At 46.0% G+C, this 144179-nt stretch overlaps 3 protein-coding genes and 1 long non-coding RNA gene across 9 annotated transcripts; all 4 read right to left on the reverse strand.

Annotated features, from left to right (window-relative positions):
• Positions 1-2771: 2771 nt before the first annotated feature.
• Positions 2772-12324, reverse strand: LOC117581422. Of its 2 annotated transcripts, none has more exons than XM_034268587.1 (3): positions 12318-12324; positions 3592-4011; positions 2772-3538 (listed from the first exon to the last, which is right to left on the reverse strand). In XM_034268587.1, the coding sequence occupies exons 2-3, from the start codon at positions 3985-3987 to the stop codon at positions 2897-2899; spliced, it is 1038 nt and encodes a 345-aa protein (XP_034124478.1). In that variant the 5' UTR covers positions 3988-4011; positions 12318-12324; the 3' UTR covers positions 2772-2896. The 2 variants fall into 2 exon arrangements, with proteins under 2 accessions (XP_034124478.1, XP_034124479.1); XM_034268588.1 differs by having other exon boundaries at positions 3167-3538; positions 3588-4011.
• LOC117581420 (homeobox protein cut) lies at positions 9388-81034 on the reverse strand. Of its 5 annotated transcripts, XM_034268580.1 has the most exons (9): positions 80368-81034; positions 39735-41054; positions 25369-25925; positions 25066-25262; positions 22220-23239; positions 13904-14363; positions 11881-13813; positions 11752-11837; positions 10984-11214 (listed from the first exon to the last, which is right to left on the reverse strand). In XM_034268580.1, exons 1-9 carry the CDS (start codon positions 80488-80490, stop codon positions 11106-11108), a joined length of 5805 nt encoding a protein of 1934 aa, XP_034124471.1. In that variant the 5' UTR covers positions 80491-81034; the 3' UTR covers positions 10984-11105. The 5 variants fall into 5 exon arrangements, with proteins under 5 accessions (XP_034124469.1, XP_034124468.1, XP_034124471.1 ...); XM_034268578.1 differs by having other exon boundaries at positions 9388-11214; positions 11752-13813; XM_034268579.1 differs by having other exon boundaries at positions 11181-11837.
• Positions 81035-114652: 33618 nt separating this feature from the next.
• Positions 114653-115039, reverse strand: LOC117581398. The gene is made up of 3 exons (XR_004573651.1): positions 114942-115039; positions 114776-114883; positions 114653-114721 (listed from the first exon to the last, which is right to left on the reverse strand). It is a non-coding gene; the product is annotated as an uncharacterized LOC117581398 (long non-coding RNA).
• A 4108-nt stretch (positions 115040-119147) lies between these two features.
• On the reverse strand, positions 119148-121170 carry LOC117580794. Its single transcript, XM_034267489.1, has one exon. The coding sequence runs from the start codon at positions 121114-121116 to the stop codon at positions 119236-119238; it is 1881 nt and encodes a 626-aa protein (XP_034123380.1). The 5' UTR covers positions 121117-121170; the 3' UTR covers positions 119148-119235.
• Between the last annotated feature and the right edge of the window lie 23009 nt (positions 121171-144179).

Genomic DNA, 144179 nt, shown 5'->3' on the forward strand with positions numbered 1-144179 from the left:
TCAAAGATATTTAGATACATATATAAGTTAAAGCCACAAAGCAAGCAAAAGCGAAACCCTAATTAAGTTAGGCCACCAATCCCATGCCCCCTTCCCACTACTCCCCCTCTACCCACTAATGGTTACGTAGTTAAAATGCTAAAAGAATTGTTAATCAGACTGTAAGCAGACTTTAGTTGAAATCAGGACCCTCTGCCCCCTCTAAATCAGAGCCTAGAGCGGAATGTGTATATACCCGAGAAATGCCTCGAAAGAGCCGACGTTGAAACAATGCTGCAATCTATGCAAAAACATAAAAAACATAAAAACAAATCCTATATACATATATATACATACATCTGTGGAAACCAAGAAATACTTATTACCATATAAATAAATCTATATATATATGTATATGAAAATGAACAGAGGAGGGACGAGAACTGGACAAAGAACGCCCCAAGTGTATACACTTCATGTACCTTTTTAGCCAAGAAAAAATAAAACGAAAAGAAAAGAAAAGCAAAGAACGCATTAAGAAGTTATATAATTAAACTTAAAACTAAAAACTAAAACTAAAACTGAATGATGATGTGAAAGAAACCAATCTGCTAGTTGTTGCAACAAAAAGAACCACAAACAAAAATGAAACAAATGTTGAAATTTTTTTTGTTTGCTCAAAAATTGTAATATTACACACACTTTTTTTTTTTTTATATTAATATTATTACTATTATGTTTTAGTTTAATTATGCTAGAATGGCCGTGAAGCGCATGTGTTGGGGATAGTGGCAACTGTGTGTGGCAGGGCAAAGAGGGGGAAAAAAAAACATCCAAATAATTGTAAAATCTCCGAGCCGAGCCCAGTCACACCGTACGATGCCATGCCCACGCGAAAGACAATCGCCGCCCGAATTGTTGTCGTTTTTTTCGCCGAAGTTGAATACAGTTGACAGTTCTATATACACAGATATACATAGGACACACAACAGCCTACACTCTACAAATATAAATATCTACACACACAAACACACGGCAATAGCAAAGTACATAGATGCATATATAAATATTGTTATAAACCATTAAGCTTTATTGTTTATACACAAACACACATATATTATATATATATATATACAAATACTAAATCAACGGATAAAAAAGAAAGAGAGAGAGAGAGAGAGAGAGAGAGAGAGAGAGAGAGAAGGTGGAGAACCGAACCGAACCTAACCGGTCCGATCTGATCCGATATGGTACTATGCCCCCTATCCTACACTACCCTACCCCAACCTACCCGTCTTCTGCCCGCGATGAGCAAAACTGTTTTGTTAATGTGTTTTTTTTCTTCTATTTTATTATTATACAACATCTTTATTATTATTATTATTACTATATTATTATTACCATTACTATTACTATTATTATTGAGATATATATATATGTGCATGCATGCATATTGATGTAGGGCATATATATATATTCGATTTTAAAACTTTTTTTGCATACCAAATACACACAAATCAAAATGTGAATCAATTTTCGTTTGTTTCGTTATCTATTTGTGTATTCCGGAAGTGACTTAAGTGGGTAATTATATAACATATATAGTGATGGGGCAAGCAGAGATGGATTGCACACTTCCATCTCTCTTTCTAAGGTAGACGTCCGGCCATGGGGATTTCCCTCGCTACACTTTAACCATCAAAAGTGCTTTCTCATACGTTGATGGATCGTGAACTGTGAATTTAGTCCATAGTTGTATATAATTATATTTAGATATTTAGATTATAGGGCAGATCCGTAGGATCGATAGATGTCGGTTTATGTTGAGCTATTGTAAGTGCCTGCCCTAGGCCCCCAGACCCCAGACCCCAGCCCCCGACCCGCCACAGCCACTGCTCCACTTGGATTGAAGTGTAGGCCGCACTGTTAACAGTTTTCACGGATTTGTTAGTTGAAGTGTTAGCTTGAAGCCAGGTCTACTTGCTCCTTAAGCCCTGCCTTTGAAATAGCCTTGTTGCATGCCACAAACACACACACAAAATCGAAGAATCGTCTCTGTGTCACTTTTGAAAAACCTTTTTGTGCGATCTGAAATCTACTTAAATAGCATCTATATACAATACAATACATACATATACATCTATATATCTCTGAAGAATAGGATGATCAATCTGTTTGCCCTCCAAGGTTTCAACTAGCGCCTGTTTTTATGTCTCTAAAACCTCTGTACAAACACAAGAATAGCAAAAACAAAAAACAAAAAACAAAAAACAAAAAATAAATAAAAGTATAGAAAAATGAACAAGAAATATATCGACAAAGAAAACCAAATGAAGCAAATAAAATATGAATTATATTTATATATATGTAATACGTGCATAAGCAAAGAAAATTGGATATGAGAGCTAAATGTTACCCTGTATTTTTTTAGAAATAACATTTTTCTACTTTTTGGATGATGTAATACCAAAAAAACAAACAAACAAAAACACACACAAAGAAAACCAATTGAAATGTAAAGCATCCATTTGGTTCTCGTTTGTTGCTAAATTATATAAATAATATATATTATACATATGTACCAAAAAGATAAAAGGAAAACAAAAACAAACCAAATGCTAAACAGATTTGGGACTGATCTTTGGGCCTGCATCACTGTGTATAAGCGAATTGTGTATGTCAAACAATAAATAAACTATTCACCACCAAAACCCATTCAGAAAGAGCTCAACAACAATCAGTTCCCTTGTCTCAACTCATCAACTCAACCATTAGATATGCAAGTTGGAAAGTGGTTTGTTTTTTTTAGTTTTATACTCGAATATCACAAAATACTGGGAACCCGAACGCTCTGGCACGGTAGCCGCGCTGGGTGCGGTGAGTATCAGTAGCTGTAATCGTAGGAGGATTTATCTCTTCATATGCTACAAGTCTGCTGATTGTCGGACAGCTCATCCATCCGTCGACGGTGGACTTCCTTGTAGCGCCTCATGGCCTCCGCGAAGTTCTGCCGGCGAGTCGCCGTCTCGTCCGCACTCTGCTGCACCGAACGCTGGTCGCTGCTGCGCCACTGGTCCGTGGTGGAGCTGCTGTCGGAGTCTCTGTCTGTGCCATAGCCCGAGTCGGAGAACTGCTGTGGCCGAGCTGCCTGCATCTCGATAAGGGTCTGACGGTCGGACCGTTCGGACATCTCCTCATCCGAAGCTTTGGCGTTGCCAACGTGAAGCTCCAGCAGATGGCCGCTGGTTCGCTCCTGCTCCATTCTGCGCGCGAGAGAGAGTTGCTCCCGCTGGCGCAACAGCTCCAGCTGCAGGCACGCCAGCTCATCGCTCAGCGAGTTGGCCAGTTGGGTCACCTCCTCGTTGCGGATCAGTCCCCAGTGGATGGTGCACGGTATGTGGAATGGCATGAGGACGCACAGCTTGGCCACCAAACACTTGATCAGGCGCATTGTCTCGCTGTACGTTCTCTCCGTGAGGGGGTGCATAATCATCTGATTGACGACTCGGCGCAGACATTTTCGTGCCCCTGACAGCTCGTGCAACTCGCTGCGCACCAGCTGCGGAAGGCGCATAAGTATGTAGGGGCGGAATATTTGTGGATTATACTTACAACATTCATATTGCTGCAGTGCTCGCCCTCAACGAGCTGATCGAGCAGATCATAGAACTTATTCTGTGCCTCAGTGGCCCGCGTGTACATCACAGCCCGTTGCGACTTGAATCGCTTGAGGGACTCTTCGGCCAGCTGATAGAGATCCCTGTCCAGGCGCATATTCTGATCAAGATAGGCAATGGCCTCGGCAAAGCGAAATCGCTCCAGCGGCTGTCCCACCAAGTCGGCCTGATCCTTGCTGCCAAACATCAGGGGCTCCATGTCGCGAAAGCCCGTGCGCCGGAAATCCATTAGTCGGTGCTGGAGCTGTTCACAGAACTCCTCCTCTCCCTGCACGGACTCCACCACTTCCACCAGCTCGCCCAGCAGCCGCACCTTGTTCAGTTTGCCCATGAGGCCCAAATGGCGAGACGATCTCTTAGCTACCCTCCTGGCGCTTGCGCTTGCGCTGGCCCTGGGCCTGGCATCGGGCGCCTTGATTAATCCACGCAAATGTGCAGCCAAGGGTCGCCGTTCCAGCAGATAGGGAATCGAGTCAATGTTACGGAGATAATGGGATCGACTTGAGTCCAACCTCAAGTTGCTGCGCAAGTGGCGTCCGTCCTCCCCGTTATCACGATCTTGCCGCACGTACTGTTGGGCAATGTTGGTGCTGGCCGGCGACGGATTGAGCGTCAGCAAGGACCCAGTGTCCGACAGTGAATGGTTCTCAGCCGGTGCCAGAGGCAGTCCATCGGCATTCTCGGCTCCTTCATTGTGGCGCGCCATTATCTGGCGCAGCTCATCGCGTACATCCTCAGCGCCATAGTGATCCGTGAAGTTGTCCTCGATCGCCCCCGTGTCCATTATGGCCAGCCAGGGGGACGGCTCCTCGTGATCGCCCTCTCCGTTCGGTGGCAGCACGTTGCTCATTGCGGTGCCGAGGTGATGTCAGAGTTCAGGAACCAAAGATTTAAATTTTCATTAGGAAATTTTGATAAAAATGTTGTGTAAAGCCCTTGGCTGAAGGCAAACCCGAAACGATTTGGGACAAGGGGAATTTTGAATGGGAGCCTGCTAAGTCGAACCGTTGGCCCCTAAAAATTTCACGTAATTTCTAGTAACGCGCCAACTGGCGGAAAACCAGTGAACTACGAGCAGCCGGCTAGCGACAAAAAAACGTGAGCTACTCGCTGCGTTTCATAGTGCACGATTGGCTCAGCAGGTGGCGCCACTGTGTGGTGTAACTCATGGCTTACAACTCTGCACGTATGTAACCATAAATGATATTCTACGCCATAAATTTCCAATCGATGTCGATGCACTTTTTTATGTCTAAATCTTGGTTTGATTATTAGCTTATTTTTGTATTCTCAACCTTTGTAACCATAAATCTGGCTATTTCAATTATATACATATTTCCCAGCTTCAAGTTCAGATCCCAACCTGCAGTCAGCTGGAAATTCCCTTCTGTTAAATACGGTCTCCCAGTTCCCCCGGATAACTAATTATTCCTACAACCAGCCATCTGATTGGAATACAGTAGATTCGTCTTTATTGAATTTGATTTCTCTGTTCAGTTTTACATGCTATATAAACTAATTTATTAATCATATTATTATTATTATTTATATTTGCATTATTTCGTGCGCCTCTTCATCATCATCATCATCGTCATCATCGCTTTCAACCCCTTCTCTTCGTTTGCCACTTTTGTTTAATATAATTTGTTGTTGTTGTTTGATAATTGTTGTTGTTGTTGTTGTTGTTGTTTTTGTTGCAGCAGTGTCAGTTTCTGTTTTCATTTGATTTTATTAGCAAAATGCTCGTTGCCGGAAGTACACGGGCAGTCTGCGCATGGAGTACTCCATAATTTCAATGATTTAAATCAAAGAACAATTACGATTTAGCTTAGGTTTAAAAAAAATATGCCATTTATTTATTCAATGCTCAATGTCGTGTGCATTTATACAAGAAATGCTACAAAAAAATGTGTGTGTGTGTGTGTGGGTGTGTGTGTGGGTGTGTGTGTGTATCTCTGGGTGTGTATGTTTCATTTATGCTTATTTTGGGGTTAATTTCCGTGTTCGATTTGCTTAGATCTTAGAAAATGGTTTCAAGGTTTTGCCAAAAATTGTATGTGCTTAACTTTAGTATCTATTTTTTATATATATATATATAATATATATATTCTATGTATGGGTTTTTCTTGCATTTAATTTCGTTTATATGTATATTTTTGATATTTTTGCTGCTGTTTTGTTTTTAATTGTGTGTTTTTATGTTTTCTTTTTCGTTTTCGTTTTCGTTTTTTGGGCACATTTTGCTAATTTGCTTAAGAATCTTAATTGTTGTTAATTTCCATTCTCTCATCGTCATTTTGTATTGCTCTTTCTTTTTTTGTTTGGGCGGATTTCAAACTGAAAAACGGTGCTGGTTCTCGTTAAGATCATTATCATTGTTGGTGGAAAACTGAGGGGTCTTGCCGGCTGTCGGAGAATCGCTTAGTGTGTGTGGGTGTGTGTGTGTGTGTGTTAACTACGGTTTTTCTGCTCATTAGCATAATCTTTCAACTATCTTTATATATGTATATGTATATACTATATCTGTTGGTTAACTTTATCTGATTATAATCAAGACGTGGTGCCCCCTACCCCTTGGGTTGGGTTCTATTTCTCTTCTGCATTTCGGTTTGCTTCTTGTCTGCTAAAATAACTCGCATATTAGTCGTACATATTATTAAACATAATATTGATATGGTCTGGTTTTTTTCTGTTCTGTTCTGTTCTGTTCTTGTTTTTCTTTTATTATTTTACTCTTAGGTTTCTCTATTTTTCCTGGTTTTTACTATGCTTTTTTCTCTTTTTGTCAATATGTACAGCTAAAGGGGCTAAACGCGGGTTTGAACGAGTGGGGCAGGAAGGGATACTTGGCATTGTTTAAAAATTGTATAACCATATCTGTATTTTTTATTTTTGTATGTGTGTGTGTGGGTGTGTGGGTGTGTGTGTATATCACCATGGGCTTAAATTCATTCATATTCATAATCATATTCATATCCATATCCATATCCATTTATATGTATGTATATGTATGCAGAACTTTCTACCAAAGTTGAGCTTCAAAAAAACTGCATTTTGGAGTGTATAAAAATGTTGAGTATATTCTCTCCTGCGCCTTGTTCTTGCTCTTGTTCTGGTGTGTTTAAATTGGAAGGATATTTTTCATAATTTCAATAATTACTAAGATCTTTTCGCATATGCCATTTCATAATTCATGTTGTGTATAATATTTACAGCTCTAGTTTTGATTTAATCAAATGTGTTTTACCTTCTTTCGTCTCGCTTCTGTGCTTCATCGAGTTTACAATTAATTACGTATGTTTCTCCCCTTCTGTGTTCTGCCTGCCTAAGCATCTACGGATCTATGCAAAAAATTTCATCTGCCTACGTCACTATATGTATGTATGTATATAGACTATCTGTATATCTGTATCTGTATAATCTGGTGTTTGCTTCAATATATTTGTTGTTGTTGCTTTCTTTGAAGTATTCTTTCGTTTGCTTTAAATTACTTGGCTAGCACCGCATATTGTGTATATATAAATGTGACTATATATAATGTTGTATGTATAAAAATGCTGTATATGCACCGCATGGCTGGCATAGCACTGGGGATCTCATGTTTCCAGCTCCCGCAAAGTATGCTACACCCGAGCCAACATCTGAGTGCAAGTGTTGTGTGTGTGTGTGTGTGGGTGGGCTGTTGGCTGTGGGCGGGGTCAGGAAGGGATACGACATTTATTAGAGATTGCGAGTACTTTCGTTCCTCAGCGGCATCCGATTTGCTTAATGAAATCAAAAGGCCATTTGGATTCGGAGCAAGGGAATAATATTCGTTGGTTTTTTTTTTGGTTTTTCTTGTGGAACAAATTTGTGGAAAATAAAAAAAGGATTTTCGATGGGTTTTTTTTCGTTTAATAAAACATTTTTATTTGATAAAGTTTCGTTCATGTTCATGTATTATTGGTATGTTGTTTGCTTTTGTTTTTTCTTCCTTCTCTTCGTTCCTTCCTCTATATATATATATATATCAGATATATCATATATATATATATATATATCGTATAATAATTACAATAATAATAGTAATAATAATAAAAATACAAAGACAAAAAAATGGTGTATTACGAAATAATTAAAACTAAAAGTTGCGAACAATTTCATCGTGTCGTGTGGGTTTTCTATGGGGTTGGGTGGGGTCTTCTCAGGTGTCCCTGTCCCGGTCCCCACCAACATTGTCTCCCATATCTTGTGTATATATATTTTATATATATATTTACGTTCTTTAAATATCGTTTATCATATCCATATTAGGTTTAATTTATCCATTAGCTAAAGCGTATGAAAATGCAAAGTTTTTAACACGTTAACTTAAACACAAACAGGAGGAAAGGAAATGTCGATTGGAAAAACTATATATACATATAATATATATATATATAATATATATATATATATATATATATATATATTTGTAAATTAAAGAAGATCTCAACAGATTCGCTGACACATTTGCTGTTTGTCTTTTGCATATTTTTTAAATATTGGCTTAATATTTTTGCGTTACGTTTTTTTGTTTTTGTTTTCGTTTTCGTTTTAGTTTTTGTTTTATTCTTGAATAAATTTTGTTTGAAGACGCAAATTGTATTTTTGTTTTAGGTATTTGAAATGTGTTTGGTATATGTTGGTATTTTTCTTCTCCTCCTTCTTCGCCTTCTCTTCGTCAACCACTGCTTTTACTCTTCATATATATGTATGTAATAATAATAATAATAATAATAATAATAATAATAACGCGGCAAATTTCGGGCCTATGCAAAAATGTTTTTATTTTTGTGTAGTTTTTAATTTAGTTAGTTTTTGCTGTTTTGCTTTTATTTATGTATATTTTCTTTTTGGTTTTGAGAAGTTGGTTTTTATGCTTAAATATTTAGCCTAGGAAAAAAAAGGTTGCATTAAATATTCCTTAAAAATTGTTTGGTTTTTTCTTCTTGTTGTTGTTCGTTTTAGGAAAACAGATTGATTTTTTTTTGTGGGTTTTTCTTGCTTTTGGTTTTTATTTTTGAAATTTGTTTAATTGTACGATTACTTTGTAAACTTAGGCGCTAGGCAAAAAAAAATTGGCTCTCTTACATTAGGGTTTTTATGTTTCTTTTTGTTTGTTTTTTTTTTTTGTTTGCTTTTGCTTTTTTTTTTTTTATATAATTTCTTTAGTACGATATGCGGTTTGTGTTTTAAAGTTGTTTGTGTGTGTGTTGGTGTTTGCTTACGCTTCCATCTCGAAATATTTGAGTGGAAGAAATTGTTGGTATTTATGCTAGGGTTTAATGCGAATTTAAATTATCGTTAGGCTACACGTTGATAAACTCCTCGAGTCTCCCTCTACGCATACGTTTTTTGTTGTTGTTGCATATATTCATATATGTATGTGTGTATATGCGTATGTATGTAATTATGTATAATTATTTATAGAGTAAGTAGATTATAAATAATAATTTAGTGCATTTTGCGGTTTTACTTTTGCTATAATTATGAATTATTCAATTTTTTATCATTGTGTGTATGTGTTTGTGTTGGTGTGGGGGTGTGTGTGTGGGTGTGTATGTGTGTGTTTGATTTTTTATGTAAATTCAAAATTTACAAAATTTATTGTTATATATTTTACGTTTCGTTTTGCTTGCGCTTCACTTTTCTCTGCTTTTCTGCTCAATGAACTTTTACTCAACAAATATTTATTTATATATATATGAAAAAAAAAAATTGTAAAAAATAAACGGTAAAGGGCAAAAACATTTTCCTCGCTGCAATTTTGCTTGCTTTCAACTATCTTTTACTTTGGGTTTTCGTTTCTTAATTGCTTCTCGTTTCTCATTTCTCATTTCTCATTACTCGTTTCTCCTTTCGTTTTGTGTGTGTGTTTTGCTTGAGATCAAAAGATAGTTTAACAAGTCGGGTGACTGAGGGGAAGATCTGTTGGAGTACGAAGGAAGAACGAAGTAACGAAAGAAAGATCATGTCTCGCGAGGAGTCCTATGTACAGAGCGACATCTCCAGGGTTCGTTTTAGTCCGTATTTACACTCCAACCATTGAATAATGTGCATAGAGCCCTAGTGCCGTATCATTATTCATATTCATTATCATTATCATAATCGTATAATCATAATCGTAATTGTGGTAATAATAGATCGACAAACACAAAATGATATATGGATATATCCACATGTATTTATGTACGCAGTTATCCATCCATCCATCCTACCGCCTTCGCTTACAGTCTTCAAGTAGAAACAAATCAAAAAAAATCTTTGCAAGATCTCTTTCGCTATCATTGGATCTTGGCTTTTGGTTAAAGTTCTTGGGCAAGTCAGTGGGGGCCTTCTTCTTTTTTTGTTGTCTATATTTTGTTATCTTATTTGTTTGTTATGTTTTGGGGTAGTTAGGGGGAGGGGCTTTATGGGATTTCATGGGTGATTTTAATACTTTTGCGCTCCTCGCATAGCGTCTCTAAACTTTTAGCTACAATTATTACAACTCCGGGCAAAAACCAGACACCTAAGGCTATCCTGCTATCCTAAGTCCCATAGGTATTGATTCCGTATCGTATTTTATATTGTACGTAAATATGATTTAAAAAAAAAACAAAAAAAAATATATATGTATATGTATATAGAGTTCTCTACGTTCTAGGTGCTATTTATGTATCCGATATTTATATATATCTAGCCCGCTCGAGGCGAGTCCTGGGTCTAGGTCTACGTCTAGGTCTAAACATCCAAACTTAATCACAAGTAAACGGTCGTCTCCATCTCGAATTCCAACTCCATCTGCTCCATCGTTGATCATTGCACTGTCCTAGTAGTTCCACGCAGCGGCTGGCGCGGCACTGGCTACCGCCTGGGCGGCGCCTGCCACTGTCCCGCTGCCACCGGCTACTGCGGCGGCGACACAGGTCGCTGATGATTCCTCAGAGTCGACGACACCCTGGCCGGTGCTCAGGCGACTGACGCGCACCAGACGCAGCTTCTCCTCGTTGATCACCTTCAGCTTCTTCTCCGCCTCGCTTGCCTCGCAATCGAGGCCAGCATCCAGCTGCTGATGATGCTGGTGCTGTTGCTGGTCCTCCTCCTCGTCGTCGTCCTCCTCCTGCTTGATGCGCACCTCGGGCTCCATGAACCGCTGGTCAATCTCCAGCTGGGCGTGCTCATGCTCCGAATCATTGCCGCCCGCCTCCACGGATTTGCCATCAGCATCGTCCCGACCATAGTCGGAGGAGCCCTGCTGCATCACACAGACACCGTTGATAATGCGCTCACTGTCGCTGCCTGCGCCGGCCTGGGCCGCCACAGCGGCTGCCGCTGCGGCCGCTGCCACGGCTGCGGCTGCCAGTCCCGCATTGGGTGTGGTGGTGCCAGCGGGATTCACCCACTGGGGGGCCGCCGGCTTGCGGCGGGAGCTGCGCACGGCGTTGCTCATGTAGGCGGCAGCCGCCGAGGCGAGGGCGGACTTTTGCAGGACCTTCTCGTACTCGGAGACGGCCTTGTCCTCCGCCTCCTGGCCCTCGAGCGACTCGTTGTCGCTCATGTTGTGGCCACTTGCGTCCATTTCTAGGTCGTCCTGATAGTCATCGCTGCGCTCGCGCTTCAGCGTCGGCATGGACAGATCCAGGCCGCTCATCTGCTCCTTGAACGCCTGATTGAGGGCCTGCAGCTGCAGCTCGTCCCCCACACCGACGCCGGCCGCACCCACAGCCGCCGCGGCAGCAGCAGCGCCAGCGGCAGCCGCCGCGCCCGGTATGCCCGCCAGGCTGCGGCCGAGCAGAGCGGCCGCCGCGAAGTACGGCGGGTAGGGTATGGGCGCACCGCCCAATCCCATGCGCTCCTTGTGCAGCTCGACGAGTCGCTGCTGCAGCAGGATGCGGAACTGGACGGGATCGAAGGGCGTCGCATTGGTGTTCTCGCGACTCGGTATGGGATTGTCCTGGCCGGGCTGGCCGTGCGGCACCTGCTGCTTGAGCCGCATGCGATGATTGTGGAACCAGTTGGTGATGGTGCGCGTGGCCAGGCTGAGCTCGTTGGCCAGGAACTCGATGGTGCCCACATTGGGATACGGATCGAGGGCGAATGCCAGCCGAAGTGCCTCCTTCTGCTCCTCGGAGAAGAGGACGCGCTGCTTCTTGCTGGGCGGCGCACCGCCCACGGAGCCCACGGAGCCGGGTCCGGGGCTGCTGGTGTAGAAGTCGTTGGTGTCATTGCTGGAGGTGTCGCTGCTGTTGTCCTGCTGGTTGGGTCCGGTGCTGCGACGCCGCTTGCTCGCCTCCCGCCGCTCGTTCTTGAGCAGCTGCAGCCGCTCCACATTGTTGGCGTCGCTCAGCCACAGCTGCATGCGGATGAACGGCTCCCGCCCCTTGATCGAGAGCATGTGCCAGGGCTTCGGTTTGCTCAGCAGCTCCGACACGGAGCCCTGCGACAGGCCCAGCACCGCCTCCCCAAAGATCTTCTGGCCAATGTTGTTCGCCAGCAGCGCCTCCTTGATCTTCGTGGTGATGTCGTGCGTGTCCAGGTCCTGCGTGAGTGCCGCCATCTCGTACACGGTGGGCGACATGTGCTGGTGCAGGCTGCGCATCGCATTGGGCGCATGTGCCCCGCCATGTACTGGCATCAGCATGGGCTTCTTCTCGCCACTCGACGGTGGCCCCGAGGGTCCGCCGGCGCTGCCCTGGCCGGCAGGTTGCGAGCCCACAGAGGAGACAGCACCGCCGCCCGAGGCCGGCAGACTGATGGCATGCTGGGGCGGCAGACCCGGCGATGTGAGCAGCATATTCTGATGGTGGAGCGCGGCGGCTGCCTGGGCGGCTGCGGCTGCCTGCTGGTGCTGCTGATGCTGCTGGTGTGTGTGCGGATGCGGATGTGGATGCTGATGGGGATGCTGGTGCTGGCTCTGCTGCTGTGCGGCCACGGCTGCGGCGGCGGCTGCCGCCTGCTGCTGCTGCTGCTGCATGGCCGCGGACATGGCCACCGCCTGCATCTGCTGCATTATGTGCTGCGCCTGTGCCGGCTCCTGCAGCTTCAGCTCGTTCATCATCTTCTGCATGGGCAGGGCGGCGGCCTGCATCTTGCTGGCCAGGCCCTGCGGCATCTGGGGGCTGCCGGAGTAGCTGCCGGTGCGCATGAGCTTCTCGGGCGCAATCTTGTACTGGCTGGCCACCAGCTTGTGCACCGCGTTCTCGTCCTCGAGGAACATCTTCATGCGTATGAAGGGCTCGCGTCCCTTTTGGGTGAGCATGTGCCAGGGCTTGGGCCGTGCCAGCAGATCGGACACGGAGCCCTGCGACAGTCCCAGCACCGACTCGCCGAACAGCCGCTGCGAGATGCTGTACTGGGAGAGAGCCTCCTTCACGCGGCGCACAATGTCCTCCGTGTTGAGATTGTTGAACATGTCGAACTGCTGCTGCGTGATGGGCGGCAGGACGGCCTTGGTGGGCCGCTGCGGTGTGCTGTGGTGCGGCGTAACCGGCGGCTGTGTGATCAGCGAGTTGGTGATGGATGCCATGCGCTGCAGTGGGCTGGCGGTGGCCGCAAACTCCTCGCCCTGGTTGCTCAGTGCCGGCGGCAGGATGGAGTTGCTCAGCGGACTGGGTGCGGCCGAGTTGCTGGCATGACTGCCGGCACCAACGGAGCCGGCGCCGGCGCCCACGCCGCCATCGCGGACGCTCGAGAGGCTGTTGGCCGAACCGGGCACACTGCCGCCACTGCCCGCGGGCGGAGCTGGGGGCGCGGGTGGGGCCGGTGTGTCGGACTTGCGGCCATGCAGCGACTGTGGATAGTCGCGCGGATCGTCGCGGTCACCGTCCTTGGAGCTGCTGCTGCTGTGCTCCAGCGAGCCGCGCTGTCCGTTCAGCTTGATGTCCTTGACGGCGGCCAGCGAGAGATCCTGGGCGCCATTGAGCACCTGCTGCTGCAGCGCCATCAGGCTGGAGAAGTTGGGGAAGCCGGACACTGCCTGGACTTGGGCCTGGGCCTGCGCCTGAGCCGCCTGCTGCTGCTGCTGCTGGTGCTGCTGCTGCAGCTTGGCGATCTCCCGCTCGAAGGCGTGGCGCATGTTCTCGTCGGGAACTGGGAATGCATTGGCCGCGCCGGGCATGCCGGCGGCACCACCAAAGAATGGCGACAACAGAAAGCTGCAAGAGAGAGAGAGAGAGAGAGAGAGACGAGATGTCAGAGGCAGTTCAGAGATTGCTCCCTTGAGGGGCTTGGGGTCCGGCACTCACCTGGGGAAGGCTGCCTCGCGTGGTGTGCGGGCTATCAGCTCCTGGTAGAGTCGTGCCATCTTGTCCTGGGCCAGATCTTCGTGGCGGAGTCGCTGCTGCTGCTCGCGCTCCCGTTCGCGCTGCTCCCGCTGCTGCTGATGCTGCTGGTGCTGCTGCTGGGCGGCGGCCACCACAGCGTCCCGCTGCTCGGAGGCCATGTGCTGCTGGTCGCGATGCTGCTGGTGCTGCTGCTTCAGCTGCTGCTCCACCTTGAAGAACGGCGATGTGCAGCTCTGTGGCGGCGACTTGCTGTCCTCGTTGCTGTGCTGATCCTGCTGCTCCCGCTGCTGCTGGGCGGCTGTGCTCTTCATCAGCGACGAGGCCTCGCTCAGGATGTGTGCAATGCGATCCTCCGACATGGAATCATCGCCACCGCCGCCGCCGCTCGAGCCACGTCCCGCATACTGTGGCAGTCCCGAATCTGCAAAAAGCATCCAAGAAGGAGCAGAGAGAGAGAGAGAGAGGGGGGCGGGCGGATTAGAGAGGGCGATCGTAAAGGCGGCTGCTGGATGGATGGATATACATCCCATTATAGGTTGTAAAGTTTATGTGGCCGCCGCTCTGGGCTCTGGGCTCCGCTCATTTATTAAGGTTCGCTCTATTGGCTGTGACAGGACATGGGCTGAGCGTCCAACTCCTGCCCTGCCACTCACACTTCCACTGCGACTGCGACTTGGAGTCCAAACCGAAAACCAATTAAGCCATAAAGCGTTCAAAAAGCCAAAGCGAATTTGTGGCCATAAAGCGGCGCTGCAGTTGAAAGGGCCGTGGCCCCTGCCCCAGCACTGAGAGAAATTCCCCCAAAACCCAAACCCAAACCCAACCCAACACACTGACAGAAATTGCAAGCGAGTGGCTGGGCTGGCTCAATTATATTCCCGCAACAAAAACCAACGCCAAAACGAACAAAAAAATATATAAAATTTATATTTGTGGCTCCCTGTGCCCCTGTGGCCTCCCCCCCGCCCCCACACTCTGAAATAGTTGTTCGATGCAGGAGAGAGAATTGCGCTAATTTGGCACGCGCCTGGCAACCCTCCTCCTCCCGTTCCTCCTGTTCCTCCTGCTCCTCCTGCTCCTCCTGCTCCTCCTCTGAGTGGAGTTTTGCTCATCGAAGCGGGAGTTTGGTCGCAGCGAGCAGCAAGTTGAATAAACGAAATGAATAAATGAATGAATTCAATTGCAATTGAGCAGAGCAAAAGGATGCAAACAAAAAAATATGTAAAAAATATTTCAACAAACAACAAAAACATGAGGCACGAAAAACTGAAAAATTGTTCCGCAGAAATTCAATTGAAATGGAGAAGCGTTTTGCTTTTTGGCTTTTTCACGTGACACAGCGAGAGGCAGAGAGGCAGAGAATCGAGTGGTAAATTGCAAAATAATCACACAAGTGGTTCGTATTCGCATTCGCATTCGCATTCACAGTCGCCCCCCAAGCCAGCATAGAATTTCCTGTGTGATGTCCTGCGGCATGTTTTGTGGCTGCCACAGCACAAACATCAATCAGCCGCACACGTTCAAGGCACTTCAAATGGGGCAAAAATGTGTGGACTGTCGACTGTGGACTGTGCGAAATGAAATAACTGAAAATCGCTTTACAATTGCCAAGCATAATCGATGCCCCAAAGGAGCAAACACTTGAATAAAAAACTGCAAAAGAATCGCCTCGAAACGGAAAAGCGGAAACGGAAATCAACACATGAATGACAAATGTACCCCCGACCCAGAGACAGAGCCAGAGCCAGAGCCAGAACAAAAAGAAAAGCCACAGCCCCTGCTGGACAGAGCCATTGAAGCGAGAGATTCATAGATTCAGAGTGGAGGAGAGTGCGGGAGTGTGGGAGTGGCCAGCACACAGATAGATGGATAAAGGCGATAAAATGGCCAACTACAATAGATCGGAGTGCTTCAGTTCAGTCCAGTCCAGTCCAGTCCTTGCTGCCTTCTCCCCTCGTTGCCATGTTTTGTCCAGCTTCCATTTTTGGATGGCGAATAAAAATTGGAAAAATGATTTTTGTGTGAATTTTTTCCTTATGTGAATTGGACTCCTTGTCGTCGCTTCATTTGGGGATTACAAAGTGTTTTTGTGTTATAAAGTCGAAGATGACATTGATGACACCTGGAATGACCCAGACCATGGGAGTAGATCCGGGCCACAGACTCCACAGATTGCAACAGGATATAAAAGAATAGAAATTGAGTGAAATGGAAATGGAAATGGAAATGGATGTGGCTTTGGCTATGGACAGACACAGACAGCTTAAGCGGTCTTAGTGGAAGATTGTGGTGATGGGCAATCCGCTCTGAGGGCATGGAATATGGCTTGGAGTTCATAGATTAAAGCTCTGCACTTCAGGCAGCGACTTTAAGTTATGTTGCCATCATTTAAGCGTCTCATGTGGCAGACAAAGCAGCCTGCTGGCCCCTCCCCCAAACCTTCCTCAGCGATTCATTGCGCGCAGTTTTTGTTTTCGTTTCGGGTTCCAGCGGCCATCATTCAACATTTTACTCCACAGCTACAGATACACAAATATATATAAATATAAATATATATAGATATAGATATAGATATGGATGGCCACTTTTTTGTCTGCAATTTACATTCTGTGTTTCCCCAATCCTCAATTCTTTTTTTTGTTTGGTTTTTTGTAATTTATTAGAGAGGAACATGTTGACCAAATTGTCATTCAAAGGGATTTCGGATTTGTGCCGGACGCCAGATATGAGCTATCATATTTGTCTACCTCCATGTGTAGCCGTGCATGTGGAGTGGATCTATTTTTGTATTTGTATTTGTATTTGTATATTTTTATATATGACAATCTATCCTAACCCATCTCGCTCCAGCCATTTCCTGATGAATATTTGCCTTTTATAAAACAAATCAGAGAGGAGGCAAAGAAGAAGCCCGCCCAGACACATGAGTGGTTGGATGCTTCAGCTTCAGCTTCAGCTTCAGCTTCAGGAGATACTCCTCCTGCCTGTGGCAATCCCTCGTCTTTGGTTTTTCCTGCTGTGGCTGGGGGGTTTGTTGCCATGTGGGGCTGATTCGTTTGTTTTTTATTCTAATACAATAAATATTTGCCAGCACACAAATATGTAATCATACTTCAACATGTCGCGTCGCATCGAAAGGGTTCACCACGTTCCTTTTCCCTTTTCCCTTTTCCACCACACAATATTCAGTCAGTCAGTCAGTCAGTCAGCGAGTGTGTGTGTGTGTGTGTGGGGGGGGGGGGGAATGGGTGGAATTGAACGGCACATTGAAATTGGCACACGCACGCAATTTGCATTAATTGCAAGAAAAATTTTCTAATTAAAATGCCAGTCATTTGTATTTCTTTTCGTCGTGCCCCATGCACCCCGAAACCCCAGCCTTGCCTTTCCTTTGTCAGTTATCCATTTGTTGTTGCTTGGCATTAGCAAAAGTGTCAATTAAAACAACAACAACAACAACAAAAACAGGAGAGAAAGAGACAAACACATGAAGAAAAGGAAGGCGCGCAGCAGCAGGACTTGGTTCAATTGGAAGCTTCTTGCTCATTCTGGATGAGCAGAGGGTAAACGTAGCATGGAAAATTGAAGAGCTTCGACAGGATTGGGTGGGGGTTGGGACTGCCACTGCACTGCAGAAATCTCACCTGTTATCAAGAAAGCAAAAAAAAAAGAAAACGTTTCACCTTCCAACATAAACTCTTTGCCTCTGCTCTCCCTCACACATTGTTTGTCTTGCAATTAAGCAGAAAATATGAGAGAACTCTGTGATGGAGAGAGCGTAGAGAGGACAGAAGCAACACAGAGAGAGAGAGAGACAACAGCAGGTGATGGAATGAGCGGTATGGCTGGAACGCGTGGTAGGAATGCCCGGAATGGGTATGGGTCGAAATAACGGGCCAGTGTGTGTGTGTGTGTGTGTGAGTGCTGCAGCAGCAGCAACTTTGTCTTGCATTTTAATTTGTTTTCGTCATGATTTCGCTTTGTTGTTCCAACTCCCCTCCCCTCTCCCACCAACCGTACCTCACAGTCCCTGCCTTTTGCTTCTTCTCCCTCCCTCTCGCTCCTTCGGTGTTTGGCTCTTGTCAAAGTTCATTACAAAGTAATTAGCTGCCTTATATGCAAAATAAGATATACAAAAATCAAGAAGCAAAAAGCAAAAAGCAAAAAGAACTGGCAACACGAACACGACATGTGCAACATTAATTTGCGGCAGGCAACAGCAAAACCCAAAAGTTTCCCCTCCCTTTATATATTACTGGTACTGGCGGTATGGGTCGTACCTCTAGTATACATTTTATATTTATTCTGGGGCTTGTGGTAGATATTATTTTTCATGCTGCTGCTGCTGCTGCTGCTGCTGCTGGCAACCCCGTCAAATTAGCACTCCTTGATCGGAGGCCATTACTCTTCGATGCCCCTACAGTTGCTCGGCCAAAGCCCCATTCCCGTGAAATGCCTGATTGCCCCATTTCGTTCATCACAAAAGATATCAAAGAAATTCAAAATAAAATAAATTTCACATCATTTTGTTACCCATTTTCCGCTGTTCTGAAAAATACCCATTGAGGGCGAGGGTATGATGATTTGTTCTCAACAATAAACTAAAGAGATTCTCTTGAAACTCTTTTCCCCCCCGATCACTGCTACAGCTGCAGCAATATCTGTTGATATTCCCTTTGATAAATCATGAAAATATTTACCCATTCCAGGGTATCTAATCCTTTGCGCTCTAAAGAATTTCCCTGCATTCTTATTTGGTGATCGGCAGATTTATGAAAATTGTTGAGCGAGCTTTACGCTAATTTATGCTTATTGTTTTGTCTGCCCACGCAGGCCATTCAGTGCTTCTCCTGTGTGTCTGTCTGCCTGCTACCGCAATGAGTCGCCACACTTATGCGATGCCACTCAATGAACAATTTTAATGGCCGCATCGTGGCGTGTGAGTGTGTTTGTGTATAAATAAAATCAAATCAAATAAAATACAATCAAGATGAGGCCGAAATATCGCGTACAAGCAAAGGAATTGATACGCCCCGTTGGTCACTTAGTCAGACCAGATCGCATGCCTATGTCTCCTCTCTCTCTCACTCGAAGCACGTGAGAGTGTTGGTAATACACACACACACACACATATGCTCATGCATAGCGCGCTTTATGGCTTGTGACAAATAATTTGTGAAGCGGCCGCAAATAAATGTGTGGCAGTCGGACCGGCATCTTCTGGCGTTTGGAATGCTTTTGTTTTGTCTCTCACTTTTCCCGTGCTGCCACATGCCCCTTCCCCCCCCATTCTGCTTCTGCGCTGCCTTCTTGTGGCTCTATTTTTGGCCACTCGCAGCACTCCGCCGCTTTGGCCTGCGTTGGCCTGCGTTGGCCTGGCTAAAACAAATAGACGACAACGGCGATGTCTGCTCAGAAATTATGTGTTAATATGCTAGTATTATTAGCTGCTATAATGGCTGGCTCCTCCTCCCCTCCCCTCCTCTATCCCCCTTGCCGCAGCACTCCGTCAACAGCACCCCTCCTCCCTCCACCCACTGCATTTCTCTTTTGTCATTACGTATACGCAGAGTAATTTTCCCTTTTTCATGTTTCTTTTCTGTGTGTGTGTGTGTGTTGTTGGGCTTTGAGCGTTGGCCAGGCTAAATGAGTTTCAATTGAGCACTTAACCCGGTGCTACCTCTACAGTTTTACCCCGCAGCTGCCACACCCAAATCCTCTGACATCGGGCATTTATTCGGGCAAAGTTCTGTCAACTGGTTTCTCCGTTTTTTTTGTGTACTCTGACTAGAACTTTTGAGCCACTGAAGTGCTGGCACAGTGGAGTGAGTTGTGTAGTGAAGTGATATCGAAATGTTATCGATAAGAGCGATAACTGTGCGATAACTGTGATATAAGATTAATGTGTGAGAAGGAAAAATTGATCTTGGAACGTAATAAAATGCGTTGAATCGATTAATTATCGTGCATGTTTGTGTAAATCGATAAATTATCGTTTGGTAATCAACAATGATGATGCAAATCGATGTTTAGTTCGTTCTTTACCCATGAAACCAATCTTGCTTCTTTTATTGTATCTATTTTAGCTATTCCCCAACCATTTGATCGATATGACAGATATCAGTGCCAGTGCCAGTGCCAGTGCAAATCCTTTCTGCCTGCCATTGCCCCAGCCCTGCTGTCCTGTCCAAGTTTTACAGTTTAATATGCAACAATTGTCGTTAAATGTTACAAAAACATGAAGAACCTAGGGAAACGAAAACGCAAAAACTTTTGCGGCGCTTCCCACTCCTTCATGGCCCTACACACACACACACACACACACACAGAGAGAGAGAGGAGAAAGGAGAGAGGGGAAGAAAGAGAACCCTAGACGGAATAACCATTCAACCCCGTGGCAGTGGCACTGCCACTGCCCCATCCTCGACCGACCACAAAGACGACTTCAAACGCTCGGCACGTCAACGTTTTGCATGCCTCGTTGAAGGCAGCAGCGACTGAGGCAGTGGCAGTGGCAGAAGCAGAGCCAGCGCCAGTTGCAACTTGTTGTTGTTGCTGCCGTTTTGCTATATATATATATATACAGATATATATATATATATATATATATATATATATATGTATTTGTATATATGTGCAATAGGGAGTATATAGGAATTTTTATTTTATGATTTTTTATTTCTGTTGTATTTTGTTTCAAGCCTTTCACAGACCAATTGTCACGGCAGTCTGCTGGTCCTTCTCCTTCTCCTTCTCCTCCACCCCAACTCAGACCCCCGCCTAACCGTTTCGCTCATAACGCGCTTTAAACAATTACAATTCAAAATTCATTGACGCGGATCCTGGGTTAACTTTTGCCACAATGACTTCAAAGTATTGTTAACCAACAGAGTTGACAGAAGGCACAGTAGTGGCAGGCAGAGTGCCACCAAACCCCCTGCAGGTGGGTAGCTTCTGCTCCTGCTCCTGCTCCTGCCCCTAGCAGTAGGCAAGGCTAAATGCTGTCTTCTGTCCATGGGGGAGTGGAATATTAATCCAAAGAACAGATCTGCTAATAGCTAAAACCCCATATTTGCTTATAATTAGCATGGGAATGGAAGGGAAAAAAGGGAACCACCACCACACGCTCTATAAACAGAGTTACAGTTACGGTTACGGTTACGGTTACAGTTATAGGCTACAGTTAGTTTAGCTGCCATGAGTAATCGTCATAAATTAATTGTCAACATTTGCCTGCACTTAGACCACCCCCCACCCTCACACACACTCACACACACGCATGTGCCCTGTCCACCAGGTGGGGCGTGGAGCGTGGAACGGAATGGGTTGCAGCAATGTGTGTGTGTGTGCAGGGGAATGGCATGGAATGGTTATTTGAACGGGTGCTATGCGTGCAACGGCACTTTAAAAATACTTCTGCATTGACATACTCGTCGTTGGGGGGCGGGTAGTTCCATAAAATTGATGACTAATCAATATGCGGAAAGAGCGTAGGAGCCGCCAGCAACCAAGGCAACAGATAACAAGAGCTAGCAAGCGGACTGACTGATCATCAGTTGACAAACAGCCGGGGGAACAATGAAATAAACACGAAACGAAATGAAACAAAATCGAAATGAGATGAAAAACGAACACACACAAAATTCCTGCTCATTTTCACGCTTAATGTGCGAATTTGGTGAAATTTATGGCGACAGGCAAATGGCCGCTCGAAATGCACTGAAATGTCTCTCTACTTGTCTGACTGCCTGACTGCCACCACCCCCTTTGCCAAATTGCACCACTTTTGGCGTCGTCAAGTTTGTCGCTCTGACTATATGACTATGACTGTGACTGTGTGCCTGTGTGCCTGTGCGGCTGTGTGGAAGTCTCTGTGCTGTGCTGTTGGCACGTTGATTATACGCAAAAATCAAAAATAATTAAAATTTCACAATTTAATGTTTTGGCCTCGGGCCAAATGAAATGAAAAACGCCATAAGCTACAAATGGAGAGACACACAGAGAGAGAGAGAGAGAGAGAGAGAGCAAGAGTGAGTAAGAAATGGAGACAGGGAGAGAGAATATTATTTTGAAGCTGCAGTTAAAGGGAACTTGCAGAACTAGTTCAAAGAACGCAGCGCATGGAATGGATTGGAATTGAAATAACCTTTAAATTGCCTTTTTGTTTTGGAGTAACTCCTACCCACATTTCCCCCCCTTTTTTCTGCCCTGGCAGCTGTCAAACTTCGTAAGCGCAAACCCCGGATAAACATGTTAGGATATAGCTAATCCACTCACCTTTCTTGGGTATCAGCGACTTGAGCAGCATGACGGCGTTATCGTCACAGGCCCAGGCATGCATCTTGCGGTAGCTGTCGCGTCCCTTCTCCGTCAGCTTGTCCCAGGGCTTCGGTTTGCTGAGCAGCTCCGAGACGGTGCCCTGCGACAGGCCGAGTATGTATTTGGCAAACAGCCGCTGTCCGATGTTGTGCACGGAGAGCAGCTCCCGCACACGGCGCGAGATGTGCAGCGTGTCCAGGGCCTGGTTGGCGTACTTGTCCATGTTGTAGCGCAGCATCTCCTGCAGCTTGGCCTCCATGGGATCGCCCTTGGGTATCAGCGACTCGCCCAAGCGGCCGGCCATCGAGGCACCCGGCGGCAGTTGCATCTCCGCGTCCGCGAACCGATAGTGGCCGCGCGCATCCTGATTGGCGGCCGCCGCGGCGGCAAACTGGAAGGCCGGCAGGCTGGGCAGGAAGCCCGGTCCCAGGGCCGCCGCATGCTGGGCGTGAGCGGCCATGGCCGCTGCTGCTGCCGCTGCATTGGCATTGGCATTGGGCGTCAGACCGTTGTTGTTGTCCTCAGCGACGGCGCCGGCTGCCACGGCAGCGGCATTGGCGGCAGCGGCTGCCTGCAGCAGGGACTTGCTGCCATTGAGGGTGCTGGCCAGGCTGGCCGCTAGCTGGGCGGTGCTGCTGGGTGTGCTGTTGGCGCTGGAGGAGTTGGAGTCGGCGTGGTGCAGGTGGTGGGCCGCTGCCGGATGCAGCAGCTGTCCATGCGGATGCCCGTGGGGCAGGCCGTGCGGATTGTGGCCCACCAAGTGGTGGCCATGTCCGTGCGCGTGATGGTGGTTGAGGGCGCCATCGGTGGTGCTGCCAGGACCCGAATTGCAGCTGCTGCTGTTGCTGCTGCTGTTGTGCTGCTGCGACTGTTGCTGGAGGTGGTGCTGCTGCTGCTGGTGGTGCTGCTGATGCTGGTGCAGCGACTGTTGCTGCTGCTGCTGCTGCTGGTGGTGGTGGTGCGGATGGGATCCGGCATCTAGGCGAGAGGAGGAGGAGGAGTGATTGGCATGTGAGAAAGTGGAGTTAACCAATTGACTGAGCAACGCTGTGGACGAGGGTCCATGCTGCTGCTGTTGTTGTTGTTGTTGATAATGTTGTTGTTGTTGTTGTTGCAAGGTTGGTGGTGGTGGCGGCGGCGGTGGCGGCAGCAACTGTGGCTGCTGCTGCCCCGCATTGACATTTTGATAATTTGTTGGCGTTTTGCTCCCTGGCTGTGGCATGGTGGCAACTGTTGTGGCAGGCTTTGGCGGCAGTGGGCTGGGACTCTCGAAGCCGCGTCGCCAGTAGCTGTTGACCAGCTGCTCTTCAAGTGTGGCGGGCGGCCGCAAGATCGCCTCATCATCATCATCATCCTCGTTCTCATTCTCATTCTCATTCTCGTTGTCATTCTCATTCTCATTGTCGTCTTCGAGCTCTTGCTTTGGACGCGTTATGGCCGCCTGCTCATCGTTTGCCTCAGATGCGGCAGCATCCGTTTCCGTTTCGTTTTCATGCGTTGCACTTTCATTTAGGTTTTGGGATGTAACGACGGCGCCTGTTGCTCCTGCTCCTGCTGCTGCTCCTGCGGAGCCGGAGTCGGAGTCGGAGGAGGCGTTGACCTCTTCTGCTGGCGGCGGCATCTCTACGGGAAACAACAGACAAATTGTGCGATTTGTTGCTGCTGCTTTTTGGGTTTGTTTTTGTTTGTTTTTTTGGTGGCAATATCATAATGGGGGGATTTTATTTTTCATATTATTCAACAACATCCATGGAACAAAACGCCAAAAATTAATCAAAATTTGTTTATGCTTTTTTGTTTGTTTTTTTTTCTTTGCTTTTTTCTTATCGCTTTTTTTTCTCTTTTTTTTGATTAGATTTTCAATTCGGTTTCATATTTGTTTCTTATTTTTTTGTGTTTTTTCTTATCATTTTCCATCACTTTTCATCACTTTATCGCCAATTTTGAGTGCAACAAAATAACAAAGAACCTCGTGTGTGTGTGTGTGTGTGTGTGGGGTAGTTATGATTATATATTGGTAGATAGAATTTTATATGATATATTTAAATACAGAGAGAGAGAGCAAGAGACAGACAGAGTGACAAAGAGAGAGAGAGAGAGAGAGAGAGACAGAGAGAGTGGCACATGTTTTGTCTGTTTTTTTCGTTTTCTTTGAATGGTTCTCTGATGGTCGGATCTATCGATAAGCATGCACAACGATAACGATAACAACAACAACAACAACGATAACGATAACAACAACAACAACAAGATGAAGAAGAAGAAGAACCACATGGTCCCACATCCACACATCAATCGCTCGATGCAATTATTTATTTTGAATTGCAAAAGAAAATAAGTTAAAGAAGAAAAAAAAATGCAACTCCGACTGTGTTTGCCCCCCTCCCCCACCAAAGAGTCATAAATGTTGGCGCCAGACCTGCCGCCACCCCTGCCCGCTGCGTCTACCCTCTGCTGGGCTCCACCTCTTCCTGCTGCTGCTGCTGCGATAACGCTGCCTCAAACAAACCATAAAAGAACGACCAACAGTCGGATCAAAATCAAAGCTCGACTGGCTTGAGGCCCCCCCCATTGATAAGAAGGGCTATTGATCGACAGGCAGACAGAGAGAGATAGAGCGGGAGAGAGCGGGTTAGGAGAGAGGAGTGTGGCAGACAGGCGCTGAAGGCAAACAGCAGCCGTTGCACCGGAAGTATAGTCCCACACACAGGCGCGCACACACACACACACACACACACACACACACAGAAACCGAAACAGATACAAAAAAGAAGAAGAAAACAAATGGAATTTGTAGAACTCACCTTCGCTGATCGCATTGGCAGAGTCACTGCCGCCGGCTGCACCATTCTTGATGGCTTCGGCGGCCAGGGCCTTGGTCCGCTCCATGAGCAGAGCCTGGAATTTGTTGGGATCGTTGGCACAGGCGGCGGCAGCTGCGGCAGCGGCCGCGGCCGCAATGGCCGACTGGGGACTCAGAACATTCAGATCCAAAGGACTGCTGCGAGTAGAGAAAAATATAGAAAAAGGATATCAAAATGCTGCCGGGCATATGGGGCGGATGAATGTTGCAGACGGAATGGACGACTGGTCTGATGGTTACTCACTGCTGTTCCTTTTTGATTTTCAGCTCGCTGCTGTCGGCATTGGCTGTGGCTTGGTTTGACATGGCCGCTTGATGATGCTCCTGATCCTCGGTCTCGTCATCCTCCTCATCATCGTCCTCCTCGTCGACCTGCTGCTGGTGGGTGCTGGTGGCGGCGGCCTCCTCTCCCTCGTCATTGTCCACGTGCATGGCCTGGTGGTGGTCATCCTCCTCCTCCTCCTCGTCATCGTCCTCAGCCTGGACTGAGGCCTGGGTGGAATTCAGGTCGTTGCCTGCTGCTGCTCCAGCTGCTGCCTCTAGTGGGGAGGTGGCGTTCAGCTTGTTGTTGTCGCTGCTCTGGCTGTTGTTGTTGTTGTTGGTGGCAGCCGCATTGACGGCGGCAGCCAAGGCCGTGGCCTCGGCCAGTGCCTCATTGATCTGCTGCTTGTCGAGGCGTGCCTCAAGGCGCATAATGTGCTGCCGCTTCACCTCCAGATGCTCCTCCAAGCGCTGGATCTGCACCAGATGCGTCTGTTCCAGGGCACGCAGGCGCTGCAGCTCATCGAGAAGTGCTTTAATCTGTTGCAAGAAATGAGAAGAGGAGTCAACGATTAGTAATGAATCATTCAGTTGTCTGTTAGCAGGGTTCAAGGGTTGTATTTCTGGAATTTATCGAGACGCCAGTCAGGCCTTGCCCCTGTCTCATTTTTGGTTAAAAGTTTTCAGAGAGTTATAAAATAATTTTTAATAAAATTAACAACAACGTCAATGTCGGTTGGCGGTGATTGCCAAGACCCCCCCCCCCCCCCCCCCCCCCCAGGTTAAGAACCAACCAACAAACGCCGCCAGGTACAGTCAGTACACCCCCCCTGCCACCTGTCCCTTGCTCCTGCATCCTTTTGTTTTGAAGGAGGAACTTTGTTTGTTTGATGAAAATATGATAATTGGCAAATTTGACAAGGGAATTTTTCTTAAGTGCGTCGAGCGACAACATCAACGATGTGTGTGTGTGTGTGTGTGTGGGTGTGTGTGGGTGTGTGTGTTTCCCCTCTCCCCTCCCGCTTGCCACAGTGTCGTCTCCTGCGTCGTCGTCTTGTTCGCCAAAAGTTGACAAGACAAAGTTTTTCGGCAGCAGCAGCAGCAGCAGCAGCAGCAGCCGTGTGGCATGCAACGAAATTTTTTAATGACAGCCAGGTGGGGCAGGTGGGGCAGGTGGGGCAGGTGGGGCAGGTGGGCATGTGTGTGTGTGTGTGTGTATTTCTTATTATGTGATTAAAATTAATTTTATGGCGCGGTTTTTAATTGAAGCATATGCCAGTGGAAAGGGTCGGTCGCTGGTAGAAACTTTTGCGCACAACTGTACCCGCCATCAGGCATCGAATATCGAAGTTTTAGGGGTGGGGGTTGGTCTACCCTCGCATATGTTAATCAAATAAGTTAACAGGGGGGACATCAGCATAATTCTAACAGCAAATTTGCGTGTCATTGTGTGATTTGTGTCGAACAGAGGCATAAAACAATAATTTCATCAACATGGGAACACATGTTGGGGGCTCGGATTCGTGTCTATTTTATCAATAATTGTGGATGGGTTTCCCTGATGATTATTGGCCATAAACAATGGCCTGCTTTCGGGTAGAGGCAATAATACATAATTGGCATTAAGAAAGCATCATGCATGCCTGTGTGTGCCATGCCACATGTTTCTTCATGACATGACTGGATGGATGGCATGCCGAAAAATGCAAAACAGCCGCCAGGCCCCGTTAATTCTATTATCAATCAAAGGACACACACACACATGAAGCACACACGTGAAAGGGTTCGCTGTGGAGTCGAGTATGTGCCCCCCCATGCCACATGCGTGTTCGATTTTTCATTAGCATATACGGGACAAAGACGTGGCAGCAGCAGCAGCAGCAGCAACCCCAATGGCTGCCCCCCTGCCAACGGGTCTGAAGACATGACAAGACGACAAACGACTCAAATTAATTGCATAAAAATCTTTTGGGTGCGGTAACGGTGACGGTTACGGGGGTGGCTTCTAATTGCCAACTGCTCGACAGACACAAACCGCCAACTGCTCGGAGGACATACAAAAAAACAAAAAATAAAGAAAGAGTAAACGGAATTTTTGCAGCTTTTCTTAAATAAACGTAATTAGCGGCAGTTCCTGGGCCCGTTCGTTCATTCGCTGTTTCATCCTTTCTTTACATTGCATAGTCATATGTGGTGGCAACTGTACCCGCATTTTGATCACAAATCATATGAAAAATCAGCTGGAAAGGCGCGTGGAAAAGTTTCTACTGGCTGCCATTTGCTGTAAATTGTCATTTCGATTTGTTGTATTTAGACACACACAGAATTCTCTCAGTCTTTCTCGCTCGCTTTGGGTGCCAAAGAAATATTAAAACGATAAATCAACTTTTTGGATTTTCAACATGAATTCCCCTGCCCCGTGGCCCGTGGCACTGCCCCATCCTTATGCCACGGAAAGCAGAAATCATTTTCAACCCTTGAAAAGCAGAAAGTTTTTGCAACTCTGTGGTTGATGAGGCTGCTGCTGCTGCTGCTGCTGCCTGTGGGATGTATCCCAGTCCTGGATACTGGATACGGGATGGGACAGGCATCGGATTGGAGTGTGGAGCCAGCAATCATACAAACTATAACAAATACTCATGGGCACTAGGTGGTTGCTTTTCCCTTTTCGTATTGACTGTAAAATTATGAAAATTTACATTTTTCATGGCAACACCCCGCCCCATGAGAAATGTGCTCGGACAAAGGCTGGACACGAGCAGCAGCAGAGGTGGATCATAGGTGGGGGTGTCATATATGGATGGATGGGGTCTTAGTTTATGCAGAGAGTAAGAGAGAGAGAGAGAGAGAGAGAGAGAGAGAGAGAGAGAGCGACAGAGAGTGAACATTAGAATCGAGCGAAAAGCAAACGATTTGTAATTAACAAAATTGCCAAGCAGCCAAAAATGCTCCAACCCTTTTGGCTTTACCCTTTGCATAACAATTGACAAAGCAGTCAATACACAGATACACACACACACACACACACACACAGACACACAGACACACATGGCAGAGGCTGAACAATAACAAACACTCGAAGGCAAAAGACGAGAAACGTCGCAGCAGCAGCAGGTGGAGGCAAGCAGGAGCTGAAGGAAGCATAAAATGCCAAAAGGAATTAAGGTTATGCCTCTGTCTCTCTCGCCCTTCGAGTGTGTGTGTCAGTGTGTGTGTGGCACATGAGGCAAAGGGTTTTGCTTCAAGGCTTGGGGTTTCTCTCTCTGGAAAAAAAGGGTTTAATCAGCGAACAGCAGCACACACACACACAAAGAGAGCTGCAGCAATCCACAAATACAAATTAACAATAAGCAATCAAAGACACACACACAGAGAAAGACACTCTTGCCTCGGAGTGGTGTGGGGGGGTGTCCTTTTTTTGTTGTTGTAGCATCATCAGACTTTTAGGCCGTCAGCTGGCAGGCTGGTAGCAAAAACCGTCAAAGGAATTAAAATTCATTCGGGCATAAAAATTTTAAAATATATATATTGTAGATATGCGACGAGTGGGTGGGCAGAGTGGGAGGCAGTGGGAGTGGGTGGGGGTGGGAGTTGTAGCGCGGGTGATGGATAGAGATAGCGCATATAAAAAAGGGGTAACTTTTGCACAGCACAAGGAGCCGCAGCTACACTGGCATGGGGGGGAGTTGTGTTGTTAATTTCCAAAAAGCCAAAAGACAAATGAGTAAAAATAGGATAGGGTAGTGGGAGTGCTATGCCGCGACAGAGCATCGATTGTCCCAATGTCGTCAAATGTTTTGTTTTGTTTTATTTTATTTATTTTTTGCAATAATCTCCAAATAATGTGCTGCCCGAGGGTAGCCAACGCTTCGAGCACAACCCAAAATGCTGCCACGTCTTTTCGTTTCCATATTTGAACATTTTTGTTGCTTTTGCTTTTTGTCATTGATTTTTGATTGTTTCAAGTGTTGGCGGCAGTTCGTCTCACCAAGGAGCAGCGCCTGGCAGGCTGGGCGGGGTGTACGGGTCGGGAAGCTTTAAAGTCTGCCAAGTGCACCCCAGAGAGCTCTGACGCCGGGGCTTTTGTGTGTTGCTGCTGCTGCCGCCGTGGCTCTTGCATTTCTTTTGCATCTGGCAATGCCCAAGTTGGCAATTTGCAACAAAAGATAACAAAGAGTGAAGCAGAAAACAAAAGGCCCCCACATGTGTGTTGGGCAGTGGGGGGCTCCTGTCAGCGTGCAAAACTGATTTATTTTGCAGTGATCTTCGAGTGTCGCAGAGATCGCAGGGCATTACTTTTAGTCCATGCACTCACCTATTCAATCAGCGATTCATTTGTTCACTTAGCCTTTCATTCAGTTATTCAAACGAACAGCCAGACAGAGAGACAGACAGACAATTCATCAGCTTAAAGACCTTAAATCGCAGGTAATTTCCCCCGGAATTTTTGCATTATTTGTCAATTGCCTCGGGGTGGGGTGCGCGTGGGTGGGTGAGGAGTGTGGTGGGGTGGAGTGCTGGCAATGGCAATTTACAACAATTCAAAGGCATAAATCAAACATTTTGCAAGTTGAAGTTGGCACGGAAAGGCCGTTCCCAAACCACCGAAAAAAGGGCTGGGAGGGACTGAGGAACTCAGTCAAGTTTTGCGTTCTTTGCCGATTGCTCCGTTTGTCAGTCAGTCAAACAGTCATTCATTCATTCATTCAGTTATTTACGCACACACGCACAGGGAACGGTAGTAGAGTTATTGAATTGATTCGGATGGGATGTCTGTTTCTGCCTGTTGGTGGTGCCGTGCCCCCTGGGGGCACGCAATTCGCGTTGTCTTTGTGCGTCTCTCTCACTCACTCACTCTCTGTCCCTCTATCCCTCTCATTTGTGGGCCGCTGCCGCTGCCACCGCTTGATGTTGTTGTATTTTTTGGATTATAAAGTTTTGTAATTAAAATTTGACAGCTTTACAATTCCCAGGACCATCCACGGTTCCAAAGCCCCCCTCCCAACTCATCTTCCCGCACATTTTCTTATTCGAATTTTACAATTTTCGATTTATGTTTCGATTTTATTGTCTTTCTCCCCCCCCTCCCCCAGAGAAAGGCGCAAGATGGGGCAAGGGCGGGCCCGTTACTTTTGGCTTTAACCCTTAAGTGGGGGATGCCTGCCTGCCTAGCTGCTACCTCCAACCGTGCTTTGGTTCATGCTTTCCATCATACATGAATGACGGCACATTTGCGTATATTTTTAATCAAAGCCAGTCACCCCGCCACCCACTCACTCGCGCACTTTTGTTTCTAATTCGTTAAACTTTTGCTTAATAATTGTCTGGCTGTCCCCCCCTCGGGCTCCATGTGAACTTGACTTTTATTCATATTGCCCAAAAATACAAAAAAAATAAATGTATATCCAAATTTTGTTTCAATTTTTGGCTGGGTTTTTTGTGTTTTGTCTTTTTTGTCGATAAGCACTCAACGACGTCCACGACGACCCAAAAAATGTTGGCCCTTGAGTGGGCTATGCCTCCTGTGGAGAGCGTAAGGGGGGGAGGGGTGGTATGTGTTCGGAGCCCAGTCACATGTCTAATCCTTTTGCTTATTGATATGATATCTACACACGCAAAAAGCACAGGAAAAGGACACGACCAAAAGAAAAAAAGGTTATAACCCACCGATTTTTATTTTATATATTGAGGAAAAGGGTTAAGGAAGGAGGGGAATGGTGGAGTGGCTTTCATAATCAAAAAACGTTAAAATCATAGTCTAGACAATAATTTATGAGCACGGAGCATTGCTCCGCTATGTGTGTGTGTGTGTGTGTGTGTGTCCGCCCGCATCCTCCTCGACATTCTGGACTTTGCCTCCAACTGCAGAGCAAAGCGCAGACATGGACCCTGGACTGTGCTGGATCCTGTTGCCCCCCCATCCACGCAATGCCAATCAACATCTCTCGAGCAAACATTCGTAAGGCATAGAGGCATAGAGCAGTGCCGTTCTGATCCTGGTCCTTGGTCGTCGTTCGTCCTTCGGCTACAGGTCTGTCATTGTTGTGTGCCTTTTGTGTGGCGTTTGTGTTTTTTGTTGTGCTTTTTTTGCTGCTCTTGTTTTTTGGGGATATAAAAATATGAACGGATGTTCGGGTCTCGGGATGCTATATGCCACATCATGTTGAAAGTTGGACAGAGGCAGAGGCAGAGGCACAGTGGCAGTGCGGCAGACAAAAGAGAGAGTGCCGCACAACACCTTAATATGCTTCAACCTCCAGCTCCAACTGCCATTTCGTGGGTTTGTCAGCTTCTAATGGTTTCAACTTCCTTCCGCTTGCAGTTGTCCTTTTTATTTGTGTATGTTTTTTTATTCTGTTGGCATTGCTGAAATGTTGTGTGGGCTAGGCAGGTGGGTCTGCAACTGCAACACATAAAGCTACTTAAGAGCAGTGGGGCATTGGTTCTGGGGGCACAGAGTCACCGACGACGACAGCTGCAACTCGTAGCCAACTCCCCCGCCATATATCGATGTCGAGGCCGCAACAGAAATTCCGTACTCAAAGCCAAACCAAAAGGAAAGGAAGAGCCGCTGGCGGGGGGTGAGGGAAACTCTAATTTGATTTGAACATCAGCGTCAACTTCTAATTGAATTTGGCCCCTCATCGCCCATCGCCCATCGCCCATCGCCGTCATCGTCAGCGCCTGTGTCTGTGCATCGATTAACTCGACTGCGGCTCGGCCTCTAAGCTCAATCTTCATTTGATGACAATTTCATTTCTATTAAGCGGGCGGAAAATGCCGCTGGAAATGCATAAAACCGACAGCCACGTTCTCTCTCCCCTCCCCACCCGAAAAAATAAGTCGGGAGAAAAAATACATAGATATGGCAAAAGCTTATTTTAATTGCCCGCCTGGTTGGAGCTGGTACTCGCGGAAGGAGCGCAGAAAACGGAATGAAATAGACTGGGGTCAGGGTGCTACGAAATGGAACAGACAGTGGGGCCAAGCACTCAACTCATCAAAGTTGCAAGGATACAACATTGAAAGTTAAACAACAAACAGCAAAGTAATGTTTCAAGTACAAAAATCTATGTTAAAATCGATCAATTGATCAATCAAAGGTAGGAAATGCAATCGCTGGGCACTGCCTATGCGACCCACTGTCGTTTGTGTCTGGTTTGGTCGCATTTTTACCGAGCAAGCAGCAATTATTTTGACGACGCTTAATTTGCGTTGAGTTGGAGATTTCTCAGCGGATAGCGGATAACGGATAGCGGATGATGGCAACGTCGCGGTTAGCTTGCATCAAAATTGAAGCAAACTAATTAAAGTCCAGGCATTTACGCCCCAACCCAACGCCTGGCCAGCCCAATTTCATTTGCAGTTCCCCCCAAATTGAACGATTTGTATGCCTTAGCCTTTTTTAATTGTTCAATTGGGGTGGATCAGGGAGGTGTCTGAAGACCTGCGTTTGATGGCCGAAACTTAAACGCAGGAGGGACGCCTTTTGGGCGTCAATAATGACATATTTTCCTCATTGTCTGCGAGAGTCTTTTTTTTACGAGGCTCTGGATCTCTCTGTCTATTTTTAATTTGAAATCAATTGTCTAAGTAATTGCTCTTCCTCATTCAGTTTTAAACAAAGCCAAAAAAGATGTGCACACTTCTTCATCATCACGAGTTTGTGGTCTCTGTCACACGTAGATGCAAACATACGATGCTGTCTGGGAAGCCTGAAGGTTGGGCAAACAGCGAGCACAAAAAGAAGAGCAAAACAAAAGCTAATCAAATAGCAACCAGCAGCGGCAACAAACAGTCAGATACTTTTAGCCATGAGTGTGCGGGGAACCTCGTACGAGCACGAGTAGGAGTAACAGCAAAAATTATTTGCAAAACTCAATTTAATGGTAAATTAATACAAGAAAAAAGAAATTAAATTATATTTCTGATTTATTGACAGTCGTGCAGTGCAGTTGGAGGAGATGTTGTGATGTGTCTGGCTCCTTCTGCTAATTGAAATATTTCGAATTTCCGCTCATGCCTGTAATTGACTTGGAAGTCCGAGACGGCACAGAGTCCTCGAGTGTCCGTCCGGAGGTGCCACAAGATGAAATCGAAATTGACAATTTTCACAGATTTCCACCTACGTGCACAGAGGCACACATCTATGCGAGGGAAATTGATGGCTACATGAGATTTTGGGTGCCCAGAAGACTTGCTAGATTATTCATTTAGCACTTCCACTCCACCTCCCAGGTGCCGCTTGGCTGTTGCTGCTGCTGCTGCTGCTGCTGCTGCTGCTTATTTGTTGGCCATAAATCAGGCGGGGGATTTTCCAATTTGGACATTTTTGCCAATTGCATTTCTCTGGTTGTCAGGCATTTAATGGCCTCTAATTAGATAGGAGTCGCCACCGAACCAGGAGCTCATCCACAACTTATGTTTATCATATTTCTTCTTGCACATTTATCGTACGAGGTGGCAAATGGATTTTGAAGCAGTCAGCCATGAGTAGTGCCCTGTCATGGGGCATGGCACTTCCCTTGGGGAAAGTTTTTCAATTCAGCCTCAATCAGCAATTGCTGATCCGCTGATGTTCACTGGCAGGCAGCGACAATGGCAGCAGCAGAAGCAGCAGCAGCAAATACTCGTAATTCAAATTGACTACTGAACTAACTCACGCAACACAATGGCAACAGAGTGAGGCGGGTGGCGGGTGGCACGGGAGGCCGCGAACCGCGAACCGCAAAACGAAAATAAGGAAATAATCAATTTAAAAAAATCAAAATCACACATTTACCCACATTTTCAAACACACGGAGAGATAGATAGAGAGAGGGAGAGGAGCATCATCCCACATCCACTAGAGCAGCAGCAGCAATCATTCAACAGAAAGACAGAGAGGGAGAGAGAGCTAGATAGTGGCAATCTACACACAACACACACACACGGAGAGAGAGAGAGAGAGAGAGAGAGTGTGTCTCTGTCTTTCTCTGATCAGAATCCATATGCGATAAATAAATTGAATTTATCCGCAATTGGTCGAAAAAAAGAATAAAGAAAGAAAATAAACAGCAGCTGGCCACGAGGCAGGGGGCTGTTGACTTGTGGGGCACACACACACAGCCACAGACATGTTCTGGTTGTATTGTACAATATGATAATGACTGGTTTCTTTTTTTGTTCACTTTAATCAGAAATTGCGGTGACAGTCAGCAAGCAAATACAAATACAAAAAACTAGTAGGCGAAATCATTGCAGGCAACGACAGACCCAGAGAGAGAGAGAGAGAGAGAGACGAAGAGAGTGTCGAGTCCAATCCTAAACTAAGCTCAATGTCTCCAGTAATCTATCTGCAAGAGTATGTATCTGTATCTGTAGCTGTAGCTGTAGCTGTATGCTGATTGATTTGAATTGAATAATTGCAATTGTGCTTGCCCAGTATTCCCTCTATTTGCGAACCCACACACACAAAAATGACTAGTACTCATGCTGATGATGTATTTGCTCTTTGAATTGAAACTAATGACAAGAAAATGGTGCTCTTTTGGTATGGGGGTGAATCGGTGATTCGATGGACAAGTCAATCGCAACAACCAAATATCCCTTGAACACGCCACACACACCTGACTGGATGGCTGGCTGGCTGGCTGACTGGCTTACCCGCTTCATTTTGGCAGCACATCCGCACAGGCAGCCACAATTGAAATTGAACTTTTGCTTTGATTGGAAAAAATCATACTAAATTCGAATAATCGCCAATAATTTCGGTTCGGCTTGATTTCAATTCAAGTTCCGGACATTCGACAAGCAGCAAACAAACAAAACACAACAACAACAACAAAAAGAGCAATAAAAACCATCCATGATCGTACAACAAAAATATGGGAATCAAAATATGAAATCTATTCTATTTTTGTGGTTAATCATAATGAGATTTAAATTAATAGAAATCTAAAATAATTGGGGGGGCCTTGCCTCTAATCAAAGATTATGGCCACAGAGAGCACCGAAAGAGAGGCAGAAAAACTCTCGGGCAAAGGCAAAGGCAAAGGCAAAGGCACAGGGATCGGAATCGATGAGATGTTTAAACAGTTGCTGAAGAAAAAAAAGAGCTGATCTGGTTTTTGGCTTCGCTTGTTTGAGTGGGTTTAATTTTAGACCATTTGCGTTAGACATTTGATGGATTTTCCGCTTGATTTGCATTTAAAAATAACATTTCATTCTCCTCTCCAGCACCCAGCTACCAGCCCCCCGCCCAGAATGGATGTTGTTGTCTCCTGTCCATTGTCTTTCGGCATGTCGGGCATTCAGCCAGTGTGTCCAAATATTTAGTTATGTCAACACAAAACCGTGACATGTACCAAAGAACTTCCACCCCTTACTGCCTGTTGCTGTGCTCCTCCTAAAAAAAAAATTCCTGCTGTCGGGTTTTGCCTCTGACGTAGATTGGCCAAGCAAATAATAACTATCTTTTAAGTGCGAGACACTCACGATTGCTCCCATATGTGGCGGGAGTTCAATTTAAATTCGAATTGGTTGAGGAAAAACCATCCATCAATGCGTGTTACATTCATTTTGATAGCTGCTCATCATTGGTCTCGAATCGAAACGAATCGAATCGAATTGAATATGCCGATGGAGCAGTCACGCGATGATAAGCACAAAATCGAATTTTGTGCACGAGAAATTATGATTATTTTCATTATTATTATTATGTTTACGATTATCTATCTGTGTTTAGAGCGTGGAGAGGGGTCGAACAGTTATGCTGGTCCGCTGAGATGCGGGACGGGAAGTGTGTGTGCTCGACCCTCGGCCCCTTATCACTCCCGATGCCTGTCCACTTGGCCAATGTAGTTTTAATATTATTAGATTTTAAGCAATACCTAAGGGAACTGTTTAACCGCATCCATCAATCGTTTCCCAGGGCTCGCTCTGCACTTATCAATGAATGGAGAGGAATGTGCCCGACTGACTCTCCACTTGATGGATTTGTGTTGCTTTTGTTTCTCAATGCTAATCGGATATGAATGAATATACATATACACATCACCATACATCTGGTTGTAGTGTTAGGATAAACAACACAAAATCCTAACCACTAAACAAAGTCATAAAAAAATGATTTCGTTGGTGGTTTTTTTCTTCGTGCTGTGTTGTGTTGTTGTTTCCATTTAGTGCATAAAATAAATACATAAATGTTGAAAATGTGTGTCGATAAAGAATTCCTATAAATATACACAAATGCAGATAACACTATGAACAAAAAAAAGAGAAAACAAAAATAACAAAAAGAAACTGAAATCGAAACTGCGGTTGCAAAATGTTTAATATATTCTTTTTTCTACTCTGTTTCCCTCTCTAGTTTTTCTTCTGTTTTGTGTGTGTTTTTTGTTTGTGGTTCCGCTATTTGTTGTTTGTTTTTTGTGTTTTTTGTTTGCCGCGTGATAAAGACAATCATTTTTGGGGCAACGAACGTGTCATTGGGGTTTTAGGGGCAACCAAATCCAGATATAAAAAAACATATATTTTAGCCGACAAATCGAAGCGGAAGTTTTTGTATTTTGCTAATTTGTTGTTCTGCTTTTTTGAGCGTTTAATTTTTGTTGTTTGTGTGTTTGGTTTTTGCGATGCTTAATTTTAGCCCTGGCCAAATGGAGGCGAGCACTTTGTCTATAAAAATGCACTTCTGCGAAAAAATAAACACATGCCTCATAGCCAAAACAAACGGAGAAGCCCGACTGCAGACTGGGGATCCGGCCAGATGGGATCCCAAAGAGTGGCAGGGAGGGGTGCTGCTGCTGCTGCTGCCGCTGCTGCCGTGGCACTCTCGTGACTCTAACAACAAACAACTGTTGCAATTCCATTTAACATAATTTCTGTGGCAGCCACCGCTCACCGCACACCGCACTGCACTGCACTGCACCGCTCTCTGGCATCTCATTCCTGTCGATCATCTTTTTTGGACGCTCGAGGACACAGAAAATATTGTCGCATATTTATGAACATGTGTAACAGATAAATCTGAATCTGAATCTGTTGCTTATAGACAGACGAGACACTCATGGATACACTCACACACACACACTCGCTGATGCACTCACATAAGTGATTTAGTTGTCAGGCGAGTGCATTTATCACAGCCTGCATGCGAATGAGGGAGTGAATGTGTCGCAGTGACTGCGGTTCGGTTGGGTGTGGGGAATTGGACCTAGGACTAGGCTGGCTGGGGACTAGGACGAGGGCCGGGTGGCCAGGGGTTGGGGTCGGGGCGCCAGTAATCAAACTAATGAGCTTGGGCCCACCAGCAGGCAGGCAACAGGCAGGCAGGCAGCAGGCAGCAGCCAGCGACAGAGCGGCAAAAATAGCTTTTAATGGATTTCAAATAAGAAAACGCGCATAAAACGCAAACAAAACGCAGGCTAAAAGCAAAAGCCGCCTCACCAGTGCGCTTCGGACTGGGTTGGGTGGCACTGGGTGTCTGGCCAAGTGAAGTGATAAAACATTAAAGAAATGCTCTGCTCTGACTGCTGCTGCTGCTGCTCGTCTTTGGAGGCTTTCGACTCGACTTTGGGCTTCTTCTTTAATTTTTTTATTTTTTTGTTTCTGTGTGTGTTGTGTTTCTTCTTCTAATTTGTGTTGCAGCAAACACCTAGGGGTTGCTAATGGAAGCTGCTGGTGCTGCCTCTGCTGCACTTAATGGCAAATGATAATGATTGATGCTGAAATGCATCCTCCTTCAGCGCTACCCCGAATCCACACAAAAAGCCACACAAAAACACTTCAAGTCGCAGCTTTCCTTCAAGGGTGCTGCACGGCAAGGATGTGGCTTGCTCTTTCAAGGCGATAAGCAATCATTCAATGCGGTGTGGCGGGCGGGGTGCCACACGTTTTGCATTAGAGAAATTAGAAGGAAACTCCGCTGGGTGGTTGCTTGGAGGAGCACCAAAATATGCACCGAAACAAGCAGCAGCAGTAAATGTGCAGAGTTGCAGGGAATATCCAGGGAAGGGTATTGCTTGGAGCTCCCATTGACATAGCTCATTGGACATGCCATCCCTTGGGGAGCTACAGCCAGCGCTCTCTCGCCCTGCTGCACTCACTCATTGTCTTCTCCCTCGCCTGCCAGCAGTGTAAACAAAGGCATTCAACAAATTTGTAGGCGTAAAAATTGTCTTGTCAATATTTTAATGATATCACTTTACACCCAACCCACTCCATGGCCTGCATTGTCCCTGGTCCCTGGTCCCTGGTCGTGTCCTTGTCCTTGTCCATGTCCTATCCCATTCTAACCACACTCTACCCCTTCGGCCGCCAAGCCGCCTCTCCTAAAACCCTGTGAAAAAAGTTTCATTTTAACTTTTCTTCTTTTTTTCTGCCCTTTTTGTTGTTGTTGTTGGTTTTTGACTCCCAGATCCACACGGGACGCGGCTGTATTTTTCCCCTTGTTTATTTTTTTCAGAGTCTTTTTCCTTCCCTTTTCCCTACTCTTTCTCCTGCTTTCTGCTTTCTGCTCTCTGCTTCTTGTTCTTGGGCGTGTAAAGAAGAAGTCAAAAGTCCCGTTACTTTTCTCTCCCTCTCTCTCTCTACCTCTTCGTGTCCCTGTTTCTCTGTCGCTCATTTGTTTGCCTTGTATTTTGGTTTTTTTCTTTCGCTTTTTCCTTTTTGTGTTTGGGTTTCAGTTTCGGTTTCTGTTTCTGTTTCTGTTTTCTGGGGGGCAACATTTTTACTGTTTGGCTAGAAAATTACAAGAAAAGTGTTCTAACAAAACGGTGGCAACGGTGGGGGGGCTGAAGCTGGTTTCCCTGAAGGGGGTGTTTGCTTATTTGTGCAAGTGTTTTCTCAATTGTGCGTGTTGCCTGGTCAGAGACGGGGGTGGAGAGGCAATGGCAATGGAGAGTGAGCGAGGGTCAGTCGTGCGTCGTCGTCTGCGGTTGGAATTTCTTTCCCTTTTCCCCTTTTTTTGCATCCTTTTCACTCTCGGAATTTGCCAGCTGTGGGCGGCAACGTTTGTCTAATCTTAACGGTTTTACATTTCATTGCGCCGGGTAATTGTCTGCAGTAGGACGAGAAGGAGCGCCTCGACGACGACGATGCTGCTGATGGAAGCGGGCACAGACGGCCCTCTAGTTTATTAAATTAAAAAGTCACTTAAACTGGCTCTGTGGAGGGGGGGCATTCCATGCCAGAGCAAGGATTAGCTGGCTGCTGCAGTTCCAAGCAAATTCTAGGGGTTATCCCATTCCGAATCCCTCTTTTCCCTCAAAATTAAAGCTAGCCTTTCGCTTATGGGCACTTTGAGCAGTGCATCAAACTTGCAAATGAAGCTGCCAACTTAGCATAAATTCTTAGATGAAAACTTACCTCTTTGTCTTTGGCAGCAATTTGCACAGCGTGCTGATTGTTGCTGTTGCTGTTGCTGTTTGTGTTGTTGTTGCGCTTCCTGCGCTGCTTCTCGCTGTTGTTGTTGTTGTTGCTGGTATTGTTGTTGGTACAGTCATCATCCTCGGCACTATGAACCGATGCTGCCACATGCGGATCATCCACATCATCATCATCATCATCATCATCATCATCATTGCTATCACGCATTGCCACACCCGGGCCGACGCTGTTGCTGTTGCTGTTCTTTCGACTACAACTATTATTGCTATCGGTATTGTGATTATTGCTAACATTTAAACTAGCTTCCTCATCATCTGCCACAGTCTCCGAATCGCCAGCAGCGGCCACAGCAGACACCTCCTCCGGATCGCCAGTCGCCGCATGCCTCTGCCGCTGCTGATGCTGCTGCTGCTGCTGTTGGTGTTGGTGTGGTTCAGTTCTTGCCGCAGATTCGATGGCCTCCAGGGACTGATGGGGCTCCAGCTCCATGTCATCGTCATCATCGTCCAAATGCGCTGCATTCGACTGCATGGAGGCGTTCTCCTCCTCATCATCCTCTTCATCGTCCTCGTCCTGCTCCTCATCCTCGTTGTGGAGGTGACTGCCACGGCTCCTCCTGCCGCTGCCGCTGCTACTGTTGGTGGTGTTGCTGCTGCTGGTGGTGTTGGTCGCTGTGTGGGTGGTGGTGGTGGCAGTGGCCTCGGTGGCCACCGTTTGATGATCTGTGGGTCCCACAGCCGACGCTGCGGCTGCTGCCTCCGCTGCTGGGGAATGCAGAGGCGAATGCTGATGTTGCTGTTGGACAGCCGCCGCCGCTGCTGCTGCTGCGGCAGCTGCCGCCGCCTCCATCATCATTTGTTGGGCGTGATTGAAGAAGAGCTTCGGATTGAGGCAGGCGCCGCCGACACCACCACCGTTCTGCTGCAGGCTGCTCTGCAACTGTTGCTGCTGCTCGGCGCTGAGCAACGGCGGCGAGGGCGACGGCGTGTTGGTGTTGGCCAGCAGATTGCCGCCGTTCTGCTGCAGCGTGATGGCCGCTGCAACAATGGAGCTGTTCAGCTGATGGCCAGATCCAGATCCAGCGCCTCCGCTGGCCAATTCCAGATCTGAATCCTCGATCTCCTGTACGCCTGATTCCCCTTCTGCTGCTCCTGCTCCTGCTCCTGCCACTGACGCTCCTGTGTTGTGGTTGTGGCTGTTGTCGCTGTCGCTGTGGATGCTGCCGCTGGCGGGATCCGTGTTGCTGGTGGACAGTTGCTCCTTGAGTGTGTTCACTTCCTTCTCGGCAAGGGTAGCGCGCTGTAAGCAACACAAACAGAGAGAGAGAGAGAGTGGGGAGATTAGTTATGGAGCTGCCACACATATGTTTGTTGGGGAGAAAAAGTTTAAAAGTTTCACCGCACAACTATCGACCCTCATTAATTTTACTTTTAAAGTCATTACGGGTTAAATTTAGCCAAATTAATACGTTGCAAAAACTTTTGTTGCACACACACAGACACCAATGGACACTCCAAGGACTCAGACGGAAGGAAGGCTTAAAAAACATTCCATGGGTAATGCCGTCTGCATTAGCAACCCACCAGCAAAAAAAAACAAGAAGCAGGACTACGAAAAGGAGTAGAAACAGCAGCAACAAATTTATAGTTTATCGTTTCGTATCGATAAGCCTTGAAACTTGAACATTGGAGGCGGGAGGCGGCAGGCGGCAGGCCTGACCTTCAATGCCGCAAGAGGAGGCACCATCACTTGGCAGCAGCAATCCTCGCAGAAGGAATCGAAAATTAAAACAAACCAAAACACACACAGAGAGCAAAAAAAAACAAGCACGACCCAACACAGTGGAAAAGAAAGGCTGGGGCGCAGGCGAGAGAAGGTTACAAAAATATGCGGTGTAAACTTTTTTGGCAAATTAGTCTGGGATTCCAGGAGCCGCCTGCGGCCTGCCCGCCCGTACCCATTCCCGACAAGTTTTGGGGCTTCTCCTTCAGGGCAGACCCCAAAGCCAGGATCTAAGCCCCACAAATGGCAATGACTTTTACGGCTCTTTGGCTTCGATTTTCATGTTGATTTGTACTTGTTGTTGCTGCTGCTGCTGCTCGAGCTTGGGCTTGGGCTTGGGCTTGGGGTTTTGTGCAATTTTATTTGTATAAATACCGGAAGCTAACAAAAAACAAACCAACAGAGTGCAAGGCGGGGGGCGGGAGGGACAGTTTTTAGGGTTCTAACAGGGCGTTGCAGGCAATAAAGAACTTTGGAAATTAGTCGATGGCACCCAGGCCCCAGAGCCACCAAAAAGCTGCCACAGCCGTTCCTTGGGGCACAAGTTCTATTCCATATCGATGAAGAAGTTAAGCAGGAAGTCGTTACATACGAAAAGGGTGTAAGGACCTCACCAATATTTCGATGGCTGTAAGGATAGTCAAACCCATTCCCATTCCCATTCCCATTCCCATGAAATGGTTTTGCAGTTGAAGTTTGGAATAAGATATTCAATGCTGATTCTTGAATGTTTTTTTAAGAGTATTTTCTAAGCAATGAACGAAGGAAACACACCAAAAACAACATGCATGTCGTGTACATTGATCCTCGACTCTGTCCCCTGGCTCCCCACAAACAATCGATGGGCAGGCATGGGGCTGCTGTCCTGTCGCTTAATGACAATATCCCTGGGAAAAGCAAATCATTTTTCTTATACCCTTCCAGGCATGTATTTGTCATCGTCATCATCATTATGCCGCTGACTGGGGGAGTCTCTCTCTCTCTCTCTCTCTCAACTCTCTCTGTGTGGAGTGCAGATATATATTTATGATATTTAAAAGCTCTTAAGTACAAACAACAGACACAAGCGGTTGCCTCTCATGGAAGCTGCTGCATTTTCGTGTCCTTTCAAATGCCAGACATTCGAGAGCCCAGACAACAGGCAGGCAGCAGACAGGGAAGAGACAGGACACCAGTGCCCGGGTCTCGGTCTGTGCCTGGGGCAGGGGTTTCCTTCCCGTTTGGTTGTAGCAATTCTGGGGGCTTGTTTGGTTTGTTTGTTGCCATTCCATGAGCTGCTTAAGCTTGAAAATTGTTTTCATAATGGCTGATGATGACTACGACGAAGCGAAGGATACTTTTTGCCACATTTCTTTTGGGTTGACTTTATGCCTGGCGAGGAATCGATCAATGGCTGTCCAACTGCGCGACGACTCTTAAACTGCGGGTTGCTCCGTCCGGAACCTGGCCCTGGTCCTGGCGCCCAATGAAATGCAATCCCCGTGGGAACGCCAACACTTGCTCTGGACATTCCCGGCTCTTGGAAAATAGTTCGCTCTCTTCTCTCGTCTGGCAGCTACACGTTCTTTTTCGTTTTTTGGCAAATCAATTAATGGAAACTTTGGTGAAAGGTTTGCAGCAGGCAGCAGTCTCCTTTGTGTGCCCCAAATTCGAGGAGGCCCGAGTCCGGCTTAGCAGTCGGTACGGACAACCAAATGAGTTAATTAACTAAAATGCGGGTGGCTTTGGCCCAAACCAAACCGAACCGAACCGAACCGTTCGGTTGTGTTCCCTTTTTTTTTGTATATATATTTTTGGGGCCCACTTCAATGGCTCTCGTGCCCCATGGTCCATGCCCCATGCCTCGTGTGTGTGGTCAGCTTATGGCAGAAAAGGCTTTCCCCATATTGAGCACCCTTTTAGCGTCCACTCCTGGAGCATTTTTTGTTGGGTTTCCTTTAATATTTTTTGGCCTGGTTGCCACTTCAAAGGAGCGCCACACACACACACACACACACACACAAAAATCTCTCGCGCGCACAAACCCAAAAAATGTTAAGTGAAATGTTGGTGCCTCCTCCATCCCCGTTGCCCAGCTGCATGCCAGCTAACCGCCAGCTCAGTTGGGCATTACTTTAACTGGCAGCAAGCGTAAATGCCAGAGATCATTCGATGGGAATTGTATCAACTATTGGCTCTGTGGCAGGAGACTCCCGTTGCTGCTTATACTTTTTTTCCTCGCGTTGTTCCTGTCGTCGCGCTGTTTGTCGTGTGCTTGGCACATGTCAACTCTTGCGCTTGCCCCTTTCCACATGCGGAGTTGCAGCATGCGGCATTGTCTCAAGCTGTTTGTCTGAAGTGAGTTTTCTGTTGTGTGCTTGTGTGCTTGTGTGCTTGTGTGTGTGTGTACGTGGCTGCCTCAAGACTCGCGCACGCAAGAGGCTCAGGGGCGACTCCACGACTCCAGGAGCTTGAGCTTCCAGCAGCAGCAGCTGTCAGGACTTCAGGGGGTAGAGCACTTTTTGTAATTAGTACGAAGGCAATGTTATGAATTGTGTGCTTCAGCTTAAGCTCTCGAGTGCCCCAGCGAGCCTTCTTGTTGCCGCAGGGGCAACCCCTTTTTCAGTTTCAGTTTTTTTTGCTTTCTTTCTTTCTGTGCGGCGACATTCGAAGGGGTAATACGGCGGCAAAGAAGATTGCAGCACATTGTGCGGTTTTTGGACAATAAATCAAAGCAAATCAATGCTGCAACAAATGATGTTGATGCAGCCAAGGGGGTTGTGTGTTCGATATGGCAGGGGGTTCGAGTTTGCTCCCTTTGAAGCCCATTGCCGGTGGGTTTGGGCTTTCCCCCCGTACTGCCACTTGAACGCCTACTGACATGACATGATGGGACGTGGAAGGGAGTGGTGTTGCTTTGGCTCCAATCGAAAGGAGACAGTAGGCAGCATTTTCACAATTACACACACATTAAAACAGAGAGAGAGAGAGAGAAAGAGAAAAGAAAAATCGCAAGAAGAAAAAGCGAAGAAAAGCGGAAGGAGAAAAGTGTTTAAAAGTAAAGGGAAGGCCTGCATGTGTGTAACAGAAAAATCTGTAGCCTGACATTAGGCGCAGAGACAAAGCCTTGGCATGGCCCATCGCTTAAGTGGCGGGAGGGAGGAGGCCTCTGTGTGTGTGTGTGTGACAGCAACAACAAATGCCAAAAGGAAGAAGCAGCATGAGTGTACACATCTTTATGTTTGTGAAGGCACGATAGGCAAATGACAGCTGAAGAGGGAGTGGGTGGAACAGGAGGAATGAGTGCAAAAAAAAGGAGAGCGAGCACAGGCACAAGATGGGAGCAGAGACAGGCAGGACAGAGATACAAAGTGACATAAAAAACGATTGAAAGAAGAGCATTAATAGAGCAATCAATGTATAACACCGTATATCGATCATTTATCGATAGGTTAGGGATGCTTTAAAATCCAGTATTTCCAGTTGTCATGGTTAACCATCATCCACCACCTATTTACCCATTTATCATTGTTTGTTCTCTATAAACTATTCCACATTTCCATGATCTCTGCAACTATAAACTTTTTCGATCGATTTGTATTCCTTCTCTATCGATAACTCATCACAGACCACGCTGTTTGCCTTCGTTTTCCATTCGATTTTGAATGAAAGAGCAGAGGAATGCGGCCACAGCATATGCACTTTGGCATCTCCTGCCCTCTGGGATCTGCTCTTAAATTCCCATTCCACCACTTGATTAATAATCCCCACCCCCAGCATTGCATATTTACTGGTAAGCCGCTCAACTGTTATCCATTAATTACTGCTCCTCCTGCAGCTGCTGCTGCTGCTCCTCCCCCTCCGCTCGGCTGTTGCTGCTTCTTATCCACTAAATACGAGTCCTGCTATGAAAGTGCGCTGCCTGCCCCATGCCTCGTGCCACCGTATTATTCTTTGGATTCGGGGCATGCCTTTGCATTTGCTTTACAATTTCAAACATCATTAGCAACGCACACACACACACACAGAGACTGGGGGGCATGCCCTCACACACAAACGCCACACATGCTGATGCATACAGACGTGGCAGGCTATGTGTGTGTATGCATATATCCCTTTTTGCTAATTATTTATTTAAATATTAAACAAAAAATACCCAAAATACACACAGAGTGCGGAGCCCTTCCCCCAAAACAAAACAAAAAACTGCAACAAAAAAGCAGCAAAAAAGATTGAAAAGAGTGGCATGAAAATCAACACAGAGAGTGGGAGGGAGAGAAAGGGGCAACAGAAAAGACGAAACGAAATGATGTATTGATGCTGTTGCCTGCTTCTGAAAGAGGAGGCAAGTGGCACACACACACACACACACACACACAGGCAGGAACAGTGGTAGCAGCAGCAGCAGCAGCAAAAATAAGAAGCAGCTGGAGAAAGGCAGGCAGCAGGCAGGCAGGCAGGAGGAGGCAGCACAAGATAAAGTCAAAGTACAGTTGAGTGTGAAGCAAGGAGTGTGTGTGTGTGCTTGTGTGTGTGTGGGGTGAAGGATGGCCAAAGGACAGACAGACAGACACACATGCAAATACATAACTGTACATTCGACTGTGAACCGTTCTCTCTCTCTCTCGCCTTCCATTTTTGTTGTTGCTTTTTTCTCTGTGCTCCCACTCTCTCTCACTCGTTTTCTCTGTCTCTCTGTGTGTTTTTTTTGGCTCTGGCTAACTAATATTTTCTAATTTAAAATTCTGTTTCTTTTTTCTTTCCAACCCCACACAAGCAGTCCCCCCTTTACCACCCACATGTACACACTCCCCCTGCTCCTCCCGCACAAATACTCACCCACACACACACACACACACACACTCATGCCGATGTGTATGTAAATTTTATAAAATTTTCTATTTACTTATCAAAAATCAGGCAGTGAAACAAAAGAGCGACTGGGTGGTGGTGCGATAGAACTAGGGGGTAAGAGATGGGGATCTAAGAGTGTGATAGAAGGAAGCGGGGGTGTGTGTGTTCGTGTGTGTGTGTGTGGGCGTGTGTAACAGAAAACTGCGTGCACGCCCAAATGTATGCTATACAAAATATAAATTAGCTTTGATATGCGAGAAGCTGCTGACGAAGATGAAGCGTCGAATGTGGAATGAATGAGGGGATGAGCGAGTGTGTGGGGGGGCTTGGGCTGTAAAAAAGGATTATATACACGCGTGCTTCGTGTGTCTGTCTGTGTGTGCGTGTGGGGAAAAGATGCTGGAAAAAAGGATTAATGCGTGCGCCAAAAGCACACGAGAAGCAAAAGAAGAAGACACAAAAACCCCCCTCCAGGAAGAGGGTTGGCTTCGATTTTTAATGCGTCATATGACAGGCAAAGAGGGGAAAGGGTTTCGGGGCAGGCAAAGGCTTTTGGGGGATATACTGGGTAAAAGTGTCAAAGAAAAATGTAATGTCTGTCTCTCGCTTTTTTGTCTTTGTGTGTGCGTGTGAGGAGTCGTCTCCTTTTAAAAAAAAAAGTACACTTACACATTCATATTCATGTGTTTGTGTGTGTGTGTGTGTGTGTTCGTGCATCAAATTAGACGATTTCTAATTGCCAAAGGCACTGGTGGCATGGGGCCAACGCTTCGAGCCGCAGTCAAAAGTTTTGGACTTATGTACATGACAGACAGACCGACAGGCAGACAGACAGACAGACAGACAGACTGTTGCTCCCAGGGGCATGTGCCTTGCCACTTGAGGCTGCAATTAAGCTGACAAATAGATCTTGCAAGATCTTGAAGCGGAAGTAGGATCTTTAAAGTTGAAAGCAGAGGATCATTCAGCCAAGAACTTTACCTACTTTACGTATACTTAATCAATAAATGCTTCAAAAAACCCCTAAAAAAAAACGCGACAGTTCTGTGTGTTTAACTTGCCTAATCATCGATTTGCAAACATTGTATTTGCACTGGCTGCTTTCGCCCCATATCTATCATTAACAATACTCGCATGCCATTTGCCATAAGGTTTGTCCGCTGGTCAACCCTTTTTTTGTTTTTGTTGAGGGGATTTCTGTTGTTTTGTCCCCTTTGCCCCTGCCTCAATGAGTGACCAAAAGTAATAATAATTTTTTGGCTTATCCTTATTATTACATAACGTATGCATACCTTTTTTGCCACCACCCCCCGGTCCACACCTCCTCACAGGACGAATCGTACATCAAAAATGAACGCACATACATATGTGGATGACCCTTTTTTTGCCATGATGGTCTCTCTCTCTCTCTCTCTCTGTGTGTGTGTGGGATCCATTGTTCTGTCTACCCTCTGGCCCACCCCCCACTCTTTCTCCTTGCCCCTGCTCCACTCCCTTATTTTTTGGTCACTTTGTTTCGTAGGCCTTTTTCGGCTGCTGGCATTTTTCCACTCTGTGTGCGTGTGTGTGTGTGTTTTCTTTCTCTTTTTTTTGTGTTGCTAAGTAAATAATTAAGCATTACACTGACCAAATAGCACTAGGATATCGCATCGGGGCAGGGGAGTGGGGCATGTGGCATGCCCCAGACAAATACAAATAAATATAACTCATATATGTGGGTCTTTTGCCCAACAAAATAAAAGGGAGGATGTGGATGTGGATGTGTGTGGCGGTCAGGCCATACAAATAATGATTAGAAGCCCCCCCCCCCCCCTGTCCAACAGAAAGCTTTCCTTTCCTTCTTTTGTAATTTTTGACATTTTTATGCGGGCCTCAAAGGGATAAGCGGAGCGGGTTTTGGGGGGCCTGCCACATAAGGGTTGTGTGTGTGTGTGCTACATAAATTTTGACATTTTAAAATCTAAACGAAATTAATGATTTTACAGAAACAAAAAAGGGGAAAACAAGGTACAGTTGTGCCCATAGAAAAATCTCATTAAAATATATGAAAATTAGCTGACATTCTAGGCGCTCTTGCCTGCTGTCCTTTATCCATTTTAATCAGACCAAAGCATTAATATAAATGAACGAATTAATGTTTGAATCAATACAGCCACTCCCCGCCCCGCCACGCACCAAAAGCGGTATCCATTTCTCTGCTCTATCGAGAAATCTCTTAATTAAACCAAAAACTGTAGCAATTTATTAAACACAAGTTTTAGTCTTCAGCGACGACGACGAAGGACGACCCTTTTTCAATCAAAATTTCCAATCAATGTCAATTCATTATGCTTCCCAGTTCCACCAAAGCGTCATAGCTCCACCGCCATTCCCTCTCCCGTTGCTGCTCCAATCAAAAACCAAGGCAACTTCAAGGACCCAGTGGCTGGGCTGGGCTGGAAGGATGCCAGAGCAACCCCTGAAGACAGAGAAAACTCAGTTGGCATTTTTAATGAAAAGCCACTCCTCCCCCAACCCACCTCCCAGAAAGTTGCCTGTCAAGTTTGCCTAATCAAAATCGACAACATTTTATAGTTTGCCAAGGGTACGCCACGAGGCTGGTGGGGGGACAGCTATCTATGGTGGGAGAGTGGGTGGATGCTCTGCTCGAGTGATAGATAGCAGGAGCTCCCCGCCTGCGTCAGTCCCTCACCTGCCATCAGACAGCCATTCCATCCATTGAAGAGTGTGTGACAAACAAATATTTGAGAACGTAAATCAGAAATCTCTTCTTCGCTTTCATTTGCCCAATCCTTTTGTGGCACATCCCTTTTGTTTTGCGAGGGGGATGGGTATGGGAGTCCTTTGGCAAAATCGAAAAACATTTCGTGTATTAAAACCGAAACGAATTAATTTAATTAATTACAATCATGTCTTATTAGAGACGTATGAAGACGGCGCGGCACAAACAAGGACCGAAAGTCGAACACGAAGACGAAGACGAAGACGTTGCTTGTCCTTTGGCTCTGATGGGGCATGATTGGGTGTGGAGGAGGAGTGTGAGGGCTCTTCTGTCGAGAGTTGAGAGTTGAGAGAGACAGTTTTGTTGGGGCGCACACAACAAGCCAGCAGCGCGTGTCAGCTGCCAAAGAGTTGCCTTTGCCGCTTTGCCTTGGCTTTTGTTTCAAGTGCTCCGAGTCCTGGCTTAAGCATCGAGAGTCCTGTGCCAGGCTGGGGGTTCTGGGTGCCCCGAACATTTTATGCTCACATCATTTATAAATGCCTGATTTGTTATTTACAAAACGAGACAAGTTGCGGCATTTTGGTATTTCGTTTTTCGGGGTTGGCATTCGCTGTTCTTCGGGGGGCAGGGTTGGGTGCATATTCGTGTGTGTGTGTGTGTGTGTGCTGCCACTTAATTTGAATTTGAGTAATTGCCACATGGAGAGAGTGAGTTTCCTTTTGTTGCAGAGGAACCTTAAGCAGCGGCTAAAGGCGTGAATATGTTGGCTTTGTTGTGTTCTGCATTTAACAGTGGGTTTACAGAGCGTTAACAGTAGCTATTGGGGGTCTAATGTTACAGTGAAAGTTACCTAACGATTGTCAGATTGGATTCCTTATGGGGTTTCCAGTGGCAGAGAGAAAATCTTGCTGCCATCTTCGATCTTTATCCTACTCCCCTGAGCTGTTTCCACATATGTAGATCTCAAGAGAACTTATTTTTGATCTTTTTTCATTACAGCCCATTTGTATGCGTATCAAGAAGCCCTTACAGCCCACAAAGATCGAAAATTCATTTATAGAGAGAGCCATACATACATACGTACTTATTTACATACATATATGTATATCCGATATATGGACAGACTTCTTTCAACACTTTGTTGCCCATTGTTGCTGCTGTTGCTGTTAATTAATTTCTGTAAAAATATTTATTATTATTAGTCGACCCGCAAATGGCGATGGCAATGCACTCAAGACACAGCACACAAGGGGAGTGCGGGGGGAGCACCACTCAATATACATACATATGTACATATACGTATGTACTCGCATACAAAAACAAAAAAAAACAAAATGCATGCCACTGATTCGCACTGTGCCCCGCACGCTGTGCCCCTTTGCAACGACTTGACTGTCACTAAACGGCTCATCTAACTGCAATGCTTCATAGAAATTTGTTTGTATGCCCGGAGGCACATAAGTATCGGTAGTGTGGCCAAAAGAGAGGGAGGGGCAGGGCTCTGGCTCTGGCTCTGTCTCTGTCTCTGTCGCTGGCTGTGCAACTTATTTTTGCAACAACAATGAACCAGTGCACAGAAAGAGATGGAATGAGAGAGAGAGAGAGAGAGAGAGAGAGAGCAGCGACCACAAATCACAGAAAATGAAAATCGAAAAGAGCATGGTGTGTTTTTTTCTCCCTATATAAAATATCAGAAAAATGAACACACACACAGATGTATGTATGTATATATCATATACATATGTATATCAAAATACTATGTACTTTGTATCTGAAACAACAACAGCAAATTTACACTCCAACAGACGATGTCGTCGTGCCAGTCACTCAGTCAGCCGCAGCGGCTGTCTATAATGTGGCAAGCCCCCTCGGACTCCGCTCGAACCCCCTTGATGCCAGCACTGATAGACTACCCCCTCTACCAACACACTCTTCTATATGGTGCCTCCTGCCTCTTGGCTCCTGCCTCTTGTGTCGCTGCCACGACTATAAAAATAGGCAAATAATTATTTAAGAATTTCTTGATTAATTGGCAACGTTGTTGTTCCTGTTGTTGTTGTTGTTGTTGGTGTTGGTTGGGGCATGCAAATGTTGCCGCCGTCGTTGGCAAGAGATGCAACAACAGCAACAACAACAACAGACAACAACAGCAACAACGATGTGGCAGCGAGCGGCAGCGACAGCGCCATTTTGGCCAACACTTGATTGCATTTTCAATTGTTTCAGCCGTTATGCATTTTTGCCAATAATTTATATAAATGCCACAGACCGAAACACAAAGAGAGAGAGAGAGAGAGAGAGAGATTAAGTTGGAGAAAGAGATGGATAGATAAATTTCTAGAGAATGCAATGAAGAAGTTGAGACCTGAAATCTAGAGCGATCTGTCAAGGCATCTCTGCCATGTTCTGCTATGCCATTAAGTAACGAGAAGGCGAAAGGCATTTAAGGCGAAATGTTAGAGAGGGATTTATCATTCAAGTGCTCGCTTTTGTATCTCTTTTGATAGTTTTTCGATTAAACTTTTGATTTAGTAATGCTTTTATTGATAAATAACCTGAAAGCTTCTTCATTCCCCCCACGCTGCTATCCATTCTGGCCTTTCTATCTATCCTTTGCGAGTAATTAGCATATTTCATAGACATTCACGCATTCCACACCTTGACTCTTCCTCCACCCCTCATGTAGCATTCGAGAGAGTGTCACCACCGCCCCAACGATTGACAATGTTGCAACATCACACACATACATTCCTGTGGCCCTCTGTCTGTTGCATCTTCAACTCCCTTCTCTTCATATTTCCACACTTCATTCCTGTTGCTCTCTTTCTGTGGCTGTTGCTGCCTCTATCTGTGGATGCCTCTTCGTTTATTTTTATAAACTTTGGTCTTGCTTTTTTTGGGCTTTTTGGCGGAGTGTCAGACAGGCAGACAGACAGAGGAGATATTCGCATATTCAGATTCATCTTGTCGTTTGCGCATAAATAACTGTCGCCTCCACTCGCACTCGCACTCCACGCACCACGCACCACGTGCCATGCCCCGTGCGGCATGCCCCGCCGTCTGGCATGGCATGCATTATTTCATTAAAGTATTACAATATTAATTCGATTTTCACTAATTGACAACAGCAGACAGCGGTGAAGCAGAGGCGCAGCACAAGAGCTGAACAGAAAGATGGAGAGGACAAAGCAAAATTGAGTGCAGAAAGATGAAGAGAAATAGTCAGCATTGAGTGGAGAAAGATGGAGAGGAGAGAGTGGAGAAAGCACTGGGATTGAATAACAGAATGGAATGAAGAGCAGCAACCACTCACTATAACCAGTTTTTTAGCCATGAAAGTCCTCTTTTTTCGCTTGAATTTTGAGCTACATTTAAGCCACTTACAGTTGGAAAATGAGAACAGCTAGGGAGACAGATAGAAGAGCCCCGATGGAATAGATATTTCGTAGCTTAAAGCCTACTCCTCTCTCTCTCTTCTATCGCTCTGTGGGAGAAACAACAGAATGACAGGCGGCGGCGGCAAAAAAAAAACAGGCAGAAAGGGATGCCATGCCACAATATGAATGTGGGTCTGCTGCCCCCTGTGTGTGTGTGCAAATGTTGCGGCTGTTGCAGAGGCAGCATGATGCAGAGAGTGGTGTGGTGTGGAATGGTGTGGTGTGGTGTGGAGGAGGGCCTTCGACAAACTGTTGATACCCTCGCACTTTGCTCTTTTCGCTTGTTGCTGCTGCTGCTGCTGTTGTTGGGGGCCTGACCCCAAAGTACAAATCAATTGCATGTGTATGCTGCGGTGACTGTTCGTCGCACACACACACACACACACACACACAGATACAGATACTGGAAACAGATACACAGTTGTGGGGGGGAGTTGGGTGTCGAGACCAAAAACCAGGCCACGTGCTGTGCTCTGCTGTGCGTTTGGTCAATGCCAGCCGGCCGGCCTTGTCTCCCCCAACACCATCCTCTCACTCACTCACTGACACTCACACTCACACTCACGCTCTCTCTGTGTGCAAAATTGTGTCAATTGCAGTTGCCACTGGGTGATGCCCCTTGCCACCCAAGCCGCCCCCCGACACATTCACGCAATGTCAACAACATGCGCAGGTTGCGCGAAAATTGTGGAACGGGGAAAGAGCAGCAAATATTCTGGTGTTGGGCTCATGGCTGTGTGGGAGTATGGGAGAGGAGTTTTCAATGTCAAGCGGGGGTCAAGGCAAAGGAGATCAAGAAGCAAACTTTGATCTGAGGAGAGTGGGTCAAAGGTGCTTAGATGAGGGACACACAGACACCATATTAGCCTCTCCTTTTGCGATGAATCGTCAGCCAAAAGCTATGACCTTCATCTGGCCATAAACCGAAAGCAAATCAAAATCGAATGCTCCCACGCATTCAATGAGGGAATTGCCTGTCTGGTTGCCTGCCTGCCTCTGCCTCTGCCTTTGCCTCTGCTTCTGGCTGATGATCATCAAAACAAAAAAAAAAGAAAGAACGCTTCATTTAATTTCCAGCAGACACAAAAATGTGAAATTCGATCGAATGAGAATTATGTATGCCAAAAGACCAGAACAAAAATCCGCACAAAGAATCACTCAAATCAAAAGTTTTATATTATTTTGTGCCCCCTTTATATACCCTTTCTGCGTGGGAGGGAGTTTTGATGTGTAGACCATTTGATGGACCATTTAAGCATCCTCCAAGGTTCAACTCTGATTAATTTTCATCCCGAAATCGAATCACTCCAGCAAGAGTATCAACCGCTTCGCTGATCCGTTTGTGTCCCCCCCCGAAAAAGATGAATGTATTTCCACACTCTCGCGGGGTTTTGTGCTGGGGATTTTGCATATCGAGAAACGCGGGCAAACAGGAAATCCATGTTTATGTTTAAATTAATAATAATACACACAAGAGCACACAAAATGTAATATAAGAATACAAGTTTTGGCGTTTTTTTTGTAGTTCTTGTTGCTGTTGTTGTTCGGTGGGTATCAATGAAATGTGTGGCTCTCCATTGAACGACAAACACACACAGAAAACTGTGACGATGACGATGATGGTTCATTCCATCATCATGTTGATGATGATGACGATGATGATGCTGGCCTGGCAGGGCAGCAAGCGTTATGCGGGACGCTGCTCCGAAAGCATTAATACAATAAATTATATTATGGCCTCTTCCTGTTTGCTCCGATAAAGCGCGACCGAACCACAGAGAAATGTTCGAAATTGAACAATATTTCTGCTGCTGCTTCTTCTTCTTCTTCTGCTTGGGGATCGGCTAGGGGGCGGGGTATCGAACGGGCGGTGGCGGGGGGGGGGCAGTGCCAAAGGGGTTGATAATAATGCGTCGTTGTCGTCGTTGCCGTCGTTGAGGCCTGAAGAGATCTTGAGCGTCTGATTTGTGCAAATAATTGAAATTTGCATATAATGAAGGAGACACTCGTATATAATATGGGGGCGTTCAATGCCAGAGAGTGGCAGGGAGGGGGGAGAGATTGGCCGGGGGCTACGAGGAAGATCTTTTTCTTTTTTGTGAATGAAGGCGAAGTCTCTCCTCTTTCGCCTGCACAGTAGCTGCAATCAAGTCGTGTGCAACGGTCCAAGGATCAGGCGTCGCGTCTCTATTGTGAACTGGCACATAAATTACATTTAAGGTGAAGCTCTCCCGTAACCCCTCCCTACGCCCTGCCGCTCATACTCCACCTTTTTAGCCTTGAACAGCAAGCAAAAAAAAAAAAAAAAACGAAAACGAAAACCAGAGTGTAAAAATCTTTAAACCCAAAAAACGGGTCTGCAAATTGAGGTTCTTCGGCGGGATGACAATGAGAGGATCATCATGTGGTTGGGTAATGAGCATGATGACGTTGTTGCGCCTACTTTTGTGTGGGCGTTCCGTACTCTCTGTGTGCTGTTGTCTGTGCCAAGGGCTGGCCGCCTCTGCTGTTGTGGCTGGGCGGCTGGCTGGCTGGCTGGCTGGCTGGCTGACTGGCTGCTGCTAATGGCAGACAGACGAGACAAGTTTTGACATATTTTGTTGCAGGAGAGCAGCATAAAGAGAATGCGAGGTTGTGAGGCTGCGTTGAGGCCTGGTGGCTGGAAAGGACAAGCAGCAATAGCAACAGCAACAGCCACACGACGACGACGACAACATGAATGAAACGCAAATGAATGAAATGTGCGGCAAAAAAAAAATATAATAAAATAAAGAGTGAAAAACCAAACATATTCTGAATCTGAAAACAGAACCAGGAGGACCCCAAACCAGCGATTCATGTGTTGTGTGTGTGTAGTTATCATTATAAGGGCCCAAAGCCTTTCGCTTGTGAGAGTCGCGACAAACATCATTAGTTGCTCTCTACCTTAAAAGTAAGTGGAGCAGAGTGTCTGGCCACAAAAAAAAACGTTGTCGTTTTGTGTTTTGTCTGTCGCTGATTGAGATTCGGCGGGAAGGGGCACGGAGCACACACAAAACAAACAAAAAAAAAGCAAAAAATAACTTACGAATTTTGAATGTAAAATTAGTTGAAGGCGTATTGGTGGATTGAAATTACCTGCAACGACAAGAGAGTAAAGAAATGAGTTTAATTATTAAATTTAATGAGGAAAATACCAAACAAAATACAACTAAATACTGTATGATAGCTGTAAAAATATACTGCAGGAAATACCTCAAGTATTCCTTGAAAATATAGCACAGAATTATTGAAACACATTCCACTGATTAAAGCACTCAACAAAAAAGAGCTCTCACATTTGGCATGAATGAAGTAGAGTCATTCCTGAGACACTTCCGTTTTGGCTCTGCCTCTAGAGTACAGTCACCGCAGAGAAGCTGTCGATAGGAAAATTCGCTGGAAATCGAATATCAATCGGGGACTTTGCAAAGGGAAATGACGCGAGAGCTTTGGGCTTTCCGTTGCACTTGAACTTCGGATGGAAATTGTGGGTTCTTGGCTCGCAAAAAAGAGAAGAACTCTGGCGGGGAAAACACGTCGGTAGCCGATATAGCGCGTCAAATAGCAATTAACAACTGATGTAGATAATCACTGGACAAAAAATTCTGAGCGCGAAAATAACTTCAGCCACAGACAAACAAATATATTTCACAAATATATATGCACAGATTTATATACATATGCCTGTATGTATGTACGTGTGTGAACACACGCAATGGCCGCAGCATTTTGTGATAAACGGCAAAATAAAATCAAATCTAAAGCTCCCAAAAAAAATAAACGAATGAAATAAAATAATCGCAAGGCGGCTACTGAAGCTGTAGCCCTCTCACTCGCTCTTAAAAGCATCTCTGTGTGTGTGTGTGTGTGTGTGTGTAGGAATAGTATCTGTGTGGAATTAGTTGGAGGAGGGTGAAACGAATATTAGATGGAGCCAAAGAAGAAGAGCAATGGCAACAGCGGCAGCGGCAGCGGGAGCAACCATTTCTAAACAAATACATCATCATCATCATCATAATTATAAAATTAAATTCTTGTTGGTTTTTTATCAATTTTGTTCCAACAGCAGCCCCATCCGCCCAAGGGGAACCGTTGGGTGTTGGGGAATCAGGTGTTATAATGGCCATAATATACTCGGAAAGAGTCTCTTGTGTGTGGCAATCCGGCAATGTTTAAATATTGCTAAAGATACAAATACAGCGAGAAAGAGATGTACGGATACATTGCAGGAGGCAGATAAAGATAAAGAGTTAGACTTGAGTCGAATGTGTGCTTAAGATATCTAGAGAGAGACATATAGCTGCCATATTTATACAGATACGTAATCAAGTCAGTCAAGTGGAGACCCTCGAATGTCGTCTATTGGTCGACGGGCCAGCGAAGCGAAGCGAACCAACAGCCGTCTTTAGATACAGATACAGAAACAGATACAGATACAGCTACAGAAACAGCCATAGCTGTTATGGATATATTCCATATACTAGACATATGCAGATAAGATCTCTGCTGCTTATCGCCGCCTGCTTAGTGGACAAACAAATAGGTGTATAAATAAAAAATGAATTACAAAAAAAGAGCAGAGACATCCACAGATAAGAGCCTCCAAAAGGCAATTCAAGAAGTGGCAGTCATATCTGGCTGACGAGCACGAGATATAATACGTATATATAGATATAGCCATGATATCAGTTAATCGGCGTGCCATATACCGGCACACACACACACACACACACACACACAGCACTCTTTCCGAGTGAGAGACAATCGTCATAAATTGTTTAGTTGTTGGCTAAACATGTTGAAAGATTTATGGGGAGGGCTCTACGCGATCATATAATGATTTGTAAGAAATCGGCCAGATATACACACACAAGTATACGGCATTGTGGCACTGTGGCTCTACCATGTCTGTGATTAGGCAATGGCGTCGGTTTGCTCTCTGACTAGTTAGTTGGGTGTGAAAGCCTTGAGCTACTTGGGTGCGTAGTTTTCTGTGTGCCGTGCTCTCGTTTCGTCTAGAGATTGCCCTGGAGCTCGTTTCGGTGGCTGATGGACAGGTTAAAGTAGGCTGGTATTAAGATATTGGAGAGTGGAGACTAGTTTAAATGTATGGAAAACACATAATATTCGATGGTTAGTCAGTATAATTTGATGTCTTGCGAAAAATGATTGATGTGGAGAATTGGAGACTTTTAGTGTAGAGTTTGGAGACTCTAGTTTTGCAACCATTATACGAAAATTATTGATTTAGGGTGCAAAAAGGAGTATAAACCAACATTTGCCCTATGTGGAGAGTTGGAGAGTTTTTGTGGAGAGTTTCCGCATTCACTGAAATCCATAATTCAATGAATTTCCATCACGAGAATGCAACTTAATAGCTTTCCAGCGAGCCCAAGCTCCTGTGCGGACCCTCCCCTGTTGCATGCCTCTTTTCTAGGGGCCAATGGCCAGTGGCCAGCGCCCAGTATCGAAATGATAACAACAGCAAAGGAAGTGAAGGAATCCGAAACGAAGCGAAGTGAAATGAAATACAGAAAGGAAACGTAGCAAAGCGAAAAAATTCCTATATATCGCATCCTATCTATACATACAATCGGGTGCAGGGGTGGAGATGTGGGGGGGATACATAAACCTATACACATACCGATAGATAGATATACAATATATACACATATATGTGCACACACACACAAACACACACACACACAAACACGTACATATGTATAAAGCAAAATCCCTACAATAAAACGGGGCGGAGCACAAGTGGCACAAAAAGAAATGAAGGAAAGAAGGAATGGAAAAGCAAAAAAAGAAGAAAAATCTACCAAGTGAAAAGAAATCGGAGACGTGCGGGAGGTGGGCTTGGAGGCAGGAGGGAGTCGGGAGTCGGTGCTTGCGATGCGATGCGGAGTGGCAGAGTGAATGGAAATGGAAATGGAAAAGTGGAATGGAATGGAGTGGAGTGGAGGAGGAAGGAAGCATCGGCTTCAGCATCAGCATCAGCAAATCCTGATGCTCCAACAAATGTATCTGTGTATCTGTCCCCCCTCCGCCCACACACACTTCCCCCGCGTGCGAGATGTGTGAGTGTGTGTCTGTATCTGTGTATCTGTATATCTGTGGCTGCCTGCTAGCACTCGAATAAAATCGAATAAGCATAAAAACGCATGCCATAAAGATATTTCTGCTCCTCTCTTTCTCTCTGTCTCTGTGTCTCTGTGTGTGGTACATAAGCTGTAGCTGTAGCTGTAGCTGTAGCTGTAGCGAAAGATGTGTGGCAGTGTGTGTATCTGTGTATCCATAAGATACACATGTCTAAAGAGGGCCTGCCTGGATTTGGGTTGGCTGCGCCTCGAACGCATATTCAATAATGACATAAATAACGAACCCACACACACACAGACACACATCTCCTTTCTCCTCTTATCGTTGAGTGCGCTGCTTAGCACCTAAAAGCATGCTACTATTTTTCTACAGTCGAGCGCTTTCCACTTGCCACACAGCGAGGTAGAGCGAGAGAGAGAGGAGCAGTGTCTCTTCTCTGTATGTGTGCACTTGATTACATTTCATCCTTCGTCCTTCCTCCGTTCCCCACACATTTTCTTTTCGTTTTTTTTTTGCTCTGCTTCTGCTGCTGCCGCTCTTGAAGCAGCTCTTGGGGAGCGCCTCCCTACACATGTATATAATATATTGACGTGCCGCCCGTACATCCCCTCGAACCGCCGCCACCAGCACCCAACACCCAACACCCAACACCGAACACCCCGTGCCCCTTGCTCCTTGCCTTTGCACAACGTTTCCTCATCGCTGGTTGGGCGCCTTTGGCATGAAACTTGTCAACCTTCTACACCCAATCCCAATCCCCACAGCCACCCACTGCCTCAACCTCGCTCGCTCCCCAATTCAATGCCCCAAAACGCACGACAAAATAAAAGTGGAAAAGGAAAAAGAAAAGCAACTCTCACACACACACATACGCATCCATTGAGGGTCCTGCGGAGGGGGGCAGGAGGAGCAAAGAAAAAAAAACCAAAGCTTAAAGGGCGCTGAGAGAGAGAGAGAGAGAGAGAGAGAGACGACATCCCGACATCGACAGGCGAAACACACGAAGCGCACAACTCGAAAACGAAACGAAGCTCCTTAAGGGTGCTCGGGTGGGGGGAGTGTTCGTTCTGCCACATCCTCCCTAGTGCCCACCCCCCTGCAACATTCCATAGTTGTTGTAGCTGTTGATGGCTTCCCAATCGAAATCGATGTTCGTATGTATTTCGCTCCTTTTTCTCGGTTTCGTTTCGTTTTTTTTTTCCTTTTCCTTTGCCTTTTTATTTTTTTTCCACCCCAAAATAGAAATTTCACTCGCTCTTGCTCTTGCTCTCGCTCTCTTTCTCCGGACTTAAGGCAGAGGAGGGGGCTGGTGGGGAGTAGTTCGGTTGACAATTCCTTGGGGCAGCTTTAAGGCTTCAACGATGCTCATCGTCGTCGTCGGCATTGAGTCGAGTGAAAGTGCCTCTGCCCTGCCATCGCCTTCGCTTGTAAATTCTTTTTTCTCACCCCAGCCACCACACCCCGCAACCCCGAAGGATGCCACCCCCCTCTGCACTCCACTGTTGCTGCTGCTGCTTCTTCCTCTGTTTTATGGCTGTCTGGTCTGACTCCACGACAGTCCCCCCACTTCAATGGTTTTTTGTGTTGCTTTTTTTCACTCATTTTTTTTTTTCTCCTGAACTGAAGCTTCGGTTCTTCGGTTCGGGTGCCACTGGCCAGACAAGAACAGCAACAGACAGACAGAGAGAGAGAGAGAGAGAGGGAGCGAGCAGCAGGGAGGAAGCGCGAAAGAGAGAGGCGATATTGGTGGGGGAAAATAAGTGAACAAAAAAAAAAAAGAACCCATACGGGGGGGCAATACCAAATTGGATTGGTTTCGGTTTTTGGGTTCGGTTTTTATGGCGGGGTTTTGGCTGTTGGCCGGGTGGACAGGGGGGTGGTGGGTTTTTGGGTGATTGGGCGCCCGAAGAGGGTTGAGAGTGAGGCTGGACTGGCTGCAGGATTTTCCTCTCTGCTTTTCCCTTACTTTTTCCATTTGGTTTGGGTATTTTTTTTGTTCTTTTGCGCCCGTACATAAAAATTTGTGCGTCAATTGAATTCGATTGGACGAAAACCCCGAGCGACGAGCACGAGAGCCAGCCCCAAGTATCCATGTATTTGTGTATGTGTGTGTAGGGAGCGTAAGAAAGAATGGAAAAAAAGGCAACGAGCAGCGCTGCCAGCGCCAAACGAGCACGAAAAGCTGTTAACCTTTCGCACATAAACACACACAAACACACACACACATAGAGATATCCATGCACGCACACACAGAGAGCGAGATATAGAGTGCCTGTAACTGTATTTACAGCTGTGCGCTTTATATGGATTGCTTTCAATAATATTGGCAACGCCTTTCGGGCCCCACTTGTGATTGGTTTTTCCACCACACACACACACACTAAGCATGTACATACAGGGCGGAGCAGAGGGGCGAGGCAAGCGGCAGCAACGGCAGTGGAAAGCTTCCACCACAAGTTGACCTCAAGTAACTCAGCTCCTGGCCGAGATGAGCTGATGCGACTACGTGGACTATGTGCATGTCGGTGTCGCTTTGGGTTGGGTTTGCAGCTCAGCAAAGTGGCTTTGGCCCCAAGAACTAGGGAACTGAATTCTTTAAGTATTTTAAAATTGTTTGTACACAATCGATATGTCTGTTGATGGCATCTTTTTAAGGATAAACCTCAGCGAACTCAGAGTTGTATGAGGCTAAAAAGTCACAAAAAACTTAAGCAATGTTGGGCTGGCATGTTACTTAGAGTTATTTTAAAAGAACACAAAGATTGCCTCTACGGATACTGAGAAAACCCCAAGGAACTCAGTTGCATGAAGAGTTAAAGTTGTAAACAATTTTGCAATATGAAACTGGGCTGAGGTATTTCCAAATTACAAAGCGATAGTGCGGCCAGAAGCACAGAAAACGTCAAGGAACTCAGTCGCCAGTAAATATGAAGTTAACAAAATGTAAATAAATCCTTCTTGAATTTTTGAAATACAAAAATGTAAATTTTAAAGTTAAGATCTGAAGTAACTCCATGGTATAGTATGCCCCCGAAATGCAAACTCCATGCAGTACACACAGATCTGGCCATAAAATATGCGATATTTAATGATACGAGCCAATAAAAATTCTTTGCTGAAATGAATCACTGCCTGCACTGCTTATCTGTGAGTGGCTTGTGGCATGAATCAGATACGGATCGAAGAGCCAAGTGAATCACAGAGATCGGTACTCTGCAGCACCACCTGTCCGCACACGAATTGTATTTTGTGGGTACATAAAATACATACAGTATGTGGACATGGTTAAGTGGTGGGAGACGGGACGCGGGCCAGTGGGAGGCAAGAGCCTTGTCCATTGGCCCCTCCACATACGAGGCACACACTCGCACCAGCCGCCGCCGACGTCGCCGCTGCCTGTCAATAGACCACACACATTGCTACGGACGTGTGTATACGTGCCATGTGTGTGTGTGTGTGCGAGTGTGTGTGGAAACCAGTCAGGCAGGGCGCACGAATCATCGACCGGGTGGCCGTGTGTGTGTGCGCCAGTCAATAACATCCAATCAGGTTTGTTAAAAATCTATCTATATATGATGTTCATGATGACGGCGACGCAGTCGATGTCCGCACACACACACACAGACAGATACAGGCACACATGCGAGCAAGAGCCAGAGAGAGAAAGAGTCAACGAAAGAGAGAGAGAGTGCGAGTGCGAATGCGAGTGCGAGTGCCGACATCTCTACCAAAAAACGGACTCGAACTCAATGCAGTGTCGAAACCTGCAGCAGCAGCAGCAGCAGCAGCAGCAGCAGTCAGCGTGTGCCGGCCTCTCCCTTCGATACGCTCCGCCCTGCTGCCTCCACCCTCTCCATCTAGCCGGCAGACTCGACGACCCTGCCTCTCTCCGTCTCTCCCTCGCCCACTGCTTACACCGCTGCTGCTGCTGCTGCTCCTGCTCTTTCATTCATTTGGCTCTGGGTTATCGAACACACATTGAACCACTCCGCAGATATGCGCCTGTGTGTGCTTGTGTGTGTCTTATCAGCTGCAACGAACGACCCTCTCTCTCTCACTCTCTCTCTCGAGCAGGCGCTCTCTCTCTTTCACTCATGCTCTCTCGCACGTTCCACTCAATGCCTCGTTTCGTATTGAGCTTTATTTCGAGTGCTTTCGCGCGCGCTCTTGCTCTCGCTCTCTGGCAACAAAAAAGAAACAAACAAAAAAAAAACAAACGCAAATAAATCATTTTTGTTGCAGTTTCTTGGACGAAAACTTGCAGCCAGAGCGAAAGAGAGAGGGAGAGGCAGAGCGAGAGAGCGCGCACTTGAGTGGGTTTTTTTTTTCTGGCTACAGCTGTATTTTTGTTTTGTTTTTTGCTGCTGATTGATTTTCCATAAAAGCGCCAACCCCAGGGCAGCGGCAGCGGCAGCGCTGCTTCTATGGGTGTGTGTGTGTGTGCGCTATATGCGTGCGTGTGTGTGTGTGTGTGTGTGTATCGAACGCACAGCCAATAGCAAAAATTTCCAATTGCGTAGCGATTTTCCAATCAAAATGGCACACAAGGAAAATGTACCGTTAAAGACAGGCAGTCAGGCAGGCGCCTGGCGCTGCTTCTGCTGCTGCTTCTGTCAGCGTCGCAGTCAGCAGCGGCAAAAGGGGCGTTCGACAGCGATGCGACAAGTGTGTGTGTGGGTGTAAGCATCCCTCGCTAAGACACACATACACACATGCAGGAGTAGCAAAAAAAAAAGGTAGCCCCAAAAAACGGCAGTAGGGAGGTGCCCAAATCGATGCATACGGACCGATGAATGGACCCAACCCACCCCCAATCCCCAATCACTACTCCAGCAAGCCATGGTGTGGGGGGTCTTCCCCGTTCTCTGCCCGTTGTCGCTGTGCTGGTCCGAAGCGCAGCAAATGCCGGCTCCCTGTGCGCATCTCCCTGACATATTTCCAATATCATTGGTCGATAAATACCGAGCAGAACGAATCGAAACGAAACGAAACGTACGAAAATGGAGAACGTATATGGTAGGGTCGGGACGGGTCGGGTCGGGTCTACCCTGCCCAAAGCACACACACGCAAGGACATTCGGGGACTACAACAAAAAAACAGAAATAAAATGAAATGAAAGGGAGCCAACGTAGCGTCGTTCGGTTGCTCCTCGTTGTGGAGTCCTCGTCGTCCTTTTGGTTTATGGTTACTTATATATCGCACAGTCGATGTGTGTATATTGTGAGCCCGTATTGTTGTTGTTGTCTCTCGATAGTTGTGGCATGTGTGGCAGCAGAAGCAAAGGAAAGACCTTAGTTCTGTGACTGACTGTCCGCCAGATGCCAAAGAGAGACTAAAGATTCTGATAGACGATTATCCTGGGTATTTGCTTTGTGGTTATCTTCCGATAACCAATTTCAATTGGTAAAATGCATCCCTAATGAAACCTATTCCAAGGCTCTATTAGGCAACTCGAAGGAAACCCTTGAGCCCTGGCTCAAGTGTCTTCCGATTACCGAATCCGATTCCGAATCCGAATCCGAATCCGATTGGTTTCCGATTGCTGGATGCAGCAGCGAATCCTTTCACACAGACAAAGACAAATCCCCTTTAGATCCCCTATAAGTCCTGCCAATACAAAAAGAAGGGGCGTTGTACGGGAGAGGAGGGTCTTGCCGCAAGGTCTTCTCTAGGTGGGGTGGTGGTAGGATGGTGGGATGGTGGGATGGTTTGACGGTAAGGGGTTCGAGGGGGAGTCAGTGTCGACGCACTCAGAGCATCGAACGGACATGGACATTGACACAAACACAGAGACACACAGAGACACCCAAGCTCTGCGAGTCATTGCAGGCGTCGTCCTCGTCCTCGTCCTCGTCGTAATAACGAGCTGGAAAGGAAGCAGCAGGCAGCAGGCAGCAGGACGAGGTGATGAAGGAGAAGCAGAAGCAGAACGAGGAGAAGAAGCAGCAGGATCCTGAGGACAGGGACTCCAAAGCCGAGGACTACAACGATGATGATGACGACGACGAGTACGACTACGACCACGACTACGACGACGACGACAATGTCCTTTCACATTTGTCGTTTTGGTCGAGACGATGGCAGCTTTAGAGCTTCTCCTCCGCTGACTGTCTCTCTGTCTATGTGTGTATGTGTGGGTAATGGAGGGACTGTGTGTGTGTGTGTGTGTGTGTGGCAGAATGGGGGTTTGGGGCATAAAAAAGTTTACTTGTCTGCGATGCTGTCTGCCCCGAGAACCCAACGACAACGACAACGACTGCTTCTGCTTGTGCTTCTGCTACTGCTGGCCCCCCAAACTGCTGCCAATTTTTATGCGCTCCCTATATTTTTTTTAGCCCTCCCTGCCCCCAAAACCATCACCGGGACCAGCCCTACAACCCCCCCCTTTCAAGCCCCAGCAGAGTGTCCTCCTCTAACACTCATTCCAGCTGCTGCTTTATTTCATTTCATCTTCACTTTCGGGTTTCGTTTTCTTTCTTTCTTTTCTGACGTGTATAGATTTTTGTACGGTAGGGATGATTGCCAGCAGGAATGGTGGGTGGGTGGTGGGTCGTGGGTTCTGTGGGGGAGGAGCCCGTGTGCATTCCGATTCAAGGATATTTCCCGATATGTGTGGGAAGAACGGGGCAACAAAAAGCAAAAAAAAAGAAGCAAATGGGGAAACTCGAAGCGAAAGAAAAGACAAGAAAAATATATGGGGAATGGGAGGGATTGTTGTGGAGGCTTTTGGACAGGGGGATGGACGGGTGGAGGTTCTAGGAGTTCGACTCGACTCGACTCTCTCTCTCTCTCTCTTTCTTTCTCTCCTTCTCCTTCTCTCTCTGTATGTGTGTGTTTGCAGCTCCTGTTCTTGATTGCGCGCGTTAGCAGAAATGAAAATCGGGAGGAAAATATATATAGAAAAAAAAGCAAAAGCAAAGAAAAAAAGATGGTGAAAAGAAGAAAAAGCAATCGCGGCACATAAGAAACAAAAAAAAACGAAGGAAGAAAAATATAAGGGAATTTATTTCTTTTCGAGAGCGCGCGCAGGATTTTTGCCATTTTCTATATACAGCCATCGAAGGAAGAAGGAGGCAACGGGCAGGGATGTGTACATATGTATGCATGGATTGTAGATTGTAGATATAGATATTATATAGGAGGAGGAGGGATACGAGGATCTGCTGTGTGTGTGTGTGTGGCTGTGTACGCTGTACATGGCCAATAAATTGGCCCTCACTTTGCCAGTCGTTATTTCTGATGATGATTTTGCCATGGATGGTCTGTGTGTGTTCGTCTTCCTCACGTAACTCGATTACTGTAGTGGCTATGACTAAAAAACTTGACTTAAACCACAAAACCATCAACTAAACTAAGGTCACTGTGGAGGCTGCTGCATGTGTCCTTTTGAGAGCGAATCAATGCACAAGAATTCGATGAAGGGAAACGGCTTAACGACTTTATGTGCTCATGGAAATCTCTGGCAAATAAACTTCTATTACACATCACATTTGATACGATTGAACCTTGAGTCATGAACTGTACATACATATATCAAAATCAAAGAAAATCCACAACCACACATATTGCAATCGACGCTGCTTAAAACATCCGGTACTTAAACAATCTTACAATGAGCTTCAGCCTAAGCTCTAGCCTAAAGTTGACTTCAATTATCAGAGAGAGAGAGACAGACTCGGATGCTGGGCTTTGGATTTGGGCTTGGGTTTGGGTTTCCTACAGCCAGATAATAATCATTAGTATGATCAATTGCCTCAGCCAGAAAAAGTGTTGCGTTTAACTGGTAAATCAGTTTTTGGTCTCCACTGAGCGATCCACTGAGCGAGTCTCTGGAGATGAGCGCCGCCGCGCCGCCGCGCCGCCTCGCCGGACGTTGGCGGCGGAAAGACACTTAATTGAATTCGATTTGACGACTCGAGCGATGACGACCGACTACGAGGCGACTTTGGCATGTCAATGTAGAACAAACGGAAGTCGCGGGGTCCAAAATAAATTGAAAGCAAAGCTGAGCCAGAGATTGAAGCTGAAGCTGAAGCTGAAGCTGAGACTGGAAGCTACACAACACACCGAAAAATCAAAGGCAATCAGCAAATGAAACAAAAGTCGAAACACACAGAAGCCAGAGATCTACTATTTTCTGTTTTTTTTTTTTTTATTGTTCTCCTACACTGCCTCTGGGGCTGCTGCTTCTGTCTCTGCCCCTGCGGTGTGGTGTGGTGTGGTGTGTGGGATCTCTGGGTCTGTTTCCTGTGTGTGTGCCTCTTCCATCATAAAAAATCAAAGTAATAATGCGTGTACTTGCGTTTGCCACTTTATAGATTTATTAGGCGCAGCAGTCCCTGCTTTCCATCTCTCTTCCTCACGGTTCTTCCTGTGCCCTGTTTTTATGCCGAACGGAAATTCAAATTAAAAATTGAGGGGCATGCAACGACGATGCCTTTTGCCTTTAATTTGATTTCTCCCTTCAGTTTTTGGTCTGAAGATTTGCATACAAGAGATTTATTCTGCTGTGGATCGAAGATCCAACAACAACAACAACGGCGAACAAAAAACAAAGTGTAAATGCGCGGGCGTGCATATAAATCAGAATGTGGACTTATGTTTCTTCCACAATGAAATATGGAATTACCCTAATTAAGGGAGCGAACTGCATCGAGCAGCGAGCATCGAGAAACTCCGCTTCGGGGATCTGTCTCTATTTTCGGAGTTTCAGTTCAGTTTCCTCCCAGGAGTTTCTTCGGTTTTTGTCTTTGTTTTTTTTTTGGTGTTGGGGTCCGTGTCCCCGAAAAGGTGTGTGACTGCTGCTGCTGACTTTTGCCATATATCATATCATATCACATCATATTGTGTGTTTGAGAGGACGGGAGGACGGGCCATGGTGCAACGAATTCAATGAGATGCGCTCTCGCGTACGTGGGGGCTGTTGGCTGGTGGCTGGGGCATGTGTGGCAAGGGGATGTGTTATGTCCAACAGATGTGCGCGTTAAGTGCCACACACACACACACACAATTAATAGCATTCCAAAATTCCATATGAATTCGTAATAAAAAAAAAAAAAACAAAACGATTAACTATCGAAATGCGATTGATAAACAATTCACAGAATTAATTCTTTGACTCACATTTCAAAATTCAAATATTTTGTACAACATCCGACAAGAATGATCGATAAAATATCGTTTATCTATCGCTTGGTTATCGATAAGTTTCAGTGTTTTTGTCACATACCTGCAATTAAATAAAAATAAGAAAAATATTAATTATCGCTGAGTATTATTTGCTGAAATTTGATTTAAAAGCAAAGGAATTAAGTACCTTCCCCACCCAGTTGACCACCCGCATGCCAAGCCCCTTGTGGCATTCCATACATTAACCCCAGAATGCCATCGAAAAAAAGGGTTATTTTACGTGGCTCTGACTTTTGCTGCTGCTTTAAAGACAGAGTCGAGTTGTGAATTCGGGCGGAGAGTTGGGAGAGTGTTTTTCGGCCTGTCTCTGAAAACTTAAAGCCGCCCAACTGTTGCCACCCCCCAGTGGCTGGCAGGCGAAAAGAGTGAAATGTTCTAATTAAAGCCAACAGTAAAAGGCGCACAAACACACAGACATACAGCCATACAGACGGACAGACAGACAGCAAAGGCAGCAGGCTGGCTGGCAGGGAAAATGTGCCAAGAGGCAACGCCAACGAAACGACGACGACGATGATGACGACGCCAACGACTACGACGACGACGACGACGACGACGACGACGACGACGACGATGGCGGCAGTGAAAACTAACCTCAGACAACAAAACAATAACGAAAATTCTAAGCAAAAGCCGACAGCTGGCTGGCTGACTGGCTGGCTGGCTGGCTGGTTGAAAAACTAGCAAAAGAAATTAAATTTAAAGGAAAAGAGGCAAGCAGGAAAGCAAAAAAAAAAAAACCGAAAGAGTCGAAAAAGCTGTAGCCTAGTGTAAGGCGCTTGTCCCCCCCCTTCCACCCAAGAAGTAAATTAAGGTCTTCCTCGTCCACCCACCCGAAGCTCTCTAGGAAAAATTAGTAGCAAAAAAACAGGCAAAACGTTGAGGGGGAGGCACTTTCTGCTGGCTTTTGTATTAGTGTTTGTGTGGCTGGTTTTTTGCTGTTGTTGCTGCTTGGGTCTTAAGCTTAGGAGCCGCCACGTCCTTGAGCTTCAAATATGCCACAACAGAGGGAGCAGCAGCAGCAGTAGGAGCAGGAGCAGGAGAGAGTCCTGTGTCTAGGGTGCTGGCAGAGTGTTGTGTGGAGGAGGAGGCCTATGTCTCCGTTCTGAGACAACTTTAAACCCAAGCAACAGTTAAAGCTCTCTCAAACAGAGAGCAAGAGTGGAAGAGAGAGTGGAGTTTGGAACGGTAAACGGGTGGGTGGGGTGGTGGCACACACAGTCGCCCCACACTGAAACACTTTTAATTACGCACGTTTTGCGGTGGCGCCACCAAATGAAAGAGACAGACAAAAAGAGAGAGAAACGTGCAGCATGTGTGTGCGTCTAGGAAATGCCGCAAACGCAACACCCTCCGCAATCCGCACTCCGCACGCCGCACTCCGCCCTCCCCCTGTGGATGCATGGTTGTCCTTGAAAGTTTTTGGCATAGTTTTTGGGGCACTGCCACCAAAAAGCAGTTAATGCCACACACACACACAGCATGCCACTGCCTTCCTGTCTCTCTGACTGCCTCTTTGAGTGGAGGGTTAATGACACATCGAAGCCAAAGATTCAGTTGAAACACACACAAATTAAATACTTGAGCGGAGAGGTCCTGCCACTAGTGTACCGGGGGCTTATCATCGTGCCACCGATCTATGGGATGATGATGATATGACACAAAATTATGACTTCATAAACGGTTAAGAGATCTATCTGAAAACCCCCTAGAACAACAGAAACCCAAACATCAGAATTCAATAGAAATTTACACACACATTTCGGCAGAGTCCGTGCAACCCTCATTGAGGCACACACTCACACACATGCCACATCCAAAAATCGTTTGGCAATTAAGCTGGAAAGCAAGGGACTAAACTTTCACCCAACAAAAAAAATATAAGAGCAACATTATATCATAATTATGGAAAGGGGAAGGGGGACTGGGGTTGGAGGGCTTATCAGTGCTTGCCAATTATGAGAATGGTGGGGTGGTACGTTTTATGAGCTCTTAAATATTTATGGGGCCCAGATAGCGATGGCCAAAATGAGCAAAACTATCAGCCACAAATACCCCCGTTCTGGCCCCCTCTTAGCAGCCGCATGCCACACAAAGAGAAGACAGGCAACAAGGTCCAGAGAAACAATAGTGGATATATTTGAAATAAATTTTAACAAATTAACAGTGGCAGTGTGGCACTCACTAATCCCAAACAATGGGCCCACGCCCACACACACACGAAAAACCAAAGGCAGCAGAAGGCAGCAAGCAGCAAGCAGCAAGCGGAAAGTAGAGTATTGGCAATCACAATAAATTGTCACAACTGATATCCTACTCAACGAGCTAAAGAAATCTCTCACATATACCGTATCTATAGATACTTATTGTATCTATAGATATCTGCATTTGTATCTGTGTATTCTTTGGCGCAAAAGTTATAAAATTTTATGACAAAAACTTTGCTTTCCTTTGTCTTTTGTGCCTGTGATTTTTCGGATTTTCAATAAATTTTCATTTCTTCTGAAAGCCTCGAAAATTATCGTTTTTATATATTTTTTTTTTATTTTTATTCGTGTGTTTTTTGTATTTTTTGCTTTTGGCTTTTTAAATTTATTTTCTTTGGTCGATCGAAATATTGTGAAATCAAAAAAACAAATAAATTAAACGGAAAAATATCAAAATAAAAAAAAAATTATAATGTAGCGGGGACAGTGGGAAACGGCAAGAGGCGGTGTGGAGTGGGGGAGGAGGGCAGAACAAAGGCATGCAATGCGCTCTAGTTCCCATCGAATCAAATCAGAAAACACACAGGCGAAGAATTAGTTCCCCAACAATGGGACCCCCGAAAGGAGGGGGCAAAAAGAGAGGGAAAAAAAACTATGCCAAATGGTTAGAGGAGGGGTTTTCGGTTCGGTTCTGAAAACAGAACTGAAACCGAAACTGAAACTGAAAAATTCAAATTCTATCGATGTGTTGTGGATATTTTTATCGAACAACAGACCCCGGAGCAGATCACTTCGTCATGTGTCGCATGTGTCGCCCCCAGCCCTACCCTCTGGTGGCTGAGGTAAATGTAGCGGGTATACCTATACATATATATTTAGTACAATATAATACCTTTTAATTTAATATGCAGCTGACGTGCGCTCTGCGATCGGACTCTGTGTGATCAGAGTCGCTTCTTTTGTCTCTCTGTTGCTATCTCTTTCGGGGTTTTTCGGTTGAAAATAAAATAAATCGAAATGACAGATCATTAAAATTTACAACAACACCAGAGACGAGAGACCAGAGACCAGAGACCAGACCATGAGACCAGACCAGAGTCATACCATTCGCTTGTTGTGGACATTATATTCTTCCTCGTTTTTGTTGCTTTTCGCTGGCGATGCCGCCCCAAAACCCAACGGCCGCACCGCCTCACCGAGTTATATTTGTCGTTGTCGATCAGTTTTTATGTCGTTCGATATGGCAGCAGCGAAAATTGTATCTTTTTATTAGCCTCTTCCACCAATGTTCCCCAGAGAGGGTGCCCTGCCCCACGACACACAGAGACGACACGGAGACAGAGCCAAAGACGGGGACGGGGACGGGGACGAAGATGACGGCGACCGACAACCAACGACCGACGATGGCTGCCAACAAGTGCAATTTGATTTTATGCATATCTATATGTGCATGCGGCATGTCTGTGGCCAACAGACACATTTTTTTTTTTTTTTTTTGGCTGTGTAGAGTTTTGTGGAGACTTTGTAGAGTTACTGCGAATGCATAAAATCAAATGCAGACTACTCTGAGATCATCTTTTTGCCACTTGGAGGAGTCTCCTCCACTTTGGAGAGTTTGTAGACTTTTCAGTGTTACTGGGAAATGCATAAAATGAAAAGCAAATACCATTCAGATCAATGGTTACCCATTTGGAGGGGTCTACTCAACATTTGAGAGCTTGTAGACTTTGCACAGAGACCGGAGTGTGTGGGTAAAAAGCTCTGAACCGTGTAGAGTTTCCAATTTTTCGACACCCCTTTATTGCGGTTGACCAGAGTGGAAAATATTTGAAAAATACTCAAGATTTCCACACACACACATTTTCCCAGAGGCAATAAATTAATAAATGAAGATGTTTTTCCGCCAAAGAGCGGAGGAAATACATTAACAGACAGTCCCGTCCTCCCCCAACAGGCCTCCCATTGAAATGCATAATATTTACACCCATAATTTTCCCTAATATTTTCAACAGCTGACATCGAAAAACTCATCTCAAGAGAGACGAGGGGGGTGGGCTCTCCGCCTCCGCCTCCGCCACAGCCTCCTGCTCCCTACTCTCCGACTTCTGTGTATAATTGACACTCAATTATTTGAAGGCGGGGGTGTGTGGGCATTACGCTGTGGCATTATCCGAGCTACTTAGCAACCGTTCAACTGCCACTTGTTGGAGACCTCCATCCCGTTCCGTCCCAGTCCGACACCCGCACTCTCGTACGAAGCAATGAAAGAGCACACACAAAAAATACAACAAAAATTGAACTATAGCTAATAATACAACACAACGAACACACAACACACAAGCGGAGGAGTCCATGCCACTTGAGAGGCAACAAAAGATTTCCGCTGACAAAAACAGAAACAGCAGCAGCAGAAGCAGCACGAAACCGAAATGAAATCTCATTTTCAAAAGAAGAAAAATTGAAGCACGATTGATCACATTGATCGCTCGAAAGAGACGGTCGGTCGACGGTTGATGGTCTGCCCCTGCCTCCGCCACCGCCCCATCGCTATGCCACTAAACAGCCAGAGTATTTAGTAAAACAGAAGACAGAAGACAAGATCCGAACAACAGCGAACATTTTCAAGTATCTGTGGGATCTGTCATCCTCATACTCCTCCACCTCCACCTCCACCGCCACTACACTCATGTGGTGTACATTTGCAGCTGATCTATATAGTAATTCATATGTTTAAGCATTATTTGGGGAACAACAGAAGCTGGAACCGAAGATGGAACTTGAAAAAGCATCGTCAGCAGAGAAACCTATGAATTGGTGGTGGTAGCACAGAGACAGAGAAGCAAAGTTTGAACTGGGACTGCAATCGAAAGCTTCAACACAGTAGCCAGGAGAAGAGTGGAGCGGGCTCTCCCCGCTTGATGAGAATTTTTCCCATTTATATGTAGGCGTTTGTTCGGTCGGTCGTTCGTTCATCATAAAACCCATATCCCATATCAATCCATCAGATCTCTGAGCAGCAGAGAATCGAACTCTTGAAAACAACGAAAACTCTGGCTCTGGAGTACGTTCTATGGTAGTTCTTGAGTTCTGCTTCTTTTCTTTATTTTTCTATCAATCGTTCAAGTTGCATTTCAATGGAAAGATGAAAACGATATGCGAAGAAGATGATGGACAAAACATGGACAAGTCGAGAAGAAGTCATAGGATTGAAGCAAAAAATAAAATAAATATCAACAAATAAAGATCTAGAATCGATGTACATGTGTATGTGGATGCTTAGAAGATCAATAGCATGATTTGCTGTTTAAATATCCACTAAACGAACGGCAACTCCGCACAGATGGAAGATCCCTCATAGATCTTCAGATCAATGGGTTATATATGCTTATGCTTTATATATGCAGATACAACAAAATAGGGGACTGCGACTGGTAGCCACATGTGCGCATTGTTTGTCACTGTTTAGGGCCGCAGACTTTTGTCAGGCACCGTACGGTAATAATTAAAAACATAAAAAAAAACAACCAAGGGAATCGGGAAACGGTTAAGGGAAGAATGGAGGAGGCAACTGGAGAAACGGGTGAGCGGAAAGACGGGGGCAAGAGCGAGTGTGTGTGTGTGTGTGTGTGTGTGTGTATTTTGCCTACTTAATCATTGTCTGCCGCTGCCGCCTGCCTCTGCCTTGTGCGTGCAACATGCAGCAAGCATCGGTCCGACTACCGACTCCCGACTCCACTCTGTGTGTGCAACTGCAACCGTTGCTACTTGATTTGATTTACGCCTGCCAATGCTTTATGATTGAGTGGGGCAGACGGGGCACACACACAGACACACAGAACACACACACACACACACACAGATACAGACACATAGCCGCCGCGTGGATCTCTCTCGCAGATATATATTTTTTTGTGTGTTGGCTTTTTTTTCTCCTTTTTTTACGTCTGTTGCCTTGCAATGAGGCGCAGCGTTGATTTGCCTTTGTGGCATGCATCGAGGCAGCAGTCGCATCGGCAGCGGCATGAAAACTAGAAAATGCAACGCAAAAAAGGCCTGAAAAATCGAGAATTTAATCCCAGCTGTCCACAAAAAAAAAGGGTCGCGCGTACAACGATTCAAATAGTTTTCGTTTGATTCGTTTTTTTTTTTGTATTTATATTTTTTTTTCATATCAAAAAATTGGGAATTGTGCTTCAGCTCATTGAATAAATCAAAATCAAACTCATTTGCATACCAACTGATAAATTATAGGCAGGAACTGAGAAACAGGACCCTAACAGAGAGATGGTCCCGAAGCCAATGCGAATGCCAAACCCAACCCCCGGCCGCAGGCAACCCTTCCGGCATGACACGATCTGTGTGTGGTTGGTGCAACCACCAATTCGAAAGGGTCAAACATCTCCCCTTTCGGAGGGTCAGGCAGGGAAAAGAAGCGCAGAGTTCTCTTGAAGACAGCAGAACGGAATCATCGGATGAATGGGATGACACGCAGTAAATTAATCGAACGATAAAGCAAAGGATTACCCAGAGACATGCAAACGAGTTTCTCCTTCTAGAGGGGAATTATTATAGGTCCAGTTGTGGGATATGCGCATCCGGGGAAAACCTCTGCGGATCTAAAGAAAATGTCCATTGAATCGCTTTGAATTCGGTGGAACTTTCAAACAATTTTCATTTCTCAAGTTCTACCCTTAATTGTCCTAAAAAAAAATACGGAACATCTCGTAAATCTCTTAGAGTTTGTGTGAAACTTAAGGAACAACAAGAAATGATCATAATATTAGCAGTTCCCCCCACAAAGACCTCAAAACTCATGCAATTTAGCGGAAAACCAACAATTGCACACTCAGCGAAATCTCTGGCGTATGATTTCCTAGATATCCGTTCTGTATCTGTTGGATATTTTCCTTAAGCAAACAAAAAAGGAGCACCGAGAGACGCGAACGTTCAATGTTGATTTTAGTGTGGAAAAATCGACGCGTGTAAGCAGCCAGAAACCAACAGCAAAAGTTATGCCCCACATCAAATAGTATTTCAATAAAATCAAATTAGGCAACAACAACAAAAGGGGCGTGGCAGTGGGCCAGGAATGATTGCAAATGGTAACAAGCACTCAAAAGTCAAAGCGAATTAAATTCTAAACTAATTTTCGTGTCGTGCCAAAAATAATAAAAAGATGCAAACAAAACGAAAAAAAGGAGAAAAAACAGAAAAATTAGAGCAAGAGGCAGACCCGTAGACGGTGACAGAACTGCAACACGGGGAGGAGGTAGTGGTCAGGGGGCACAGTCTAACGTGTGGGCGTGTGTGTGTGTGTGTGTGTGTGTTGTTTTTGCTGGCAAAAACCAACAGCTTAATCAAAGCATCAATAAAACATTGTAAAAACATTTGAAACACCAGAGCAGCAAAGCAGCAAAAGCACAAAATTCCACAAATTACAGCAGAGAAAGACTGGGAGAGATCTCTTAATGGATGTTGCCAATAAAATCCTTGCCCCGTTGCCCCGTTGCCCCGTTGCTCCTTCCCCCTGGCTGGCATGTATCTGCCAATAATGATGATTCCTTTTTAATGTGCACTCCCCAGGCGTTTGGTCATTACTCAAACAAACGAAACTTTGAAGGAGATCTACAGAGATCTCTGAGAATACCGAGATGCAGGCAGGCAGGCAGGCAGGCAGAGGCACTCGCTTTTCGTTTCTGTCTCTTCTTTTTTTTTGCATTCAACCGTATCGATCACACCACAAAATGTTGCCAATACAAGAAGGAAGGAACCCCAAACGAAACAGCAACTTCAAAACTCATCATCATCATGCCCAATGCCCAATGCCCAATGCCCCATGCCGCATCTCCCATCTCCGACATTTCAGAGTCAAGTTCTCGAAAAAGGGGCGTGCACAAAATGATATTTTATTCAATATCCTCCGACATCAGGTTCTCTTAACGATTTGTCCTTTTCAAGCAAAAGAAAAACTCTCTGTGCTTCGGTGTAGGAAATCAAATTGATGGAGAGACTGACTGGAGGCAGAGACAGCTACAGAAACAGAAACAGAAACAGAAACAGAAACGAGACAGCTAAAGAGAGACACATAGATCGACGGAGTACGAGAAACCTGAAATTAAAAACTCATAAGATATCGACTGATATATTGAGCTGCACAAATTACTGACAACTGAAAGATGAAAGACAGCAGCGGCAGCAGCAGCAGCAGCAAAACAGAAAAAACAAAAGAGATTTTCAAGACAGGTTTGCCATCCATCCATCCCAACCATCCATCCCATCCTTCTTCCCTTTCCCAGCCCCGTACCTTTCCTTTTGCTTTTTCTGGCTCGATCTTTTCGGTTTAGAGAGCTCCTATATCTCGCGTCTGTGTGCTGTGCGTACTCGCTTACGAGTATATGCATATAAAAAGACAATTAGTTGTTATTAAGTTGTACACAAAAGCCGTCGAATCTTTTCTTCGTTTCCTCTCCTTTTGGGTTTTTGGCATCCCCATCCAGAGATATGTGTACATGTGTGGTGCTTTTGTGGAACATTGGAACTTAAGATGAACGAACGGTGGTTCCTCTAGATGCGGAATTAATGATGCAATGACAATTGATGCACACCACGCAATACACCGCGCATTTAGCATTTATGATATTTATGCTCAATTAGTGTCGTGTCCCCCCAATCCCCCGCCAACCAATCCACAGCCATTGGCATGTGTGAGGCTTTTTAGGTTGATTTGATGGCCAGCAGAGCCAGCTTGAGCCTCTCATCTAAATCTGTCAGAATGTGCTCGTTACTGAGCGGATTGAATGTGAGAAAAGTTTCCAGAGCATCCAAAAGTTGAAAGCGGAGTTCCTTGAGGTCTCTCAATGAACGGAGTATATTCCATAATAGATTAATCAAAACTGAACGAAAACCCATTCTGAATACTCATTATTCTATATGTAGATGGAATGGGAGGAAAATTTGTGGACCATTTTAATGATTGAAATCAGAGTTACTTGAGACCTCATTTCATGGATGGATGCACTCCGAATGGCACTAATTTGATGCCAAATTAACTAATTACTGGCCTAAGCGCTTACAACAGTTTTTGGGGTCAGAGTTTTGATGGCTGGAATGCATTCGGAATGCAGAGTTCCAGTGAGGACACTTCTTCACTTGCCGCACATAGAGAGAGAGAGAGAGAATGAGCGAGAGCTTCAATTAGCTTCATCAACAAATTCATAATTAATGCCATAAACCGGAAAGAGAAAGAACATCAAATGATCATCATATAAAAATTGATCAACGCACACACAGAAGCAGATACAGATACAGATACAGATACAGATACAGGCATAGATACATCTATGGCGAGCCACAGTTCATGAACTCAATTTTTAATAATAATTTTCAAACGATTTTTTATTTGGAATTATTTGTTGCGTGGTTCAGATCGAGGCTCGGGGTTCGGGGTTCAGACTACACCCACCACAAGCTTTTAATTGTTCGATTTTCATTTCGTATTCGTATCGCTTGTCGCATCTCATAGATACAATTTGTGGCCATGCATCTGTGCGCGTTTGTGTGTGGGGGATTTTTCTGTTTCTGTTTCTGTTTCTGTTTCGGTCTTTTATTTCGTTGTGTTTTAATTTCCGCGCTGACAAATTAATTTAATTATATTAACATATCTTTCCAGCGATCGAACGATTGAACAGAACTCACAAATATATGTTTTTTCTGCTTGTATCTTGTATCTTTTCTGTGTGTGTGAGTGGGTGGCCGGTCGGACGGCTGGACGGGTGGACGGGTTGGACGGGGTGGTTGAATGATTCTTTCTCGGGGGTTCTCTGACTCATTAGCTTGCTCTCTCACAGCACGAGCACGGGGGTAAATTGCACTTAAAACGCTAAAAATTATACACGACACACGCAGCGATCTGTATCTGTATCTACGTATCTACGGTATATCTGTGTATCTGTAACCGTGTGTATCTAACGGCTTAAGCCCGCGTGGACATCCCAAGGGTTGGCCCATGGCTGATGCTCATTTCGATTCGATTTTTTCGGCATATGCAAATGCCATCCTTCCTGCACATCGGCCATCTTTGAAAATTAAAAACTTTTTATAAACTATCATCAATGCGGCGCCTCCTGTTTGCATCTGTATCTCTCGGATATAAATGGTTTGTGTGTGTGTGTGTGTGTGTGTGTGTGTCTGTGCTGTGGTGGTGGCTAAACCCTGAACCGGTTTCAAATTTGATTAAAACGGAACCCAAAAAAACTTGAATTTCTATCATCATATATAATTTGTTGTATACGGTTTCGGTTTCTGTTTCGTTTGCATTTGGCAATTAGTTTTTCAGTTTTTCCCCGCGTTTTCCAGTTTGCGGATCACAGCACAAATCAATGACAAATTTTCAGTCTGCAATTCTGTTTTTTTCTTCATTTTTTTGTTGTATTATTTGGTAATTGTAGAACCCTCCATCGCTCCATCGCTCCCTCGTTCTGTCTTTTTGTATTTCGGGTCTTTGGGTCAAGTTTATAGATTGCATTACGGAAATTAATTTCTGTTCTTCTTTTTTCATTTGGGGCTGCCCCACATTCGAAATCCGAAAAATATTAAATGCCAATGCGAGCACATTTTTTCGATTTCGATTTGTGTCAATTTTGCAGACAAAATGTAAATAAATAAATATCCACAAAAATACCACACACACAAACACGACAGAAAGAAAGAAAAAAAAAAAAGAGAAAAGAATGTCTTTGGGCAGCTGCCGACTGGAGGGGAGCATATATTCTTTTCTGTTTATTTTTTTGTCTTTAATTTACTTAATAAAACTTCTATTTTTGGTATGGCAAATTACCTTTTTTTTTTGTTATTGTATGGCGGGATGTGGGGATCGAGTTCTAATTTTGTTTTGGCCTCAAATATTGATTCATAGAGCGGCAATCGATCATCAAAAGATCGTTAGAGAAGCGGAGATTGAACGGCTGCAGAAGGGGAGTTCTTGCTAACGAGTTCTGAGAATGGGTTTCGGCTTTTTATTTGCAACATGCCACTCATCGTGTGCACAAATATTTGCACTTGCCGACGGCAAAACCCCCCACAAGATTTTATTTTTTCACGGGAAATCACTCACTTTTTGGAGGATCAATCGAGTGGAGATGGAGTTCTCTCTTCCAATTAAAAAGTGCCCCTCAAAACCTAATTAACTTGCCACAGCACCCAGAGAATATTCATTCGTGTATCTAAGGCATATTCATTCTATATTCGTATATCTAAGGGAAATATTCATATGTCTGGTCCTGAAGGGGCAGGGCAGGACAGGCCACTTCTTTTGCCGCCTTATTTGTTCAGACTCTGGCATGAAGCCAATGCATTTTTCAACATCGTCTGGGCATCCTCCACCACCCCCCCATACAAATTCCCTCCCTAGAGGGTATCCGTCTGTCTGCCTGACGATCTTGTCTGCTCCAAAAGCAAAACAAGCAAAAATAAAGGAAGTTATTCATGCAATAAATTGTTCACTAAATTATTTGTTTGTTGCATTTTGCATTTCATTTTTACACAGAAATCAATAATCGAGGGAACAACAAATAAATACATTTACAACACAAATTAGAGGCAGGCAACAAATGCTAGCAACAATAAAACATACATTTGCCACAGACACGCAAACTCAATTAGTGAAAAAAGTTAACTTAAGGCCACCCCTCTCCCTCGCTGGCTCCCACAGTCTGGAGGCCCGGTTGTGGGAGAACCTTGCCACACATTTTGCATCTTGCGGCAGTTTTTTTCTTTTAAATCGTTTCATGGATAGATGAACGCCCTAAATATAATTCCAATAATTTTTTGATGGGTGAAATTTCACTTCCATGGCATCTATTGCATGAGGTCGCAGCTTTCGCTAGGAGATACTTTTTCACCAATTCAAAAAAAATCAAATTTAGCGACATATTTTTCGTGTTGTGTAATTTTTAACCCAAAAGAAGAACCAAAACAAAAGAAAAATGATATACGTAAACACAGAACATAATATTCAGAAACATTCTTCAGATTTCATTGATGGGTCTTTTTTGGGCGGTTGAATTTCACTTAGGAGAACTTGTTGACACTTTGGATATCACTAAACTGCAGTTAATTTTTTGCTGATGCAACAAAATCCACCCAAAAACAAAAGAATTCACTAAGAACTTTTTCTGGTGGGTGCAACAACTACAAAATGAGCTATGTAAATATCAGTTGGATAAACCTCGCATCAAAAGATAGCCCTACGACGACACTTTTTCTGCAGGGAAAGCACTTTTCAATGGTGGGAATTTGTTTGGTGTTTTCCTCTTACCTGTTGCCAAAATTGTGCCAATAAATAAATTTGCTCCTTTTTGAAAAACCAATCGTTGATTGATTGAACAGCCGTCAGATCCATATCGGCTGTCCCAGCGGCTTGTGGCAATGTTGGCTGCATTCGTGGGCTTTCCTCCAAAGATTCGACTGTCAATTGTTGTTGTTGTTGTTGCAAGTGTTGCAGTTGTTGTTTTTGGTGTTGGTAATGCCAATAAATCTGTGGCTAAGGCCTGGCATTTAAATGCCGCAAATTGTTTTCCCACTTTTTACACTTTAGTTTCTTCAGTTTTGTTTTTTGTTTGTTTTCTCGTTTGTTTGTTAGTAAGTTAGTTTGATTAAGTTTTAGTCACACATCACATTTGACACCTGATTTGTTGTTGTTTTTGGTTGGTGTATTGTTGCAATTACTTTTTACGTGCCCAAAAAAATTCATAAAATACTTTTGAAAAAACCCAAAGCCTTTTATTTTTTGATTTTTCCTCTCTTATTTATGTTGCTCAATAACTGGTGTTGTTGTTGTTGTTGTTGATTTTGATTATTTTCCAACAATTTCCAAAGAAAATGCAATACAATTTGTTGTGAGAGGAAGCGCTTTTTGTTGCAAGAGAGTGTGAGAGAGTGAGTGAGTGAATGTGTTAGGGGGAAGATTGTTGATTGTTGATCGATGATTGGATATTTGTTGTTGATTATTGAGTTTAGACCATGGCTGTTGTGTTTGTTGTTGTTTGTTGTTGCTGCTGCTTCTGCTGCTGCTGATCCTGGGCCCAAACGCAGCTGTTGTTGTTGTGGATCGTGTTGCAGGTGTTGCTGTGGTTGTTGTGGATCGTGTTGCTGTTGTTGATTATTTTGCACATGTTTCAGGTTGTTGCTGTTGCTCTTGCTGCTGATGTTGTTGCTGTTGTTGTTGTTGTTGTCACTCGACACTAATACACGCGCACATTCTTCTGATTTTTAATTGAACAGAAAACAGAAAAATCACTTGAAAAAAATAACAGATTTTTGTATCTTTTTTGGGGGTTTCCAATTGGTTGATGTTGTTTTCGGGCGGGGATCGATCTATCCTCCTTTATAGGGTCCGGTTCCGGGTTTTCGTTCTTTTGTTTTCGTTTTGTTGTTGTTGTTTATATCGTGTGTGCCGTGCAACCGGAGACCAAAACACACACACGGACACACACACACACACACACACCTTGCACACACGCACACACACTGACGCACAGAGCGAATGGTTGGGGGGGCGGGGCGGCCGTAGCGCCTTTTCTTTCAATATTTGTTGCTGCTCTTGTTGTGTGGAGCGTGGTACGACGACACAACTCGACAACTCTACGGTCCACGGTCTACGGGTCTCCGTTCCGTTTTTTCCTCAACGGGGTCTCAGTCTCAGTCACACACGCACGGCGCAGGCGACGACCACGGAAAGAATGAAACGGAAAGAATGAACGAAGCAGCGACAACCCTCGAACGGCAAACGAACGGCGGCATGGCGCTGCGTCGCAGCTCACACACACAGGCAGAGACTGGCAGAGGCAACCTCTGTTTCCACTCAAGAGATATGGAGAGAGAGAGAGAGAGCGAGCGCTCGAACGAGAGTCACTCAATGAGTCTCTGGACTGGCTGGCTGCTGCTTTTGATTTTTCTTTCAATAGGTTTTTGATTTCTGTGTTGCTGCCGCTTGGTGGTGTTGTTGTTGGAGCATTTTTCTGCGCCGTCGCTGTCTGCCCCGCCGCGCTGCGCTGCCACTGCCACTGCCACTGATAACTGCTGTCAGCTGCATGTATTGAAATTCATTCATTCAAAAAATACCCGTTCTTGGCGCTACTCTCCTCTCGCTCGCTCTCGGTTCACAGAGAGGGGGGGGCCTTCTTCCATGTGTGGCGGGCAGCGACGCCTCTGCTCGCTGCTCTGGCATTCAATTTGTAGCCCAGCCAGCAGGGCCTCTGTCGCCGTCGCTGCTGCTGCTGCTGCTGCTGACAGAGCAATGCCTTTTTTCTTATTGGGAAAAACTTATAGGGACTTGCGCCCTCCCACTCCCACCGCCCACCACCCAACACCTCCTTTTGTAGTTCTTGTTTATTGAGCCGCAGATTGAGTGCAACGCAGAGAGAGAGAGAGAGAGAGAGCGACAGAGACGGAGAGCGCGCGAGCACGCTGAGAGCGTGAGAAAGTGTAAGCGAGAGAGCAACAGATTTGTGGCTGACTTTCGTGAGTGATTTCTTTTTACTGTTTTGTGTTTTGTTTCTGGTTTTGCTTATGAATTACCGTTATGTTCGTTTTTGTGTTGTTGTTGGACTGTTCGTGGTGGAGGGGATGCAGTGGGTGGAGGGAGGTAATATTATTATTGCGTCTGGGATTTCCTCGGTTATTTTCTCGATGGCGGAACGACGCGTCGCAGGACAAAGGAATAGAAGCTGTGGTGGCGTAGAGTCCTTTACTCCTCTTTGTTGGGCAGTTGGAGCTCCTTTGGATTTAAGCCCGGCAAATGTAACTAAGCCTGCAAGTATTTCCTACCTTTTCGGCGCCAATACAAAATTGTTTTGCGAATTCTTTCAGGCTTCCATTATCGTGATGAAATGTGGCACTAAACGATGCAATTGAATGCCATTTGTAAATATTTTTGGTTACTTTTGGGTATACCTAATTAACAAAAGTGCAGCTCATGTTATCATTAATTTGTTCATTTGTTAAACTAAGCATTTTGCATCCACAAACATAGAGTAGAGTAGAGTCTACCCTAAATCCATTACATATCCTATAAGCCCTTGCTGTTACTTTATTCCCATAAATTATATCCAGCCACCTCCTTAAGTTTTTCCACTACATATTACTATTATTATTGCATGTTACATGGACATGGAAGTTGGTACTTTTATTTTAGTTTTGAAGAGAATATTCTGGTAATTAAAGTTAAAGCTCTTTTTATAGGAAAAATATAACACGATTCGATTGGAATTTTTGGTTGTAAGATTAGGTCGGTGCGCTGATCTGCACTTTCTACAAGATTTAGAGATTAATTAACCTTCATCTATGTATAATAAATACTCGTATATACCAAATTCTGCTCCTGTTTTAAATGAATCGAATAGCAAGACCTCACTTCCACAACCGAGGCTAAAGCAAAGGCCAAAGGCAACCTTAACCCCATGCATACACCCCCTCCTAACCCCTACACACCCAACGAAGTAGCAGTGAGTAAATTTTGGTAAGGGGATAGTGGGGTGGAAGCTTACACCTATTCGTAGTCGGAGTCGGAGTCGGAGTCAGAGTCTGAGCTGCAGTTTTTGAAAGAAGAATGGCTCCGGCGCCCGCATCGTGGAGCCGAGAGCAAGGGCAGCCACCCACACGAAGACAGAACACGATGCTCGGCTCTTGGCGCTAGCTTTGCTGCTGCTGCTGCTGCTGCGTTGCTCCTCCGCTCTGCTATTCGATTTTTTTTCTCAGCCAACCATTTGGGGGGCAGCGGCAGAGCTTTCATGCCCTCTCATTTGTGCACATGTGATTGACAATCGATGGGATGGATAGCTGGATGGCTGGACGGATGGTGCACTCTCCCTCGAACAAGTGTCTGATAAGATTACATTGCGCGAGAAGCACTCACCGACTAACACCACTCAAAAGCGAACACCACTCAAAGACAAAACCGCATTCAAATCAGCCAAACCTCACTCAAAAACTGGAGAGCGCGCTCTCTCTCTTTTCCTCTCTTACTCTATCAAGTTTGAGTTTGAATTGCATTTGCAAGCGGTCACAGGGGTCGCAGCCGAAACAAGTTCGAAAGAGAGCCCATCTTTCGAGCTCTTTCGAACTAGAGTTGAGTGGAAAATCCACCCGGAAATTTAAATAGCAAAAATACATTTTTATACCTGATTGGGGCTTGAGTTCTCCATTCTTGATTCTATGGAATTGCTTGCTGTCTTTTAACATTGATAATCATTTGTATTTGGAAGTTTCTATCGATGATGAAGTTCGATTTTTAAGCGTGAACAAAACATCGAACAACAGTTGGAAACATGCAAATAGAAATACTATTTTATTTACTCAAAGTATAAATAAATGTGGAAATTAAAATTAATATGGCTTATGGATTATCAATGGCATTTTCTTGTATCCTGCTTAATGATAATTTCCCAACAAAATGTACAACTTAGCAGAGGAATACTTAGCCCTGAAAACGGTAAGATTTTATTTCTTGAGGCTTAAAATATTTAATATTTTTTAGGGAGCAATATACCTCTACCCGAAATATTAGTGGTCAATTAATGTAAATTGAGGGTTAGTATATTACACACTTAATATGCATTTCAGAGCGTAAAGAATATCACAGATTCCATAGAGTTTAATCCCCTCAGATCGTGCTTACCGTTAGCCTGCGAAAGCTCACTCACTCACTCACCAACCCTCTCACCGACACTTGCACTCTCCTATCTCTCGCCCATTCCACTCACCCAACGGATAGCTCGCGCTCATTCGTGTGACAGGCCAAGCAAGTCGTTTCGCTCAATTCCCGATAATTCCCATAATAAAAACCAAAACTAAATCGCACGACACACACACACACTCATACAGGTACATTTACTAACACACGCTTACAAAGGCAGCGCCGCCACGACAGACACCAACACCAATTGAGGAGAAAAAGAAACAGAAAAAAAGAAGAAGAGGAGAAAGAAAAAAGGCAGAAAAAAAGAAATATCCATTTAGGCCCCGCCCCATTTGATTGGCGAGCAGCAGACGACGACGACGACAACGACATCGTCAATGGACAACACACACGAGGGGCGAGCGACGCTACGCGACGACACGACATGTGTGTGTGTCGTCGCTGTCGCTGCGCAGGTAGCAGAAGCCCCAACATCATTCATCGAACGAAGACGAAGCGTCGACGACGACGACGCCAACGACGACGCAGCATCGCAACAAATTTGCTGGGACCGACCCCCCCCCCAGCACCCGCTCTCTTTAGGTTTTTCTACTACTTCTAGCTGGTGCGCCCGGCCGGCCCTCTCTGCCCCTCTGCTAGTGCTGTTGTTGTAATCAGTTAAGGCAAACGCTCACTCGCTCGCACCAAAACGCCATTGAATTGAGCTTAACTTCGCTCCATCTCGCTCTGGGCCCTGGCTTTCGGCCTCTCCCTCTGTCCGTCTGGTTGCATGTGTTGGCTTCTCTTTGGCTTATTTTTTTGTTTTGTTTTTTTTTCTCAAACAGCTTTTGGCTTTGATTTCTTCTGCTTTCAAGTTTATTTTTTGCTGCTGCTGTCGCTGCTGCTGCTGGTCTCTCTTTCGATGCGCGCACGCGCTCGACTGCGACTGCGACTGAGGCTTGAGTTCGTTTTGAGTGCGGCTGTTGATTTCTGCGCTCAGCTTTTCGGTTTTCCTCTTTTTCTTTCTTTTATTTTTACTACACATTTTTGCTTTATTTCTTTTGACTGCTGCTGCGCTGCCACTGCCTCTGCTGCTGCTGCTGCGTTGGGGTCTGGCTGCATAGGTGTAAGAGAGTGCGCGCTATGCAGGTGCCGATGCGTGTTCTTGGCTGCTCCTCCTCTCACTCCCATTCACTCTGTCCCTCTCTCTCTCTCTTTCTCCCTCACTATAGCTCATCTTCTTGCGTTCTCTCTGCTTCTTTCTATCTTTCGTTATCTTTGTTGTTTGAAGCCGATTGAAATTATGATTTTTGTAGTACCCTTGGATTGAGTGGGCATGTTGGGTCTGACGAGATGCCTGAGACACAGAATCATCAGAAGCACATTCTTGGGCACATTCTATGGGGAGCATACAAAATAAAAACCTGGTACATTGGTCTGATATTCAAGAACATATAACCCCGAAAGCAACTGCAACAGATTCTCGGCTTACCCATATTTTAATCAGTGTAAAAATTGTCAAATTCCATATCATGGAAATGCTACAAATATAAAACACAAAATGCATCCACTGACTGGTTACATCCAGGGTATCAAAACTTTCGTTCTCATCAAGAGCTAACAGATTTTTTCGTGTTTTTTGATTAGTTGTGCGACTGTGTGTGTGTGCGAGCTGTGTGCTTGTCAGTGTGTGAGTGTGTATGGGGCCTAACTGTTAAAGTGTCATATTAGCGTTCTTTTTGGTTGGCTGCTTCGACAGCGCGCTGACACATGTCTCCGTGTGTGTGCGTATCTGTGTGTGCAGCAAATTGATTTGATTTGTTTTCAAAGAGATGGGTCCAAGAAGGGGTTCTGTGGGGCTATCTGATAGGTGGAAGGTAGGTCGGTAGGGTTGGCATTTTCAGTGAATATTTCAAGGGGATCTTCTTCATGGGGAATAATTATTTCTATTCTTCTTATGTGGGAGTATTTTCAATTATCAACTAAGAAAAGAAAAATAAAATCATATTAAATGAATGAATTGGATTTTTAAATAGCGATTTTTTGTTTCTGCTTGGCATTATTTTTAGTTTCCTTGCCCCGAATAACTATAGATATCATTTATTTACATTACAATTATGCTTCTTACGAATATTTTATCCTCATATTATTGAGTATACCTCCTTGCCGTATACATTTTTTTTAATTTTCAAAAATATTTAATTAAGTTCCAAGGGCTACTCCTTGGACCCGCATGCACCTGTCCACCTGTCCGGTGGTAAAGAAAAAACACTTTCACCTTTAAAAAACACAACAACAAAGTTCGTACACACGCCCATTTAATGCGTTAATTACTGTTAATTAGACGTAAACATGAAAAATCGCACACGAAAAAAAACCCCGAAAATTTGCTTTCCCTTTCGAAACGAAAAAAAAAAAAATCAGCAAACCAACAACAACAACAACAAAACAATAGGAAGAGCGGTGGCAGTGGCAGATTGACAGCAATTACAGTTAGGGCAACAGCAGCAGCGGCAGTGGCAGTGGCAGCGACAGGAGCAGCGCCGTTGCGTCGCCGCAGGACATCCACCGAAGCAGGAGCGGCTCTGCCTTTTGACCTTTTTTTGTTGTTTTGCCGAAATTGAAGAAGAAGGAACAGAGAAATGGCAACAACAGCAAAAACAAAAGCAAATTGCATAACACACACGAGCATGCACACGAAAACGCAAACGCAAACGCACACGACATGCGTGCGAAAAGGAGAAGCAGGAGAAGGAGAAGGAGAAGGGGATGGGGAGGCAGAGGGAAGAAGCAACAGTTGATACAACTGGACCTTTTGTTGTTTTTGGTTTTTGCTCTCTTTTGCTTTTGTATTTGCATTGTTTTGCAATAAAAGCGCGATAATTGCAAATGCACACACACAAACACACACACACACACATGCAGTGGAGTGCGTGCGAGCAGAGGAGAGTGAGAGTGAGTGAGCGTGGATGAAGAGGAGAGAGTTTGTGGAGTGTGTGTTTGCCAGGGAGAGAGACAGGAATGCGTGTGGTGGTGCCGCCAAGTGAGTTGAAGCGAGGGCCAGGCGAAAGGTGTTGCAAAATGCAAGGCTCAAAGGGGAACTTACTGATAAGGGGAAAGAGTAAGCGAGCGAGGGAGAGGGTTAACGATGGCAGGGGATGTGTGTGCGTACGTGTGGTCTAAAGGGTGAAGAGCCCCAGACAGCAAGCGATACAGTGCCTCAGAGCATGGGAAGAGGAATGCTGCACTAAAGGGTGCAAGAAACTGTTGCAGGGAGGGGGCTTAGAGTGTTAGAAATCGTAGCGCAGGTGCTGGAGAGAGGAGCAAGCTGCATGCCAAGCTACAGAAAGGAGCGTGAAGACAGTTTAAAAAGGTGTCCAAAATCGTATAAAAAGAGCTACAGAAATAGATTGAAGCTAGAGCCAACGAGGAGCCTAAGGATTTGTTGCCTAAGAAGAGAAAGTTAGCAAGGGGGCAGAAGAGTGTTTCATGCGTAAAGCAGTGTGCAAAGGGGTGCTAACAGTGCGTGCCACAGCGGTAATACAAGTCACCGAAGCAGTTATACCCTTCCAGATCCTGCCAACCGGGAAGCTGTAACAAAGAAAAACAATTTTAATGGTGGCTGCCCTGCCAACATTAATGCCTGACAAACGCTTCTCGAAAATCGCTATACCTCATCCCAGCACGGCAAGGGTAAATTTTACACACAAATTTCGCAACCTTAACCCTTGTGGTGGTGCCACGGGCACACGGTGGCAAGCAAGAGCAACAGGCGGCAGGCGGCAGGCGGCAGGCAATTGTTGCACGTTGTAATTGCGTAATAGATAAATGATTCCCTAGAACGGTTTACATGGCCGCAGGTCAAATGCAATGCAAAATTGTTGGATGTGTGTGGTGGGTTGTGCAAAATCAACAGGTGGACAAAGGGGTGTAAAATGTTTTGGGGGCCAGCAATGCGTGGAAAGAGTAGAAAGCAAATAAACAAAAAGGTTTTACAAGTGCAGCTCAAAAGCTCTTAAAAATGCATCCGACGATGCTGGTCTCCAGATAGATTGTGCTTCGATATGTATCCTTGAGGGAATGTATCCTTTTGGGTGCCAGAAATCGAGGGCTCCATAGAGACAAGGCTATAATTAAGAGGAACCCTATTGGGTTCATTTCGTGTATCTGCGGATCTTGGCAGACAAATTTATGATGGAAGGAATACAGTTTTCTCAGTTCGTTATGTGTCCGATGTCTCGAGAGTCCTTTCAAAGCATTTCGATTGATATGAACGGCAAATGGAAATGAAGTTCAAGAGGGTTGATGGACTGACTGCCTGCGTGGCACTGCCCACTTGCTGCCAGCTGCTCCGCGAGCGGAACAATTCCATTTCATTCCCTCAAATGGCTGCTTCGACAATTAAACACCTTTGCTCATTACTCGGACTCAACGTCTAGAACTCTGAGCACTCAGAGCCTGAAAGGGATCTCTCCTTTCGATTCGATTCGATGCGATGCGATGCGATTCAAGGTGCTGTTCGTGAGGGGTTCATTTCGTTACGAGGTTCGCCGGGTGTGTACTACCGGGGCTCGTGCTAATTTGCATATTGCTGGAAGAGTAGGAGGAGGAGGAAGGAGAAGGAGAAGGAACTGGCTGCCCGTCCCACTTCCTAAGTAGGCGAAGGCAACAATTTTTCCTTTCTTATGGCTGTGTTTCTTCGCGTCCAAATTATTATAATCATCGAAGGGCGAAGACGCCGAACGGGGTGGTAAATATTGTACGAGTCTAGGGTGACAGGGCGACAGGGCGACAGCGGCAGCAGCTGCCTCAAGTTTCGATTACAATGAAAATTGGCAACGTCGCGATCATCGGGGGCCACGATCACGCGGCCAAGTTATAAGATATAGATCGCATTTCGCTTTGGTAAACATCATCCTTCAACGCCTGGGTAAGCGCCGTTGACGTTGCCACTCTGCCGTTCCATGGATCCGTCTTTAATTGGAATCCGCCAGATGCATTTCAGTTGCACACAAAAAAAAAACCACACAAATATTTCTACACCATCTTTGCCTTTTTGTAGTAGTTTTTTTTTTTGAGAGCTTTTCGTTCTAATTACGTCTAATGGACACCGATACCTGGGCCATAGATGTGGCTATTGGATATCTGGCCAAACAAAAGCTACAGCCACAGATACAGATACAGATGCAGATGATGCAGGCGCATAGAACCGACGTCAGCTATCCGCCTTTGGTATTGGATTACGCTCGCATTTGATCGTGTTTTTGTGGATTTGTGGAGACGGAGAGACAGAGGAAGAGAGAGAGAGGGAGAGCGTGATCCATCGTGGATCCACTACACAATGGACGCGAGTTGGTCGCCAATCTCCTCGCTCACTGAATTTGCATTTCAATTAAAGGCGGAAAGCGGAGCTGCTGCTGCTTTTGCTGCTGCTGTGATTTGCATAGAAAACGCATAGCTCATCATCAGAGCGGGTGTCGAATGCGCCAGCAGCAGCAGCAGCAGCAGCAGCAGCAGCAGCAGCAGCAGCACCCAAAGCAGCATCAGCCAGAGCAACGATTTATGACTCTTGCATATGCCACTGGCTCAAAACACCATCAGAGATACAATTACCAATGGCACAGATACACACAGACACAAATACTCATAACGCATTACAGATAGCACAGGCGTCCTGCGGGAACATCAACTGCACAAATGTTTGATTTTTCCAACCCACTTCTGACCTTTCCCTAATGAGTGCGCAACAACAACTACAATCGCACCGAACCCTCCCCAATGCACAGTGGTTGCACGTGTCAGGTAGTGCCACTAGAAAGTCTAAATTCAATTGAACAAAAACTTTCAAGCAGAAATTTAATTGGAAGTAAAGTTTTCAGGGGCAGGGCATTTGCTTGAAAATATAGAAGGACAAATGTGACTCTTTTCTTTATATTTTGTGGCTGGTTGAACACTTAAAGATTATTAGATGTTTGACAACACTGTCCCACACTTTAAAAAGTTGTTTGTTAATCAAATATCTTCAGTTATGATTTTATCCCTCTAGTGATTCGTGAAGTTTTTTGAACATAATTTACAAATATTTCTGTCGCTTGTCTAAGCGGAACTTCTCAGTTGTGACTCTCCGGTGTCACTTTCTTTTCTTTTTGCCACTCCCATTTTCCGCTGACCCTTGAGCCACTGTGCGCGTGGCTGGTGTTTCTCTGTGAATGTATCTGCGTCCTGGCATCAGTTGTAAATATGCAAATTTCTGCCATTCCAGTGATGATCGTTTGAAGTTTTGTTGCCTTTTTTGCTGCTGTGTTTTTCGGCAAGCTGTCAGCTTTTAGATATCCCCCTACCCCTCCACCTCTGACCTGCACTCCTCCACCCCCAACGAACACATGCCCTGCTCTCATTAGAGATATGAGCTACACGTTGTTTCCCACAGATTCACACACAGAGAGCAAGGGAGAGAGAGAGAGAGATTTTCTTTCTTGGAAAATTACCTAGTTGCTGGCAGGCCATATATATAATTTGTCCGAGTGTAGGCGTGGCTGGGGGCTCGGAGTAAACTGTGCCGTTTGCTACGCATTGACACGCTGCTGCTGTTGGGGGGCTAGGGCTGAAGCTGCTGCTGCTGCTGCTCGCTGCAGTACGCCAAAAAAAAGATACAAACGTATCTAATAGATACATGTGAAAATCATGCATTTGACAACGCTGGGAAAGCCAATGAATTGTACTATTGGATGGACTGACAGACAAACTCTCCGACTGTCTGCCTAGCTCTGTCTGTGTGCATCCATGAGATACAACAAAACTCTAAGCGACAACATCACGGAAACGTGTTATGACAATGGACAACACTGGGCGAGATAGAGATGGGCAGGAACGGGGGAGACTCTACACAGAGGCTGACTCTAGCTCTAGTGTGTTCTGGTCTATTAAGCAATGCTGCGACCTGACTCTCTTGTATCTTAAAGATACAAGTTAACTAATAATTAGCCTGGCTCTGCCATCAGCAGCAGCAGCAGCAGCAGCCGCCGACCCACCGGCAATTGCAGACTTTGGCTTACGAAATTTGTGGGAATATTTTCTTGTTCGATTGTTCAGTTTTACTTGCTTATATTCGTATGTGCACCTATCAAATTATACACACACACACACATGTGTGTGCTTATGTGAGTGACTGTAGGACAGTGCGTTTCAGTGCTAACAGACTTGGTTTCCTTTTTTGGATTTCTTTTCGAGAAGCAATCGCTTGATAGATCTCTCAATTCATAAACATGCCCCATATGTAGCGATATGGCTTATCGCTTCCCCATTCGATTACTTTTCAACACAGAAATCGATAATTATCGATGACCAACAATCAAACCTATTTGATTGCCGCACATGTCTGACCCTTCCTTAAGTCTTTATGTATTAAACATTTCTGCAATCTACTATTTCAGATGAATGAATTGGCCTTCACTTCATATTTGACACTGTGTCTGTCGCTTGTTGTGTGCATTGCGAAACGCACTGTACCTGCTGCCGGCTAACTCCTTTACTTATTGTTTCAATTTTTTCGCTTTTCGTTTATGTGGCTGGCTTTGTACTTTGAGTTCGAGTTTTTTGAGTTTTATGGCCAGGTTGTGATTATTTTTGCCGTTCAGTTTCTTTCGACTTTTGGCCCTCTCGGCGCGCCATTTGGCAATCGCTTGTGTGTGTGTGTGGGGCCTCAGATGCAATTTTCGGCTGCCATATAATGGACAACAATTTTATTGACATTATTTTAATTAGCAGTTTCAGTTCGAGTTTTGTGTTTCGTATACAGATTTTGTGTGTGTCTGTTGCTGTTGCTGTTTCAGCTTCAGCTTCAGCTTCAGCTTCAGTTCGAGCTCCAGTTTCTGTTTTTGCTGTTTTCATTTCAGTTTTCAGTTTTGAGTTTTCGGTTTTGCCATTGTTTTGCATCTCGTTCATAGCCAAAGTCACTAATTGAGGTTAATGGGGCTTCTTGAAATCATTTCAGCTTCCCAGCTACACATTTTTTGTCTGTGTTCCCCTTCCAGCCCACCTTCATTGTGGGGGCGAGCAGAGGAGAGGGATGGGGCAACTATAAATTGCCCCGCTTAGACTTTGATACGTTAGCGCACATTTCAGTTTTGGTTTTGTTGTTGTTTCACTTCCCATTTATGGCTTATATAATAATTCAGATTTGATTGTTCGGTTTCCATATCTGCTAAAGTGCCACTTGCCAGTGGATTGTACTTGAGTCTGCCATCGGGAATGGCATTACAGATATCAGACTCGAGATGAGATCAGTTTGATTGGACTTTGTGCCGTGCGGGGGCAATGTGCCAATTGGTTTGAAACTATTAAAGGTAGAAATACGAAGAGCTAGAGCAGCTCCCCCCAGTCGATTGATTCATCAAATTCTTTGACTATTTCTTATCACTCTGGCAGATGCCACATAAATGTTTCAATCTCTACCCTCTTTCCATACAAATTCCCACGAATGTTTTGCCCAGAAAAGTGCCACACTAAAAAAAGTATGAAAATCATTAAAAAACTATTTGCAAGCGTCCCAGACACACCATTTCATTGCACACACAGAGGGAGAGAGAGAGAGGAAACCCACTGTCAAGGACCGATGGCCGGGAGCATCATTAATTTGCATTAATTCCAAATCAAGGAATGTGCGCAAAGGCCTGCCTGCCAGCCTGTCTTTGGGGTCTTTCGCTCCTCGAATCGAATTACATGAATTGAGCATATGTGAAAGCGGGAGAAAAGTGGAAATGAATAGGAAAGGAAAGGAGAGCACGTCCTGCCTAATGACATTTTTGAGGTTGACAGCAGCAGCAGCAGCAGTCGAAAAAGGGTTTTGCCGCCGAGTCGCATATGACATTTGTTTATTTGCATCATTTACCTTCGTCTGTGGCTGTGCCACAAAAAGCGAAGTTCCATCGCAGATCCATTGCCTCCATTGCCTCCATTCCTGATTTGCGTTACCGAAGACGCTGCTAAGTAGGCTATGGGGCACAAGTAAAGGATTATTAATGATGCCGCTGACAAGTGAAGTGAAGCCAAGAGAGAGAGAGAGAGAGAGAGACAAGAGTGGAGGCACTCCCCGCCCTTTCCTGCATTTCTCGCATACGAGTATGTGATTTATTGGCATTTTCAGGCATTTAGCCGGGCGAAAACTCAGCCCCTGGAGAAAGGGCGAAACATTAGCATAAAAACCAAAAGACATTTCACAGCCACAGAGCCACAGAGCCAAAGAGCCATACACACACAGACATGTTGTAATATTGATTAATGGACGAAACAACAAGTGCGTGAGCCAATCAATGCGTAGGTGACCCCGATTCAGCTCCAATTCCCAGCTAAATACATTTTACGAGCTCTATGTGGATGGGATATCCCTCCGTTCGCCCTGGGCCCTGTGGGAACGAGCTCCGATGAACAATGGGACCATCGCCAAATGCATTTTATTATTGTATCTCATTCGGTTTGTTGCCCCAAATTTGCATAACCATACACGGGGCAAACGCGCCGTGAGAAGCGGCATGTCCTTGAGTTTTGTTTCATGCAACAGACACACACACACACACACACACACACACACACACACACACACAGACACGCGCAGGCGATATTCCATTATGCAGGAGCAGGCAACGTCTGTCCTTCGGCATGGGTAGAGCTGCGTTCCTCATGGGGTTGGGAATGGGGATGCGCATGTCGGAGGAGGTAGGTAACTCTGGCTAGATATACGCACCGATACGCGGGCAACAGGTGCGTGGAAATAGTAAGTAGGCTCTCCAGTAGAGAAAGGCTGTCAGTCGGTGGATACTCTACCATAGAGAAAGGAAATAATTCACAATGGAAGATGGATAAGTGAATACCAAAAAGGAAATGGAAAACTTATGTAGCTGCGATTGGGAGGACTGAATAGTTCCAGAAAATTAATAAACACTCTCTAAATATGTTTGCATTATCTTAAGATACTTCAAAGGATTCAAAAGATGTCTCAAAGGCACTCTCGAAATTCTCAGCGTGTTGGAGCTCCTCAGAAGAGTAAGATCCAAAGCATTATCAATCCACTTGAGATTGATCTTGTCTAATGCCCAAATGCCCCGCTCATACCCTACCTCTGAGGGTGAGGGAGAGAGCGAGCAAGAGCTGGAAATTGGGTAGGGCAGTGGGTAGTGGGGGTGGCAGTGCGAGGGGAGAAAAACCAACAACGACAGCGGCAACATGCTCATTATTAACTACTAAATAACATTGGCCAACAGGCAGGCAGGCAGCAGGCAGGCAGGCGGCATGCAGCATAGTGAGATGCGGCATATGTAAACTTGCCTTTTGCACATTTGTATCTCATAGATACACGAGTACGCAGCCCAGGCCAGGCCAGGCCAGGCCGAATGCAGCGCCACACAGTTTGCACTTCGCCTCCATCCGCCATTTGCTCGTTCGTGGCTGGTTGTTCGCATAACGGTGCATTTTGCTATGCGGCCCGCGAAAACGGTTGTGCCCCAACCAACAATGGCAAAATAGCAACAACAACAACAACAACAACAACAGCAGAGGGGCAACAAACACAAGCGACGACCTTTTCAAGCCTTGGCGTCTGGTTTTTATCAGCGCTTGGCAAATCTGCAACACACCACACCACACCACCCCACTCCTACCCCTACCCCTTCCCCTTCCCCCTCCCCCACTCTCTATCAACACCCCTACACACAGACCCAATGCACTTGCCGGTGGAAATTAATTTTCGTGCAACAGTCAGAGTCAGAGCTGGAATCGGAGTTGGAGTCGGAGTCGGAGTCGGAGTCTAGAACAATAGACAAACATTTGCGACCACAAGAGCTTACGTGAAGCCGCCAGCCCTCCATTTTTTTGGGCTGAGCAGAGGAAGGTTACTTGTGGATACACTCAATAAAACTGAATGGCAAAAAATTCACACACGTTGCCACAGAGAGTGCGCGTGCCTCCAACTTTGCCTCCGACTTTGCCTTTGCCTTTGCCACTCGTCGAGCGGCTGTGTTCTGGTCCGGGATTGGGAGCGGAACTACGAAAGCCATCGACAGCTGATCTTGATCTGTGCCGGGATCTGGCTCTGGGCTGGGAATGTGGGAACGTGAATTGCGAATGCGAATGCGAATGATTATGGATGGCACAGAGCGGAGATGAACGTGGAAGTGGAGCAGCCATAAAACTTGCTCTGGGAGGATTAGCAGATATGATGCCAGATTCTTAATATGATGCCAGATGAAAGTGCAGATAAAATGGAAATAAGCAAGAGATAATCTCTTGCACAACTATTCAGCGTAGAAGAAGTTTTCATGATGGAAATGAAATTAAATAATCAAAGAAAGGAGAATGGAAGGAGCTATATGAATTGGTATAAATACGAGTATGCGGAAAGGTTTGCAGATGGAACAGCTTTAATAATCATCTTTCGATCCTTGAAAAACTACACGAAACACCTTCAGTCCTAAAGTTTATTACCTTCAAAAAATATAAACCCAAAGAGCATTGATAATTGATATTAAACATTGTGCAAAGCCACTGTAAGCCCGCCAATATTCAACGAACTCTGGGGCACGCCAGAAAGTCAGTGGCGAAACCCAGATTTATTTCTATTCAATCGCACAATGCCCTGCCACATATTGGGAAAATCATATCACTTTCAGACAATCACAATGCCCCCCGAGAAACAACAGTTAAACGATGCAAAGTTGATCTCATTACAAGCTGCCAAAAAAGGGTTACTTTCACCCCTGCGACTGGGATTTGGGCGAAATTTTGCACCACTGTTTTGCCAACTTTCTATTCTTTGGTCTGGCAAATTTCGCACAAATCGCCCAGCGGCACACAGACAGACAGACAGACAGAGAGAGACACACACACGGTGAAAAGGGTTAGCCGAATCGATAGGGTTTCGGTTATGGATGAAAACTCTCGTATCAATTACCACAAAATGCCACTCGAAATTGTCGCAAATCGCACAAAGGCGAACAATCAATTTGATTTTGGCAAATTTGGCAAATACCAAAATACCAAAATCCATTTTTGCCTCCACCAAAGACATCGCTCGAACCCCTCTGGTTTGATGATCGTGCAGCCTGCAGCCTGCTCTTTGGGCGATTTGCATAATCATAATCTTGAAGGTTGAGAGGGAGAGATTCCTTTTTCTTTAGGGGGTTGATGCTCAGGCTGATGCGATCTTGAAACCTTTTCCTTTAGATTTGTGTTTAGGATTTTTTGTTGTTGATTTCAATACACTTCCGTGTGTGGTGCGGTTCGATGCGAATCATTTGCATATCAATGCCAGTCAGCGGATATTATTTATTTTCATTATTTTTTCCCGTTCAAAGCGGCAAGCAGAGTGCCGAGAACATTTTGCCAGCCTCCTCTCGTGTCTTCTCTAATGGGTGCAGATGTCTTGCCCATGGCCAACGCATTTTTTCTCATAATTATAAATGCAGTTCCTAGTCCTTGTGCTTCCTTGCGAGGAGCGAACCTCCGTCCAAGTCACTGGCTGTGCGGCTGGCTCAATGTTTCAATAACTCACTGACAGGCTGCCTCGATGGCCTCCAGATGGAAGTTGTTATGCTGGAAATATGAAGTTCTAGACTTCTGGGCCACGGCTCTCATCATTTACATAACCCAGAATTCCTATTGATTGATCCTTTGCTTCCTTCCTTCCTGTATAGCTGTGTGGCTGTGTGTGTTGGAGTTTGTTTCATATGTTAATGCCCAGCAGCTGAGAGTTCAAGTTCATTGAAGGCCAGAAGGTCTGCGCTGGGAATCAATGCCACTTGATGTGGCATTGACAAAAAGTAACTCAAAATATGTGTGAAATATTTTCTGCAACTCGATGAAGGTTTTTAAACTGAAGCTCGAGAGATATAGAAGTGCCAACAAGTGTATCTAGAGATCCTTTCATTTTCATGTCATTTTATTCAGTTTTCTTTAGATATATCCACAGTTGGCTTGGGCTTTCCCCTGGGCATACTCTGCACCAAAGTTAAGGTTTATTTGTTGAGTTGTGTTGTCCATAGTGGACTTCTCATTTGGAACTCCCCCATGGGTCGTGACAACTTTTTCTCTGTGCGGGGCATAAAACCCGCCACCAAGCGACTCACACTTGACCCTCACACGAACATCTACATCTACATTTGCATTTACATATGTATATGTATACTACACTACTACCATACACACCTATGTAAGCCTATATGAAATGCTAATTTATAGCCAAAACCGATCTATTAACTTGAATGTCAAAAGCAACCCTCGAGAGCGGGGACACAGCTCAGTGGACACAGAGCGAGGGTCAGCTTTGGTGGGGGTTCTGGTCGCGGGTCGCGAGTCGCTAGTCGCGGCACCGGGACTCGATATGCCACCATTGGGTGTCATTTGATTAGCATAATGCAAGTATAAATGTGCCATAGCTTACTGTTTTACCAATACTCGTATATGCCCCATGGCAGAGCTTCGAGGCGGCGACCTATCAGGCCTCGCCTCGCCTCAGTTGGCATTCATTCCCCCTGCAAGGTGGGCCAGGGGCAGGGACAGGGGCAGGGGCTGCTGTCCGCCTTTTGATATATACATTTAGTTGTGTTAATGTTGACGTTTGGTTATTTGTTTCGGCCACTGGCCACTGGCCACTCGGACCAGGTGGAAAAATGGAAATGGAAATTCGAAATGGTAATGGAAATGGAAATGGAAATATGGCCATTCGAATGTGAGAGAGAAAAGTGTAATTTGAATATTTATTACATTATTACCGACTTAACATATGCCTGCCCAGCCAGCCACGGGGGGGGGGGGGGGGCCCCCCCCCCCCCCCCCGCTCCCATGGGGGAGGATTTTCATTACGTGACACAACGGGCACCCCACCCCCCGCCTTCAAAACCGACACCAAAGCAAAAGCAAAAGTCTGAGGAGGTTCCACTTCCACATCCCCATTGAGAGCCCGTGTGTAATTAAGGAAAAGAAAAAAGAATGAAGTTGAAACAAGTCGAGAGGAGGCCCTCTGCCTCTGCCTCCCCCTCTCCCACTCCGCTTCTTATCTCTCAGTCATCTCTCCCTGCATCTTTTGCTCTTCTTTTTGTCTGTTGTCATCAGCTTATTTGCTTTGTGTGCTTCTTCTAGGTAAAATTTATCGCTCTCCTCACTCTCTCTCTCTCTCTCTCTTTCTCTCTGCGTGTCTCTTTTGGCGTACGTGATCAGCCATATAGGTGTAATAATTTTTATTAAGTTCAGCTCCCTCCTGATTCCCCTTCCCCTTCCCCCACCACTCGCACATGTACATATATCTCTTATGACTTATGCGTGCGCTGCATTCGGACAGATCTCATGATCACATCCCGAAGCCAACGATGGGAATCTTTACGCAGAACTCAACTGATGCCCAGCCAGAGAGCCGAAGGCGATCCACACTTCACTCCACACTCCACACAAAAGCTTTTTGCCATCGGGGGCACGTGTCGGTATTCACTCAGGCCTCGGGATCATCATTATCATCATTATCGGTTTGGCTATCGATTCCATTCGGGGTTAACGATTGCCACATTATGGCCGATCGACGTGCGATAATCAAGAGAAGCAACTTTGCTGCTACTTTTTCCTCCATACATTTTGTTTGTTTTTAATGCAAACTTTTGGGTTGCTTTTTTGGAGAATAGTGTAAATAATTTAATATGTTTTTGTTGGTTAATAAAAATAAGGGTATACACTTGCTTTTTGGGCATAAGTTTGGCGGGAAAGACTTTCGTTTTTTGTGGATTCTTGAATCAAGGAAGAGCTCTACGGTACAGCGATCTCATCTGGAAAACAGTGGGTATATTTCGTGATAGACAAAAAATACTCGAAACATATGTGGAATATATTAAGCGAATAATTTCTATGAAAATAAATAGCCAGAAGCCCCTTGAATCACAACATAACATAAACTCAACCAACTCCAACTACTTTCGAAGACGATTTCTTATCCCTAAAGAGCGCAAGCAAACCCCAAACAACGGCAAACCCAACCACTGGGCAGGCCATTAGTTCGTCTGTGGCATGCACCGACATGAGTTGGGCATCGTATATGGTGGACATGCCCAAACGCACCGCTGTACTTAACCCCATTTAACACCATTCGGGCCACCCCCAAACGCAGGACTGTGCCTGTTATCACCTTTCAATAATAAAATGCACATGACCAATTGGTGGTAAAAGTCAAGTCGAGTCGAGTCGAGTCGAGTCCACGGCGTAGGTAAACGAGGGCTAGGAAAAATGACTTCAATTAACCATTCGACTGACCAGTGACTAACCATTTTTTGGTTAGTCAGGGCCTCGGCAGGGCGGGGGGGGGGGGGGGGGGGGGGGGGGGGGGTGTGTTCTAGCACGGGGGTGGTGTTTGCTGCTGCTCGAAACGGGACACGGCATTGGGACACGCACACACATGGACTGAAGCTGACCCAGGGGTTGAAGGGTTGGACAGGTCTCCTGTGAAATGTTGGCAGGCGGCGGTGGTGAGAGGTAAAGCTTCGAACCAAATGATCGAACCACCGGCGCCACCTATAGGCCAACTTAGGGGACACTAAATGGGTTTTCTAGCCCCTCGGGCACCCCCTACCAACAGCCCCAACAGCCCCAACAGCCCCACCAGCCCTGCTCTGGTGTGTGCTTGGGCCAACCGACGGGGCTTATCGATTCGCATAAATTAATTTTCATTTAAAACGAATACGAATAAAGTCAACGACGGCATTGTGGCACTCTTTTTATTTTCGTTGTTCGTTGCCGTGCCGTTTCTGTTGTTCTTTGTCCTACAGCAGATCAGTGACGGAGTCGCAAGGGGGTTCCAGAGAGGGAGAGCGCGGCTCCGGCCAAACTTGGGAACAATCTTCTGTCCGATCGGAGCCAACTTTGTGTGCAAAAGTTCGCGTTTGGTGACCCCTTTTCAGCACCGTCCCTGCTAATCAGCGCTAATGGTGGGGTGTAGACACACACACACACACACACATGGGATTGTTTGCATATAGAGCCAATAGATGACGAAAGTCGATGTGGCCCTCGCCACACACATTGCATGCGCGAACTCATTCGCTGCCATTTGGGCTGAAGAGGGACCAATTTCGGTGACGACAAACGAGCACAAACCAGCACCGTGGGGTGGTTTTGGCCATTCTCGGACACAAAATGAGGAGTAAATTGGAATTGGTTGGAGTGCACACAATCCTTCCGATTCATTATCATTCATTTATGCCTGACTTTTGGCATAATACGCTAAATATTTCCACACAAACTTTTGCATCGAGCAGGAAAATCATTTCTCGCTTCTTGAAGGACCTTTATCGACCAATAGATGCCATAACCTCAGTGGGTCTCCGAAGTCGATGCCTTCCACTTCTGGACCCGTGAAGCGCATACAATTCATATGCAAAGCAACTTCCACACACACACACAGATATGTATTTGCATATGTGTGTGTTGCATGTGTTGGTATATGTATATAAACTTGACTAAAAGGACTCGAGGGAGATATTAATCTAGTTTCGTTTTTCTTTTTTTTTTTTTCGCTGGTTCGTTCGGTCCGCACCAGCAAACAGGCAAAGGCAAAGGCAAAGGGAAAGCCAGAGTCAAAGCCAGAGCCAGGCGTTTCATACCGTTTCGTTTCGTTCATTATTATTACCAACTATTCGCGGTGGCTTTAACCTGATACCCGAAACCGAAAACTGAACGGAACCTGCAAACTCCCTTCACACAGAAACACACACCAGCTCGGGAATATATTGTACGTAGATGTATGTGTGCATGTGGCAGGGGGAAGTCGTCATTTTCACGAGTTTTCAGCTGCTTTTCATTTCACATGTTTGGCGCTCGTTTTGCTCCATTTTGGTCGCTGCTCTTAACTTTTATTGTTAACATGCAATTCATTTATTAATAATATTCGTATTCATATGCCAGTGCATGTGATGAAGCTCTCCCTTCCCATCATCCCATCATCCTCTCAGTCCCTCTCTGCTAAGGTCAGAGGCCAACTGGTCCTTATATGTCAAAGCTACTGAAGTACTTGCTGAGCAAACAAAATGATGGATACTGACTGATGTTAAAGCAGCAAATGTTTTCCCTTTCATCAGTTTGGATTGAAGTTTTCTTTCTGGGAAATGTAAACTTTCAAAGTGGCCTTCCTGGCTAAATGCCTTTGAGATCTTTGAGATGAATGGAAACTACTTACTAGCTTGGATCAGTTCTAGGGCTGTGTTCTTGAAGTTTTTCAGTGTCTTTCTGCGTTTAAAATCCTCGATTGAGGCTCTACAATCTTGTTTGATGTTGCAAAATGCTTCCTGCTCTTTCCCACAGCATTTCCTTGTTCCTGCTATATTCCTGAGAATTGACACAAATGAAAACCAAACTACGAAAACAGTTCAAAATGCTAAATGCTGACAGAAATAAAAAACTAAAAAGCCCCGCCATATTGTGCGGACATTGCCAGCCATCCCGCTCGCACCTGTGTGAACCTGTGTGTCTGTGAACCAAAATCATGTTTTGTAATAAAATTATACACAGGTCTAATTAACTTCACACGTTATGTACAGTATATATGTACATATGTATAGGATGTACTTATGTACTGCCGTATGCAATGGACAAACGTGCCCACAGCCGATCTCTGGCTGAACGGTGCTTTCTGTCTATAGTGCCATCTCTTTTTAGAAGAGAGAGAGAGAGAGAGAGACAGACAGAGATGATGAGAAAGAAAGAGAGAGAGATTCATAATTTAACGAGTTTAATTTGAAAAACCTTTAAAAGGTAATTAACGTATATTTTTGGCAGTTTTATGACAATCTTTTGTTGCTGCTTCTGCAGCTGCTGCTCAAGCAAGACCCACACACAGATACACAGGTACACAGATACAGATACAGATACAAATTATAACCAGATACGAGATTCATATTTGTTTTACTTAGGCTGGGGTTGACTGTGTTGCTGTGTTGGCCAAGTGCGGAGAGTGTTTAAAAAATTACTTAATTGCTGCCATAAACTGGTGACTTTTTTCATCCCCCCCCCCCCCACCAAGCTCAACTCTTTATTTGCTTTATTGTCATGACTGGGCCACAGTGAGTGCCAGCAGTAGGCTGACCGCTCAACCAACTCCCCAAAACAAACTTTTGTCACCGACTGTACCGCCCGCCAGTAGCTACTGTTGAAGCCACTCAAGAGGCGGCCAGTCGACAAGCAGTAACAAGCCGGGCCAAACTGGTTGTTAATAATAATATTTTATTGTTATTGCATTACCTGCCAAATGATTAATTCGAAATTGTTGCCACAGCCCCGAAACACACACAAGACAACAAACATTCATTGTGCGAGCATGTGATTTCATTTCATTATTTGGGAAATTGTTCAACTACTGGCAGAACAGTCGATTTGATTACCTCCTGATGTACCTGTTTCCTTTAATGATGTTTCTATTATACAGCCATAGATAATGAGTCTCGAACTGGCCTGTTCTGGGATGTTCTTTGGGACTTTTCTGTATTTTTGAAGAGATTTTGGATGCCACTTTCTGCATATATCTAAATACTTTCTGAATCTGCTGTGCTGTCTGATGGTTGTGAAATATTTTAAGCTAAGAACCTACTTCAAATATGATTTGATATTTAATTTGTCTCTCGATTAGTGGCTCCACTTTTGCCACATACTGAGCATCACTTCCTGCAATCCAATTAAGTTATACCCCCCCCCCACCGCCAGTCGCTTCATTATTAATTAGTAGCTGCTACTTGGAGATACACACAAACATAAGAAAATGTGCAGACATATGCGGGACTGGGGTTTGGTTCTGGTTCTGCTCCTCTGGTCAGTGGATGTTCGGAAATGGCATCATAAATTCAAATTCAAATAAAGTTTAATTTCACATTCACTTACTCATCATTGCCTCAGCAGGATGGAGCAGAAGGGGGGGTGCTGGATCATTCACTTAATTGATATTTTTGTAAGTGCTCGCGAGTGTGAGTACCCAAGTCGATTCAGATTCGTATTCAGATTCCATTTCGGATCTGATTCTCTCTCTCTCTCTCTCTGTCTGTCTGTTCTTTCGTGTGGTTTTTGTTTGGGGGCTTTAATCAGGAAGTTTTTAATTGCGTCGTGAATTTTAACTGGCAGCTAACCATATCAACCGCTCCTCCCCCTTCTCTGTCGTCCCCCATCTCTCTTTCGGAGAGTAATCATCGTGTGGCGTCATTTAATTGAATTATTTCGAACAACAACAGTAATGATGAGGGCAAAAAACGTCGTCAAGAAATCAAAAAGATTTTTGCGTTTCTTGTTTTTTTTTTTGCGTATTTCTATTCCTTTTTGAGTTTCCCGTTTTGGCTGTTGTTGTTGCATATAATTAATTTTTAATTTGAGTCGCAGAAAATTGGGTAATAAAAATGGTAAATTGTAGCAAAAAAAAAAGAAAAAGGCCAAAGAGTCACAGGCCCCTGGCTAGTCAGGGGCGTGGCAGTCCAAGAGGGGTGTAGCGTTCTCGTAACCTTTCATTTGATTTGAGGTCACTGGAGGCGTTACAGTTGCTGTCAGGGAAGAGTTTTTGTTAATCTTAAAAGGTTTGAATCCACCCACTGGCTTGGGAGTCATTTTGGATAAGCAAAACCCCTCCGTTGAAGTGACCTTTTGATGCAGACTTGTACTTTTGCTTGGCCTAATTACCCCTTTTAGACTACGCTCATGAGTTGTGCCATGCTGACGGAGCTGCTCCCCCTTGCCCACGCGCTCCGCTGTTCAATAATTAATTTTAATTTTTTTGCGTTTTCCTTTCAAAAATTTCCTTCAAGTCAATTCGATTTCTTTGGCGTCTTTCAGTTTTTTTTTTGCTGCATTATTAAAAATGTAAACAGTGGCTCGTGTACCCGTTTGCCCCAGCCCCCCTCCGCCCGGCCACCATGCTTAACCCATGTTGCTTAACCCACTCCTAGCCACCAGCTGCTGCTTGCCGTTGTCCAGCAATCAGTTGGGATGTGAGGGAGCGAGAAGGAGAGGAAAAAGTTATTATAATTTCCTTTCCGGCCATTTGATTATGTGCGTTCTCTCTTTCTGATTCCCTGCTGCCATCTCGCTTTGTCTTCGCTTTTTTTCGGATTTGGCTGGTTGGTTTCTTGGGTAATCGCCTTCGATATGCCTCGACTTTGGCTTCGACTTGGACTTTGACTCCGGTCTTCGACGGAAACGGAAACGTAGCCAAAATGCGACGCCCTGCAGGTCTGGCGCCCTCCCAGCTCTCCTCTAGCAGCAGCAGCACTGGCCACCCGTTTGCTGTTGTTATTTTTCTGGTGTAACAATAAAATTTCCTTCTCATTCTCATTCTCATTCTCTTTCGATTTTTGTTTTGTTTTGTTTCTTTTTTTTGTTGGCTTGGTTTGTTGCTGGTTGGTTGTATCCTTTACCAAGGAATGGCAAAGGAGGAGAAAATAAATGAAAAGGAATCAAAGGCTGCAATATGCCATCCAGTGCCCCCCACACCTCTCCCCGCAAACACCGTCTGTTGCTGTAGTAAAAAAGAGTAAAGAGTAAAGAGTGAAGAGTGCAGAGCAAAGAAAGGAAGGAACAAGAGGAGAGGAGAAAGAAAGCCACAACCAACACCGGCAACAATTGTTGTTGGGTGTTTTGGGTTATTCTTTTTCTTTTCTTTTACGCTGCTGCTGCTGCTGTTTTTTTTGCTACTCCTTCTTCCCCCTGTTATTTTCATAAAGTTTCAATAATTTTTTACTTTTGCCCATTGGCTGGGGTGATGGGGCTGCGCTATCATCAAAATGGTGGGGCATATGACCAAAGTGGGAAGAAAGTGGAAAATCCCCCAAGGAGTGATCGGTGTATCCGATCGGTCGATTGGAATCGTCCAACACTATTTTATCGATTGATTGCCTTTTCTTTTATTTTTCTACTCATTTACCCATCCGTTGGGAATAAAATTCGTTCCCAAATTCCTCTTCTCAGTTTTTAAATATACTTAAAATTATTTTTAGTTACTTTACCCCACTTTACCGCCCTTGTGCTTAGTTTCCACACTTTTCGGCTTCATTGCAGAGTATTTCTGGGGTCAACCAAATCTGATACATTTTCCTTGAAGATTTTCCAGAATTTCTTCTGTTTTCTTTTCCTGTGTGGGTTATTTTTTTGTTGTTCCGACTTCTTATTAATTTTGGTGCAATTTTTCTCCCCTTTCGCGGGTTGTCTGCACCTCATCCCTTGCCCCCCCTTCACCCCACGAGCAATCCACGCCCCTCTGGAGGGCTCTCCTTGTTTATCCTTGGCGGGTGGACGGCCGCCTGCTGCTTATCGTAATTCATTTGGCATTCTTGTTACCCCATCCCCCCCCAAGGGCCACGTCCTGGTTGCTGATTTCTTGGGAGGCGGCTCAACATTAATTTCTATATTGAATCCTTTTTTATAGACTTTCCACCAGACGGACTCTCACACTCCCCTGCAGACACTTTCCCCCCAGCTCTGCCACCAGCGTTGCGTGCTGCGGATCGCGTTTTCCTCGATTTCCAGCGCACTCGTATCTTTCGTTTAAATTGTCAGTTAAGCGACTTTCGAAATACAATGCCCCGACAAAACTAAAAAACTTTACACGCACGAACCTTGGCTGCGGCTGGCGTGGGGGTTGGGGCTGGATTGGATTGGATTGGATTGGATTGAGTCTGTGTTCCCATCGCGGTTAACAATTTGCAATGGGAAAGGGGAAGTACCAGCTGATAATGGCTGCCTTTCCCTCTATATATATTTCTAATCGTAAAATATTGCTTGCACACATATTTAAATAAATAATTACATGCAAATATGGAGGCAGTGGCTTATCGGTGTGTTGTTCATTGAAGCTCTGTGCGAGCATATGGGGGAAATTCCTAGGCTATTTATTGCATAACGATTCATTTATTCTCAAGTGTTTAAGTGAATTTGACGGCGTGCCATTTTTGCGTGAATTCCATTAAATATCAATCGCTTAATGTGCGATAAATATGCATTTATGTTGGCCACTAGCTCGGAGCACACACCTGCCATATCAATAGGTCTAATCATCTGTCCAAGTATCCCGTAGGAAACTACTCTTCCCATGCCCCCATCATTCCGTCTTGCCCCCACGGAAGTTGACATTAGCTGAACGAGAGCCGAGGAAAACCGAAACAGAAAAACAACGAAGGCAACACACACAAAAAGTGGCGAGAGGAAAGGTCTACACATGGAAATTAAAAAATAAATAAAATGAAATGGTATAAAGTGGGGAAAAGATAGAAAACACATTCACCCAGACACTCCTCAAAAGACGCTGGAGCTGGAGTCGGTCTGTCCGACTGTGTTTGTGTCTGGCTGTGGGGCTGTGGGGCTGCCGCTGCCTTTTAATTGTGGTAAAAATGGAGTAATGACGGAGTTCGGCTTTCGGAAGTTGGCATTTTGACTTAGTCTTATGTACTATTATTGTTATTATTTTAGTCGCTTGGAGCGGCCGTGGACAAACAGAAAGTAGCGTTGCATGCCGCTGACATTTTGCTGTGCTCCCCACTCTGCCACCGCCACTGCCACTGACTTTTTTTCGGTGAATCTCAAGGGCCGCACCACACTCGAGTGGGGGGGTCACCCCTTTCTACGCAACCACATCCGGCACTCGTCCGTTCGCGCGGGGAAGTGTCCGCAGAGCTGAGTGCGCTCCCACACGTGAGATATAAGATGGAAGCTCCAAACAGAGTGAGGAGAGAAAGATACAGCCCAGACAGCGAGAAAGTTCAGTGGGTCAAGCCAGGTGGTGGGGTCGAGGCGAGTTATCACTTCAAAATATTATTTAGAACATTACTTTATGGTCATTCCCTTGTTGCCACTTTCGAAAGGAGGCGGCGGCGACTGTGGGAATAGCGTGAACTCTTGTGGGAGCAGTCGAGAGTCGAATGCTGCTGCTAAAAATCTACAAAATGAAATGCAAACACCTCAAATCTTAGACTTAAGCCTCTCTCATTTGTTGAGCTGCACTGTAAGCTATTTTTATTTTTTTTTATTAAATGAATCAGCATTTAGTTGTGTAAGTTGCAGCCATAAATTGTTGTGTATTTTGGGAATTAATTTACAAATGAATTAAAAGGTCCATCCCACTCCCTTCTCTTCATTTTCCCAATCCATTGAGCACATCGCCATAAGTTCTCGCCGAAAACTTTCTCAATTAGAGTGCGGAGACCTCGTCATTTATTTTGCCATTTGTCTTTGGCTTTCCTTTTGTATTTTTTCGGGGTATTTTATGTTTGGTTTTCTTTTCTGTTGCCAATTTGTTGTTTATTAAAATTCGCATGTCGTCGAATTTGACATACGCCTGTCAGACCCTGGAAATTACATTTCTTTTTTTTTGTTCTGTCGTGGAAATCGGAAGTATATTTTTTTCCTTTTTGGGCTACAAGAAAATATATTTGTATGTGCATTTAATAAATTTTTTTTTTTGGTTTCTTGGAGGGTCGTCCGGGGGTTAGGGCTGGTGCTGGGGTGCAGGGTACTGGCCAAGTCCATCAATCATCAGTCACACATTCAGCCGAGCAGAGCCAGAGCCAGAGCCAGAGCGCACTCAACGTAACATTCAAATCAATCAAAATACGAGGCCAGAGAGCAGCAGGAACAACAACGACAACGACAACGACAACGGCGACGACGACTTCTAACGATTTTTTTTTGATGGTTAGGGGATTGGCATCACCCCTAAAGCACACCCAACCGCCCCCACACCGCACCGCACATCCCCTGTATGCAAAACAAATCTAATTTTTCATCGAATATGTGGAAAATAGTTCATTTTCTTTTGCCTTTCGTTGGCTTTCCTTTTGTTTTCCCCTGTCCTGCCGCTGATGAAGTTGTTCAAAATAATGAATAATGTGCTGCCGGATCGAGGAATGGGTCTGGGACTGATACTGGGTGGGGGGCTGACACTGCGACTGGGACTGGGACTGGAACTGTTGGTAATGCTCATATGGCGTGCTGCTTCCATATGGCCAAACTCAACTCTCCGTTCGACTATCGTTTTTGATGAATTTGAATTTTGAAACTAGGAACCAAGTATCAGTCCCAAGCTCGTGTTCAGCCTAAAGCTGGTAAATAGCTGCGAGCTAGTGAAAGAGAAATATTAGATTTACAATAATAGTTATTAACAAATCATGGAACTATTTTTCATTGGCTACTGGGATGGAAGGACACTAAACTGTGTCAACCTTGTGCGATTCTGATCAGGCATTTGGGCATGGAATGCACTTGTGCTCCCATTGAAAGCTTCGCTTTGACTGCTAGTCGCTGCAGACTTCATGAATGTGTGTCTAAAAATACCAAGATGAACGCATTTATAGTACATAAATTGTAATTGAAACTTCTGTGTAGTCCACGTGATAAAAAGCATTTGCAATCGCCTGCAATCTCTGGATGTCTGGGGAATAGAACCGAAACGAACAGAACCGAACCGAACAGCACGGAGCGCACTGGCTGTTGATGACTTGATTTGAAATTTGAAATGATATTTTAAGAAACTAATGCCGCCATATCTCGACGATGACAGGCACAAACAGAGAGCGCAGGCTGCCAGGGGGCAGAGTGTTGTGTCTTATCCACCCTCGGCTGTGGCACTACACACACTCCTCCTGCCTCACTGTTGCATCCACACCACTTCGGGGGCATGTTAAATGTCATTTAATAGTTGACAGTTGCACTTGCTGTTGCTGTTGTTGTTGCTGCTTTGATTATTGCAGTTTATTTTTTGTAGCGAATATCTAGCAAAAATTTATGTGTAGGTGGTTTGAAATTTATGTGGTCGTCGTTGTCGTTGTCGTTGTCGCTGGTTGTCGCTGGTTGTCGGTTGTCGTCGACGCCAAAACAAGTCGCGAGGAAATTCTTTTGAATTCGGTTCGTTTTTCTTTAATAAAAGTAAATTTTATTGCTTACACTAAAAATGCATTGCTCTTGCCGTCTGTTGCACTAGCCGCTTCTTGATGCCGCTTGCCTCCTGCCTCCTGCCTCTTGTTGTTGCTGATGCTGATGCTAATGCTCTTTGCATACAGATACTGATGCTGATGCACATCATTTGCTTATTGAAGACATCCTGTGAGCGACATCCGTTCGTCTTGCACAAAAATGTAATCAAAATAAAGAAATTCAATTCCTTAGCGAAGAGAATAGAACCCAAAGTGATCGCTGAGCTAATCGATTTTGTCAGCACCTAAGGTACTCCCCAAACTGGAAACTTTGCTCTGGAATTGGTTTTACTGGCCGCTTGATCTTGTCTTTGATCTTTGATCCAACTTTAGAAAGTTTTACGAGCTTCTATTTTTTGGCAAATCACTCAAATGGCGCCACCCTGCTGTCTTGGTCATGGATCACAGCACCGACTGGGCTTCCAACAACAACAAAAAAGCAACACAAGACTGAAAACTGAAAACCGAAAAATAGGCGAAGAATTTAAATATGCTGTGGCCGTACAGTTGCCGCGGATAAGCCGAATCAGTCAGAGACTCAGTCAGTCAGTCAGTCAGTCAGTCGTCTGTCAGTCATTCAGCCAAGCGTAGGGCCGTGCCGTACCTTAGCCACGCACGGACCTGGTGTGGGTCTCCTCAGTGGCAGTCTCTGAGTTCAACTTGTCTTATCTCTGGGCTCTGCTCAAGTGGCTCTGCTCTGCTCTGCTCAAATTCCACCTGCTCCATGTAGCCCGTGCAGTTGCAACCCTCCCTCCCCCAACCCCAACCCCAACCCCAACCCCAACCCCATATCACATATCTCTCTGCGCCATTTTGGAATTTCGTTTTCTGGACGAATGCCTCTAATATGAGTTAACAGAAAAATAAAACGAAACAAAAAAAAAACACACACACAACAAGAACATAGAGACGAAAAATGGAAAGAAATGAAAATATGTTTTCTTTTTTGTATTCAACATTTTATGCTCATTGTTAGTTGTGTATTTTTTTATTTTTTGGGGTTTTTGTTTTTGGCTAATTAGCGTAGCCCCTGGGAAACACATGGGGAAATGTGCCGCACCCGCCCTCAGCCTGCACCCGCAGCTCATGAACTGAATTTCTCTTGAAGCGGCAGTGGCAGTGGCAGTGGCAGTGGCAGCATGTATAATGCCACATCCAGGTCGGCTATAGCCGCTTGATGTTGCTGCTGTTTTGCATAAATTAAATATTATTCGGTTTTGGGCATAGTGCCGCCATTTGCTGCTGGGCTGGGTGAGGTTGCCTTCTCTTGGCCCACTTGACTGGGCATCGGCAGGGACTGCCGGAGCGGAGCGTCAGCTTTTCGAGTCAGGGTCTTGAGTTAATCGTAGGGGAGTAAGCTGGCATCTTGCTTTAAAGATGGAAGAAAGTGCTGCCAGAAGACGTTGAAGATGTGCTTCGGAATCTTGCAAGAAATAGTTGCACCAGCTCGAAAAATAATTCCATCTGTAATTTCATCTGTCAGAGAATTCCGTTTACCGAGAAACCCTTTTGGTGTAAAAAGATACACCTAAAATCTAGAGCCAAGAATCGGCACAGATTCAGCGGAAATCAAAAGAATTTTGAATTCAAGAGCCCAAATGCCCCCATGGCTTTGGCTGTAGCGCATTTGGAAAAAGATTCCAAAGTTATTAAAGCGTAAACTCTTGACTCTCGGATGGAGTATATTGTTTTAAGCTTTGGCGCTAGATTCACACTATAAAAAAATTAGTTGTGCCCCTTCTTTTGTTGTTACGCTCGCATTTAGCTTATTATTTTTATGATTTTTGTTGTTTCATTGTTGCCTGGCCATTTGCCGGGTTCAATGACTAATTTATGAAAGTTGGCCTGACTTGACTCTTATGTATGTACCTGCGCCTGGTTTCCAGCGGGTTTTTGGCTAGCCCTCGCACCACCGGAAATCAAAGTGGTTCACTCTGTTGTTGGGCGGGGGTGGGGGCATAGAATCGCTGTTGGTTAACAGGCAAATAGCGGAATAGTTCCATTGAAATGCGTTCGGCTGATAGGCGGAAGATGCGGTCAGAACTTTCACCGACAAAGCAGCGCCGAAGGCTGGCGAAGGATGTGCTGATGTGCTCTTGTTTTTGTTCGTTTCTTTTCTTATTTGCCTGTGAAATTTAGCGTTCACTTGTTGCCAGCCGAGGGCAGGGGATTGATTACCTGTTGAGGTTAACCGACATGCCAAACAGGTACAGCTGCAGCCGCAGCCGTGTGCCGTGTGCCGTGTGCCGACAAAGGATATCCGGATGGATCCCTGCACCCACTCCATATTCCACTTCAATCCACAGGCACAGGGCATTCTGGTCAGCGATTTAACGCCTCTAATTGAGCCATAATGTCTTCGATATGGCCCAAATCATTTGGACTGCCAACATTGAAAGTAAATCAATTTTTATGTCGCACTTTGCAGTTAAACTGGGAATCATCTGGTGGCCCCCGGGAACAGTCACACAGACAGCACACAGCTACAACTGCAAAAGATACAAAGATACAAAGCTTTGCGAGCCTCTTGTTACATTAAATATGCATCAAAAAATTGATGATGATGCATTTTTAACGATTCGAGAAGATTTTTATGTCGCCAGGAATGCATTTGACAGAGCATCGACAGAGCTGATCCGCTGATGTATTGCCTGCCCCACCAGTACACATTCCACGCATCATTCCATCACATTCGACATCTCAGCAGCATTCGACTTCGTGACACCCACCTCCGTCTCCGTCTCCGTCTCCATTTTCAATCTCCAGCTCGTACTCCCTCATGTATGGACTTGTTTGTCGCTTGTCTGCGCCTCAATTTGATTTTAATGGCCTTTTGATCAATTCCGTCCTGCTTCTCTGCTACATATCCGTGTCACCTGAGAGAGTATCTTTAGTCTGATGTGTGTGTGTGTGTGTGTGTGTGCCCTTGCCCCCGGGTAGTACATGTCATCAGCACTGGGCGGCGCCACCAGCAACAGCTCTCACACGCTGCGCGTTAGCCTGGACAGTTTGTAATTATTTTTGTGGCCAAATTGAATTGAATTAAAGCGAAGAAGTGAAGTGCACACGGAGAGCAATGCCAGAAGCCATCAGAGAATGTTTCGCTGCAGAGCGGAAAGAAGCGACTCGTTGATACCCTAACAGATGGACACACCTTCTGGAAAGAACTTGAAGCACCTTCTAGTCGGTTATACCCAAGTTGGATAATTGAAACTACCCCGCATAATGAAGCCCGAGTCGAGCGCAAATGAACAACGAACTTTTTGGCCACAGTTGAGTGATTCCTGGGTGTCGTCGTCATCATCGTCATCATCGTCATCGTCTTTGGTCTTCTTCTGCTGTTGCTTCTGTTGCTTCTGTTGCTTCTGTTGCTGTTCCCTGCTCATCGTCACCAGCCAGTGACGCCGTCTCCCACTTGCACCTGTAGTGTTGTCGTGGTGGTGCCACACAACCACCAGCCAAGTCGAAGTGGAAGTCGGGTGTCGGCAGTCGGGAGTCGAAGCCGTGAGTCGCCCAAGTATCCACAGACTGGGGGAACGCATCAGCATTCGTGGCCACTGTCACTGTCAAGCGTAATCATAATTTATTGTAATTATTTTGTATTATTTTTTAAAATTGTTTTAATGAGTCGTAGTCGTAGTCGCATCGCATTCGCTGTATTTGTCTGTCGTTGTCGTTGTCGTTGTCGTTGTCTTCGTTGTTGGCTCTGATCGTTTCGGCGTTTTACTTGATTTTCCAACTACGACGGCAAAAAAAACATTGCAGATGGAGACGGAGACGGAGACGATAGCGATGTTCAGTTAATTTTACTCGCACTCGCACTCAACTCGATCTGCCCGTAATTACATTATAGATATTTCCATGTTATGATTACCGTTGTCTGCCAGACAACACCAACACCAACAACAACAGCAACAGCAACTACGAGTAGTTGTTAGAGTAGCATTCGGATCTCTTATGGCATTTTGTCAAACGAATAAATTTCGTAATCGGAAGTGTTAGGTGGTCTGAAGTGTTTCGAGTGTTTCGGAGGCTCCCATTATCCGGCCACTTTTAATGAGCCTCAATTATTGAAATTTCTCAAATGCAACGGCTGGGTGGGGGAGGGGACGACGCTCGGTGCGCACCAGGAGAGAGGTGTCGCGGGTATTTCCTTATAGGGTTTGATGAGACTTTTCCCCGTTTTCCCCCTTTTTGTTGTTCACTGAGTGTAGGCGTGGGGGAGGGAATTCGTCGTATGGCATCGGTAAAAGATTGTTGTGATTAGTGTGATTCGAGGTTTGAGGTAAGCAACTGTGGGAATTAGTTGGCAGTGCTTATTCCACCTATATTTAGAAGTGTGGATACCAAGTGGAACATATGTGGATCGTTATCGAATTGGTTGTGGGTTTCTAGCAAAAATATTGATTATACACTATGGAACATTGTGGATTGCATGTGGAACCTGTGTGGATCCTATTCAGAACTCCTCGATTACATTTGATAGATATTTCGGATATTTTAATTGCTGCGCTCCAGGAAGTTCCTAGCGGAAGGCTGCAAAGAGAGAGGCAAGACAAGGCATCGATTAGGGTTTGGTTTGGCAAGGGAGAGTGCACGGACCTACCAGATGTATTCTGTGTTTGCTCGTCAAAGATAGAGAGAGAGACAACACTGATTCGGGGAACTATTTGGAGACTATTTGGCACAACACTAACAGGCCACGTGGGCATTGCTTGGCAACTGCATGCCCCTGGCTGATCTAGAGGCAGAGCCGGATGCCAATGAAGATTAGGGCTTCGGCTTCGATGAAGCCTGGTTCGATTCATCCGAAGATGGTGGAGTCAAGGCAGCCCGACGGTTGCGATTGCTCCTCAAGTCGTAAGGAAACGCCTGTGGGGGAGGCACTAGTACATCCTCGGGGGCTTCTGAAAGTTAAGCGTTTGGACACTGCAGTAGGGGAGAAGCCATCGAGGACTTACCTTTGCCAGCGGAGGATCCACTCGACTTTCCAGCGTCACCCTTCTCCTGATTTTCGTCGTCAGAGTTGCGTGGCTCTGATGGGTTACATTTATTATTTATTTACTGGGCCCACCAATGGATGCACTTACCCGAGTGAATAGTGGCAGTCACAACAATGGAGTTTCTCTTGCTTTTTGGCTTCTTGAAGAGATTCTTCTTGGAAGTTTGCTCCTCGATGGAGCTGGAAGAGCTGTATTCTGCGGACCATACAAAGTGGTTAAAAGTTGCCACGAACTTTGAATATTTTTCACTAACCTTCGCCACTATCGAATGCTGGGCCGCCAGCATTTTGGCGGTTCTTGCGATTGCCACCGTGGTCACGACGCGAGGCCTTGGCCCGGTGCAGCTCGAGGTACTCCATACCGAACTCGCACTCAGTGTCAAAGGTCCTGTCGAGGCTTCACAATCGTGAAGCTCACGTGGAGCTTCACGCGAAGCTTTTCATTTGGCGCTGGCAGCCATTAGAGCAAAAATATGCACGTCAGCGATCGCCTCGGGGGATGCTGACGCTGTCGCTGTCGCTCTGAAATGCTGCCTCTGGGCACCTGTTGATCTTATGCAAATACCAAATAGTTCCACGCTTAACAATACGATCCCCTGACAAAGTACACAACACCAGCGATCTGCAGCACACAGTTTTCAGTCTTTGATAAGCCAGCTCGAGCTCGCCTTGCATTTGGACTCGTTTATTGTTCTTCTTGTTGGCCGTTGCACCTCGCTCTCTATCTTCCACCCAAAAAAAATGCTCTTGTTTGAACTTTATCAGGCTGGGCTTGCGTGCATTTGCGGGGGAGTTGTGTTCCATTGGTGTTCCAGCGGTTTGTTTGGTGTGTGCATGTGTATCTGGGCAACGATAAGATACGGCCGGCCATTCCGGCAATGAAAACGAAAACAAAAACGAATCTCATTCTTTTTCTTTTTCTTTTCCTTTTCTTGGTTTCTGTTTCTGTTTTTGTTCTTGTTTTCTGAGGGTTCAGCTAGAGATTCAGTTTCATCAGCAGGCCACAGCATGCCAAAGCCATGAGGCTAATTTTCTAGGAATAATTCTGTGATTTGAGTGCTGCGGCTACAAGTAGTTGCCCCAAAGGGAAGTTGTCCCCACACAAATAGTAAATAATCGCATTTAACATTCGGAATCACAGAATTCTATTGTTTGCACACCGATAAGGCCTCCCCACACACACCCAGCACTCGGAATATTTCACTTCTATCGCTTTGACATGTGACTTTGGGTACAGTTACGAGAGTCAATAAGATTAGCATCATCCTCATCATCTTAGCCAGCTTGTCCATCATATACATTTTTGGAACTATGAGCAGTGCGATGTGTGCCCACAATGCTGTCACTTAAACAGGTCTCTGGCTGTGCCCATAAAGTGGGGTTTGCTAAGGTAAAGACAAGCTGCAAAATGGTTATGGCTAAGGTTCGTTTGCCGTCTTTGCCATCATCGATATCGTTGAATGTCATCCATATTATCCCTCTATTGCAGGCTTTATTCCATGGTCATATCTTCATATGGCTAGGAATTGTTATTGGGGAACTGGCCAAAGCTTCTCAAGACAACGCTCCCTGTTCCTAGCATTCACATATTTATGTTTGAGTAGATACAGCCATATCTATGGCCAGTGGCAACGTCTTGCTGTTCATCATCAACATCATGATTGTCGCCATAGTCGTCGTGCCCAGCTCATTATTTTTATGAGTCTTTGTGCTGCTGGTCCCTGGGTATTCTCTGGCTGCTCGTTTCTCGTTTCTCGTTGCTTCCCTTCACCTTCTGGCAACTTGCTTCTATCTGGCATTGCAAAGTGATCTGAATCTATTGACTGAACTCCCAGAGCGACAGAGGGAGAGATACACACACATGCATGTGTAGAGGGTGAGAGACGTACACCTGAGAACCGAGCAACAGCAACAAGCGACTGGATTGTTATAATTTTTATGATACTCGTACTTTTTGCTGCTGCCGCATTTCTGGCTAACTATTTATGCCACCAGCGAGATCATAAATATATGTGCATGTGCCTGTGGCTGTGTGTGTTTGTGTTTGTGTGTGTGTGTGTGTGTTTTTTATTGTTATTCATGCATAATGCCAAAAAAGATAAATAACAAATACATTTCTTACTATGTTCTTTGAGCCATCTTCTCTCTCTCTCACTCCCTGTGGGTATTTCTTGCTCTCTTTTTCTCTTTTTCTCTGGCTCTTTGTTTCTGTTTCATTCTGTGGTAATTATTAATAAATGCCGCCACTGCCGCCTACCCCCCCGTCATTCCCTGCTCTCTAATAATATTCACGCTTCGCTTGGCATTGAAGAAAACTTAAGAGCAAAACCAAGAGCAAGACCAGGGGATTGGAACTGGCGACGGAGCTGGAAGACGTTCGGAGAGACCGGAGTCTATAGCTGCGGACTGGGCCGTGCCCTTAGCGTTCCAACAACCAAACAGCCAAACAGCCAAACTACCGACAACCAATTGTCTTTTGGCATATTTTCAAGTTGAACGCTCGGCAAGTTTTTTGTTGTTGTTTTGTATTCCATTCTACCATTCCGAGAGATTTTCTAGTGCGATTAAGCGAAAAACGAAACGGTCTCATACAAAATATTCCCCTATCTCTATCTCTATCTCTATCCCTCTCTCTATCTATCTTTTGCTGGCATGTGTGTTGGTATGAGGAGAAAATGGTGGCTGTTGTAGCTTGGGATCGGCAGGCAAATTGCAGCTTTGTGTCTTGGCCAAGTTCAATGGCAAAAGTGTGAAATTCAATGCCATTTCATGTGGAACATGAAGCACTTTTGCTCACTAATATTTCCAGATATCATGATAAGAAGTTTAGAAATCTTTGTGGTGCTCAAAGAACCTTAAAACTCCTTTAAGATCCATTAAATTTGTGGCATAATTTAGCTGCGGAAGCCATGTGTAGCCCCAAGCCCAAATCGGAGAAAAATCAGCGTTTATTTATTCAAACACATCCTGACATCCCGCTGTCAACTTTTTTGCAATATTCCCATAACCCATTCAGAGCCATTGACTCGCTCATTCATTCACTCATTCATTCGTTCCACACATACATATGTATGTGAGACGGGTCGAACCCTCGATTGGCATCGCCCTCGCACTCACCCACTGCCATTGCCATCAGAGAACTGCTTTGCATATTGACATCATCATTTTGGCAGAGACGACAAACTGTCAAACAAAACAATTGCTGTCAAATTTACTACAATGAGCGTACGGTACGCTGAAAGCCAGCGGAGCCAACACACACAAAAAGAATGGAGCTGTCAAAGTTTTTATGGCTGGGCCAAGAAGCAATTTCAACATATCAATAAATTTTTGACAATACCCAAAGACACACCGAATCGCACAGGACAGAAACGAAACGAACCGAACCGAAGCGAACCGAAAAGGAAAGAAATACCAGGGAACACCTTTTCAATAAATTTGCTACAACTGTCAGCGAAACAATGTCATTGTCACGACGCCCTCTCCAACTCCAACTCCAACTCCAATTCCAACTTCAGTTCCCAATTCCGAGTTGAACCTTGCCTCACCCTTTGCCCACTCGGCATTGACTGTCGCGAAGGAAGCGACCTATAAACCTGTCACAGGACCCGGGGAATAGGGATCTCTTGGTGGGGGTACAACAATGACAACGACGACATTATTGTCGCTAAACAAACGATCAAATGGCAATTTAAAAGTTTTTATTTAACACTAAATCACCCACACCACGAGCAGCATTTTTCCAGTGGCATCGCCACCACCAATGAGCCCAGCCACCCGCCACTCGCCACCCGCCACCCGCCACCTGACATTCGCTTTCTTTTTCAATTTCGAACCCTTTCGAAAAGCAACCTTCTTCGCCTCACGACAGCCACCAAACCATTCTCAACCCTTGCGCGATTTTCAATAACTTCTCTCTAGTGAAAGCAGCGAACAAAAGGCGCAAAACTTTACCGACTTAAATTATGGGCTTGTTCTTGCCACTGCGCTCCCTCTGCCACCCACAGCTGCCTCTTCATTTTTTTCCTATATATTCGTTTTTTTTACTTCTCAACTTGGGTTGTCTTCTTCGCTGTGTGTTTTTTTTGCTTGTTGGTTGCCCGCCAAACCCATCGACTGCCTGACTTTTGACTCCCCATGGAATTTAACGCTGTTGTTTTGTTGTTCTGTCGTTGCATGCATGAAGACATTTTTGACATAGGCAGGCGCATGCCAAGGCTGTCGGGGGAGAGGGAGAGGCGAAGAGAGTGCTGAGGATATGGCTAAGAACTGCTACGAATATTGGTATTGGCAGCCGAGCAGCAGTGCTTTAAGTGGAAAACAAAGCCTTAAGGGTTTTCATTGCAGAGAAAAACAGTTTGTGATCCAAGCAGGGACTCTCAACAGGTTCTTTGGCATCATCATTGCGGAAAGTTTTAACCTTTAACACAAGTCTTTGAACCCATGAAAAAACTCTTCCATAAACTCATCAATACTTGACAATTTATGTAGCTCCAAAAACTAAATGCGAGCTGAGCTGAGCCGAAAGGTTCAGCAATAAATGAGCGCCTACTTCCAGGGCTGTCTCGATGCCTGGCGCTGGCCGCGCTCCTCCTGGCGCTTGTTGAAGAAGGCAATGGTCAGGTGGCGATTGGCCGGTGTGAGCGTCGTCTTGGAGTTCTGGTTGGCTGTGGGACTGGGGCGCAGGCAGGCAAAGCTGCCCAGGCTGCTGTCCACGCTCACCAGCCGCGAGCGACGGCGACGAATGTGTGGGGACGACTTGGAGCTCGGACGAGACTTGCGGGCAGTCGCCTGCCCTGGATTCTGCTGCTGTTTGGCACGGCGACCACGCTGGCCACCGGACTTGAGGCGCTCCGGCTCATCGATGGCCTCCTCGCGCTTCAGATCACGGGTTAGGCGCGCCTGCAGGCGATTGTTGCGCGACTTGGACTTGTTCAGGGACTTGGCCTTGGGCGCTGCTGGAACGATGACAGTCGGCGGCTCCTGCTTGTTCTTCGGCCCAACATTGAAGTGGACCTTGGGCTTGCTCTGGCGCGACTTCTTCCTGGCCATTGACTTGTGCAGGGAGCTGCGACTGCGCAAGGACAGCGGCTTGCAGGTAACCTTTGCAGTCGGTTGGCTGGCGGTGGCTCCGGCCCCGTCCTGGAACTGAAACGGCGTGTACCAGGGGAAGGCCACACTTCGGATCTGCTTGGCCACATGCGAGTCGATCTTGCTCTGGCCGTGGATGGCCATCTCCCCGCTGGTATCCAGAGGCGTCTTCTTCTCCACCACAAGGCCACCGGCCATGCGATCTGCACGCTTCGTGGTGCTGCGCTGCACCAGCCAGGGCTTCGCGTAGAGTCGCTGCAGCAGGGGTATCTTCGAGCCGACCTTTGACATTGCTTTGACCTTCTTCGGTGGCTGCTTGGGCGGCGCCACAGTTTCGGCATTTTGCTTGTTGCGCGCTTTTGCTGCTGAGACCGAACGCGGATGTTGGGAGGCTCCGACTGGCAGCTGGCTCTTCTTCGCAGGTGCTGCTGCTGCTGCTGCTGTGGGCTCGCTGTGGCTGTTGATTCGCTGCAACGAGTTCCTCCATTTGGGTGGCGTCTTGGACTTGGCTTTGACTTTAGGCAGGGACTGAGGCTGAGGCTGAGGCTTAGCCTGAGTCTGACTCTTAGCCACGAGTATCCCCTTGAGGGCGCGGTGTTTCTTGGGGGGACGCTTAGAGACCTGCAGTAGGATGTCCTTGCGGTCCGACGGCAAATGCGAATCATCGATAATGACACCGTTCAGGCTGCGACTGCCCTCATCGTCCAGCTGAAAGATGGTCGTGGGGCTCTCGAACCGCTTCAGCCGGGAGGAGCCCATCGTGCGGGGAGGCTGCTTCTTCGAAGGCATCAATTTTTTGGTCCTCAGCTTGCCCACACCCGAGATAGGCGCACCAGTTGCCTGGCCGCCTGTGGGTCTGTACTGCAGCATCTTCGTCTTAGGATTCGGTTTCTGGGGTCTCTCAGTGTTGGACTTGTGCTTGACCAGATCGTCAAAGGCCTCCTTGGACTGGGCAATGAGCTCGGCGAAATTGATGTGATCCGGCCGGGCATAGTACATGTGTCCGTTGAAGTCGGATACCTCACCCAGGCCGTGTCGCTCGGCAATCACCTGGGCCACCACGCGCTTCAGGGTCGCTCGATTCAGCTGCTCCAGATGGTTGGCCACATTCTTGGCCAGTGCCTTGAGGGCACCGCCCGTGCCGCCGATTTGCGGTGAGCTCCACACAGCCTTCTCCATGGGCAGCGGCGGACCGGCCATGCAGAGGTCCTGCTCTGAGTATTCATTTTCCACTTTTGCCAAAGCTTTCTGTTCTGTCTGTCGATGCCGTTTACCCGAGAGTGAATAGATGGGCATTTTCTTGGACTTTACCAAATGTTTTGCACAATTTTTCTTCATTTTCGGAACATTTGTGTGTTAATTTGTGTAGGAATTCAAAGTGGAATGAGACTACAGTGAAACGACAACTAACTTGAATGTCTTTAGAGTCAGTGCCTGCTTGGATAAGTTGTGTGTGTTTCCTGGGTGGAGGGATCGTTGATTGAACTGAGGACGTTGCGTCTTGAGGCAGCTGCCTACGCTCCGCTCCTTATACTCTGCAGCTGCAATCCCCAGTAGCCACGTGCTAAGGGGCCTTATCAATGGAAAACACCGTTCCCGCGAGGCAGGGCCATGCCCATGTACCTGCTGCACTGGAAAACCCTCAAACCCCCGACATAACCGCAGTGACTCGGACACTGACTCGGACTCTAGGGGGAAGATGAAAAATTATAAATGATTTCATTAAAGCGAGCAGAGCCGAGGGTCGACCTAGGTCAGGGTCGAAGACTGCTGTCTGGTGGTGCCTTTGGAGGTGCACCTGCAGCTCATTCCGTTTTCGAGGCACACCTTGGGCAGGTGAGCAGAGCAGAGCAGACCAGAGCAGAGAGAGGTTTCTCTCTCTCTCACTTAGGGGTGGGAAAAATGATTTACGCAATGAGCGAGACACAGTTTTGATGATCCGCTTCAGTAAAGTCGAATGCGGACTATCCAGCATAGAGGGGGAAACCAGGCACGGGCACCCTTCTGCAAAAGTTCGATATGGAAGGGCTCCTTCTCAGCATGCCAGCAGCAGCAGCACTCTTTCCCCATACACCCTGGCTCTCTGTCTCTCTGCCCCTCTCTGTCTCTGTGGCTCGTTTGGGCCACTTAACCGTAATTAGGGCTTTTCAATATTATTAATGATGATGGTCGCTTGCTGGCCTGGAAATGTGGGAAATGCATTGCGAATTGATGACGATGACTGCGATGACGACTACTACGACGACGGCAGGCAGACAGACAAAGGACTGGCGGACAGGCGTACGGACATGCGGACAATGAATGCAAAAAATGCAAACACGCAAACCGAAAGCGCAACAATTTTCGAACTGCAATTTTTGTGCCGCTCTGCTTCGCTCTATTTGACTTTTTCTGTTGTTGTTGCTGTTGTTGTTGTTGCTGCTGCTGTGTGTCGATGTGATGGTGGTGGTGGTGCTGGCAGTGGTGGTGGTTCCATTCCATCCATACGTTTTTAGCGTTATCAGTGCAAAATAATCTTTCAATCAGCCCTCGACGAGTACAAACAACGTCGTCGACATCGTCGCTCTCCTCTCTGTCGTATGCAAAGGCCCAACGAAGCGTAACGCCAATTGTTGCAGTTGCAGTTGCAGTTGCAGTTGCTGTTGTTGCTGTGTGGCAGGGGTGGACTGGTGGCACTTGAAGGGCTTGCAATTACACTGAACCCAGAACCTATCGAATGGCCCACAGTCCGTCAGTCCCAACTCCGATCCATTCCACATGCCAGAGACCACTTGTTGCAGAGTGCGTTGATTCACGCATAGGAAGCGACTCCCCACAGATGTAGGTGGTAGGTCATGAGTCAGAGGAGTTTCCCATCAGAAGCAGTGAAATTTCACTATTATAGCATTTTGTTAGCATTTAAATGGTGTTTTATTGTTGATCGGAGACTATCAAAATGTACGGCATAAAGGTTTATCCAAATAGACATCTCTTTAAGCAAAATTTTAAACCATAATCAAGGCAGCATCCAACACATGATCTCCTTAACTCTTTGGCATACGGAAGAGCACATTTCCTACGATTTGAAGGAAGTCCAAGAGGAATATCAGATGATTTTAATAGAATCAAACACGGAATTCACCTATTTGAGAAAATTAATTGACAAAATTGTAGGAGGAACAAACGTAAAGGTTTCCTTTGCTTGTCTTTTCCTAAGCTACTTAAAGATCAATAATAATTTCATTTACACTTTGTCTTTCTTTCTGTTGTGTCTGATTTTAAGTGCATATTTGTATAACAAAATAAAATGAATAAAAATAAAAATGAATTCCAACTGAATCTCTTTTGGACATTCTTGGACATTCTCTGAGTAAAAGAAGTCTTTGAGTTTGTCGCAAAGTTGCTGCTCCACTTTATAACAATTGGAATTTCGCATGAATATTATATGGCAAATGTAGAAAAAGTCTCCAAGCTGCGAGTGTGAGTTCTCCCCTTGGTTGGAGTGTAAATTAATTTTGTAGCACTAAAAAGACTTCCCTTGTTAGCGGCTCTTTCCTCTCAACTCACAGATTTGTACACACTATTGAGAGATATAGTACCTATATTATATAATCAATTGTGGTTCCCAGACAGACGCTTTAGCTGCTGCTGTTGCCCTATCTATGTATATCCGCAGCGCCTTCCCACTAGTCCCCACATACCGCGCACTTTCAACTCATTTCAATTTTGCCCTGACGTTCGCGAGCCAAAAACCAAAAGCAAAAGAAAGAAGGGTCAGGGTGCTGGCTGTGAGGGGAAGTGCAGCGGCTGTGAGTAGAAGAGGAAGCGGCCGAAACAAGCGGCTTGGGCCCGGGAATCATTTAAGCATTGCGGTGTGAAATTTCACACCGATTGCAATAAAAATTCAAGCGACCAACAATAAAACGCGAGTGAGAGAAAGGCCCGGCCCGGTCCGTACCCACTGAGACAGAGCCGAAACCCCCAGACAAAGTCGAGAGGGCCCAACATTGAAACAAAATCAATCAAACAGACGACGGGCTGCGCATGCGCGCACGCCGGATGTGGATGTGTTGGTAGCTGCCTGGCTGCCTGGCTGCCGCTGTGGTAGCCGCTGTTGCTGCTGCTCTTGCTCCGAGTAGCTGCGAGCAGGGAGAGGGGTGCCGTTTTCCGGGGATGGGGGCCATGTACTGGCGGCGTTAATGGTGTCACTAAGTACGCCGCAAACTGACGGGCAAACGGACGGACGGACGGACTTCTTTTGATGCCGCTGATCATCGAATGGAACCAATAAAAGTTGCCTTCCCATTGTCTTTATTTGCGCGGGTAGCACTGGGCACAGCCTGAACTCATACTCGTACTCATACTCGTATTCGTACCATTTCCATTTCCATTTCCCATTTCATTCAATTTGCATTTGTCGGCGCCGAATGTGTGGCCAGCGCCGAGTGCATGGTTGAATGGTCTTGCGGGTGCTGCTGATGAATGGGCACTGGGAGTACGAGTCCGAGTCCGAGTCCGAGTCGGGGGAGTGAACAAAAGAGTCAACCCATAGAGCCGAAACAATTCAATTGTCTGCCTGGTTGGGCATTCGGTGTTGGTTTTCTTGTTTCGCTGACTGTTTTTTGTTTTCTTGTTTTGTTTTTGCTGTTGGTTGCGGTACATTGCATCTCACACATCTCGCACATTAGCGATGCCAATGCCAACGATGATGATTGCATTGACGATGAATGGCAGTCGCTCGTTCGCCCTCTGTTCTAGCCCTCAAATGATGAATTAAGTGGCGAAACTAAAGTCCAATGGCAGTTGTGGTATTGTGGAGTGGAATTTTAATGGAATTTGTTTACCAATTCGTGAATATTTTCACTTGGATTCTGTGAATATTTATTTCGCTTTCCTTTCCATTTCCAAACGCGGTCGCTGCATCCATCCAACCTCTGCTCAAGTTCTACACATTGCTAATCATATATCATTCACTTATCTATAAACACACACACACGCAGATAAGTGTGTGTGTGTGTGTGTGTTTGTATTTCCGAGTAACCCTCACGCTCACTCCCCCTCATTGCTCTCTGAGTGGTCTGCTAATATGCGGGCGCGATCGGAACAACCGCAACCGAAGCAGCGACTCGCACCGAAGTCCGAATGTTAATTGCACTCCAAGGAGAGAGACAGAGAGAGGGAGAACAGAACATACTCGCGTATAAATATTTTTTCCAATGAAACATTTTTATGTTAATTCGAAAAATTGTTTTACAACCAATTAACTTAGCCAATGCACCAAAAAGATCAACGGACAAGATCGCAGGGCACCACTGAGAACGAACCACCGAATGGCAGGGCGAAGCAGAGGGTGAGGGTGAGGGTGAGGGTGAGGGCGCATGAGCCGTCGATCGCATGCCGCTTGGAATTTCATTATGCGACTGTCAGTTGATGGCCCAAACTAAGACTGCTACAGCTACTGCCAGCGGGCAGGCAGGTGCACCACTAGAGAGACAACTTCCTTATAGACAGCGATGGCATGGCATGGCATGGCATGGCATGGTGGTGGTGAATGTCTCGATGAATGTCCTGTTGCTGCGGGTCAGTGCTGCGCCTCGCTCTAAATCAATCAAGCGCATCCAACAGAACCCAGAAGAGAAATAAAAACACACAGACGACATGTAATGCGGCATGGGGGAGAGCCTCGACCAGGGGTTACCTGGTAGCATAAAACAGGGCACTTGTAGGGTAGGTCCACAATGCCCAGCAGCCCAATGGACTCCGCCCAACACTGGGTATCGGGTATGCAGACGGTAAACCCATTTCAATTAAAATGCCACTTGGGGTCGAGGATGCCGCGCGCGCTCTTCCTGCTACAGGTGCGAAACACAGGCCACGAACCACGAACCACGATGCACCCCGCACACCACTCAGCGAGTAACCTGACCTGCGGTTGTGTCATGTAATTAGGAACTTCCACGAGGGGTTATCGGGGGTTATCAATCGATCCAATCGATGGACAGACGGATGGATGGATGGATCGAACGCAGTTCAAATGCGGAATGAAGTCATTCCGGCAGCTGCTTCTGTTGCTCTTTCGTCTTGGCTCTTGGCTCTTGGCTCATGGGCTGTTCTTGTTTTGTTTTGTATATTTTTGGCCAAGTCATGACATCTCTAAGTGGCTGCTCGTGATATTCACAATGCGAAAGAAACTTTCCCAGGCCATCTATAACAGCAGCAGCAGCAGCAGCAGCAGCAGCAGTCTGCTGAAGCCAAGATCTTCATTAAGGCCCAGTGCAGAGCTATCTGGCAATGGCAATCAGCTGGCCAGATGCGCGCATCCAGAATTCACAGATGCAAAGAGATGCAAAGAGATGCTCCAAGATGCAGTCCAGGAACACTCGCGTGTCCTTTGACGCTCCATATCTATCTGATGGACGAGGACTGCTGTCTGTGTGCCGTGGCCAATCCCTGACTAATCTGAAGCGGAGCATCGCAGTCACGTTGCCAAGACCCTGGAGCCAGAGACAAGACCCAACCCAACCCAACCCAACCCAAAACTGAGCCCAACCGACCACGCACTCTCCTGCTCTCTTCTATGAATCTATGGCAACTGGGAATGGGGACTTAATTGCGTCGCGTCAGCGTATAGGTGAATTATTATATAGAAGCTATAAAAAAATATAGCAAAACTGTGTCCCCATGCCCCCCGCTTCCACCTTCCCAGGCAGCTGCTGATCGCAGCAATGATAATCGCCCCAGCTCCAGTCCCCCAGTCCCAGTCCCAGGCCCAGTCCCAGTCTCAGCCTCAACCTCTGTCTCAGTGGCAGCAAAATCAGAGCTCGTTAAAAACGCTCAAGTTGAACCAATCAAAAGACGCGACGTCGACGACGCCATCGTTGTGGGCCATAAAAAACAAATAAACAACAGCAACAATCACGGACAGGCAGCAACAACAACAACAAAAACAGAATTATTAAAAAACAAAAACAAGAAAGAAAGAAAAGACAGTGGCTGGAGGCGGTGGCAAAGGGAGAGAGAGATATAGAAAAAAAATATGAACTCGCCAAAGAATTCGAGACGAAATGGAAATACAAATGGGTCCAAACGCATCCACAAAAATGGTGAATATGTGCGACTTTTTCCTTGTTTTTTTCGTTTTGGTTTTTGGGAGCAAAACATAAAATATTCCTATTGAAAGTTCATTGTACGAAAGAGCGGGCCGAGAGACAGCGACATCGCTGAAGACGAGTCATTAAAATATGATCTATGATCCATTGTTCTAGAAACTCCGAGGTGGAAATGTCGATGGAGAATGGGAGGAAATGAGCGTTTCGGCCAGCCTGAAAGCTAATTTAAAACTTTCTTTTAACATTAATCGTTTTGCATAACGTTCATCCACTTGAAAGAGCTTAGAAAAATGGATTTCCGAATGAGTTTTCGATCCAGTAATCTTTGATATTTACTTTCCATCATAATCCAATCAATTGTAGCCCCGAATATCTGTGCAAAGTCCATTCCGGAGTAGCGTTTCCCGCAGTGTCGTAACCCTTGCGGTTCCGGTAGCCTTTCTGCGATTGTCTGCTTGGAAGAGAAACCTCTTTCCCATCGTTCTTCCCACAGTGGCAAAAATCCAGCGGGTTGCAGGTCTTGATTTCCAATCCATCAGCATGACTTGTTCGCTTTCCGGGGCGCCCAAAGAGACTTGCGACTCGGTTTTATGTGGCTCAAAATGTGGACCAGCCACAATCCATTCTCTCTCTCTCTCTCTCTGCACTCTCCACCTGCAGCAGTCTTCTGCCGTGGCAGCCCTAAGCGGGGACCATTAAATCAAACCACTCAACCACATCAACACCCGGGCGTGCAGCTTATTAAGCTGAATCATAATGAAATCTATATAGACGGGGGCCCATAACTATAACTATGCCTTGGCCTGGCACTTGGCTTTGGCGCTGGCTCTGCCGATCTGCCTCTCTGCCGCTCCCTTCCCCCCATGTCTTTATCAATTATTTTCGTAAAAGTCTCATCATCCTCATAGATTTTGCAACTCCACTCTGCACCATTCCTTTGGCTACTGATTCGGTTTGCCGAACCATTTCCATTGCCCCTCGCCATGCATATTTATGGGGTTTGGTAGCAACTTTTGCCCATATTTTACACGTTCATAATTTTTACATTGTTCTATCACGCGAATCGCTTCGGCTTCCAGCTTCAGCTTCGGTTCTGGCGTTTTGGACTGGAGCTGGGACTGTGGCTGGGGCTGGGGCTGGGACTGTGGCTGGGTTGTGCTTTGGGTTCTCGGGTTCTCCTTGATGTATGGACTATAAGAAACTCGGTTCGAACTTCCACCATCACCATCAGCAGCATGGCCATGTAATGCATACTCCATTGCTTTCAGTCATTATGCCCCTCTGGGCATAAATCAGAAGTTGCCACCTTTCTCCCACTCCCTGCAGCACAGGGCCTCCATCTTGGTGGAGGGGGGGCTGTTGGTCGCATGTGCAGCATTTTGAATTATTAGCATTGGACGTTGCTTGCTGTTGCTGTTGCTGCCACTGCCACGCTGTTCTTGTTTGCTTCGGTTCTTTGATTGCCAACTTCTTCAACCTAGCGCCACACACTCGTCGCGTCGCGTCCCCCCTTGCCCCCTGCCCACTTTGAGTATATACTCGAACACCCATATCCGTGTATATATCATCGTTGTGGCTGTTCCCTCTGCCTTCTGCCTTCTGCCTTCTGTCCTCTGCTGTTGTCGGCCATATAGATTGGCGTTGTTTGGTTTTCTCGCATCGTGTAATGTGTGTGGTAAATAGCGGCAATTGGCACAGCTCTTCCGAGTGGGTGCCAGGTGCAAGGGTGAGGGCTGCTTTGATTGCTGCGACCAGTTCATTGACTGATTGGATTCAATGGGCTGCCCGTTGGCACAGGGGTTTTGTAGAAATAATGCAACATCATATATGAGTTCGATAAAGTCAAGCTCCTCTGCAGGTTGTACTCAATGAATGCCACAAGTCGAGGCAGCATGTAAACATAAATTGAAGTCCCATCGATAAGCGATGGCTAGCGCCAATTGATTACGGGCTTAGCTTGTTGTTTGGTAATTATCTCACAGTTTCGCCACAAACTTTAAAGTGCGGAGTGGAGCTTGGATTATATCATCCAAGCGGGGGACTACGCAATGCCAATTTCTCATGGCGAACTCAATGCAAATCATCTCATTGCCCAATGCACACACACACAGACACACATTTGGCACTCATTGACTCAGACGGAAATGAAGAGCAGCCTCAGCTCGGCCTGGCTTGGCGCGGCCATTAATTAAACCACTAAATATTACCAACTGAAACTAAACTAAAGCAAAGCAAAGCAAAGCAAAGCAACTACCAAAATGGAAACTAACTGACGCACAGACGCAAACGCGGATCGGACACACTGAGCCGTGGTTGGAGCCAGAAGCAAAGTTCAACACAAAGCCAGAGCCGTGACTCAGTTAGCAGGAGGATGGCATGGCCAGAAGGGTGGAGTGGATGATGGTCTATGGTCTATAAGGTCCATAAGCGTAATCAGCGCTGCGGCCGCAGCATTTTCAAACCGCCGACTGATTTTTGCATAATAAAACACTTAATTTCCATGAGCATTTCCCAAAAAACAAACCTAAAAACAAAACACCAGAAGAAATACCTGCCATTGGGCAAAAAACAAAAAAAAAAAGAAAGAAAAGCGAAGAAGAAGAAATAAATAGATATAATAGAAGAGCCCGAACATCTTCGTATGTGATTTCAAATGGGAAATTTATACAGCGAGTTGTAGAAAATCATTAAACAAATCGCACTTTAATAGGCAGCACCACCAGCCAACAATAGAGGCCTAAGGAAATTTACGATCCACAGACATCCCCAACCCACCCACACCACAACCCAAAAAAAAAATAGAGACGAAGATCTAACCGAGCTGAACTGAACTGTGGGCAGGAGAGGGGCCGAGGGGCCAAGGGGCCAAGCAGGTGGAGTCGAGCCGAGAGAAGCATCCAAGCGGTGCAAAATTGAAGTGAAGTGAAGTGAAGTGCAAAAGACAAACAACAACCACTGCCAGCACCACTACAACCACCACAACGACTTGACTTCTGCAGAGTTCAAAACGAGACTCTCCAAATAAAGCCAGACAGAGGCAGAGGCAGAGGCAGAGGCAGAGGCGGAGACAGAGGTACACAGACAAACCACAGATACAATGAGGCACCTGCGCGCATGCGCACCCGAAAGCGCAGTCGAAGGCGCTCGCGCACGCGTGGGTGGACAGAGAAATAGAGAGAGAGAGAGGAGAGTGCGATTGAGGAGCGTGAGAAGAATGAGAGAAAGAGCACAGCATGAGTGAAGCATGTTAAAGAAATGGGCGGAGAGAGAGCAGCTTGAGAAAAGTGACGGAAAGGCCAGTCGGAAGTGAAAGAGTGAAGAAGATTGGCTGAGAGCAGAGTGTAATAATGAGAGTAGGCTGAGAAACCACACAAACTGGAGAATAGTTTGAGAGCTGTGAGAGACAGAAAGGATCATTAGAGGACTGAAATTTCTAAAGGAAAGGAAAGAGAGAGAGAGAGAGAGAGAGAGATCGAGATCATGTGAGACAGAGAGTAGCATGTTCAATTTGAGAACATAAAGGGAGTTGAGTGCTTCTCAGGCCCAAGAAGCAGCCATTACGTCTCAGTGCGTTCGCCAACCATGCAGCAAACCCCAAAAAAATAAAAACCCAAACCAAAATATCAAGCAGTACGGGCTTGTGGTTCGACAAGCCGAAGTAATGAATACCCTGAAAGATCATTGAACTGAGAAACCCCAAGAAAGACTGTCTGCGATCAGAGAAATATTTGTGGCAGCTTAGCATGTGCCCAATGAACGTTATTCAGAGGTGCAGAAAACTTTCATGCATAGGTTTCCCTTCCGTTGATTGCCAAAATTGTCATACCTCTGGCAGCTATAGTGTGGCAACAGTGCCTGATGATATGTATGCGATTTTTATGTGCGAACGTAGACAAGTTCGGTAGTTAAATAGATGCACAGGCACACAAGGCAGCAGCTATGGTCGTATATTTGAGTGTACACTCTGCCCCCGCCAGGCAGAGTTGGTTGGATGGACAGACAGACAGAGAGACAAACTGACGTACAGGACAGACAACAATAAAAACAAGCCAAAGAAAAACCCCAAAGTTAACCAACATTAACATTTAATCGAACCTCATGTTCAGTAGAGCATGTCTCCTGTTACATACGAGTTATCATCCGAGGGAGGGAGCTGCTACTGCCACTGGTGTGTGTTGGTGATGGTTAGACCGAGGCGAGGGAGACCCACACACAAAGACAGACAGATACTGGGAAATGGGAACTACTGAAGCTCTGCAAAAAGACTTTGCCACACTTGAGCTCCAGTTCCAGTTCCAGTTCCACATAGGGCCTGGCTATATAAACATTGTCTATACACACACCCTCCCTACACCTGTGCACAGGTTGGTTAACATTCCCTACACTGATGATCGCTCAACGTCGTCGTCATCGTCGTTAGCGTTTGTTGTCGCTGTCGTCTTTTGTTTTCGCATGAGGTTGCTGCTTTCCATCCAATCCACTCCACTCCACATTTCCATTTCCATTTCCACCATTTTGCGGCAGCATTTTAATTTAATTTCCATTCGCATTTTATTTGCTTTTGGGGTTGAACGGGCGAACCCACGATCGTGATCGCCATCACCGACTGACGTTTTGTGTGTAAAAAATCACATTAAACCTGCCCTCGATGGCGCCTTTGGGAGCCCCCAGAAAGCGCCCGCAGATCGTTTACAGATAGGCAAAGCAGCCTGAGAGATTTCTAGCCCCTTCCTTCAGGCTTGAGAGATCACAGCGATCGGTCAAAGCGAATACTAGCCAAAGGTCAGTGATCACATGGATCTTCAATTAGTGGGCAAATCTGGGGAATATTTAAAGATTTCGTCAGGTTATTCTGTGCACAGTTTTCTGTATTATTTCTGGCAAAACTTTCCACCCAAAGGCCAATGTGTCAAAGCTTTAACTGCTCACCTCTCGAGCAGACAATTGGGAACAGAGAAGAAAGGAAATTAGTGAGTTAGACGATCTTTGAAACCCAATCCCGCTCCGACTGAACCCAAGACCAGTAGCACTCATTATGAGGCCAAACACTTGAACCAGAGAGACTTCCAGAGAGACAATTTTAGAGATGAAAGACAAACAAATACGGATAAGTGCGGGGCAGTAATGTGGCGGTGAAGGAATTCCGGGCAATCATGACGGGATCTGCGGTTTGGTGAGCGGCTACCGAAATGAGACAAACATGATCCCAGGCCGAGAGGCTCCACCTTAACCAATTAAAGGCGAACGTGCCACAATTATGTGCGTTCACAAATTGCTCAATTGTATCCCTGACCAGAACCACCGACAGACAGCCAGCCAGCCAGCCAGCCAGCCAGCCAGCCAGCCATCCGGCCAGCACCATGGTGGACCACCGCAGATAAACGGAAATATTTGCATTTCGCCCTGGCACCGCTTATACAATTTATTTGCAATTTTCAATCAAGTCGTGGCCCGAACAAACAGAACTTGAAACTCAACCAAAAACAAAGCCAGAATTGATTACTTTGCAGCATTGCGGTTACAGCAATTCACTGATGGCTTACAGTGCGTTTCGGCAGCATAGTGATTTCAAGGAGAATCGGGGATCACATTTTATATATAGAAAATAAATATAAGAGGTAAGAAGGAACTGCCTTACCCCTTTCGCAACTTCAGGCTGGCCTTGACCTTCCACGGAATCCATAAATATATGCAAATATTTGTAAATATTTTCCATATGAAATCATAAGACTAGTGCCTACTAAGATTCATTGAACACTGTGACTTTTGCTGCTAAAAGAAAGTTCGATTAGGTTGTTATTTTTATGAAACGCACTGTTTATCGCCTGGGGTGGGCCCCGCAACGATTCGAACACGTTCCAATATTTTGAGGTTTTCTTTTCGCATTTGTCGGCCCATAATTTATAGCGAAAATTTGATCAATTTGAGTGCCGCTCGACTCACGGGTGGCATTCGGTTTGAGGAGTACTTGCATTAGCCCCAATCTCCCGACAGCACCCCCCCCCCTCCTCCCCTGCCGTTTCCCCTGTCTTCTCTGGCGGCTCTCGATGCGTTTTCACGCATCAAATAAAATTGAACCCATGAAATGCAGGAAGCGCAACGTATTCCGAAGATCTCTGTGTCGGCTTTTAACAAATCTTTACGATATGTCATTAAAAGAACAACACACAAAAAAAGGAAATATATATATATATCTGGTATATCCCATATATATAGATGGAAAGACACACGCACACGGGCACACGGGCACACAAGCGACGGGCGGGCAGGCGACGTTTATCGCTGTCGGCAAATCGGAAGTTTAATGGGTTAATGATGGGCACACAGAGCGTTGGGCAGAGCGGTGCCGGCAGGGAGATGGATATGCCCCTTCCTCTCCGACTCGAACTAAAACTAAGCACAAAGGCAACAACTACAGCAACAACAAGACCAACAAATAAACATATAAAAATGAAAATGAAAACGAGAAAAAAAAGAAGAGAGAAACAATCATAAAAAATTGCAGCCGACACGACCGCGTTGCACCACCCGGTGGCAGCAGCTTGGACCACCTTGGTGCTGGCCCTACGAATCGAGACTATTTTCGGGGGACGGACGAGGATGAGGATCAGCAGATGGGAGTGGGGGTGCACATAATCATCTCTAGCGCCATCTCCGAAGCGATCTTTATTAGTGATCTGATGAACCTATCACAATCAAATGATCATCTTCTGCTGCTATTTTATTGTGGTAAATATGATGTGATCTTTAGCCATATCTTTTGAACGTCAATCAGCGATCTTCCAGGGCAGATGGATCGAGAGGTTGCTTCTGGTATTTTCAGCAGAACAGCAGAGAAGATCATCACGATCTGCAGCTGCACCCAGATGTTCATTGATCTTTAATAAGCGATCTCTAATAAGTTTATGCATTATTAAAATTCGAATCAATTCTTGTATGAGATTTTATCTCATCTGATCCTCATGTGATCCATCTACCACTGATCTTCTAGTTGTTAAAGTCTTTCAACACATCTAATCGAATTACTCCATGAATATTACTACGACATCTTGGACGCCACACCAATTGATGCTCCTCATAATGTAATCAAATGTTCGGCATCCGCATCCAAAATGATCGTTTAACAAGTTGAACAAACAGCTCCTCCTGTCGCCTAACGGAAACACTCTAAATGAATATTAAAAAAAAAAAAAAAGAGACAAACGAACGAACGAACAACATTTTCAATTAAGTTAAATTTCTCTCCGCCTCCGGAGCTATCTCTCTTCAATTGAATTGAAGCATTCACACGCCCTTTTGCCACCCGATCGGACAGCGATCGCATTGACAAGAACGAAGAGCGAACAGCAACAACAAGAGGGAGCAAAACGGAATATGAATATGAAAATTGAAATTGAAATTGAAAGCGGAGTTGAGATGCTGATGAGCTGCCGTTGATCATATTAACACCAGAGCCAGTGGACTGGAACGATGATCATTGGCATTAATGATCGGCCGAGGCGCGAGATGAGAATGAGATCCGATGGGAGGAGAGCGAAAGACTGCAGCGGAGGCTTACCAATTTATTGAAATGTCACTTTCAATTAAAACCAACTGTTGAGCAAACATAATTCATGCGTCGATCAGTGCACCCTCCTCCACCATGGCCCTGCAGAGTATCCCAGAAGATCTTTGCATTAATTGATGATATCAAAATGAAGTGTCCGCATTGGCATATTATCCCAGTTCCAGCTGCAACACTGCTCCGACTTGACCCTCGCCCTGGAGACAATGCCCATCTTGGGCACTCATTAAGCAAAGTATTGCAAGCGACCCGTGTCAGTCTTTGGTGTCTTTTCCCCCAGTGTCCCCTTCCCTGTCTGATATTGACTTATGGCATTTTTATTACGCTCACAAAACAAAAAACCAAAACAGGAACCAAACCGAAGCGAAGCGAAGCGAAGCGAGCGGAGAAGACAGAGAGAAGCTTTAGCTGCATTCCGAGAATTTTTCATTCTTACGAATGGTGTGGCCTGGTCCTCTGGTGTGGGCCACAAGGAGCCACAAGGACATCATTATCATCATCAATAAAGCATAATTCTTGGCAAACAATTCTATTGAACAACAACAAAACACAAGCCCAGCCAACGTTGTTGCCCACCAAAAGTGCCATTATAAAACGCAGACCGAGTGCTGGCTCGTGTTACACGCCCCTGCCACAGCCACAGCCACAGCCACATCTTCGTCCACGTCTAGGTCCAGGTTCCAGGTTCCAGCTTCCAGATACCAGTTGCAGTTGAAGTTACCAAAGTCTATGATCAGCGATCGCCGGCTCAGTGGCCGGACGGGCAAGCCAACACAATAGGGGTCACAATGAATGGCAATTTTTTCAAACTGTCAAAAATTTATAGTTCGAGCTGCCTCGCGAGTCTCCCCCGGCTTGAGCAGAGTAAACCGAAACAGGAGCGGTTGAGCGTGAGAACACGAATCGAGCAGGGAGGAGGATGGGGAAGAAGAGTAAGTGAAGGAAGGAATCAGGCGCCCCACACTGGGCGCTTTACACAACCCCTCAGCGCACCTGGCACCTGGAAGCAATTCTATGTGCTGTCCGTCTCGATCAGTAGTCGCCCACCTACTGAGGGCGTTTCTCGCATAACACAAGCGAATCCGAACCCGAAGCCGAATCCAAACCGATGGATCCTCTCACCCAGCGCAGCACCACACTGCACGCCCTCGCCTTGGCCAGGTCCGGCAGAGCAATAGACAAATTGTGGCCAGGCAGGAGGAGCAGGAGCCCGCCTGCCTGCCTGCCTGCCCCGCTGGTCGATTTATAAAGGTGGCTTATTATTGCAATTTAGCCACTGGTTTTGATTTTGCCAGGCATAAAAACACAGCAAGAGGTCTGTCTCTCTTTCCCCAGAGACAGAGACAGAGAGAGAGAGAGAGAGAGAGCGAGTGTGTGTGTGTGTTTGTCGAGACAAATGTCATTTGGCAGCATTCGAGCGACTATATAGGCTGTCATGATCATTATCGCAATATATATTCCCTACCAAGAAACGGCACGCACAGAGAGAAAGAGTGGCACACAGAGAGATCAGGTAAGATCGCCGTGGTTGGTCCCTTCGAGGTCGCGGGTCTCCGTCTCCTACTAGACGATACTCTCGAGCTGCCATAGCCGTGAATTGTTATGGAAAGTGAGTTATGCGTTCAGCGCGTGCACTGGGCCAATGTCCTGCTGCGTGCGACACCCAACTCTGATCCGAGCCGATCCCCATTCGATTCGATTCGATTCGATTCAATACACTTCACCTGTAGGTATCTCCGCGACGTCTGACTCGACTCCGACTTCCAGCACACTCATTTGTAATTTATACTTTCAGCCAAAGCAGTCAATAAATGTCATGTTTGTGTTGTTGATTGTCCACACCACACTATGCCATGCCATGCCAGGCCATGCCTTGCCACAACGATACCGAGTTGGCTCCGTCCGTGTGCTGCTCCAGTATTCGAAATCGCAGGCATTCCTCTTGTGTGCCGGTCGGAGGATTTGCATACTCGCACAAGATCAATTGCAGGTGATTTGTTTAGCTGTCGAAATCGTCGTCTTATCGTAACTCATTACGAGATTTATTTTGTTCAACAAATGCAGAAGGTGTGATTTGTCTTTGTACCGATCCTCGTCTCCTCCTCCTCCTTCTCTCCCTCTCTCTCTCTCTCTCTCTCTCTCTCTTTCCTCCATGGTGCCCGCCTTGATCTTGGCATTTATTTTTTATTGAGTGAATCATGCATCTTGCGTTGTCTCTCTGTCTCGGACTTCTCCTGGTGTCGGCTGAATGGACTTTTAGGCAATGGTTCAATAAATTCTCCTCGCTCCCAACGCACTTGGCAGCATCATTAACCGTCCACGGGTACTGGGTACTGGGCACTGGGCACTGGGCAAGCCATGGCCGCCCACAAAGGCCGCCCGGCATGCCGCCCGGGTCCTGCATGATGAGCAGCTTCTAAATGCGACCGCATCCGTGGAGTTTCGAGGGTGCTGTTGGTGCTGTTGGTGCTGTTGGCTTTCGGTGTCTGGGCCAGCGTCCACAAGCTGGTCCACAAGCGAAGCGATAATGTGATTTATGCTGTCCATTAATCTGGTAATTCATTTAAGCGCAGGAAACTGAGCCGCTATCCTACCGCCAGTTCCCAAACAGCAGTGCCCATGCAAAAGAGAGGAGCCCCAGCCGCGAGAGTCTGGCCCGTGGCCCGGGCACATATTTTATGGCATTGTGCATATGAATCTTGCGGCTGGTGTTCCTCGCATCGATTGCAATTCGACTGCTGTTCATCTTACCTGAGAGCAGGAGCAGGAGCTGCAGTTGGAGTTGGAGCTGTGGCAGCAGCAGGAGCTGCAGCTCTTCGAGGAGTAGGAGTCATTCTGCTGTTGGCCTCGGCCCCTCGCTGTCTCCCAGCGGAGAGCGAGGCAGCGATCGCTTGTCGCTTGTATTAATAAAACATTAATTACACACTTGATACTTGCTCAAGTTGGATGCCCATGCCCATGCCCCATGCCACATGCCTCTGCTTTGCCTTGTTGTTGGGTCTATGAGGTGTCGTTGTAGGTGTTGCTGGGGCTTGGCTGGTGGTCCACACGTTAGAAGTGCCTGATGATGCCGATGATGATGCGCAAAATTGATGTGCCACCAGCCACCGAATGTTGCAGAAGAGAGGAGCGAGGGAAGTCGAGGTCACCGGTGCCCCTATTCATCTTTGAGAGAATGGTTGATGGGGGCCAGCAGTGGCTGACTTGTGCGCCAAAGAGCACAGATTTCAGATTGCTTTGGGCACAACTGTCCTTCGGGTGCAAAGGGACTAAGTCTTTGGGACATGAATCAATCTTCAAGCGGTGGCTAGAACCCTTCGCATGACCTTTGACAGCACCACTTAGCCACCCCAAATCAATGGAGCTGGCATACATACCTGCACAACAAATTGATGAGCTTGTCGTCATGCTAATTGTACGTGTGATTATTTTGACAGCAGCCCAGGCGGCTGCCTGGCAGGCATCTTCCATCCAGCTTCCGATGCCCGGGCGATAGACCTAATCTGCTGGGGCAGAGTGTCTTGTCGGAGTTGTCGCTGTCGCTGTCGCTGTCGCTGTCGTTGTCAAATTGAAAATGCAATCATGCGTTCAAACGTCAAATTAAACAGCTCGGAACTGATTTTACATCCAGCGTCGAGCGTCGAGCATCGAGCATCGAGCATCGAGGCAGCAGCCAGCGAGAAAACATCTCACCAAAATCGTATGAGCGAACACCCACTTAACTAATCGCATGATTAATGATGTCAAACTGACACTTGAGGCGGCTGCCCAACCAGTTGCCAGTTGCCAGTTCCCAGTCGCTGTCCCAGCACCATCCACATCTCTTTTCCTCCTCCTTCTCCAGTTCTCAGGGCATCCTCAGTCATGGGCTCAGTAGGTGCATGTATGGCTGCCAATCGCAACTGCGACGCTTGAATGACAGGTGCTGACAGGTGATAGATTATTGCTGGCGTGCCGCTGCCGCTGCTGTTGCTGTTGCTTTCGAACTGATTCGGGTCTGGCCTTGCGTGATTTATCCGAAAAAAGCAACAGCAAATTATATGCCCAGCCGGACGTTGCGCCGTTCCTGATTATGCGCCCCAACGACAGCATCGAAGCATCGCAGCATCCCAGCATCCCAGCATCGAAGCACTGAAGCATCCATGCAGGGAATCAGAATCAGCCCCCGGCCCTCGGGCACGGTCCGTAATTGATCTGTTCGATGCGTTTCTCGGCGATCGGCATCACTGGGACTCCCCGGCACTCGTGTGGGGGAGTGCTGGGTGGCTGGCTGGCTGGCTGGCTCTGGCACTTTGAGCATTATTAATGATGGCAACGTGTCCGTTTACCGCTGCCCTATTAGCCGATAACTCAATTCATTTCGACTAATTGAGCGCCTCGGGGGCAAAGGATTAGACTTCCCCCATCGCCTCTGTGTACTTCCGTTCCGGTGTGACACCGAAATGAAGGATTGCCTTGGGTTTTGCGTGTGGTGTGGGGGAAAAATGATGTAGAATTTCGTATCTGGGAATTTCTGTGTTGCCCGTTCTGCTGAGGTTTTACCGCCATTTGATGTGCCCCACGATCACGCTCTGCTTGTGGAGCATGCTCATTGATTGCTGATTCAAATGGAGACTGGCCCTAGCCCAGGGATTTATTCATCCATCCCATCCATCCCATCCATCCATTCGATACCCACCGACCAGAGACTCGATCACACGTACCGACCTCGGGCGCTGACAATTGATTTGTCACAATTGGATGTGGCCCGAGAGAGAGAGAGAGAGATTTGCCATAGTCAAATCAATCAAAGGCCAAAACTATTATGATGATGATTCCCCTGGCTCTCCTTTGGATTCAAGTGAACTTCAGGGAACTCCAGGGAACTTCAGGGATAGGGCTAGGGCTAGGGTTGGGGCAGATCAAATCGCTGGCCAGAGCAAACAGCACAAGTCCAACCAAGTGTTGGCCCCCGATCGTGTCACGTACGTGGAATTGGGTCTCGGCATCGGTGACGGCGTTCGGCGTTCGGCTTTGACTGTGGCTTTGGCTCTGGCTTTGGGTTGGACTTGCTCTTGGATGGGGCTGAGGCTTTGGCAAGGTGCCGGCTGATGCCGCATCGGACGATGACGACGAACGTTTACTAGAACGAATTTCGTTAATTTTTATTGTGATTTCCTAGAACCGAAGTCGACAGTCGACAGTCGACAGTCGAATGTCTTTGGCCTGGTAAATCACGAAAAAGTGTCGGCGGACACGCGCCTCTAAAAGCCAGCGAACGTTCCAATCGAATCGAAATGCAAATTATGCAACGCCGCAACGTCGAATGACTAAACGAGGTGGAGACAGGGAACTGCAGAGCTGCAGAACTGCAGAACTGGAGACTGTTGACTGGAACTGGGGGACTGGGGACTGCTATTGGGACCAGGAGTGGCGGTGGTTGTGGCGGTGGTTGTATGCCTCTGACCGAGTCCGCTCTGCAGTTAATTTTTAACGACGCAAGATTTGTGCATTCAGGCGCTACAAATTGTTTATTGTGGGCCCCATGCCCCAAAAAAGTATCTCCGCAGCTGGGCAGCGGCTCGAGAGCGACGACAAGTCCATTTCCATTGCCAAATCTAATTCGCTCTGGTCAGTCCTCGCCGCAGTTGCAGTTGCAGTCTTTTCGTTGTCTTATATCTTCCTGTGTCTGTGAATCTTTGGCATTCAATCACGTGTTTGCACGCGGACGGTGACAGCATTTCGTGTGATCTGCAGCAGGGGGAGAGTCTTGGGAGAGTCCGAGAATGAGCAGCAAATGGATGATCTAATTTAAGGTATTTCTATAATTTAAAGATGCTCCAGATGCCAGCTAAACTTATTTAAACCCATGCCATTGAGGCTCTTGCTTTTAAGTCATACATAACATCTGAAAGAAATCGCTGAAAAATATCTATTTGAAAGAGAAAAGTTCATCCCTTGGACAATATATATTTGAATCAATCTTTAAACAATTCAATTTTCACTGTGGTTCAAGTTTCTTTTTCTTACTCTCCCCATCGGACGCTCCTTGCAGCGCCTGTCCTGTTCGAACGATGCGTAGCCTTTTCTCGTTGATGTCGACCGGCTGCTTAAGCATGCAAATCACGCTCCAGGGCAGCAGTCGTCGTCTCGTGTTGAGGAACGCGCGTCAGCATCGTAAAAATGTCATTCAAGGGGCCCGCAGGCTCGCGGGCCAGCGTCAGAGCCTGTGCCTGTGCCTGTGTCTCTCCCTCTGGAACATACAGTTTTGATCCACTGTGTGGCAGAGAGCAGGCGGCAGGCGGCAGGCGGCAAACAGCGGCAGAAGAAGAATGAACGATTTGTGTGTTTTAGATTGAAATCAAAATAAAGCTCTAAAGCGGCCGACAAGCGATATTCAGCGCTTCCCCCTGCTACCCACAGCTACCTTTACGGGCAGTCCACCTCTTGAAATGGCGGTCTCCACATACATAAAGGTATACATATGTGCATGTGTACATGTATGATTTGTCAAAACTGTTACGATCGCCAAATTGCAGATAAGTTGAGGTGGAGCCTCCGAGAACGAACTCAGACAGAGACCCTCAGACCCTGGCCCTGGCGGTAGGCCCTTCTTCTTTTGATAATTATTAAATTTCTGTTGTTGTTTCAGTGTCTCAGTGTCATAAAGTTATTGAATATCTCTACCCCAAGAGACACTCAGACAACAGTCAGCGACTTCAACTCCAACTCCGTTTCGTGTGAATATGAATTAGCTTCATTCCGACTAATTGCCAGTGGCACAAAAGAGTCTTCCTGCCACTCCACACTCTGCCACTCCACCGCACAATTGTCGTATCACAAATGGCCTCTTATCGGCAGACAAGTCTATTTAGAGGGTACCCTCTACGCGGGTTGACTCGTGTGTCAATAATGTCAAATGGAATGTCAACAGGCACATGGCCACGCGTCAAGCCCCCATCGCCCATCGCCCATCGCCCATTTGCCCATCCCAACTATGGATATGTGGATGAGTACGAGTATATTCCAGCGACCCCTCAGCTTCGATCCGAGCGTCGGCAAGTCTTCAGTTTCAAAGTTCCCTGGAGTTTAGTTTCAGATCGGATCGGTTCGTTGCGGCTCGGCTTGGGTCCCTCGCTCTCCCACTCGCTCACTCTCTTTCGGTCTCTCATTAACATAACAAGTAAAGTCAACAATGAAAATTGTTGTCTAAACAAGACGCGAGCGCGTCGCAACGTTTCAATAACCGTCCATCCGTTGCAGCAGCGCTGCAGAATTTATTGAGGCTGTGGTAAATATTCGGGGCTCGTTCAAAAGAAATCAAACAAGTAATTTGTTTATTTGGCCAGGGCAATAAAATGAGTAAGCGGCAGGAGAAAGCGGCGCAGTGGAGACACCGCTCTGTGGATTGGAAACGACAAAAGGCACGAGGGCGAGGGCGAGGGTGAGGGCGCCGCAACGTTGGAGAAGATCTGTGCGGACTGTGGCAGCAAACTCAAGATGCACTTGTATCCATTCTTTAGAGTCATTCAATATACATTTTTCTCTAATTTGTATGCTCTTCCAGATCTTTCCCCTCTGATACTCACACACAGATCTGCCCTGGATCCTTCACTCTCCATCTCTCTCTCTCTCTCTCTCTGCTGGTTGGCAAATGTCATAACCTTCATGAGCGTTGATCCACACAGCTAGCAAGTTCATGCCATCCGCTGACCTTGGCATCGAACACAATCCAAGCTGAATATTTGCTGCTATCGGATGGTCGCTGATGCATGTAGATTTGGTGCGGATTTGTGATTGATTTATAGCGATTACCATACTAATTGCTTGTTCACGATCACTTTGCTCTGATCGCTGGTAGACCAAAGCTGAAACCGATTCACATGAGAATGGGAATGAGAATGAGAATGGGGAGGGGCGAGAGGCGAGAGAGAGACCATCTAAATTGTATAACGAATGACAAACGATTCCATTCCATATGCACATGTGTGTACGAGCGATCCAATGCTGAAAGATCAGTCCAAGAGATTTATCTACCATTTGTTTTGGGGGGTGGGGGCCAGAGAGCCAGGTAGTCGTCTATGGATCACGGCTGCCTGGCTGCAACAGCAAAACTTATTAGGAGTCTGCGTGTGTCTGCGGCTCTGTGTTTCTGTGTTTCTGTGTATCTGTGTATCTGCGCTTGTGCAGGGCGCTATACTTGTAGTTTCATAGAATTTTCTATAGACACTAAAAAGATGGATAGATAGGCCGAGTCGGTGGCCATGTCCGATGCAGACAAATCGCCTGTAATAAGTCAAAATGTGTTGCCACTTGTGCTCACCGTACGAATCTGAATCAGAATCAAAAGTCTTCCCTGAACTAAGAATTGGACCCCTTTGCCTTATTGATGGCCTGACAGTCGGCGTACCTTTCTTTCAGTTCGGTTCGGTTCGGTACTCTCACTTTCTCCTTTCTAATGAGGATCCTTTCTTTACCTGCCCTAAACACAACAAATTAGTGGGAAATCTCAGCCAAATCGATTTGATATCGACTGAGCATTGAATGTTGTTTCTGTTTTTGTTTCTAGTGCCACGGAGATGGACTAACAAATGAGCTACGAGCTCGGAAATTGATCTGGGTTTGAGCTTGTGTCTGTGTCTGTGTCTGTGCCTGGCAGTCAAAGGTGTGCTACCTATGGCCAGCCATCCATCTATCCATCGAATTGTTGTAGTCTCCCTCCCGCCCTGTGCGAGTCCTCCTCGTTTTGTCTGTGTTGTGGTCGCTTGTTTATCTGACGCTGGTGGTCCCCCCCGCCCCGTTTCGCCTCTGCAACAAATTTTGATTTATCTTTCGGATGCACCTTTGTCTTCCTCTCGTTCGCCTCCTCCTGCTGCTGCTGCTGCTGCTGCTGCTGCTGCGGGTTCTAAATATAGGCTGCTGTGGCTGTGCGGCTGTGTGGCTGTGTTCACACCTTCTGGCCACAACAACTAACTAGCAAACAGCGACAGCGACAAATTCGTTACAAGTTCCACAGTTGGAGGCAGCCAAAGAGTCGGAGGAGTCGCATCCATCCCTGTGGCTGCTTTGTTCAACAGCAAAATGCAATAATTGTTCAAGTGGGAAAACCAATGTTGTGGTGCCTTGTCCAGCGGCTGCTGCACCTTCCACTTGGAGTGAGGAATTCCTGCCCTGCAATTTGTACAAATAAATGTTGTAGTGGGAAATCTTATGATCCCATAGAGTGTCCCCCTGCCAGGAGCCCATTTCGATACGCCCGAAAGTTGATTCCGTTTCCCACTCTCGCCCAATCCTTTGGGGGGTGGCACGGCTCAATCTGAATGCTTTACGCTCCATATGCCACGTGCGTCGTTGCCCCCCCCAAAGTCATTTTAAAATTTAAGAAGACAAACACACAGCCGCAAAAAAAGAAACAAGGAAAACCAAGTCAAATTCCTGGTATAAAATTCATTGAAAAATTTTATGCAACATAAATTTTGCGTGCAGGATTTGCCTGGCCATCGACCAGGACAACCACAAGGATACAATATCCCCTGGCAGGCAGGACGGGGGATAGACTCAATCACATGCAAGTGGACCAACCAACTGCGGGTGTGCGTGTGTGTCTGTGTATCATTTCAATTTTAAAACCAAACGAGCGTCGACCCGTGCGACCCTTGCCACCCTCCCTACCATCGAGAGCCAGGCGCAGGAAGCAAACGAAGAAAGGAGAGTGGAACGGACCAGCGGATACCCTGTAATCGGTGCCACTGCGGAGGCAATAAATGCAA

This window comes from Drosophila guanche, unplaced genomic scaffold (assembly GCF_900245975.1).
Source record: "Drosophila guanche unplaced genomic scaffold, DGUA_6, whole genome shotgun sequence".
NCBI classification, from domain to species: Eukaryota; Metazoa; Arthropoda; class Insecta; order Diptera; family Drosophilidae; genus Drosophila; species Drosophila guanche.

Coding starts and splice junctions, on each gene's coding strand:
- LOC117580794 (XM_034267489.1), bottom strand. CDS start 121,116: ATGAAGAAAAATTGTGCAAAACATTTGGTAAAGTCCAAGAAAATGCCC.
- LOC117581420 (XM_034268577.1), bottom strand. CDS start 80,490: ATGCAGCCAACATTGCCACAAGCCGCTGGGACAGCCGATATGGATCTG. Junction 41,055..80,367: donor TGGCACAATTTTGGCAACAG/GTAAGAGGAAAA, acceptor TGTTGCTTACAG/CGCGCTACCCTTGCCGAGAA. Junction 23,240..25,065: donor TGCCAATGCGATCAGCGAAG/GTGAGTTCTACA, acceptor CCTCTCGCCTAG/ATGCCGGATCCCATCCGCAC.
- LOC117581422 (XM_034268587.1), bottom strand. CDS start 3,987: ATGGGCAAACTGAACAAGGTGCGGCTGCTGGGCGAGCTGGTGGAAGTG. Junction 3,539..3,591: donor ACTGCAGCAATATGAATGTT/GTAAGTATAATC, acceptor CGCCTTCCGCAG/CTGGTGCGCAGCGAGTTGCA.